General features: G+C 40.7%; 16 protein-coding genes and 2 pseudogenes across 16 annotated transcripts; all 18 read right to left on the bottom strand.

Annotated features, from left to right (window-relative positions):
- Positions 1–261: 261 nt before the first annotated feature.
- Positions 262–1,218, bottom strand: LOC117057693 (olfactory receptor 14A16-like). The gene has a single exon (XM_033168533.1). It carries the CDS (start codon positions 1,216–1,218, stop codon positions 262–264), a length of 957 nt encoding a protein of 318 aa, XP_033024424.1.
- Positions 1,219–4,007: 2,789 nt separating this feature from the next.
- On the bottom strand, positions 4,008–4,997 carry LOC117057692 (olfactory receptor 14A16-like). The gene has a single exon (XM_033168532.1). The coding sequence runs from the start codon at positions 4,995–4,997 to the stop codon at positions 4,008–4,010; it is 990 nt and encodes a 329-aa protein (XP_033024423.1).
- A 14,561-nt stretch (positions 4,998–19,558) lies between these two features.
- On the bottom strand, positions 19,559–20,515 carry LOC117057691 (olfactory receptor 14A16-like). The gene has a single exon (XM_033168531.1). The coding sequence runs from the start codon at positions 20,513–20,515 to the stop codon at positions 19,559–19,561; it is 957 nt and encodes a 318-aa protein (XP_033024422.1).
- Positions 20,516–26,826: 6,311 nt separating this feature from the next.
- On the bottom strand, positions 26,827–27,795 carry LOC117057690 (olfactory receptor 14A16-like). Its single transcript, XM_033168530.1, has one exon. It carries the CDS (start codon positions 27,793–27,795, stop codon positions 26,827–26,829), a length of 969 nt encoding a protein of 322 aa, XP_033024421.1.
- Positions 27,796–38,419: 10,624 nt separating this feature from the next.
- LOC117057689 (olfactory receptor 14A16-like) lies at positions 38,420–39,376 on the bottom strand. Its single transcript, XM_033168528.1, has one exon. It carries the CDS (start codon positions 39,374–39,376, stop codon positions 38,420–38,422), a length of 957 nt encoding a protein of 318 aa, XP_033024419.1.
- Positions 39,377–45,354: 5,978 nt separating this feature from the next.
- Positions 45,355–46,326, bottom strand: LOC117057688 (olfactory receptor 14A16-like). The gene has a single exon (XM_033168527.1). The coding sequence runs from the start codon at positions 46,324–46,326 to the stop codon at positions 45,355–45,357; it is 972 nt and encodes a 323-aa protein (XP_033024418.1).
- A 7,252-nt stretch (positions 46,327–53,578) lies between these two features.
- LOC117057687 (olfactory receptor 14A16-like) lies at positions 53,579–54,535 on the bottom strand. The gene has a single exon (XM_033168526.1). It carries the CDS (start codon positions 54,533–54,535, stop codon positions 53,579–53,581), a length of 957 nt encoding a protein of 318 aa, XP_033024417.1.
- Positions 54,536–58,868: 4,333 nt separating this feature from the next.
- On the bottom strand, positions 58,869–59,858 carry LOC117057686 (olfactory receptor 14A16-like). The gene has a single exon (XM_033168525.1). The coding sequence runs from the start codon at positions 59,856–59,858 to the stop codon at positions 58,869–58,871; it is 990 nt and encodes a 329-aa protein (XP_033024416.1).
- A 7,037-nt stretch (positions 59,859–66,895) lies between these two features.
- On the bottom strand, positions 66,896–67,852 carry LOC117057685 (olfactory receptor 14A16-like). Its single transcript, XM_033168524.1, has one exon. It carries the CDS (start codon positions 67,850–67,852, stop codon positions 66,896–66,898), a length of 957 nt encoding a protein of 318 aa, XP_033024415.1.
- A 7,822-nt stretch (positions 67,853–75,674) lies between these two features.
- LOC117057684 (olfactory receptor 14A16-like) lies at positions 75,675–76,643 on the bottom strand. The gene has a single exon (XM_033168523.1). The coding sequence runs from the start codon at positions 76,641–76,643 to the stop codon at positions 75,675–75,677; it is 969 nt and encodes a 322-aa protein (XP_033024414.1).
- A 5,964-nt stretch (positions 76,644–82,607) lies between these two features.
- Positions 82,608–83,576, bottom strand: LOC117057683 (annotated as a pseudogene).
- A 10,573-nt stretch (positions 83,577–94,149) lies between these two features.
- LOC117057682 (olfactory receptor 14A16-like) lies at positions 94,150–95,091 on the bottom strand. The gene has a single exon (XM_033168521.1). It carries the CDS (start codon positions 95,089–95,091, stop codon positions 94,150–94,152), a length of 942 nt encoding a protein of 313 aa, XP_033024412.1.
- A 9,770-nt stretch (positions 95,092–104,861) lies between these two features.
- LOC117057681 (olfactory receptor 14A16-like) lies at positions 104,862–105,806 on the bottom strand. The gene has a single exon (XM_033168520.1). It carries the CDS (start codon positions 105,804–105,806, stop codon positions 104,862–104,864), a length of 945 nt encoding a protein of 314 aa, XP_033024411.1.
- A 6,986-nt stretch (positions 105,807–112,792) lies between these two features.
- On the bottom strand, positions 112,793–113,422 carry LOC117057680 (olfactory receptor 14A2-like). Its single transcript, XM_033168519.1, has one exon. It carries the CDS (start codon positions 113,420–113,422, stop codon positions 112,793–112,795), a length of 630 nt encoding a protein of 209 aa, XP_033024410.1.
- Positions 113,423–122,408: 8,986 nt separating this feature from the next.
- LOC117057679 lies at positions 122,409–123,329 on the bottom strand (annotated as a pseudogene).
- A 5,805-nt stretch (positions 123,330–129,134) lies between these two features.
- On the bottom strand, positions 129,135–130,085 carry LOC117057678 (olfactory receptor 14A16-like). The gene has a single exon (XM_033168518.1). It carries the CDS (start codon positions 130,080–130,082, stop codon positions 129,135–129,137), a length of 948 nt encoding a protein of 315 aa, XP_033024409.1. The 5' UTR covers positions 130,083–130,085.
- Positions 130,086–132,783: 2,698 nt separating this feature from the next.
- On the bottom strand, positions 132,784–133,731 carry LOC117059079 (olfactory receptor 14I1-like). Its single transcript, XM_033170575.1, has one exon. The coding sequence runs from the start codon at positions 133,729–133,731 to the stop codon at positions 132,784–132,786; it is 948 nt and encodes a 315-aa protein (XP_033026466.1).
- A 6,848-nt stretch (positions 133,732–140,579) lies between these two features.
- Positions 140,580–141,527, bottom strand: LOC117058576 (olfactory receptor 14A16-like). Its single transcript, XM_033169816.1, has one exon. The coding sequence runs from the start codon at positions 141,525–141,527 to the stop codon at positions 140,580–140,582; it is 948 nt and encodes a 315-aa protein (XP_033025707.1).
- Between the last annotated feature and the right edge of the window lie 2,652 nt (positions 141,528–144,179).

Here is a 144,179-nt window from a genome sequence, read left to right as displayed (position 1 = left end):
CTACTTCACAAAACCTGGGAAGCTTCTGCCCAGCTTAGGAAGGGAGGTGCGATGCTCACGTGTGCAACACCAGGACATCACAATGTCACACTCATGACATTGACCCCCATATCCCTCACAAACCAACCCCTATGGCCCTAAAAGTTCCCCTATGAAAAATTCAACCACATGCCACTGCCCAGGCACATGTCCCCCAGTGAAGGGACACTAATACGTGTCTCCGTGTAAGATATCACCTCCCAGGCAGGGCTCTACAATATTTCAGCTTTTCAGAACAAATTTGGGAACAGTGCCATACAAGTGTTTAAGATTCAATAGCTTCTGCAATGCACTCTGGATCTCTTTGTTTCTCAAGCTATAGATGAAGGGATTTAATAAAGAAGGAAGTATAGCATATATCACAGCAAAGACTAGATCTAGGTCAGGTGAGATATTACTGTGTGGTGTTGCATAAACAAAGAATCCAGAGAACATGTAGAGAGAGAAAACAAGGAGGTGGGGCAGGCAAGTGGAGAGGGCCTTATGCTGTCCCTGTTTGGAAGGGATTTTGAGGACTGTCGTGAAGATCCGCACATAAGTTTTAATAATGAAGATGAAGCATCCCAATGCTGCGATATAACTAAATACAATAATTCCAACTTCAACTAGGTATAAGTCAGAGCAAGACAATTTCATTAATTTGGGGATTTCACAGAAGAATTGATCAACAATATTGGAACAGAAGTTCATTGAAAATGTGCCAGCAGTGTGTAACGCAGAATAGAGAATACTGGTAATCCATGCAATGGTGGTCATCTGAATGCAGGCTCCTTTGTTCATGATTTGTTCATATTGTAGCGGATTGCAAATAGCAACATACCGGTCATGTGCCATTATTGTTAAGATAGCAAAATCAAAGCATTCAAAGACTAAAAAGAAGAAAATTTGAGAGACACATTCAAAATAGGAAATGTGAGTGCTGTTCATGAGTAAGTTAAACATTGATTTGGGTAGAGTGACAGAAACTGAGCCAATATCAGAAATGGCCAAGTTCATTAGGAACAAGTACATTGGTATATGCAGACGATGGTCAAGAACTATCACAACAATGATCAGAAGATTCCCCATTATGATTATTAAGTATAATGCTAGGAACAGAAAGAAGTGTAAGACCTGCAGCTCTCGGACTTGAGAAAATCCCAGAAGCAGGAATCCAGAAGTAGAAGTCAGATTAGACATTCTGTATGTGAAAACAACGGTGTGTTACCTGAGAGAGAGAGAGAGAGAGAGAGAGAGAGAGAGAGAGAGAGAGAGAGAAAGAGAGAGAGAGAGAGAGACCCATAAGAATACTAGAAGTGATTCTCTATTCATTTAATGATTGTATGCAGAGCAATTAAAGTCATGCTGATTAATGTAATAGAAAGTACTACAATCCACTGGTAAGATACGCATTCCATGATGGGAGAAGGAGTGTGATATCATTTGACCAGCATTACTCTTTTTCTTCATTATGTGCAACTCCCTTACCAGCTCTTTGAAAGCATCATTTCTTCACCTTGAATGGTTGAACTATATACATCATCGAAAGGTTTGCCATGGTATTATCCAGAATAGCAGTGCTTCATTCACCTGCCCTGCTTCCAATGTAATATACCTGTATGTCATTAGATGTCGGTCATACCCTTCTGAATGCTACATTGGACAAACAGGCCAGTCTCTGCACAGAATAATAAATGGGCTTCAAAGGCTGAATATAACATGAAAACTCTGTATTACATTGCAGCAAGAGGTTTGTTGACTGAATTAGAACAGTGGACTTTTAACATACTGCATGCCTTATACAACTTACCAATTCAGGAGATGTGGTTTTTAATATTATTATCAGAAACTGTTCTGTGAATTGCCACCAATATAATATAAATTTCATTATTTGCACTTACCCCATTTCATATTCCACTGACCTTACTGCTTGCAATCCTTCCTCCCACAAAAAGATATTCCCTAATAAATTTGTTAGTCTTTCAGGTGCCACAAGAATGATGATTTTGCTTGAAAGTGTGAAGATAAAATGTGCCTATTGAGTCTCTTATATACTATATGTTTGATTATGCATTAAGTCACTACCATATTTAGATATGGCTATGAGCAAATGCTAGGAGGAAAAATAGGTTAATGGGAATAAGAATGATGAGAAGAAAGGGGATGAGAAAATGTTTACTTACTCTTCCTCAAAAGTATCATCTGCAGATGACGCATTTTCTCTCCCATCAGCTTGCCTTTGTCTGCTCACTGTTCGTTTTTTATTTGAAATGGGGTATGCTGTGTGTCTGTCAATGTGTCTCTAAAGGGGTTTTCATTTTGGTTGTGGGATGGGATTTATGTTTTTGTTTGCTTTGCTTTCTTGGAGACATGTTCCCTGGAGCCTTTGTACAGCTGATCTGAAAAGTTTGCTGAGACTTTTTTCTTGACCGTGATTTTGTTATTTGTTTCCCTAACAGATTTAGAAAGATAATTAACAGAAGTAACCTCATAAGACCACTCACTGGAGCTTGGTCAATGTCAATCATCATTATTATTATTATTATTATTATTTTGGTGTCCAGGTTTAGGCTTGGAGTTCTAGCATGGTAACAGTTGCCATATCAGCTTGGAACTTTTCTGTATTAAGGAGGACATATTAAAGTTAAGTTATCCGAACAAAATAAAGGATTTCTCAGAGGCCCATTGTGTGTAGAACCAAAGGGTGCAAATGTCCTGGAAGGCCTTTAAACACCATATTCGGAGTAAAGATAACCCTAGGACTAACTAATTGAAGTTGCAATTACAGGTAGGTGGCTGTGTTGGTCTGCCATAGTCAAAACAAAACAAAAAATAAAAATAAAATCCTTCCAGTAGCACTTTAGAGACCAACTAAGTTTGTTCTTGGTATGAGCTTTCGTGTGCATGCATACTTCTTTAGATACCAAGATATTCTTCAGATAATTGAAGTTGTAGAATGAGATCATATATCCTTATCTGGTTGCTTTGAAGTCTTAGTTTTGGATGAGTTGGTTGGGAGAGTTTAGACTTCTTATACTGGTTGCCTGACAGTGACACCCTTATATAAGAGATGAATGGGATTGGGGAACTGTCCTTTAAGTGAAGGGTGGTTAATTGGACTCTTGTTGCCAGCTTCCACTGCTGTCTTTTCGTATACACAAGTGTCCAAAATTTTGACCTCTAGTGTAAGTAGTTGTAGTGGAAATGTGGAAGAATTGCAATCAAAGAGGCATAGGTGGCCTTGTGCTTTCCGGTTTTGACACAGCAACTTTTATTTTATAAAGTACAGAAACAACAAGTGATTGATAAGAAATAAAAAATGTAAAAGGGTGCCTACATCAAGGTTGGCTTATGTGATTACTTCTCAGAAGAAGGCCAAAAATGTCCTGGGTTGTTTTTGCATCACAGCATTGGTTTGCTGTTGAAAGTATGAAAATATTATTGCCCCTGCCCTTCCATCACCAACCTGGAATCTTCCAGATGTTTTGAGCTATAACTCCTCTCCGTATGGTGAAACATATGATACCTTTCAATTTGGTTTACCCAATAACAACACAAAAAACAACCCAGGGAAAAATAAAAGCTTTTACTTTAATACCATGCATTTCTTTTAGATGACAACAGAAAACCAAGTGATTTAAGTAGTGCTCCAGTACTCTTGTGAATGAGGAACCAATGCCATTTGATATTTTGTTGGACTCCATCTCCCTTCAACCCAAAAAAAGGATGATAAGTGGTCCTAGCTGATAGTAGTTGGATGCCAACAAGATATGGAATGTTCAGGGTAGGGATTGCTGCAATAGCAAAATTACCCTAGGTGACACTACTATGAATGGTAATAATGGTTTAATTTTTCAAAACTCAACAAAATAATATCTATGGGGTACGGGGCAACAGCAAATGTGTCTACCAAATGATTCTGCTGCATATTTTTCATTTCTGTTTTTGCATATTGAATTGCTCCCTAAGAAGGGCAACCTCAACAGATCTCACCTCCTAGGAAGGGCTATAAAAGGAAATCCCAAACATTTCAGAATAAATCTGGGAACAGTGTCAGGAAACTGCTTAAGATTCAGTTGTTTCCTCAATGCAGCCTGGATCTCTTTGTTTCTCATGGTATAGATGAATGGGTTCAGCATAGGTGGAAGAATAGTGTATGTCACAGAAAAGACTAGATCCAGGCCAGATGAGCTATTACTAGGTGGTTTGATGTAGGCAAGGAATGCAGTGGACACAAGCACAAAGACAACCATGAGGTGGGGAAGGCAGGTGGAGAGGGCCTTTTTCCGTCCCTGTTCAGAATGCATTTTGAGGACTGCAGTCATGATCCACACATAAGTTACAATGATGAAGACAAAGCATCCAAAAACAGAAATAGAGCTAAATACAAGAAGTCCAACTTCAACTAGGTATAAGTCAGAGCAAGACAATTTTAGTAGTTTAGGAATTTCACAGAAGAACTGATCAACACGATTGGAGCAGAAGGTAACTGAAAATGTGCCTGCAGTGTGCAGCACAGCATAGAGAATACTGGTGATCCATGCCATGGTTATCATCTGAATGCAGGCCCCTTTGTTCATAATTACTTCATATTGCAGTGGATTACAGATGGCAACATACCTGTCATGTGCCATTATGGTTAACACGGTAAAATCAGAGCACCCAAAAAGGAAAAAGAAGAAAACTTGAGTGACACATGCAGCATAAGAAATGTGCCTGTTGTTAATAATTGAATTAAACATAGAATTGGGTTGAATGACAGTAACCATTCCAATATCAGAAACGGCCAAGTTCATGAGGAAGAAGTACATTGGTGTATGCAGGTAATGGTCAAGGGCTACTACAAAGATGATCAAAAGATTCCCAATTACCGTTATCAAGTATAGTCCTAGGAACACAAAGAAATGTAGTATCTGTAGTTCTCGGACCTGAGAAAATTCTTGAAGTAGAAATCCAGATGTGGAAGTCAGATTATGCATTTTGTATGTCGTACAAGACTGTGTGCTACCTGTGGGGGAGAGAATATCCCATCAAATAGCAGAACTGATTCTCCGTTTTATTCAATGCTTGTATGCAGACAATTTAAATTCATATTTATTAATATTATGGGCAGTACTGCAATCCATCATGAAATGTGTGCTTCGTGTAGGGAGGACTATGTTAATCCTGTTGCCCCTTCAACATTTACCTCATAGTACAAGGAAGCGGATGTCAGAAATGCATTTGAATGGATGAAAAGCTTTGGGACACAGGAGAAAATTTCTGTATAACTAATGTAGTCTCAGGAAGAATATGTAGATACTTCAGAAATTCCAGCTGCTTCCAAATGCAACAGTCTTATTATTGACCAGGCTTAAATTTTGAACTCATAAACCACGTGCATTGGTTTACAAATTAGTTTCTGGGCACAATTACACTACTCATATTACTATTTAGAATGCTAAGTGAATAGTTCTCCTAATATCTGAGATTGCCTCTGTGATGTTTTTGCACTGTTTGTTCTATCCTTTTCAACCCGACCCATCAAGGGTTAACTCAGACTCCAGGTTGAAGGGAACTGAACATTCCATGAGGGGCAGAGCGGCTGAATGGTTAAAGAGAATGGGCAATCGTTTGTCAGTTGAGAGGGTGCTTGGGAGCGGGAATGTGGGGTGGTTGAAAAGAAGGTCTGTGAGAGGAATTTAGGTTAGGTATTCGTAAGGTTATCTATTATATGATTAACAAAGATATTACCACTGAATCTAAGCTTGTACACGAGAAACCTTAATGCAACCATTACGATCTTAAGCAATTAAATTTCCATCATTAAGGTGCCAATAAGAAAGTCGTCTGTGTTATTTTCCAGCAAAGGTACATGAAACTCTTTTGTGTGAACACTCATTAAAAAGACAAAACTTCCTTCAGGAGGGGAACGGTTAGTGTGTGTCTTCGAGGTGCACTGAGAGGGTGAAATAGGCAGACAGACCCAGGGTGTCACAAAGTTACCTCAGGGAAGAGGTGAGCTTTTACAGTAAGGGATTTCTAGTGGCTGAACCCCTTATACTGTGGACACAAGGGATAGTCTCATATATAGCCTAGAGTTGAAAAGGGTACCTGGCCCCGACTTCCGGTTTAGCGCCGGCCATGTCGGATGGGAGCTGAAGAGCTCCGGTTCCCCGGGGGTTTTGGGGTTTCCGTACCTGCGCTACGGGCCCCTTAAAGCCACGGGAAGAGCGTCTCGTGGACCTGTGTCTTGTGGGCTCCAGACGTGCCGTCCCCGCTCCCGTTTGACCCTCGTAAGGGGGAAAATCGGGCGAGCGAGGCTCCGGCACGGAGCTAAAGAGACGTCTGCCCCTGAGGAACAAAGCAGTGATTCCGGCAGATCCGAGCGCTCAGCACTTCTTAATTGGATTATGCAAAAGAAGCTCTGTGAGTAGAAACCTTAATTGACTTTGGATTTAAAAGAAAAGATTTGGACTTGCAGAGAGAACGTAAAAAGGAAGGCCGTTCTCTTTGGACTGCTTTATAGAGCAAGGTAACGGTAAAGGAGCTAAGCCGCGAATAGCGGAAAAAGTTTGCTAGTTTTGCTGAACTTTTTAAAAGTGCTTTAAAAGTTGTTTAAACTGGTTTAAAAGACTTAAAACTAAGGACTATGGCAAAAGAAGACACCGCTCGCCCTCTGGAATAGGATCCCGGGTCGGTAGCGGGCTGCGTTATTTTGTTGCCATTTGTTTTGCAACTGTTTACCAGCGGAGACATTTTAACTTTTTGTAGCTGGCTGCAGTCTTTATTTTGGACTTGGTGGTTACATTGCAAGAGGAATAGTAAAGTACTGCCTTGGACTGCTTTAAGGACTAACTCTTCTTGACTTTTGATGAACTTTAAAACTTTTAAAAACTTGGAATTTAAGCCTAAACTTTGGATGGTTGGCTGGAACTGTTTGGGACTCCTGGCTCTGTTGTTCCTTTGTTCTCGGAATTAGCATGCTAGCCACCTGGTGTTGACTTTTGGGACTGTTGGTCTTTCCCTGTGAATGTCTGAGACAATTACATCAACAGAGGTGACCTTGAAATACCAGCTGCAGAGTGTTTTGGAAATGCAAGATAGTACTAGAGCAAAAACACAACGAAAAGCTTCAATATCTACAATTACACAAGAACAGATGGCAGCTGCTATTGAGAAATTAACTGCTAGTATTGCAGAGGTGTCAGAAGGGCTGAGAAAAGTAGGAGAAGATGTGAAGCAAACTCAGATTTCTGTAAATACAACTGTAAACTCAGCAACAGAAAAACTGCAAGCTGAAATCAAAGACTCCACTCGTAGACTTGAAAAATCTATTGGTGCAATTGAGGAAGGAGTCAAGAAAAATAGAGAAGAAATTGACAGAATTGGGAAGGAGGTGACAGTTTTAAAAAAGGAAACAGAGGAATTTAAAGAAGTAAAGGAGAAAATAAAATCGGTGGAGACGAAATTGGAGAATATTGATTTGGATAAGATTGAAAAAATTGGAGCACAGCAGAAGAACGTGGAAGAATCTCTCGCCTTTCTTCAACTCCGAGAGAGGGAGGGGAACCTCCGTCTAAGAGGACTTCCAGAATTGGAAAAAGATAGTTTGAAAGCTTTCATAGTTAACGAATTTGCAACGTTCTGGAACTTGGAGGAGAACGACGTCTCAGCACTCATAGTGAAGGCCTTCAGATTTGGATCCAGAGGAAAGAAAAGTACTAAAGTAGTCAATGACTGTTTGATTGTGCTACATAACAGATACCAAAGAGACTATATTTTGGATTTCCATTATAAGAATAACCTGGTGGTACAGCAGAAGAAAGTGATAATTTTTAAAGACGTCCCCAAATATTTCCTTGACAAAAGAGTATGCTACAACGATTTGGCATCGGAATTAAGAGCGAGGAAGATTCCTTACAGTTGGGAATTCCCAGAGGGCCTTGCATTCACATTCAAAGAAAAGACGATAAGGATAAGATCCCCGGCTGAGAAACAAATTTTTTTGGATAAGCATCTGGAAGATTTCAAAGGTACAGCATTAGATCCAGCTTTTCTTTTTCAACTTCCAGGATTTTTGCCATTGCCAGGGACACCGAGGCCAGAAGATCCAAAAGATCCAGAAAAAGACAAGAAAGCAGAGGCATCTGGAGGAGTAGATTAGAAGATGGCCCTGAAATTGATGACATGGAATGTTCGGGGACTGAACCAGAGACCAAAGAGACACAGAGTTTTTCATAGTTTGGAAAAGAAGAATTTGGACATTGTATGTTTACAGGAGACTCATGTAGTTCGGCAATATAGAAGGATTTTACAAAACAAAAAGTTAGGCCAGGAATTTATTTCATCGGATAAAGTCAAGAAGAGAGGAGTGGTAATTTATGCAAAGGAAAAATACAGCCCAAGACAGTTATTTAAAGATGAAGAAGGGAGATATATTGCTATTGAAATGAAAGTGCAAGGCGAAAAAATTCTGATTCTGGGACTTTATGCACCAAATGAAGGAAAGTCAAATTTTTATAAAAAGATTCATGACTTGCTATTGGATTATTTGGAGTACAAGATAGTATGCCTCGGAGACTTTAATGGAGCAGTTTCCACATTAATGGACAGATCTCAAAGAACAAAAATCACAAATGATGGGAAACTGCCAAAAACGTTTTTTGAAATGGTTGATAATTTGAATTTGGTGGATGCCTGGAGATTGAGAAATCCAACTGAAACAGAGGCAACTTATTTTTCAGAACCTCTGAAGTCATGGTCGAGATTAGATTACATCTGGATTTCAAATGAATTGACACCAAAAATACAGAAAGCATAAATTGGTCCTAAGACTTATTCGGACCATAATCCTGTACAATTGAATTTAAAGGTAATTTCCAAGGGCTCCTTCAGATGGAGAATGGATGATGCATTGATGAGAGATTCCAAGCTGATAGAAAGAGCTGCAAAAAAGATGAAGGAATATTTTTCAATTAATTTGAATACCGAGGTGGGAAAGAGAACAGTATGGGACGCAAGTAAAGCGGTGATGAGAGGGTTCCTCATTAGTGAAAAAGCAAAAAAGAAGAAGCAGCAAAATGTAGAAATGGAACGTTTGTTGAAATTAATTAAAGGGAAAGAAAAAGAATTAAGAGGACACCCCAAAAATCAAAAAAATACAGAAAGAAATTAAATACTTGCAGTCCCAATATGCAAAAATTTTGAATCAGGACTTAGAATGGAAGATAAAACTGATGAAACAAAGAACTTTTGAATCAGCAAATAAATGTGGGAAGCTATTAGCTTGGCAGCTGAAAAAAAGACAAAAAGCAAATATCATCAATAACTTAGTAATTAATGGAAGGACTGTGGAGAACCCAGAGGAAATTAGATGGTGTTTTCAAATATATTATAAACAATTGTATAAGGAAGAGGAAATTGAAGAATTGGAAATAGACCAGTTTCTGGAAAAATATGGATTACATAAAGTCCCAGAAGATAAAACAAACATGCTCAACCACCCGATCACTACACAAGAGATAGAAGATGCAATTAACAATATGCAGATAGGGAAGGCACCAGGACCAGATGGACTAACTGCAAAGTATTATAAATTGTTAAAAGATTGGCTATTGCAGCCCTTGAAAGATGTTTGCAATGATGTATTAGAAGGAGGTAGGGCACCGGAGACATGGAAGGAGGCCTATATCACACTGATTTTGAAACCAGATTCAGACAAGACTTTGATGAAAAATTACCGTCCGATTTCATTACTGAACGTGGATTACAAAATATTTGCGAATGTCATGGCTATGAGATTAAGAAGAGTGCTGAAGGATTATATTCATAAGGATCAAACAGGTTTTTTACCAGGAAGACAAATAAGTAACAACACGAGAATTATTGTGGATATTTTAGAAAAACTGGGAAAAAAAACATAAATACAGATTCAGCATTAATGTTTATTGATGCAGAAAAAGCCTTTGACAATATATCTTGGACTTTCATGAAGAAAAACTTAGAAAAGATGGCAGTTGGACAACGATTCTTGAATGGCATTAATGCCATTTATACAGAGCAAAAAGCAAAAATTATAATTAATAGTGTGATATCGGAAGAAATTAGAGTTGAGAAAGGAACAAGACAAGGGTGCCCTATCTCCCCTTTGTTGTTTATTACGGTCCTGGAAGTCCTTCTAAATATGATACGAGCGGAGAAACAGATTAAAGGAATAAAGGTGGGTGAGAAGGAATATAAATTACGAGCCTATGCAGATGATTTGATGTTATCCCTACAAGAACCTGAAAGCAGTGTCCCCAAAGCTTTAGAAATAATTGAATTTTTTGGACGTGTAGCCGGCTTAAAATTAAATAAGGTGAAGACCAAAGTACTGACTAAAAATATGAACCCTGTGCAGATACAGAAGTTACAGGACTATACCGGCCTAAGCTTCGTTAAAAAAAGTAAAATATCTAGGAGTTAATCTGACTGCAAAAAATTTAAACCTGTTCAAGGACAATTTTGAAAAAATATGGGCCGAGATAAAAAGAGATTTAGAAACATGGACAAGGTTGAAACTCTCATTGATGGGCAGAATAGCTGCTGTTAAAATGAATGTATTACCAAGGATGCTATTTTTATTCCAAGTGATTCCGATTTTGGACAAATTAGACTGTTTTAAGACATGGCAAAAGGATTTAACGAAGTTTATCTGGCAGGGGAAGAAGCCTAGAATTAAATTCAAGATACTAACAGATTCTAAGGAAAGAGGAGGCTTCGCCCTGCCAGATTTATGGATTTATTTTGAGGCAGCTGCCTTTTGCTGGTTGAAGGATTGGTTTAAATTAGACAATACTGATGTGTTGGACTTGGAAGGATTTGACAATGTGTTTGGTTGGCATGCATATCTTTGGTATGACAAGGTAAAGGCCCATAAAGGTTTTAAGAATCATATAGTTAGAAAAGCCCTTTTTCAGGTTTGAATGAGATACAAAGATCTATTGGAAAGAAAGACCCCTAGATGGATCTCACCTGTAGAGGCTAAGGCCTATAAAAGACCCAATATGCCTGCAAAATGGCCAAGATACGTAGATATATTGCAGCAAGAAGGTGAGACGTTTAAGTTGAAAAGTTATGATCAAATAGAAAAAGTCACCGACTGGCTACAGTATCGTCAAATTTATGAAATTTTTAGATTAGACAAAAAGATTGGTTTTCAAATAGAAAAATCAAAGCTGGAAACAGAGCTAATTGAACCGAACTCTAAAAACCTTTCCAGGATGTATAATTTGTTGCTAGAGTGGCATACGAAAGATGAACTGGTTAAATCTGTAATGATAGATTGGGCAAAAGATGTGGGACATAATATTATGATGGATGACTGGGAGAGGTTGTGGAAGGAAGGTATCAAATTCACTGCTTGTAATGTATTAAGAGAAAATATTATGAAAATGATATATAGATGGTATTTGACACCAGTGAAGTTAGCTAAGATATATCATGCTACAAGTAATATGTGTTGGAAATGTAAAAGTGTGGAAGGTACCTTTTATCATATGTGGTGGACATGTCCAAAGGTTAAGGCTTTCTGGGAGATGATTTACAATGAACTCAAGAAGGTAATGAAAATTACCTTTAGTAAGAAACCAGAGGCCTGTCTTTTGAGCATGACCAATCATGAGATACCCAGTCAGGATAGAGTGTTTTTTATGTATGCCACAACAGCTGCTAGAATCTTACTTGCAAGAAACTGGAAAGGCGAAGAGATCCCGACAGTGGAAGAATGGCAGATGAAGCTAATGGACTATATGGAACTCGCTGAACTGACCGCGAGACTCCAAGACCAGAGGGAGGAGAAGGTGCAACAGGACTGGAAGAAATTTAAGGACTATTTTAAAAATCGTGTAAAATTGGACATTTGAGCAGAATCAGCTTGGTGAATCGGCTTTAGCTAGTTGATGTTAGATAAAATTGTATACAAGAAGTATTGTTATGAATGATTTAAATGTTTAAGAATGTTTTAGGATAGGTTGTTTAAGTAATGAATTATATTTGAATAATTTATGTCCTAAAGACTATTAAGAAGAATGGTTAATGTTAAGAAAAAAGATACAAAGTTACTAAAGTATATTGATATTGAACGCAGCTGAGGGAGCGGGGGAAGTCCCCCCTTTGAAGAAGATAGAAACTAGAATTGAATAAGGATAGTTTATTGTTCTTGTTTATGTAGGTAAGTTTTCTTTTATTCTTTGTTGTTTTTGTTTAAAATGTTTATTATGTTTTTCTTTTTTATTGTTTATTTGTGTATGTATCGTGTTATTGTTGTTCAATGTGAAAATAATAAAATATCTTTTTAAAAAAGGGAAAAAAAGAAAAGGGTACCTGGCCCCTTTGGTGCTGGAAAGGATCTCTCTTTTATTTTTATTTTTATTTATTTTTTAAAAAAACGTGAGTGTTAGAGGGTTTACAGAAAGGCTAGAGGGATAAGTGGGAGGTTAGATGTAAATCAGCAATCCCTGTTAGTTCTTTTAATAATTGTGAGGACGAAGTGATAAGACAAAAGGAAGGGACCTTTCGTCTCTCACAGCCTCCTTCCCTACAGACTCTGTCTTGTGTTAAGATTGGCAGAGGGGCCCCTCTTGGTAATTCCAGCACCCTTAGAAATTCATGGGACTGGACTCAGAGTATTTTTTGGAGCTTGATATGCTTGCATGGTGGGGGGACTGCAAAAAGGTGATTGCACCTTGAAACTACTAAATTGCAATTCATCAAGAGGTATAGTGTTATTACTTATGGATTGAATTGTTACAACTGATTTTCTTAATAACAAACATGTATATTTAGTAATACTGGTTGCAATAGTCTGAACACATATCTGGGAGTATTTCCCACTAAATTTAATGAGACAAACTTTGAGCATAGAATTTTACTATTAAATGGTTGAAAATGGATGTACTCACTTACATTATTGAAATAACCACCACCACTTCCAGGCAGAAATCTCCTATCAGCTCAAATACAGCCGTTTTCAAAGGAGAGACTCCAGTAGCTTAGAAAGAAAACTTTCAAGTATTATGTTGCATGATGTAGAATGAACTTCATCTTGTCTCAACAATGTTTCAATGGGCAGAAAAGGCATGTAGTTCAACCATTTCTTTGATCTTTCTTAATTCTTTCTTTGGAACCTAGCTCTCTGTGTGTATCTACCAACACTGAGGTTTTTCTGCTGTGGGAAGGAATTTATAGTTCTGTTTTCTTTGGCTTCTTTGAGACATGCTCCCAAGAGCCCAGCGTGCCTGATCAGAAAAGTGTGTTGAATTTTTTCCCTTCGCAGTTAACCAACCTAAATAGATGATTACCACAAATAAGGCAATAGGAATGTTGATGCCTATAATTAATTCTATTTTGATCCCTTGATGTTCAGGTTAAGGCTTAAAGTGCAAGTACTATACCTGCAAATAGTTGTTCCATCTTGCCTTTTACAGCTGTTCCCACCAGAGAGAATAGAACATTGCTGAGAGGCTGGCTCAACAAATGTGTTTTTTTGGTGACACAACCTGAAACACATAACCTCAGGATGACAGTGCTCTTTTTTATTTATTTTAGGACACTTATGTAATTTTTATCATTCATGTAAAATGAACAAATGAATGAATTTACTTTTATGTTTTATGTTTGCTTTGTGTCGTTTACACATGTAAAATTTTTTTGCTGGGAATCCCTTCAGAGACCCTTAATTTTTTTAAAAAAAAGAATTTCTGCACAGAAATACTGAATATTATACAAAAAAGATAGGCTATGATATTCCAAAAAAAAACCAACCCAAAATAACTCTCCTTTTTGATACCTAAGACATGTAGATAGGAAACTTAGCAAGCTGGCTAGGTCCATTACCTTAACAAAGAGACTTGGTTTGACCACTTCAGCAGTTCCTTCTCCTATGAACTACAGTCTTAGAGATACAAAATCACATGTGTTATCACAGTAATCATGAATCTGAAGCCATTCCTATCCATATTAGATCTTAAAAAGGAAGTTTGGCATTGCATTTTCTAGTGCTTTGTGGGAGAACAACATGAATCTTCTGTCTAATCTTCCAATTCCAACTTTAAAAGTTGGAACTTTAATGCTGTATTGTTTTTAATTCTTGATTGGGAGCCACCCAGTGTGGCTGGGGAAACTCAGCCAGATGGGCGGGGTATAAATTATATAAATATTATTATTATTATTATTATTATTATTATTATTATTATTATTATTATTATTATTATTAAAAGAAACACCAAATGGAAAAGGATCGCTAATCTTTTTATTTTATTCAAGCACTTGAAAGACTTCAATAAGCACAAGGTGACTCCTTTGATGGTAGTTCCTTGAGGGTTAACTGATGTTATTGCTTTTCAGGAGCATGACAAAACTATCTACAGGGTGGCTTTTGTGACATAGCACTGGTTTTCTCTTTGCAGAGGAAAAAGCATTGTGCCACCTTAGCCTTTTGTGTTTGGTTTACTAAAGCCACTTCTGCCCTTAGGAGGATGTGGTGTTGCGGGTTGTCACGGCCTCCCCACATGCGCGGAGGGTGGGTGCCCAGGCCCTGCGCAATAGGGGAAATCCCTGCTGCATCATTCGACAGGCCGAGCAATCCGGTTACCCTGGGTGTGTGGTCTGCCCAATTAATGCAGGGTGCAGACGGGAAATCTTCCTGTTCCCAGCTTCCAGCTACTCCAGTTTTCCCACCCACCTGCCCTTCAAGGTTTTCTTTTCCTTGACCTTGCTATGGACTTCAGTTGGTCGCCATTGAGGGCCCTGGTAAGAATTTTTCCACTTGGCAAATTGCCACCAACCAGTTGGTTTTTGCCTACCTCGTAGCGATTTGTCACAATTCCTGGTTTTGGCGGTTAGGCATTGGAATATTTCTGTAGAGGAGAAGAGGGGAGGTAGCGCCATCAGCTGCCCTGCGTATTGAAGGATATTCTGTTAAAGGATTCAGGGGGACGTGGCCCTGTCCAAAGCCTAGGGAGGTTAGGGCCTAAGGCATGCCCCCTATCGGTGAACCCATGGGGAGCTCCTAGTTGATGTGCATCAGCAGGACTCCCTCTACTGCTGGTTAAAACTTCCCGGACTCCCAGCGGATGGGCTGGAGTCAGATATAGTCAGTTAGATCCAATGCCTAAGCCAATACCGCTCATCATCTGTAACCAGTAAAGTTGTGCCTTTTTCTGCCCATTAACCTTATATAGTGTGTCATGTGTCATTATTTTACCACGGGGGGTCAAGACATTGCCACACAATCAATATACTGTAACATAAGATAAGAAAAAACATATGTCATTGGTTTTTGGTTTGGTTTTAAATAAAAATAGGAGCTGGTATGCCCTATGCTCCCACAACAACACCCCCCCCGCCGCTGCCGCTTGTCACTCTCCTGCTCCCTCCGTCTCCCCTTGCACCTTTGCAACTTCCTCCAGCACTGCTTCCCAGGACTGTAGGCACATCGGCCTGGAGGTGATTTGCCGTGACCCTTACCATCCCCTTTCAGGAAGGTGCCTGCCAATCATAAAAAGGTTGTGCAAGAGCCTATTCTGGCCTGTGGTTTTCCTACCAGTAGGATGATGTGGCATCCAGCTGAAGATGTGGAGCCTCCTGCCTCCTTCTGCAAACATGAATCACTATCTCTTTTAAGCCAACTCAATGGACTGTAGTGCCTTCTCTTATGGAGTCCATTCATAGAGATACAACATAATGGGCTTAAAAGGGGGAACCAAATATTCAAAGCAAATCCTTTAATCCGATAACAATATTAGTCTGTATCAATCTTTCCATCTATACACAAACACACAAACAAATAATTTGACTTGGATAGCTGTGTAGCTTCTTATTTCTAATAACCAGCTTGTGCATTTTTTTATTTATGTCTGGAAAAAGATGGACTTCATTAGTTCAAAGGTATATTGGCAAGGGGAAATGGAATGAATGAATCAAATGTTCTGTTCCTTGCTACTGAATATATTGTTTCACTAACAATGTTGTTTCACTAAAATTTGTGGTAAATTAAATCTTTATCTCTTAAGCCGCATAGTATCACCATATGAAAATATGTTAAGTCCTATCTTCATGTTTACAGTGTGTATATAGTTAAAATTTACCCACTCGCTGGATCATCACCTTGTCGTGGTGAGTGGGCTTGCATGTTCCTGTGACCCTTGTGAGTGAAGCCATCAGGAATTTTGTACTCCCAGCAGGGTCACCCAAGGCGGTAAGGTCAAAGGGAAGGAGCTAGACAAAGAATGATCCAAGAAGTCCTCAGTGACAGAACAGGTGAATGATAACAAGCGGTATGTTACAATGGCTGTAGCAGATAGGAATGCTAATGGCTGTAGCAGATAGCAATCTCTTAGTTTGTCGTGACTACTTCATGCCATCGGAACAGAGCCCTATTGTGAAGACTGTGCATTGGTCAGCGTGCAACTGATCTACACACATAAAACAAATTCACGCACAGGAATCTTCCAAAAGGACAACCCAAACCCCAAAAGTCCCATCGCAATCGGCAAATGGTAACGGGGGCAGGATCATGAAATCTGGAAGCCCCTAGTCATGAACCGGCACATGGGTGGTGGATACAGATTCAGTTGTTCTGACTAAAGGAATGAGGCAGTTATTTATTTATTTATTTATTTATTCATTTATTCATTTATTTATTTATTTGTCTGTCTGTCTGTCTGTCTGTCTGTCTGTCTGCTTATGCCCTGCCCATCTGGCTGGGTTTGCAGTCCCATGGTGAGGCCTGAATCCCGATTGGAAGGGATCCAAATGGTCTGCATCCTCCAGGCGTGCTTGGAGTTGTTCAGCAACCACCCACTCAATCACCTTGCCCAAGAATGGAAGATTTGAGAGTGGGTGATAGTTGGCCATTTTGGCGAGGTCTAAAGATTTTTTTTTAAGAAGCGGTTTAATGAATAATGTCGCGGGCCCTTCGCCCTGTACAGCCCACCCCCGGACGTTTTACGGTCTATGAGTGCTGCACCAACGACAAACGGTCCCCAGCTGCAGCCCTCCAGACTACTAGCTGGATCCTGCTTACTTCATTCACCACAGACGAGGATATTGTGAACTAAAAAGTTGTTTATTGAGTACAAAAGCTTGTGGTTGCTGATAAATAAAAGGATGTTCAATAAGCTTATAACAGTTGTCCTATACCGGCCTATTACCTCTAAATGATACCGGCCTATTACCTCTAACAGTTAACTAAATGCCAATAACAACACGTTTCACAATCTGTTTATCCTCTCTGCTAACTTCCACCTCAGACTCTGAACTCCCAGCTCTCACTCCTGACTCACACTGCTCAACTCTCCACCTTCTAACTCTCCACACTTCTCACTCCAACTCCAACTCTAACTCTAACTCTAACTCCCTCTACTGACCACTGGGAGGGGTGTTTTATACCCAGGCTGAGCCCGCCCCTGAGGGTTCTAACTGTCAGAACATTTAACCCCTACCTGGCATTGGGCTAGTTCTCCACAACCGGCTCTTTCAGTGGGCCTGGGAAGGCTCCCTCACAGAGGGATGCATTCAACACCCCATAGAGTCCACCATCCAGCCCTTCTTGGTTTGCTTTTATCAGCAAGGATGGACAAGGATCAAGAAGACAGGTAGTTGGTTTCACTCGTCCAAGCAGCCTGTCCACATTTTCGGAGGTAACAGATTGAAATTGATCCCATATAACATGACTAGACAGGATTCTGGCACTCTCCTGCCCCGGCCCTGCTCCCACGGTGGAGTCTACCTCCTTCCGAATCTGATCAACTTTATCTGCAAAAAAAAAAAAAAAACTTTGCAAAAGCATTGCAGGAGATCTTGGGGTCCCTATCAGGCCCTGATGATGAAGGTAGTTCTGATAGATTGTGAACCACCTGAAAGAATCTCCTGCTGCTGTTTTTTGCAGATGCAATAGAGGTGGCAAAGAAGATCCTTTTCGCCATCACCATCACTACTTGGTAGACCTGACGTTGAGCTCTAACCCATGTCCGGTCCAATTCAGAGTGAGTTTTCCACCACCGGTGCTCTAGCTATCTCAGAGATTGTTTCATCACCTTCAGCTCCGGGGGAAACCACCCTACCAAACCTACCACTCTCTGGAAACCATTTGGATCCATTATGTAGCGGAGGCGGGCCATCGGAATCGGTTCCACCACCCTGCAATGGGGAAGGGTCGCGGAGAAGTCCAGCTGCACCAGGAAGTGATCTGACCATGGCACTTCTTTTGTTTCACTTTTATTTATTGTCAGATCACCAACATCCATGGAGGTGAACACCAGGTCTAAGGCATGTCTGCTATGAGTTGGGCCAAACCTATTCAGGGACAGCCCCATGGGGGCCATGCTTTGTACGAAGTCCCTAGTGGCCCCTTGTAAAGTCATGTCGGCATTGATGTTGAAATCCCCTAGGACAACCAAAGTAGGTGTATCCAGGAAAACATCAGCCACGACGTGAAGCAGCTCGGGGAATGAATCCTTGGTGCAACGGGCAGGTCGGTACACCAAAAGGAATCCTGTACTGCCCCAATTGCACTCAGAAAACTGGGTCTTCCCAATAGGACGCCTGGTGCAAACTAATGACTTCCTAAAAATCACTTTAACCCCCCTCCCCGCCCACATGACCTGTGTTGCTGTGCGTAAGAGAAACCTGGTGGACAAGCAGTTCGGCAGCTATATACAAGCAAGGGAGAAAAGTGCTAAGAGGAAGGCACGCTTGGCAAATCCACACCGTGATCAACTCCCTCCCGGAAACCAATGTCCCCACTGTAGAAGGACGTGTGGATCCAGAATTGGCCTCCACTGTCACTTACAGACATATTGTTAAAACGGTGTTTATGGAAGACAATCTTACTCGGCTACGAGCGATCGCCAAAGAAGAAGATGGAGTTAAAATTTAAAGAGTATTTTTCTAAATAATAACAACAACAACAAACCCAGTTTCAACAAAGCAATTTTCACATTTCATGGTATAAATTTCAGATTCAGCAAATGTTCAGGGAAATTCACATTCATTTTCAAGCTGTAATCCTTTAAAAATGTAGCCAAAAGCCCTGCTGGCTGGAACTGTTGGGAGTCCTGGATACAAGGCAGCATTGCCAAAATAATATGGGTAGAGAACAACATTTATTTATTTATTTTAAAAAGCAAGGTTAACAATCTGGTAAAGGTGTATTCTAATTTTTAAAAGGACATTACTCTTTATTTATTAAAAATATGGATATCCTAATCATATCCAGTTATTTCAAAACTTAGAACAAGGAACCTAGAACAGAATGCAATCCGCACAAGTTAAAACCAAGAACACATAAACAATAGTACAACAAGCAGCTCAGCATGGATTCAATGGCAATCCCCCCCTAAAAAATACCCTTGTTTTAAAGTGAAATCAGAAAGAAAACTGCATGAATGCCAAATTGGGGAGCCACCATGGAGCAAGCCCACCCACATGTCCCCACACTGTGTACATCATCTACTGATGGGACACTAATTACGTCACCATGTGAGATCTCACCTCCCAGACAGGGCTCTACAACATTTCACCTTTTCAGAACAAATCTGGGAACAGTGCCATACAAGTGTTTAAGATTCAATAGCTTCTGCAATGCAGTCTGGATCTCTTTGTTTCTCAAGCTATAGATGAAGGGATTTAATAAAGAAGGAAGTATAGCATATATCACAGCAAAGACTAGATCCAGGTCAGGTGAGATATTACTGTGTGGTGTTGCATAAACAAACAATCCAGAGAACACGTAGAGAAAGACAACAAGGAGGTGGGGCAGGCAAGTGGAGAAGGCCTTATGCTGTCCCTGTTTGGAAGGGATTTTTAGGACAGTAGTGAAGATCCACACATAAGTTTTAATAATGAAGATGAAGCATCCCAATGCTATGATATAACTAAATACAAGCAATCCAACTTCAACTAGGTATAAGTCAGAGCAAGACAATTTCATTAATTTGGGGATTTCACAGAAGAATTGATCAACCTTATTGGAACAGAAGTTCATTGAAAATGTGCCAGCAGTGTGTAACACAGAATAGAGAATACCGACAATCCACGCAATAGTGGTCATCTGAACACAGGCTCCTTCATTCATGATTTGTTCATATTGCAGCGGATTGCAAATGGCAACATACCGGTCATGTGCCATTATTATTAAGATAGCAAAATCAAAGCATTCAAAGACTAAAAAGAAGAAAATTTGTGAGACACATTCAAAATAGGAAATGTGAGTGCTGTTCATGAGTAAGTTAAACATTGATTTGGGTAGAGTGACAGAAACTGAGCCAATATCAGAAATGGCCAAGTTCATTAGGAAGAAGTACATTGGTAAATGCAGACGATGGTCAAGAGCTATCACAACAATGATCAGAAGATTCCCCATTATGATTATTAAGTATAATGCTAGGAACAGAAAGAAGTGTAAGACCTGCAGCTCTCGGACCGGAGAAAATTCCAGAAGCAGGAATCCAGAAGTAGATGTCAGATTAGCCATTCTGTATGTGAAAACAACGGTGTGTTACCTATAAGAGAGAGAGAGAATAAAACCCATAAGAATAGTAGAAGTCATTCTCCATTTATTTTGATACTTGTGTGCAGAGAAAATAAAACCATGCTGATTAGAATAATAGAATTGTGGGGTCGAAAGGGACCCACACCCCAGAAAATCCTGCCAGGGTTTGACAATGGAAAATTGGTCTCCTTGCCATCACTCAGAAAAGCAGTCTTGACATGATACTTTCCTCACTCTTGACTGCCACTCTCTCTGCTCCCTACCCCAAAATATACTTTCTTCCACTAACACAATTTTTATACAAAACTGAAAAAGACTTTTCCGGAAAATCAAGAATGTGGTCCAAAGTGCGCAGGACTTGCTCCTTAGCACTATTTTCCAACAAATGACAAGGCTCTGAACCAGAGTTCCCAGCATCGTGTATCTAGGTGTTTTCAAAGAGAATGAGACCACTGGAAGCAATCACACAGAATTTCAGGCATTTTTTGACATTAAAAAATAAATATATCCCTCAGCTACCATGTTGCATTCATAACGTAATCATAACCCACTGCACTATTTATAAAGCATTACTTTCCCCCCTATTAAGTGATACTCTCCTTTTCCCGCTCTGTGAATGCATCACTTCTCCACACACAAACATCTTGCATGGTTGAACTATATATGTATCATTGCCATGGTATTATCCAGAATAGCATGGCTTCATTCACCGGCCCTGCTTCCAAAGTAATATACCTGTATGCCATCAGATGCCGGTCATACCCTTCTGAATTCTACATTGGACAAACAGTCCAGTCTCTGCACAGAATAATAAATGGGCTTCAAAGGCTGAATATAACATGAAAACTCTGTATTACATTCCAGCAAGAGGTTTGTTGACTGAATTAGAACAGTGGACTTTTAACATACTGTATGCCTTAAACAATTTACCAATTCAGGACGGTTTTTTCTTTTAATCAGAAACTGTTCTGTGAATTGCCACCAATATAATATAAATTTAATTATTTGCACTTACTGCATTTCATATTATACTGACCCCACTGTTTGCAATCCTTTCCCTAAAAAATGATATGCCATAATAAATTTGTTATCTGTCAGGTGCCACATGAATGATGATTTTGCTCGAAAATGGGAACATAAAATGTGCTTATATTGTCTCTTAGATACAGCAGGTTTCATTGTGCATTAACCACAAATATAAGCCACTTTCATATTTACATATACCTTTTGGATATGAGAGAATATGAGGAGGGAAAATTGATACTTTGAAACAAAGATGGATGGATGAACCAATAAGAAACTGCTGACTTACCTTTCCTCGGAAATATTGTATGCAGTAGATGAAATATCTCTCCCTTTTGCTTTTGCATATATGAAATGTTTGCCTTTCTCTGTTTACTGAAGCATTTTCATTGTTTATTTGAAATGGGGTCTTCTGTGTGTTTGTCGATGTGTCCCTAAACAGGGTGTTTTTGTGTTAGTGTGTGTGTGTGTGTGTTTGGTTGTGGGGTGGAATTTATGTTTTTGTTTGCTTTGCTTTCTTGGAGACATGTTCCCAAGAGCCTTGCACACCTGATCTGAAAAGTTTGCTGAGACTTTTTTCTTGACCTTTGTTTTGTTAAATGTTTCCCAAACAGACTTAGATAGATAATTAGCAGGATTACGCTCATAAGACCACTCACTGGAGCAAGATCAATGTCAATCATTATTTTTAATTTCTTTATTGTTGTCCAGGTTTAAACTTGGAGTTCCTGCATGGAAACAGCTGCTATAGCAGCATGGAGCTTTTGTGTATTAAAAAGGACATATTAAAGTTAAGGTATCCTAACAAAATATAGGATTTCTCAGAGGCTCATTGCATGTAGAACCAAATGATGTGATATTCTGGAAGACCTGTAAAAAACATCTTGGTATTGAAGATAACCCTGGTACTAACTAATGGATGTTTTAGAGTGAGATCATATATGCTTGTCTTGTGGCTGTGAAGCCTTAGTTTTGGTTGAGTTAGTTGGGAGTGCAGAGGCTTTTCAAGCTGGATGCCTGGAAGTAACTCCACTTCAGGGAGATATACAGTAGAGTAGACAAAGGGACCAGACGGTATGGGCTCTGCAGATGTCAGCTCTGTCCCTGTGTCAACTCTTGCAACACTAGTATCATAGGATATAGTAGTTATCATCCAACATGTAGTGCTATTTTCTTTCCCTACCCTTCCCTGACTATCTTCAATCCGGGGGGGGGGGGCATTCTTTTTTCTGCATCTCTGGTGAAAAAACTGCTAGTCCAGGAATGCTTGCTGTGTAATGCTTACCTTATGAAAGCAATGAACTGGCTGATGGATTTTTATTTTATTTTAATCTCAATATGTTTCAGTCATGTCATGGTTATTTCAGGAAGTGCTAAAAGGCTGGAACTCTCTCTTTAAAGAATCTCATTTTGCTGCAAGCACAATGGAGAGTTTTCAAAGATTTCTGGAGCTTCCTCCCACATCCCAGAAAATCCTGCCCGGGTTTGACATTTGAAAATTGCCCTCCTTTCCTTCTTGTTTCTCACGCTGGTTACCTAGCAGTGATTCCATTATTTAAGAGATAGACGGGAGTGGGGATCAAGCCTCTAAGCTGGGTTGTTAATTGGGCTCTTGTTGCTAGGTTTTGTGTGTGTGTGTGTGTGTGTGTGTGTGTGTGTGTGTGTGACTTGTTGCATTTGTGGTTTATGTGAAAAAGCAACACCCTCATTCCTCACAATATCTATAATTAATGCTCATTTTTCTTGATGTTCAGGTTAAGGCTTAGAGTACAGGCATGGCAGGGTTTGTGTGCTTTATCTGCAAATTTGGGTTCCGCATTGCCTTTTATAGCTATATCCTCCAGAGATACTACAGCATTGTTCAGAGGCCTTCTTCCACTTGTTTGTAAAGCACTCTGCAAAGCACTCAACACTCTTAATTATTTAATTCATAATATCACTGTAGAGATGGCAGGGAAGCTAAGGGCCATGTTGTCCAAGGCCCTGCAATCCATGTATGTCAACTAAAACATCCATGACAGATGGCTATCTAACCTCCACTTTAAAACTTCCAAGGAATGAGATTCCCCCACCTCCTAAGGGAGCTTGTTCCACAGTTAAACCACTCTTAGTGTTAGAAAATTCATTCTGATGTTTAGTCAGAATCTCCTTTCTTGTAACTTGAATCCATTGGTTTGGATCCTAGCCTCTGGAGCAGAAGAGAACAAGCTTCCTCCATCTTCCATCTATATGACAGCCCTTTAGATATTTGAAAATGGCTATCATATCTCCTCTCAGTCTCCTCTTTTCCAGACTAAATATAACCAAGAAAGTAAAGTGGTACCTCGGGTTACATACGCTTCAGGTTACATACGCTTCAGGTTACATACACTTCAGGTTACATACTCCGCTAACCCAGAAATAACACTTCAGGTTAAGAACTTTGCTTCAGGATAAGAACAGAAATCGTGCTCTTGCGGCGCAGCGGCAGCGGGAGGTCCCATTAGCTAAAATGGTGCTTCAGGTTAAGAACAGTTTCAGGTTAAGACTGGACCTCCGAAACGAATTAAGTACATAACCAGAGGTACCACTGTATAAGAGAGCCAGTGTGGTGTAGTGGTTAAGAGCAGTAGACTCGTAATCTGGGGAACCGGGTTCGCGTCTCCACTCCTCCACTTGTGGCTGCTGGGTGACTCAGACCCACTCACCTCACAGAGTGTTTGTTGTGGAGGAGGAACGGAAAGGAGAATGTTAGCCGCTTTGAGAATCCTTCGGGTAGTGATAAAGCAGGATATCAAATCCAAACTCTTCTTCTTCTCTTCTTGTAAAGACAAGGAAAAGTTTCTTACCGTCCTTTTTTATTTCAGTCTTTACACATAGAGGCTATAGAACCCAGTCTCTTGGATAATGGCATTGTCCCAAGTGAATCTCCATCCCTGTCTCTCCCACTTTCTCATTCGTCACTTCTATGGGTGCTGATACAGGTTCTGGAAGATGAAGGGTCTGGAATGCTTTCTAATGACAACATTTCAGCTGGGTGTTGTTCTGCCTGTCCCATGATTTCCCAGCTTTTCCTCTCATCTGCCTCTGAGCGGCTACTTCCCTCAAACCCCTTTTGTAAATCTATTCTGTCTTCCTCCTCCCTGGAAGGGTCAGGATGGGGAGGCGGTCTCCACCATTCCTCCTCTGCCCAGTCCCTGACAATATCCTTCTTAAACTGTCATGCCCAGAACAGGGCAGAGTACTTCAGGTGTGGTCTGACCAAGGCAGAATGGTATGGTACTATTACTTCCCTATATTTTGGTAGATGCATCCTAGAACAGCATTAGTTTTTTGGCTGCTGCATCACACTGTTCTCTGACGATAAGCTTGTGGTCTACTAAGACTCCTGGATTCTTTTCTCTTGTACTACTGGAAAGTCAGTCATCCCCCTCCCTTATACTTGTGAAGCTGGTTCCTCCTGTTTAAGTGTTGGATCTTACATTTCTCCCTGCTGAAATTCATTCTGTAAATTTGGACCCAGCTGTCCTATATGTTAAGGTCATTTTGAATCCCAATTATTTCTTCTACGCTACCCTTCCCCATTTTGCGCCATCTGCAAAATTGATTAGCGTCCCCTCAATTCCTTCATCCCAGTTGTTTTTAAAGCATCTAATAATCTCCTAAATTCACTAACTCTAGAAATTATTGGGGGAGGGGTCTGGTACCCAGGACCTTTAGGAGAACCACCCCCCCAAAAAAAAACAACAACAGAGCAATCTGCATAGAGGACAGGGTGGCCACACATGTGCATGATGTGTGAATCTGTAGAAACTTTTTTTCATACAAGCAAATTTAACAGTGAAACAGGAAATGTAATCTGATAAAGGAAGTATGTTACCATTTATTAATTTAAAATATGGATATCCTATTCTTCTCCAGTAATCTCAGAGTATCAAAAAAATCAAACAATAAGGCATAATCAACACAGTGAAAACAACAATACATGAGCAATAATAGAACAAACAGCTCAGCATGAAATGATTCAGTTCCCCCCCCCGGCTGCTTTTTAAGGTGAGATCAGAAGGAAAACAGCATAATGAAACACTAAGAAGAATCTCCACTTGATATCTCACCCCGGGTGCTGTGCTCTCCAGGAAAACCCCCAACATAGCTATTAACAGTGCCATGAAATAGTTTTAAGACTTATGATTTTCTGAAATGCTGTCTGGATCTCTTTGTTTCTCATGCTATAGAGGAAGGGATTCAGCTATAGGAGGAAACTTAGTATATATCACAGGAAAGACTAGATGCAGATCAGATGAGCTATTGCTAAGAGGTCTTGCATGAGCAAAGAGTCCAGTGAACAGGAGCACAAAGAAAACAAGGTGGAGGGACAGGCAAGTGGAAAGGGACTTATGCTAATAATAATAATAATAATAATAATAATAATAATAATAATAATAATAATAATAATATGATGGCACTGTTCAGAGGGGCTTTTGAGGACAGCAGTAAAGATCCACATAGAAGTTGAAACACTGAAGATAAAGCACCCTAATGTTTAGATAATACTAAAAACAGGAAATACAACTTCAGATAGGAACAAGGTAGAGCAAGACAATTTTAGTAGTTTTGGCTTTCACAGAGGAATTAGTTTGATATAAGCTGGTAGGGTTGTTTGACTTGCTTTTGCTTTTTGGAAAAGCAATTGCATTAGCTTACCTGTTCCTACATGGGACTCTTGAGAAAAATACACCATCAACACCAGGCAGCTACATCACATGTTATTAGAAAAACGAGAAATTAATCCTGCAATCCTTCTTCTTAAAAAAAAAAAAATTCCAGAAAAACGTGCATGGAATGCAGGGAGATTAAACATGCATGTGCTGATCATGAGGGGATCTGTGTAAAAGCTAAAATGGTACAAGCAAACATGGTTAAACATTCAATTGAAGGAAGAACTTTGCTATTTATTATTCTGTAAAATATTTATATCATATGTTTAATGCAGAGATCTCAGGCTGTATATTAATAAGTCTAAAACACAACACCATCAGCATCAGTAAAAACAATTATACCTGTACATAATCAGTAATAAAGAAACCACCTCAGCATAAAAAACTAAACAGAGCAAATAGATAAGATATATTACTAAAACGTCAGTATAAAGTAAAAGAGATAATATGTAGTGGTCATGATATCTACAAGCAGACAGGGAAGGACCACGCCTGTGTCCCCACATTTTATCTGTCTCCAGTGATGGGACTTCTTCAGCAGATCTCAACATTTCAGCTCCTAGGAAGGACTATTCAAGGAAATCCCAAGGATTTCTGGATATATCTGGGAACAGTGTCACAAAAGTATTTAAGGCTCAATAGCTTCATCAGTGCTGTTTGAATCTCTTTGTTTCTCATGCTATAAACGAAGGGATTCAACATAGGAGGAAGCAAAGTATATATCACAGCAAAGACTAGATCGAGGCAGGATGAGCTATTACTAGGTGGTCTGATGTAGGCAAAAAGTCCAGTGATAATAAACACAGAGACAACGAGGAGGTGGGGAAGGCATGTGGAGAGGGCCTTATTCCGTCTCTGTTCAGAAGGCATTTTGTGGACTGTACTCAAGATCCACGCATAAGTTACAATGATGAAGACAAAGCATCCAAAAGCAGAAATACAGCTAAACACAAGAAGCCCAACTTCAACTAGGTATAAGTCAGAGCAAGACAATTTTAGTAGTTTTGGGACTTCACAGAAGAACTGATCAACACGATTGGAACAGAAGGTAATTGAAAATGTGCCTGCAGTGTGTAGCACAGCATAGAGAATACTGGCGATCCATGCAATGGTGGTCATCTGAATGCAGGCCCCTTTGTTCATAATTACTTCATATTGCAGTGGATTACAGATGGCAACATACCTGTCATGTGCCATTATGGTTAACAGGGTAAAATCAGAGCATCCAAAGAGGAAATAGAAGAAAACCTGATAGACACATGCAGCATAAGAAATGTGTGTGTTGTTAATAATTGAATTAAACATAGAATTGGGTTGAATGACAGTAACCGTTCCAATATCAGAAACGGCCAAGTTCATGAGGAAGAAGTACATTGGTGTATGCAGGTGATGGTCAAGGGCTATTACAAAGATGATCAAAAGATTCCCAATTACCGTTATCAAGTATAGTCCTAGGAACACAAAGAAATGTAGTATTTGTAGTTCTCGGACCTGAGAAAATTCTAGAAGTAGAAATCCAGATGTGGAAGTCAGATTATGCATTTTGTATGTCGTACAAGATTGTGTGCTACCTGTGAGGGAGAGAATATACCATCAAATATCAGAACTACCCGGTAATTCTCTGTTTCATTTAATGCTTGTATGCAGACAATTTAAATTCATATTTATTAATGTTATGGGCAGTGCTGCAATCCACCATGAAATGTTTGCTTCGTTTAGGGAGGACTATGATAACCCTGTTGCCCCTTCAACATTTACCTCATAGTACAAGGAAGCGGATGTCAGAAATGCATTTGAATGGATGAAAAGCTTTGGGACACAGGAGAAAATTCTCTATAACTAAGATAGTCTCAGGAAGAATATGTAGATACCTCAGAAATTCCAGCTGCTTCAAAATGCAACAGTCTTATTACTGACCAGGCTTCAATTTTGAACTCATAAACCATGTGCATTTGTTTACAAATTAGTTTCTAGGCACAATTAAACTACTCATATTACTATTTAGAATGCTAAGCGAATAGTTCTCCTAATATCTGAGATTGCATCCTTCCCTACAAACTCTGTCATGTGTTAAGATTGGCAGAGGGGTCCCTCTTGGTAATTCCAGCACCCTTAGAAAATCATGGGACTGGACTCAGAATGAGTATTTTTTGAGCTTAATATGCTTGCATGGGGGGGAGGGGACCTGCAAAAGGTGATTGCACCTTGAAACTACTAAATTGCAATTCATCAAGAGGTATAGTGTTATCACTTATGGATTGAATTGTTACAATTGATTTTCTTAACAACAAACATGTATATTTTAGTAATACAGGTTGCAATACTGTGAACACCTTGCTGGGAGTGATTTCCACTAAATTTAATGAGACAAACTTTGAGCATAGAATTTTACTATAAAATGGTTGAAAATGGATGTACTCACTTACATTATTGGCATAATCATCACCGCTTCCAGGCAGAAATCTCCTATCAGCTCAAATACAGCAGTTTTCAAAGGAGAGACTCCAGTAGTTTAGAAAGAAAACTTTCTAATATTATGTTGCATGATGTAGAATGAACTTTATCTTGTCTCAACAATGTTTCAATGGGCAGAAAAGGCATATAGTTCAACCATTTCTTTGATCTTTCTTAATTCTTTCTTTGAAACCTAGTTCTCTCTGTGTATCTACCAACACTGAGGTTTTTCTGCTGTGGGAAGGAATTTATACTTGTATTTTCTTTGGCTTCTTTGAGACATGCTCCCAGGAGCCCAGTGCGCCTGATCAGAAAAGTGTGTTGAATTCCCCCCCCCCTCGCCTTCTCTGTTTGTTTCCTAACCAACCTAAATAGATGATTACCACAAATAAGGCTATAGGAATGTTAATGTCTATAATTAATTCTATTTTGATTCCCTTGATGTTCAGGTTGAGACTTAAAGTGCAAGTACTATACCTGAAAAGGGTTGTTCCATGTTGCCTTTTACAGCTGTTCCCACCAGAGAGAATAGAACATTGCTGAGAGGCTGGCTCAACAAAGCATTTTGTGGATGCAGTTGGTGGTGGCAGTTCATGTTTGGTTGTAAGTTTTAGTTCCTGAATGTTAATCTGTTTGACAAAACTGTTGTGGAGCTGAGCCAGCACACAGACCAAGCTTCAGCAGATGGGTTTTTTGGTGACACAACCTGAAACACATAACCTCAGGATGACAGTGCTCTTTTTTATTTATTTTAGGACACTTATGTAATTTTTATCGTTCATGTTAAATGAACAAATGAATAAAATTACTGCTGTTTTATGTTTGCTTTGTGTCGTTTACACATGTAAAAGTTATTTTCTGAGAATCCCTTCACAGACCCTTAATAAAAAAAAAATTAAGAATTTCTGTACAGAAATACTGAATATTATACAAAACGTATAGGCAATGATATTCCCCATAAAAACCCTAAAAAACTCACCTTTTTTATACCTAAGACATGTAAATAGGATACTTAGCAAGCTGGCTAGGGCCATTACCTTAAAAAAGAGACTTGGTTTGACCACTTCAGCACTTTCTTCTCCTACAAACTACAGTCTTAGAGATACAAAATCACATGTGTTATCACAGAAATCATGAATCTGAAGCCATTCCTATCCATATTAGATCTTTAAAAGGAAGCTTGGTATTGCATTTTCTAGTGCTTTGTGGGAGAACAACATGAATCTTCCGTCTAATCTTCCAATTCCATCTTTAAAAGTTGGAACTTTAATGCTGTATTGTTTTTAACACTTGATTGGGAGCCACCCAGTGTGGCTGGGGAAACTCAGCCAGATGGGCGGGGTATAAATAATAAATTATTATTAATATTATTATTATTATTATTATTATTATTATTATTATTAGAAACACCAAATGAAAAGGGAGCGCTAATCTTTTAATTTTATTCAAGCACTTGAAGGACTTCAATAAGCACAAGGTGACTCCTTTGATGGTAGTTCCTTGAGTGTTAACTGATGTTATTCCTTTTTAGGAGCATGACAAAACTATCTGCAGGGTGGCTTTTGTGACACAGCACTGGTTTTCTCTTGCAGAGAAAAAGCATTGTGCCACCTTAGCCTTTTGTGTTTGGTTTACTAAAGCCACTTCTGCCCTTAGGAGGATGTGGTGTTGCGGGTTGTCACGGCCTCCCCACATGTGCGGGGGGTGGGTGCCCAGCCCCTGCACAATGGGGGAAATCCTGGCCGCATCAGTTGACAGGCTGACCAATCCGGTTACCCTGGGTGTGTGGTCTGCCCCATTCAAGCTGGGCACAGCCAGGAAATCTTACTGTTCCCAGCTTCCAGCTGCTCCAGTTTTCCCACCCACCCGCCCTTCAAGGTTTTCTTTTCCTTGACCTTGCTATGGACTTCAGTTGGTCACCATTGATGGCCCTGGTAAGAATTTTTCCACTTGGCAAATTGGCACCAGCCAGTTGGGTTTTGCCTACCTCGTAGCAATTTGTCACAACTCTTGGTTTTGGCGGTTAGGCATTGGAATATTTCTGTAGAGGAGAAGAGGGGAGGTAGCGCCATCACTTGCCCCGCCCATTGAAGGATATTCTATTAAGGGATGGGGGGGCTGGCCCTGTCCAAAGCCTAGGGAGGTTTGGTCCTAAGGCATGCCCCCTATCGGTGAACCCAGGGGGAGCTTCTAGTTGATGTGCATCAGCAGGACTCCCTCTACTGCTGGTTAACACTTCCCGGACTCCCAGCAGATGGGCTGGAGTCAGATATAGTCGGTTAGATCCAATGTAATAATAATAATAATAATAATAATAATTTATTATTTGTACCCCGCCCATCTGGCTGGGTCGCCCCAGCCACTCTGGGCGGCTTCCACCAAACATTAAAATACATTTAAAATGTCTAAGCCAATACCGCTCATCATCTGTAACCAGTAAAGTTGTGCCTTTTTCTGCCCAATAACCTTATATAGTGTGTCATGTGTCATTATTTTACCACGGGGAGTCGGGACATTGCCACGCTATCAATACACTGTAACATAAGAAAAACATATGCCATTGGATTTTGGTTTGGTTTTAAATAAAAATAGGAGCTGGTATGCCCTATGCTCCCACAACCCCCCCTTCCAACGCCGCTGCCGCCGCTTGTCACTCTCCTGCTCCCTCCGTCTCCCCTTGCACCTTTGCAACTTCCTCCACCACTGCTTCCCAGCACTGTAGGCACAGCGGCCTGGAGGTGATTTGCCGTGACCCTTACCATCACCAAAGCACCTTTCAGGAAGGTGACTGCCAATCATAAAAAGGTTGTGCCAGAGCCTATTCTGGCCTGTGGTTTTCCTACCAGTAGGATGATGTGGCATCCAGCTGAAGAAGGGGAGCCTCCTGCCTCCTTCTGCAAACATGAATCACTATCTCTTTAAGCCAACTCAATGGACTGCACTGCCTTCTCTTGTGGAGTCCATTCATAGAGATACAACATAATGGGCTTAAAAGGGGGAACCAAATATTCAAAGCAAATCCTTTAATCCGATAACAATATTAGTCTGTATCAATCTTTCCATCTATACACAAACACACAAACAAATAATTTGACTTGGATAGCTGTATAGCTTCTTATTTCTAATAACCAGCCTGTGCATTTATTTATTTCTGTCTGGAAAAAAATGGACTTCATTAGTTCAAAGGTATATTGGCAAGGGGAAATGGAATGAATGAATCAAATGTTCTTTTCCTTGCTACTGAATGTATTGTTTCACTAACAATGGTGTTTCACTAAAATTTGTGGTCAATTAAATCTTTATCTCTTAAGCCACATAATATCACCATATGAAAATATGTTAAGTCCTGTCTTCATGTTTACAGTGTGTATATAGTTAAAATTTACCCACTCGCTGGATCATCACCTTGTCGTGGTGAGTGGGCTTGCATGTTGCTGTGACCCTTGTGAGTGAAGCCATCAGGAATCTTGTACTCCCAGCAGGGTCACCCAAGGAGGTAAGGTCAAAGGGAAGGAGCTAGACAAAGAATGATCCAAGAAGTCCTCAATGACAGAACAGGTGGATGATAACAAGCAGTATGTTACAATGGCTGTGAAGGTGGATGAAGGCTGTAGCAGATAGGAATTTATTAGTTTGTCGTGACTACTTCACGCCATCGGAACAGAGCCCTACTGCAAAGACTGTGCATTGGTCAGCATGCACTGATCTACACACATAAAACAAATTCACGCACAGGCATTTTCCAAAAGCCCAACCCAAACACCAAGGTCCCATAGCGATCGGCAAATGGTAACGGGGGCAGGATCGTGAACTCTGGAAGCCCCTAGTCATGAACCGGCACATGGGTGGAGGATATACATTCAGTTAGGCTTCCATCCTAAGCCTTTGGGGGGATCGCTCTGGCAGGCGTGCAGGGAAAGGGGAGGCAAAGGGACAGGAGCCGCTTACACGGGTAAGAAATCTTTGCCGGCAAGAGCGAGGCGGGACCATCCTACGCAACACACACACACACACACACACACACACACACTCACACACAGAGTGTCCAGCTCCGTTGTTTCAGCAAGAGGAAGGAGCTTTCCCAGTAATTGCCCATTGTTATTGAGATTTTGGGAATGGGAGAAAGATAAGAGTTGGAGAGCTTTTTATAGGGGGAGAGCTTTATTCCTCTTTTAGGCTGCTGTTCACTAAGGAACCCAAGATCTACCCACGATCTACCAGGAACTTCCTCGCGATCGACAGGTAGATCGCGATCGACCTGTTGGCCACTCCTGGTCTAAATAAATTTTTTTTAAGCGGTTTAATGACCGCCTCTTTCAGTGGGCCTGGAAAGGCTCCCTCACAGAGGGAAGCATTCACCACCCCACAGAGCCCATTGCCCAGCCCTTCCTGGCTTGCTTTTATCAGCTAGGATGGACAAGGATCACGAAGACAGGTGGTTGGTTTCACTTGTCCAAGCAGCCTGTCCACATCCTCGGAGGTAACAGATTGAAATTGATCCCATATAACATTACTAGACAAGTCTCCAGCACTCTCCCGCTCTGGCTCTGCTCCCACAGTGGAGTCTACCTCCTTCCGCATCTGAGCGATTTTATCTGCAAAATACTTTTCAACAGCATTGCAGGAGATCTTGAGGTCCCTACCAGGCCCTGATGATGAAGGTAGTTCCAATAGATTGTGAACTACCTGAAAGAAACTCCTGCTGCTGTTTTCTGCTTATGCAATAGAGGTGGCAAATAGATCCTTTTCACCGTTGCCATCACCACTTGGTACGCTTGACGTTGAGCTCTAACCTGTGTCCGGTCTGATTCAGAGTGAGTTTTCCGCAACCGGTGCTCTAGTTGTCTCAGCGATTGTTTCATCACTCTCAACTCCAGGGGAAACCACGGGGCTGTCTGGGGTCCATGCAATCGGAGAGGATGCTTTGGAGCCAGACAGTCAATAGCCCTGGTTAACTCCGTATTCCAATGGGTCACCAGGGAATCAGCTGAAAGGCCATCAACATGAGATAAAACATCACCTACCACTCTCTGGAAACCATTTGGATATATTAATTGGCGGGGGCCAACCATCCAAATCGATCCAACCTCCCTGCAAAGGGAAAGGGTCGCGGAAAAGTCCAGTTGCACCAGGAAGTGATCTGACCATGGCACTTCTTTTGTTTCACTTTTACATAACGTCAGATCACCCACATCCATGGAGGTGAACACCAGGTCTAAGGCATGTCCGCTATGAGTTGAGCAAAATTATTCAGGGACAGCCCCATGGAGGCCATGCTTTCCAGGAAGTCCCGAGCGGCCTCTTGTAAGGTCATGTCAGCATGGATGTTGAAATCCCCTAGGACAACCAAAGTAGGTGTCTCCAGGAGCACACCCACCATGACCTGAAGCAGCTCGGGCAGGGAATCCTTGGTGCAGCAGGCAGGTCAGTACACCCAAAGGAATCCTGTACTGCCCCAATTGCCCAACTTCCATGCACTCAAAAAACTAGGTCTTCCAGTGAAAATGCAACATTGTTGAGAGCCTGGCTCAACAAAGCATTCTGCAGATGCAGTCGGTGGTGGCCGTTGATGTTCCTGTGTTACAAAGGGTTGTAAGTTTTAGTTACTGAATGTTAATCTGTTTGACAGAACTGTTGAGGAGCTGAGCCAGCACTAAGGCCAAGCTTCAGCAAAGGGGTTTGGTGGTGGCACAACCTGAAACACAGAACTTCACAATGACAGCGCTCTGTTTTATTTACAGTGGTACCTCGCAAGACGAAATTACAGTGGTACCGCTGCAGAGACTCCCGAAGCCCCCGGCCGGGCCCCCTCGGGGGAGCACAAGTCGGGGCAGGGAGGGGGGCGTGTCAGCGAAGAGGGGTGTCACCCCTCCTCGCTGGCCCACCCCTCTCCTTGCCCTGGCTCCGCAAGCCAGCCAGCGGCGTGAAAAGCCGCTGGAGGGCAGGGGCTATTTTTGGTGCTGCCGGGGTGAGCCACAGGGCTGGCCAGCGAGGGGGGGTGACACCCCGCCTCACTGGCGGCCCCTGCGGCTCCACTCCGGCAGCACCAAAAATAGCAAAAAAAAAGCCCGGGAGGCAGGGCCACCGCCCAAAGTGTCACCCCCAGCAGGGCGGTGCCGGGGGCGGCCCCCCGCCCCCCCTTGCTATGCCCCTGATCAAACCTATCCATTCTGAAGGAAATCAGCCCTGAGTGCTCAGTGGAAGGACAGACCATGAAGCAGAGGCTCCAATACTTTGGCCACCTCGTGAGAAGAGAAGACACTCTGGAAAAGACCCTGATGTTGGGAAAGATGGAGGGCACAAGGAGAAGGGGATGACAGAGGATGAGGTGGTTGGACAGTGTTCTTGAAGCTACCAACATGAGTCTAACCAAACTGCGGGAGGCAGTGGAAGACAGGAGTGCCTGGCGTGCTCTGGTCCATGGGTCATGAAGAGTCGGACACGACTAAACGACCACAACAGCCGATAAAACTATTAGCAGACCACAAATCCATAAATACAAAAGACACACAAAGCCCAACCAACCAGGTCTACAATCATGTATTTCTAGGTAGCAGCATCCTCCTCACTTCTGCTGCTATCCTATGGAATTTCAAAGGGGAGGGAAGTCGAAAGCCAGGGTGCCACCACAGGGAAGGACCATTCCTGCGGGCGGTCCCACATTTTATCTGTCTCCAATGATGGGACTTCCTCAGCAGATCTCAACACTTTCAGATCCTGGACAGGAATATTCAAGGAAATCCCAAGGATTTCTGTATATATCTGGGAACAGTGTCACAAAAGTGTTTAAGGCTCAATAGCTTCATCAATGCTTAAAATTCAACTGTTTCCACAATGCAGCCTGGATCTCTTTGTTTCTCATACTATAGATGAATGGGTTCAGCATGGGTGGAAGAATAGTGTATATCACAGAAAAGACTAGATCCAGGCCAGATGAGCTATTACTAGGTGATCTGATGTAGGCAAAGAGTCCAGTGAACATAAGCAGAGAGACAACAAGGAGATGGGGCAGGCAGGTGGAGAGAGCCTTATGCCGTCCCTGTTCAGAAGGCATTTTGAGGACTGCAGTCAAGATCCACGTATAAGTTACAATGATGAAAATAAAGCAGCCCAACACAGAAATCCAACTAAATGCAAGAAGTCCAACATCAACTAGGTATAAGTCAGAGCAAGACAATTTTAGTAGTTTTGGGACTTCACAGAAGAATTGATCAACACGATTGGAACAGAAGGTAATTGAAAATCTTCCTGCCGTGTGTAAGACAGCATAGAGAATACTGATGATCCATCCAATGGTTATCATCTGAATGCAGGCCCCTTTGTTCACAATTACTCAAATCTTAGAGGTTCAAAATCAGATGTGTTATCACTGTGGTAGTAATCATGAATCTGAAGCCATTCCTATCCATATTAAATCTCAAAAAGGAAGTTGGGCATTGTGTTTTCTAGTGCTTTGTGGGAAAACAACATAAATCCTCAGTCTAATCTTCCAAAAGAAACACAAAATGGAAAAGGGTGTCTAATCCTTATTATTATTATTTTTCAAGCACTTGAGAGACTTCAATAAGCACAAGGTGACAGTGTTGACTGATGTTCTTCCTTTTCAGGAGCATGACAAAAATATCTACAAGGTGGCTTTCATGACAGAGCACTGGTTTTCTTTGCAGAGAAAAATCATTGCACCACCTTAGCCTTTTGCATTTGGTTTACTAATTAATATAATGTGACATAACGTGAGAAAAAGGTATGCAATTGCTGTATTCAGCTTTGTTTTTTAAAAAATAAAAATAGGAGCCGGCATGCACCATCCCCACCACCACCACCACCCTGCCGCTGCCCCTTGTCACCCTCCTGCTCCCCCCTTGTAACTTTGCAACTTCCTCCACCACTGCTTCCCATGGCTGCAGGCACAGCCTCCTGGAGGTGATGTGGCATGAACCTTACCATGAATGAAGCACCATTCAAGAAGATGCCTGCTATTCATAAAAAAGGTTGTGCTGGAGCTTATTCTGGCCTATGGTTTTCCTACTACTAGGATGATGTGGCAATGGCATCCAGCTGAAGAGGGGGAGCCTCCTGCCTCCTTCTGCAAGCATGAATCACTATCTCTTTATAGCAACTCAATGGACTGCACTGCACTGCACTGCCTTCTCTTATGGAGTCCATTCATAGAGATACAACATAACGGGCTTAAAGGCAGGAACCAAATATTCAAAGCAAATCCTTTATGCAACCACTCACTTGGTTGTAATCAATAAAGTTGTGGCCTAAATTTTGCCAAAAACCAAACCAAATATTTGAGTCATGTGTGAATTTATTTTGGGGATGGTTAAAGTTCTAAACACGCAACAATATTATTCTTTATCAATCTTTCCATCTATACACAAACAAACAAATAGAAACAAACAATTTGACAGGGATAGCTGTGTAGCTTCTTATTTCTAATAACCAGCTTGTGCATTTATTTACTTCTGTCTGTTGAAAAGGTGGACTTCATTAGTTCAAAAGGTATATTGGCAAGGGGAAATGGAATGAATGAATCAAATGTTCTGTTCCTTGGTACTTTCTATTTAGAATAAATATCTCACAGGAATATATTGTTTCACTAAAAATGTTGTTTCACTAAAATATGTGGTAAATTAAATCTTCATTACTTTTGCCACATGGTATCAACACATGAAAATATGTTAAGTCCTGTATTCGTGTTTACAGTGCATATATAGTTAAAATTTAAAGAGTATCTTTCTAAATAATAACAACCAAAAAAAAAAAAAAAAACCACCCTAGTTTCCACCAAGCAACTTTCATACTTCATGGTATAAATTTCCAGATTCAGCAACTGTCCAGGGAAATTCACACTCATTTTCAAGCTGTAATCCTTAAAAAAATGTAGCTATGAGCCATGTTGGCTGGAACCGTTGGGAGTCCAGGATACAAGGCAGTATTGCCAAAATAATATGGGTAGAGAACAACTTTTTTTTTAACAGGCAAGGTTAACAATCTGGTAAGAGTGCATTCTAATTAAAGAAGGACATCATTTATGTGACTCAGGGCCCTCCCCAACAAACAACACGCGGTCCACCTTCTGCTAAGGGATGACTCCCCTGAACTCACTAGAGATATGGCTGATTATTTGATTAGGATCTATGAAATTAAAGCCAGTACATCTGGCCTATCTAACAATGACTGCTGAGGATTCCTTATTTCCTTCTCCTCTCTTTATCTTGTATGTTGTAGAGTTATTATATATACAGATGGTTTGTATGTTTTTTGTTTTTATTTTATATATGTGAATAAAGGTGTTGATTGATTGATTGATTGATAGAAGAAGGACATTACTATTTATTTATTTAAAATATGGATATCCTAATCCTATCCAGTTATTTCAGAGCTAAGAACAAGAAACCTACAACAGAATACAAACCACACAAGTTAAAACCAAGAACAAATAAACAATAGTAAAAAAAGCAGCTTAGCATGGATTCAATGGTAACCCCCCCCCCCCAAAAAAAGACCTTGTTTTAAGGTGAAATCAGAAAGAAAACAGCATGAATGCCTGTGAAATCTCAAGGGAAATGGAATTCCAAAGTTGGGGAGCCACCATGGAGCAGGCCCACCCACATGTCCCCACACTGTGTACATCATCTACTGACAGAACAATAATAACATCACCATGTCAGATCTCACCTCCCAGGCAGGACTCTACAACATTTCACCTTTGCAGAACAAATCTGGGAACAGTGCCATACAAGTGTTTAAGAGTCAATAGCTTCTGCAATGCAGTCTGGATCTCTTTGTTTCTCAAGCTATAGATGAAGGGATTTAATAAAGAAGGAAGTATAGTATATATCACAGCAAAGACTAGATCCAGGTCAGGTGAGATATTACTGTGTGGTGTTGCATAAACAAAGGTTGCAGAGAACAGATACAGAGAGACAACAAGGAGGTGGGGCAGGCAAGTGGAGAGGGCCTTATGCTGTCCCTGTTTGGAAGGGATTTTGAGGACTGTAGTGAAGATCCGCACATAAGTTTTAATAATGAAAATGAAGCATCCCAATGCTATGATATAACTAAATACAAGAAATCCAACTTCAACTAGGTATAAGTCAGAGCAAGACAATTTCATTAATTTGGGGATTTCACAGAAGAATTGATCAACAATATTGGAACAGAAGTTCATTGAAAATGTACCGGCAGTGTGTAACCCAGAATAGAGAATACTGGCAATCCATGCAATGGTTGTCATCTGAACGCAGGCTCCTTCATTCATGATTAGTTCGTATTGTAGCGGATTGCAAATGGCAACATACCGGTCATGTGCCATTATTATTAAGATAGTAAAATCAAAGCATTCAAAGACTAAAAAGAAGAAAATTTGAGAGACACATTCAAAATAGGAAATGTGAGTGCTGTTCATGAGTAAGTTAAACATTGATTTGGGTAGAGTGACAGAAACTGAGCCAATATCAGAAATGGCCAAGTTCATTAGGAAGAAGTACATAGGTATATGCAGACGATGGTCAAGAACTATCACAACAATGATCAAAAGATTCCCCATTATGATTATTAAGTATAATGCTAGGAACAGAAAGAAGTGTAAGACCTGCAGCTCTCGGACTGGAGAAAATTCCAGAAGCAGGAATCCAGAAGTAGAAGTCAGATTAGCCATTCTGTATGTGAAAATAACTGTGTGTTACCTGTAAGAGAGAGAGAAGGAAAGAATAAAACCCATAAGAATACTAGAAGTGATTCTCCATTTATTTTAATACTTGTGTGCAAAGCAAATAAAATCATGCTGATTAGAATAAAAGAATTGCAGAGTTGGACGGGACCCACATCACAGAAAATCCTGCCAGGGTTTGACAGTGGAAAATTGGTTTCCTTTCCGTACCTCAGAAAAGCAGTCTGGACATGATACAGTGGATTTTTAACATACTGAATGCCTTAAACAACTTACTGATTCAGGAGGTTTTTGTTTCTTTTAATCAGAAACTGTTCTGTGAATTGCCATCAATATAAAATAAATTTCATTATTTGCACTTTCTGCATTTCATATTACACTGACCTCACTGTTTGCAATCCTTCCTCCCACAAAAAGATATGCTCTAATAAATTTGTTATCTGTCAGGTGCCACAAGAATGATGATTTTGCTTGAAAATGTGAAGATAAAATGTGCTTATAGTGTCTCTTAGATACAATATGCTTGATTGTGCATTAACCACAAATATAAGCCACTTTCGTATTTACATATACCTTTTGAGTATGAGAGAATATGAGGAGGGAAAATTGATACTTTGAAATAAAGATGGATGGGTGAACAAATAAGAAACTGTTAACTTACCTTTCCTCGGAAATATTGTAGGCAGTAGATGCAATATCTCTCCCTTTTGCTTTTGCATAAATGAAATGTTTGTCTTTGTCTGTTCACTGAAGCATTTGCATTGTTTATTTGAAATGGGGTCTTCTGTGTGTTTGTCGATGTGTCCCTAAACCGGGTGCATTGTGTGTTTTGTGTGTGTGTGTGTGTGTGTGTGTCTGTGTGTGTGTGTGTGTGTTTGGTTGTCTAGTGGAATTTATGTTTTTGTTTGCTTTGCTTTCTTGGAGACATGTTCCCAAGAGCCTTGCACACCTGATCTGAAAAGTTTGCTGAGACTTTTTTCTTGACCTTTGTTTTGTTAAATGTTTCCCAAACAGACTTAGATAGATAATTAGCAGGATTAACCTCATAAGACCACTCACTGGAGCTAGATCAATGTCAATCATTATTTTTAATTTCTTTATTGATGTCCAGGTTTAAACTTGGAGTTCCTGCATGGAAACAGCTGCTATAGCAGCATGGAGCTTTTCTGTATTAAGAAGGACATATTAAAGTTAAGGTATCCTAACAAAATAAAGGATTTCTCAGAGGCCCATTGCATGTAGAACCAAATGATGTGATATTCTGGAAGACCTGTATTCTGGAAGACCTGTAAACAACATCTTGGTATTGAAGATAACCCTGCGACTAAGTAATGGAAATTGTAGAATGAGATCATATATGCTTGTCTTGTTGCTGTGAAGCCTTAGTTTTGGTAGAGTTAGTTGGGAGCGCAGAGGCTTTTCAAGTTGGATGCCTGGAAGTAACTCCACTTCAGGGAGATATACAGTAGAGTAGACAAAGGGACCAGACGGTGTGGGCTCTGCAGATGTCAGCTCTGTCCCCGTGTCAACTCTTGCAACACTGGTATCACAGGATATAATAGTTATCATCCACATGTAGTGCTGTTTTCTTTCCCTACCCTTCCCTGACTATCTTCAAACCATGGAAAAAGAGACATTCTTTTTTTCTGCATCTCTGGAGAAAAAACTGCTGGTCTGGAAATGCTTGCTGTGTAATACTTACCTTATGAAAGCAATGAACTGGCTGACGAATTTTTATTTTACTTTAATGTCAATATGTTTCAATCATGTCATGGTTATTTCGGGAAGTGCTATAAGGCTAGAACTCTCTCTTTAAAGAACCTCATTTGAAAATTGCCCTTGTTTCCATCACGTTTCTCACACTGGTTGCCTGGCAGTGATTCCATTATTTAAGAGATGGGCGGGAGTGGGGATCAGGCGGGTGGTTAATTGGGCTCTTGTTGCCAGGTTTCTCTCTCTCTCTCTCTCTCTCTCTCTCTCTCTCTCTGTGTGTGTGTGTGTGTGTGTGTGTGTGTGTAACTTGTTGCATTTGTGGTTTATGTGAAAAAGCAACATCCTCATTCCTCACAAAATCTATGATTAATTCTCATTTTTTCTTGATGTTCAGGTTAAGGCTTAGAGTACAGGCATGACTGACTAACATGCTTTCAGGAGCACTCCTGTTCCTAGGGGATGGCGCAGCTGGGATTCAACTGCTTTACTGGCCAGGATCATGGACTCGCAGGCCAGGTGAAAGTAGTACCAATCACTCCAGGTGGGGCAGTTGAGTCATTAATCCTCGTCTTGGAGTTTCGGAGTTTTTAGGTCTGGAACTCCGAAGCCTCCTATTTCTTTAGGGCTAATCATTATTTCATATTTGATCCTCGCTCCCCCCCCCCCCCCGCCAGATGAAATTGGCTAAGTCTTTTTGACAATCCTTCAGGTACTTAACTCCAATTATAACAGGTGCCACTAGAAATAAAAACAAAATCTTTGGGAGTATCATCATTTTAATCACCAATATTCTCCCCAACAGAGATAGTTTTAATTTTTTCCCATTTTCTTAACATCTCTTTAATTTCCTTCCACTTTTTAACATAATTGTCTTTGAATAGGTTCGTGTTATTTGTTATACAAAGACCTAAGTAATTCACTTTTGATTCGATTTTTAATCCAATTATTTCCTCCAATCTTCTTTTTTCTTTCTCTCCCAAATTCTTTGTTAATAATTTTGTTTTTTCTTTATTTAATTTAAAACCCAAGCATTTACCAAACTCTTTTATTCTTTCCAGGGCTTTTTGTATGCTTGTAAATGGTGATTCTGCCATGATTATCATGTCATCAGCATATGCCTTCACTTTATAACAATAATTTCCAACTTTTATCCCTTTAATTTCATTATCATTTCTTAGTGTTTTTAGTAGAGTTTCTAATTCTGTAATAAATAATAATGGAGGATTTCGGGTATAACATAAATATGGATCAATGGGAAAGACTGTGGAAGGAGGATGTCAAATTTACAGCCTGTTATACCCTAAGGGAAAACACCATGAAAATGCTTTACAGGTGGCACCACACCCCCTCGAAACTATCAAAAATGTATAAAGGAGCGTCACCAAATTGCTGGAGATGCCAAAAAGCCGTGAATTTTGGGATAACATATACAATGAACTGAAGAAATTGTTTAAAATTACATTAAAAAAAAACCCAGAGATTTTCCTGTTAGGAATTTTACCCCCAGAGATTAAAAAAGAAATGAGAACGCTATTTATGTATGCTGTCACAGCAGCTAGAATTCTTGTGGCTAGAAAGTGGAAAAATGAATCAGTACCGACAATCTTAGAGTGGCAGATGCTAATGTTAGATTATTTGCAGCTGGCGAAACTGACAGGAGGAGTTAGAGGAGAAATGATGCAGAAAACTTTTGGTGAATGGAAAATATTTAAAGAATACATTAGAATATATTGCAATAATAAGGCCATATTAGCAGAACTAGAGTGATACTTGTAATTAAACAAATATCGAATACTATTGAAGATAAAGGAATGAGAAATGAAGATCAAAACTGTGCAGATAAACAATGATGTAATGAAAGTACATTAAGAAAGATCGGAAGATTTGTATGTATGTGAGAAGTGTGGTTATGTAAACCAATTTTAACCTTTTTTGTGCTTTTCTTTTTCTTCTTCTTTGTTTTCTTTTTCTTTTTCTTCTTTTTTATCTGTATTGATGAGACTGTAAATATTTTTTAATGTGTGTAAATAAAACCAATAAAGATCACTTAAAATAATAATAATAATAATAATAATAATAATAATAATAATAATAGAGACAGTGGACAGCCTTGTCTTACTCCTCTTTCGATCTCAAAACCCTCTGAAATTTCGTTATTTATAATTAGTTTTGCACATTGTTTATTATATATGGCTTTTATTCCCTTCAGGATTTTCTCTCCTATTTTCAAATTCTCTAAGGTATTCAACATGAATTTCCAGGATATGCTGTCAAATGCTTTCTCTGCATCTACTTATAACACCACTATTTTCTTACTTGGATTCATCACGGCATATTCTAATAGATCTATTATAACTCTTGTATTATCTTTTATTTGTCTTTTTAACACCATGATTCTTTTTAACACCATCTTCATCCTATTTGCAATAACTCCTCTAAAATCTAGGTTTAATAGCGATATTGGTCTATAGTTTTTTTGTTAATTTTAGATCCGCACCAGGTTTTGGGAGAAGTGTTATCAAAGCCTCCTGCCACGATCTTGGTATTTCTCCTTTCTCTAGAATTTCATCCATAATTACTTTCAATTTGGGCTGTTGGGTTAAATGTTTTGTTTGGGATAGTGTGAGTGTGATGTGTTTGTGTGTGTTGTTGGCTGTTTGGTTCCTCGGTGTTAAGAATTTATTGTCTACCTCTTTTTTTGATCCTGGGTGAGCTTCTGCACTTTGTAAATGTGGGTATAAAGGCCTATTCTGCTCAATAAATTCAACCTTTCTTCTACACTGTTGGTCTGTTGCTACTTCAGAGATCTATTAAGATAGAACCCATTTTGGTTTTGGCGAAAGAGCAGCCCATATCCAATTGGCCCCTCACAGACAAAGCCATGGTGCTTGCTGCTTCAGTGTCCAATCTGAGCTGTAGCAGCAAGGAATCCTACATTCATACATTGTATTTCTATATGTAAGTCTCTTGATATATCTTTATAATAAAGCACTAGAACTGATCACTCAGGTGTTTTGGGAATCTTCCTTTGGAATCTCTGCAACTGGGTCCTTCAAGGGATCAGTCAATCATTTGCCCTAGTCTATATTTGGACCATCAAAACAGAGCACATTGTTGCAAATGATATTGCATATATAATTGAGAACACCATTTTGCATGTTTACATTAATTATACCTGAAGATACCCTTCCTGTATATGCAAAATATACAGAACTTAGAACTATAGTAAAATAAAAATAAAATGTAGCTCCTACTTTCTAAACCTAATAAAATATAGGCAGGTAGCTTCTACTACATTCTGCAGGCCTAAATCAACCTAAAAACAACAATCTCTTTCCCTCCTGAGAGATGAACAACCTGGGCTGCAAGGAGTTTCCTCAACTAACTCCAAATGAAAACCCTTAGCACAGAGCTTGACTAAACTGTCACTTGCTTGTGAAATTGACACAGTAGCCTACATTACATTAGGGTGCTGTCAGGGGTGAAGCTAGAGTCACAAAGGTCAGCCTTGATCAATCATTTAGGAAGAAGAGGTGAGCTTGGAATTGAGGAAGAATCACTAAAGATCAACCTTCCAGATGTTTTGAGCTCTAACTCCTCTCCATATGGTAAAACAGTTGATACCTTTCCGTTTGGTTTACCCAATAACAACACACTTCTGAAGAAGTGTGCATGCACACGAAAGCTCATACCAAAAACAAACTCAGTTGGTCTCTAAGGTGCTACTGGAAAGACTTTTTATTTTGTTTCGACTATGGCAGACCAACACGGCTACCCACCTGTAACACAAAAAACAACATGGGAAAAATAAATGCTGTTACTTTAATACCATGCATTGCTTTTAGATGACAATAGAAAACCAAGCCATTTAAGTAGCACTCCGGTAGTCTAGTGAGGGAGGACCAGTGGCCTTTGATATTTTGTTGGACTCCATCTCCCTTCAAATCAAAAAAGGATGATAAGTGGTCCTAGCTGATAGTAGTTGGATGCCAACACGATATGGAAAGGACCAGATAGGGATTGCTGTAATAGTAAAATTACCCTGTTCACATTGTATCTAGTAGTGTGACACTACTATGAATTGTAATAATGGTTTAATTTTTCAAAACGTAACAAAATAATATATATGGGGAACGGGACAACAGCAAATGTGTACCAATTGATTCTGCTGCATACTTTTCATTCCTGCTTCTTGGATATTGGATTGCTTCCTAAGAAGGGCAACCCCAGCAGATCTCAACTCCTAGGAAGGGCTATAAAAGGAAATCCAAACATTTCAGAATAAATCTGGGGAAAGTATCAGGAAATTGTTTAAAATTCAATTGTTTCCACAATGCAGCCTGGATCTCTTTGTTTCTCATGCTATAGATGAATGGGTTCAGCATAGGTGGAAGAATAGTGTATATCACAGAAAAGATTAGATTAAGGCCAGATGAGCTATTACTAGGTGGTCTGATGTTGGCAAAGAATCCAGTGGACAAAAGCACAGAGACAACCAGGAGGTGGGGAAGGCAGGTGGAGAGGGCCTTTTTCCGTCCCTGTTCAGAAGGCATTTTGAGGACTGCAGTCATGATCCACACATAAGTTACAATGATGTAGACAAAGCATCCAAAAGCAGAAATACAGCTAAACACAAGAATTCCAACTTCTACTAGGTATAAGTCAGAGCAAGACAATTTTAGTAGTTGTGGGACTTCACAGAAGAATTGATCAACACGATTGGAACAGAAGGTAATTGAAAATGTGCCTGCAGTGTGTAGCACAGCATAGAGAATACTGGTGATCCATGCTATGGTGCTCATCTGAATGCAGGCCCCTTTTTTCATAATTACTTCATATTGCAGTGGATTACAGATGGCAACATACCTGTCATGTGCCATTATGGTTAACACTGTAAAATCAGAGCACCCAAAAAGGAAAAGGAAGAAAACTTGAGTGACACATTCAGCATAAGAAATGTGGCTGTTATTCATGATGGAATTAACCATGGATTTGGGTTGAATGACAGACACTGAGCCAATATCAGAAATTGCCAAGTTCATGAGGAAGAAGTACATTGGTGTATGCAGGTGATGGTCAAGGGCTATTACAAATATGATCAAAAGATTCCCAATTACCGTTATCAAGTATAGTCCTAGGAACACAAAGAAATGTAGTATCTGTAGTTCTCGGACCTGAGAGAATTCTAGAAGTAGAAATCCAGATGTGGAAGTCAGATTATGCATTTTGTATGTCATACAAGATTGTATGCTACCTGTGGGGGAGAGAAAATCACACCAAAATATTAGAACTGACTCTCCATTTTACTTAATGCTTGTATGCATACAATTTAAATTCATATTTATTAATGTTATGGGCAGTGCTGCAATCCACCATGAAATGTGTGCTTCATGAAGGGAGGACTGTGATAACCCTGTTGCCCCTTCAACATTTTCCTCATAGTACAACAAAGTGGATGTCATAAATGCATCTTGAATGGATGAAAAGCTTTGGGGCACAGGAGAAAAGATGGGCAAAGGGGCCACTCTTGGTCGTTCCAGCATCCTTAGAATGCTGAATGGCAGACTAAACTACAAGAATATGCTGAAATGGCTTCGTTAACTAACAATATTAGAGGAAAGTCTAAGCAGAAATTTGTGGAAAAATGGGAGATATACACGAGATATGTACAAAAATACAATAACAGTTTTGCTTCCATGCCAGCATTTGAGTGCTAAATGAAGGAAGACGAGTCAGGAAATTTCGGATGTATAAAGTGTTAAGAATGTACTGGAAAATATATAGATGAAAGTGTATTGTTTGGATCACATTCTGCATCAAGAAATGTAGATGCAAAGGGACTTGACAGGAGGTCAGATTTGTGGAATTATTTTTTATACTTTTTTTCTTCTTCTTTTGTGAACAGGAAGATATGCATGTATTATGCATACCCGTATGCATATATATAGGAGTGTTAAAGAGGGGTTTTGTTAGTTTTTTGTGCTCTTTGTTTTTTTTCTCTTTTTCTTTTTTGGTAAGGGATCATTTAAGACATAAAAAGACATACTACAGACAAGACAATGTTGTATGTAAAACTTTATTTTGTAATGTTATACAATACAGTTGGATTAAGATGCTTTTTCTTTGTTTAACTAAAATAATCAATAAAAATTATTCAAAAAAATAGAAGTTCATGGGACTGTTCTTGGAGAGGGTATTTTAAAAAAAAACAGTTTCAAAAAAAGTGAATATTGCACTTCCATTGTTGAGTTTACACCATATACTGAAGGCACATATCTTTACCCTAATTCTTGACACTACACATACAGTATATATACACATGTACACTCACATATCTTGGGTTGCACCTCTTTTTCAAAACAAAAATTGTTTTAAGTGATTTTTATATGGTATTTTTATATTGTTGTATACCACCCTGGGAACTTAGATGATGGTGGTGGTGGTGGTGCATTTTCATGCAGTAGGTTAGCATCCTCATGAGTGGCTTAGAACAACACTTTTTCAGTTACTGCCCACCATAGTCTCTCATCTGCCTGAGATACCTTGCTCTTTGACCTTTGAGACCTGGGTCATGTAGGCTATACCACCAGCAATTATACCCCACCACCAATCTTAGCCTAAACCAATCCATGGAAGACATGCACCTTTTCGACAATATACCTGTAGTGCAACTACATACTGGAGATATGAGACCCGCCTTATATGGGAAACCCACTAACTCCTCTTGATTTCACTTGTACTTCCCAGGTGATAATAGTCACACAGCTCCCTGAGGGTAGACCTGCACATTTTCCAACATTTCTCCGATGAAAATAGGGACATCCCACTCCATAATGAAAATTTTAATATTTATACCCCACACATCTTACTGGGTTGCCCCAGCACTCTGGGCAGCTTCCAATATATATAAAAAACATAATAAAACATTAAACATTAAAAAAAACAGGATGGCCTTTAGACGGCTCCATACTCTCCAACATTTCTCCAGTGAAAGGGGGACATCCTACCATACCCTCCAACACTTCTCCAGTGAAAATAGGGACATCATAAGGACAAGTGGGACATTCTCAGATCAAATCAGAAACTGATATGGCTTCTCTAAATCAGGGACATCCCTGGAAAATACGGACACTTGCAGAGTCTGTTTTCTAAGACCAGCACCCCAACCAGCAACAACAGGCTACAGAACAGAGATATTGACACAAGGTATAGGCCCTGTGGTCAATCCAGATGCCAACTCTTTCCCCAAGGCTATTTTGGCAGTGTTGTTACATGATCTAAACATGTCATCCACAATTTGTGCTGCTTTCTCCCCCCTCTACTGCCAAAACCGCTCTCTGCAACATGCATCATTTTTTTCTGCCTCTTTTGCTAGGGCTGTAAGACCCTCATATAAATGGTGTGTGCACGTGCACATGTATTTTGTGACTTCCTTGTTAACGTAATGAGGTGGCTGATATTCCTAAGGAAAATAAAGATCTAAATAAAAAAATCAAAACATGTTTCAGAACTGGCTTCTAGCCTAGCAGTCTTTCCTGAAACGATGATGTGGCAGGGTCATTCCAGGAAGTGCTGCTGAGACACAACCTTGTCTTCAAAGACCCCACACTGTTACAAGTGCAAATGGTCTTTTGCATAGTTAGAAAACAACATTTCAATTTATTTTAATTGCTCATTCCAGGAAGGTTTGCTACTCTAAAACCCTGTCCTCAAAGAGTCTCACAAACACTGCAAGCAAGCACATTTGGTTTCAAGCAAGTTGGGCTATTTATTTATTAATTCTGTTCTCTCTCTCTCTCCATATATATCTCAGCTACCTCATTCTGTTCATAATGTGTCTTCAGTCTGTCATGAGCATCTGAGGGGAAAGTAAAAGATGGAGAAATTGTGCTTGGAAGATGAATGAACAAAGAGACAAGAGAATGGTGATGAGGGTGATGAGAAGAAGGAGGGTGGAAATAAGAAACTTTTTATTTACTTTTCCTCATATATATTATCAGTGCTTTTTTAAATAAAAAATGGTACTGGTACTCACCATGAAGTTGCTACAGTAAGTGCCACAATTTAAAAATTGGGAGGTGGGGAGCTTTCAGGACTTAATGTCCTTGAGTACCCCCAGAAATGCACTGTGTAGTATCAACAGTAGATGCAATTTGTCTTCCAGCTGGATCAGTGGAGTGTTTGCATTTGTCTCCTCATTGCATCACTTCCATTCTTCATTTGAATCAAGACTCTGTGTCTTTCAGCGTAGCTTTTCAGTTTTTCAGTTGTGGAAAGCAATTTATATGTCTGTCTTTTGTTTCTTGGAGACGTGCTCCCAGGAGCACAGTGCAGCTAATCAGAAAGGTTTGTTGATACTTCTTCTTCTTTCGCTTTTATTATTATTTCCCTTACCCTAGATAATTGGCACTGATAAGCTAATGGGACTGTTCAACTCATGGGAGCTAGAGCAATGTCTTTAATTCATTCTCATATCTTCAGGTCCAGGTTCAGACTCAAGAGTACAGGGGTTCTATGCCAGCAAGGAGCTGCTCCATATTACGAAAGGCCTTTCAGATAGCAGCTATCTCCTCAACAGAATATAGAGGATGGCACTGAGGCCTACTGACACGTGCTTGCAAAGCATTTTGCAGACAGCATTGCTGAGATCCATTCTGATTGTATTCTGGTTTGCGTGTTCAGACCCAGAGACCTCCCCACTAAATAAATTCACACTTGACACAAATTTTAGTTTGGTTTTTGGCAGAATTTAGGCCACAACTTTATAGATTACAGAAAGTGAGTGGTTGCATAGGGTCTGGTTCAACTAGCTACCTGCACCCTTGCAGGTAGTTCTGACCCAGAGCTCTATCGTAGGTCAGCCAAGGGTGAACACCTGAGGTAGGTAGAAAGCCTGGGTACAGGCTATGTCCACTCCCCCAGATGCTCCCCTGGACTCAGGCACAGGCACAACCCCCTCTCGGGGTTGATCAAACCAAGTTGAGTTCCTGGATTCCTTTAATGGAATACCCTTCACATAGGGATGGCGAGACTGTTCTCCCATCCCTATCACCTGAACTATCCGCAACCTTACAAGTTGTGACGATTTGCTACGTGGCAGGCGAAACCCAAATGGCAACAGCCAATCAGCCAAATGAGGAAAATTCCTGCCGTGCCCATGTCCCAACGACAGACGACAGACGACGTCATAGTCAGGTCAAGCCCCAAAGCCCTAAAAGTAGGAGAGGTGGGTGGGTGTTCCGAATGCATGCACCGAAAGAGGAAGCTCTGGGACACGTGCATGGATATATATAGGTCCCTCGATACATTTAGACTGCACCCCATTGGCCAGATTGCACCCAGCAACGAGGGACCTACCAATTGGGTGTTGTGGCTAATGTTGTTTCACTAAAATTTCTGGTAAATTAAATCTTTATCTCTTAAGCCACATAGTATCACCATATGAAAATATGTTAAGTCCTGTCTTCATGTTTACAGTGTGTATATAGTTAAAATTTACCCACTCGCTGGATCATCACCTTGTTGTGGTGAGTGGGCTTGCATGTTCCTATAACCCTTGTGAGCGAAGCCATCAGGAATCTCGTACTCCCAGCAGGGTCACCCAAGGCGGTAAGGTCAAAGGGAAGGAGCTAGACAAAGAATGATCCAAGAAGTCCTCAACAACAAAACAGGTGGATGATAACAAGCAGTATGTTACAATGGCTGTGAAGGCAGATGAAGGCTGCAGCAGATAAGAATCTATTAGTTTGTCGTGACTACTTCTTGCCATCGGAACAGAGCCCTACTGCAAAGACTGTGCATTGGTCAGCATGCACTGATCTACACAAATAAAACAAATCCACGCACAGGCTTCTTCCAAAAGAACAACCCAAACCCCCAAAGTCCCATGGCAATCGGCAAATGGTAACGGCGGCAGGATCATGAAATCTGAAAGCCCCTAGTCATAAACCGGGACATGGGTGGTGGATACAGATTCAGTTGTTCTGACTCAAGGAATGAGGCAGATAATAATAATAATAATAATAATAATAATAATAATAATAATAATAAATTTATTCATACCCCGCCCATCTGGATGGGTTTCCAATCCCGTGGTGAGGCCTGAATCCCAATTGGAAGGGATCCAAATGGTCTGCATCCTCCAGGTGTGCTTGGAGTTGTTCAGCAACCACCTACTTAATCACCTTGCCCAAGAATGGAAGATTTTAGACTCGGTGATAGTTGGCCATATTGGCCGGGTCTAAATATGGTTGTTGTTTTTTTTTTTAAGAAGCGGTTTAACGACCGCCTCTTTCAGTGGGCCTGGGAAGACTCCCTCACAGAGGGATGCATTCACCACCCCACAGAGCCCATCGCCCAGCCCTTCTTGGCTTGCTTTTATCAGCAAGGATGGACAAGGATCAAGAAGACAGGTGGTTGGTTTCACTCGTCCAAGAAGCCTGTCCACATCCTCAGAGGTAACAGATTGTAATTGATCCCATATAACATGACTAGACAGGACTCCGGCACTCTCCCTCCCCAGCCCTGCTCCCACGGTGGAGTCTACCTCCTTCCGAATCTGAGCAACTTTATCTGCAAAAAAACTTTGGGAAAGCATTGCAGGAGATCTTGGGATCCCTATCAGGCCCCGATAACGAAGGTGGTTCTGCTAGATTGCGAACCACCTGGAAGAGTCTCCTGCCGCTGTTTACTGCAGATGCAATAGAAACGGTGAAGAAGGTCCTCTTCGCTGTCGTCATTGTCACTAGGTAGGCTGAAAGTTGAGCTCTAGCCCGTGTCCGGGCCGATTCAGAGTGAGTTTTCCACCACCGATGCTCTAGCAGTCTCAGCGATTGTTTCATCACCTTCAGCTCCGGGGGAAACCACGGGGCTGTCCGGGCTCCGTGCAATCAGAGAGGATGCTTCAGAGCCAGACATTCAATAGCCCTGGTTAACTCCGTATTCCAATGGGTCACCTGGGAATCAGCTGAAAGCGAACAACATGGGATAAAACATCCCCTACCACTCTCTGGAAACCATTTGAATCCATTAAGTGGCGTAGGCGGGCCATCCGAATCGGTCCCACCTCCCTGCAAAGGGGAAGGGTCGCGGAGAAGTCCAGCTGCACCAGGAAGTGATCTGACCATGGCAATTCTTTTGTTTCACTTTTACTTAATGTCAGATCACCAACATCCATGGAGGTGAACACCAGGTCTAAGGCATGTCTGTTATGAGTTGGGCCAAAAGTATTCAGGGACAGCCCCATGGAGGCCATGCTTTCCACAAAGTCCCTAGCAGCCCCTTGTAAGGTCATGTTGGCATTGATGTTGAAATCCCCCAGGACAACCAAAGTAGGTGTATCCAGGAACACATCCACCACAACTTGAAGCAGCTCGGGCAGGGAATCCTTGGTGCAACGGGCAGGTCGGTACACCAAAAGGAATCCTGTACTGCCCCAAATGCACTCAGAAAACTGGGTCTTCCCAATAGGACGCCTGGTGCAAACTAATGACTTCCTAAAAATCACTTTAACCCCCCTCCCCGCCCACATGACCTGGGTTGCTGTGCATAAGAGAAACCTGGTGGACAAGGAGCTCAGCAGCTGTATGCACGAAAGGGAGAAATGTGCTAAGAGGAAGGCATGCTTGGCAAATCCACACCATGATCAACACCCTCCCAGAAACCAATGTCCCCACTGTGGAAGGCCATGTGGACCCACAATTTGCCTCCACAGTCACTTACAAACACATTGCTAAAACAGTGTTTATGGAAGACAATCTTACTCGGCTACGAGTGATCGCCAAAGAAGAAGATGGAGTTAAAATTTAAAGAGTAATTTAAACAACAACAACAACAACAAACAAACAAACAAAAAACCACAAAGCAATTTTCATATTTCATGGTATAAATTTCAGATTCTGCAAATGTTAAGGGAAATTCACATTCATTTTCAAGCTGTAATCCTTTAAAAATGTAGCCAAAAGCCCTGCTGGCTGGAACTGTTGGGAGTCCTGGATACAAGGCAGCATTGCCAAAATAATAAGGGTAGAGAACAACATTTATTTATTTATTTTTAAAAGCAAGGTAAACAATCTGGTAAATGTGTATTCTAATTTTTAAAAGGATATTACTTTTTTTTTATTTAAAATATGGATATCCTAATCCTATCCAGTTATTTCAGAACTTAGAACATGGAAGCTAGAACAGAATACAATCCGCACAAGTTAAAACCAAGAACACATAAACAATAGTAAAACAAGCAGCTCAGCATGGATTCAATGGTAATCCCCCTTCAAAAACACCTTTTTTAAGGTGAAATCAGAAAGAAAACAGCATGAATCCCTCTGAAATCTCAAGGGAAATGGAATTCCAAAGTTGGGGAGCCACCATGGAGCAGGCCCACCCACATGTCCCCACACTGTGCACATCATCTAGTGATGGGACACTAATTACGTCACCATGTGAGATTTCACCTCCCAGACAGGGCTCTACAACATTTCAGCTTTTCAGAACAAATTTGGGAACAGTGCCATACAAGTGTTTAAGATTCAATAGCTTCTTCAATGCAGTCTGGATCTGTTTGTTTCTCAAGCTATAGATGAAGGGATTTAATAAAGAAGGAAGTATAGCATATATCACAGCAAAGACTAGATCCAGGTCAGGTGAGATATTACTGTGTGGTGTTGCATAAACAAACAATCCAGAGAACAGATACAGAGAGACAACAAGGAGGTGGGGAAAGCAAGTGGAGAGGGCCTTATGCTGTCCCTGTTTGGAAGGGATTTTGAGGACTGTAGTGAAGATCCGCACATAAGTTTTAATAATGAAGATGAAGCATCCCAATGCTGCGATATAACAAAATACAAGAATTCCAACTTCAACTAGGTATAAGTCAGAGCAAGACAATTTCATTAATTTGGGGATTTCACAGAAGAATTGATCTACACTATTGGAACAGAAGTTCATTGAAAATGTGCCAGCAGTGTGTAACGCAGAATAGAGAACACCGGTAATCCACGCAATGGTGGTCATCTGAACACAGGCTCTTTCATTCATGATTTGTTCATATTGCAGCGGATTGCAAATGGCAACATACCGGTCATGTGCCATTATTATTAAGATAGCAAAATCAAAGCATTCAAAGACTAAAAAGAAGAAAATTTGAGAGACACATTCAAAATAGGAAATGTGAGTGCTGTTCTTGAGTAAGTTAAACATTGATTTGGGTAGAGTGACAGAAACTGAGCCAATATCAGAAATGGCCAAGTTCATTAGGAAGAAGTACATTGGTATATGCAGACGATGGTCAAGAACTATCACAACAATGATAAGAAGATTCCCCATTATGATTATTAAGTATAATGCTAGGAACAGAAAGAAGTGTAAGACCTGCAGCTCTCGGACCTGAGAAAATTCCAGAAGCAGGAATCCAGAAGTAGAAGTCAGATTAAACATTCTGTATGTGAAAAAAATGATGTGTTACCTGTAAGAGAGAGAGAAGGAAAGAATAAAACTCATAAGAATACTAGAAGTGATTCTCCATTTATTTTGATACTTGTGTGCAGAGCAAAGAAAATCATGCTGATTAGAATAATAGAATTGTGGGGTCAAAAGGGACCCACATCCCAGAAAATCCTGCCAGGTTTTGACAGTCGAAGATTGGTCTCCTTTCCATCCCTCAGAAAAGCAGTCTGGACGTGATACAGTGGAGTTTTAACATACTGCATGCCTTAAACAACTTACCAATTCAGGAGGTTTTTGTTTCTTTTAATAAGAAACTGTTCTGTGAATTGCCACCAATATAATATAAATTTCATTATTTCCACTTTCTGCATTTCATATTACACTGACCTCACTGTTTGCAATTATTCCTCCCACAAAAAGATATGCCCTAATAAATTTGTTAGTCTTTCAGGTGTCAGAAGAATGATGATTTTGCTTGAAAATGTGAAGATAAAATGTGCGTATAGTGTCTCTTAGATACCATACGTTTGATTGTGCATTAACCACACATATAAGCCACTTTCATATTTACATATACCTTTGGATGATGAGAGACTATGAGGAGGGAAAATTGATACTTTGAAACTGTTGACTTACCTTTCATCGGAAATATTGTAGGCAGTAGATGCAATATCTCCCCCTTTTCCTTTTGCATATATGAAATGTTTGCCTTTGTCTGTTCACTGAAGCATTTTCATTGTTTATTTGAAATGGGGTCTTCTGTGTGTTTGTCGATGTGTCCCTAAACAGGGTGTGTGTGTTTGGTTGTGGGGTAGAATTTATGTTTTCTGTTTGCTTTGTTTTCTTGGAGACATGTTCCCAAGAGCCTTGCACACCTGATCTGAAAAGTTTGCAGAGACTTTTTTCTTGACCTTTGTTTTGTTATATGTTTCGCTAACAGACTTAGATAGATAATTAGCAGGATTAACCTCATAAGACCACTCGCTGGAGCGAGATCAATGTCAATCATTATTTTTAATTTCTTTATTGATGTCCAGGTTTGAACTTGAAATTCCTGCATGGAAACAGCTGCTATACCAGCGTGGAGCTGTTCTGTATTAATATTAAAGTTAAGGTGTCCTTACAAAATATAGGATTTCTCTGAGGCCCATTGCATGTAGAACCAAATGATGTGATATTCTGGAAGACCTGTAAACAACATCTTGGAATTGAAGATAACCCTTGGACTAAGTAATGGCAGTTGTAGAATGAGATCATATATGCTTATTTTGTTGCTGTGAAGCCTTAGTTTTGGTTGAGTTAGTTGGGAGCGCAGAGGCTTTTCAAGCTGGATGCCTGGCAGTAACTCAACTTCAGGGAGATATACAGTAGAGTAGAAAAAGGGACCAGATGTTATGGGCTCTGCAGATGTCAGCTCTGTGCCCGTGTCAACTCTTGCAACACTGCTATCACAGGATATATTAGTTATCATCCACATGTAGTGCTGTTTTCTTTCCCTACCCTTCCCTGACTATCTTTAAACCATGGAAAAAGAGACATTCTTTTTTCTGTATCTCTGCTGAAAAAACTGCTGGTCCGGGAATGCTTGCTGTGTAATACTTACCTTATGAAAGCAATGAACTGGCTGACGTATTTTTTATTTTACTTTAATGTCAATATGTTTCAACCATGTCATGGTTATTTCAGGAAGTGCTATAAGGCTAGAACTCTCTCTTTAAAGAATCTCATTTTGTTGCAAGCACAATGGGGAGTTTTCTGAGATTTCTGGAGGTTCCCCCCACATCCCTGGCAGTGATTCCATTATTTAAGAGATGGGCGGGATTGGGCATCAGGCCTCTAAGCTGGGTGGTTAATTGGGCTCTTGTTGCCAGGTTTCTCTCTCTCTCTCTCTCTCTCTCTCTCTCTCTCTCTCTCTCTGTGTGTGTGTGTGTGTGTGTAACTTGTTGTATTTGTGGTTTATGTGAAAAAGCAACATCCTCATTCCTCACAATATCTATGATTAATTCTCATTTTTTCTTGATGTTCAGGTTAAGGCTTAGAGTACAGGCATGACCGACTAACATGCTTTCAGTAGCACTCCTGTTCCTAGGTGATGGCGCAGCTGGGATTCAACTGCTTTACTGGCCAGGATCATGGACTTGCAGGCCAGGTAAAAGTAGTATCAATCACTCCAGGTGGGGCAGTTGAGTCATTAAGCCTCGTCTGCCTGGAGCCAGTGGCGGAGGAAGCAGGGTGTAGAGTATGTGGACCACCCCGGGTGTCATCACTTGGGGGGATGAGAAAATGAAAAAAATAAGAGTTTCAAAAAAAAAATTGGACTCACAAAACTTTTTAGTTCAGCCAACACATGTAATGAAATGCAGCTGTCCCTGGGCGCCACACTGCGGGGGCCGGCACTTGCTGTGGGGCCTGCAGTGTGCCTGAGCCATGTGTCTCTCCTGGCAGTGACGAGGTGGCTTGGGTGCCTGCAGGGTCCGCACTGCCTAAGATGGCAGAGTGGGACTTTTGTCTGCCCTCTGCCTCTCCCTCAGCTGCCCTACAGCTGAGGGATGATGGCGGAGAGGCTCCATGCAGTACTCCCCACCCCCATGGACGGCTTGCCCCACCCCCAGCTGCAGGATGTGTGCACCACCCCCGGCACACGAGCGGCTAGCTATGTCGCTGCCTGGAGCTGATAAAAACTGCAGGGTTTGAGCCAGACAAGAGGCACTCTTGATGCAGGCCAATGCTATTGCTGGTACTGCATAGCCCCGGCAACCCCTGGGTCTCCCTTCAGCTGGCAGGAGGGGTACAGTTGGTTGGCTGCTATTGTATGTTGGCTGTTGGGTTAAATGTTTTGTTTGGGATAGTGTGAGTGTGATGGGTTTGTGTGTGTTGGCTGCTTGGTTCCTCTGGGTTAAGAATTTATTGTCTGCCTCTTTATTTGATCTTGGGTAAGCTTCTGCACTTTTTAAATGTGGGTATAAAGGCCTATTCTGCTCGATAAATTCAACCTTTCTTCTACACTGTTGGTCTGTTGCTACTTCAGAGATCTATTAAGATAGAACCCATTTTGGTTTTGCCGAGAGAGCAGCTCATATCCAATTGGCCCCTCATAGACCCTCATGGTGCTTGCTGCTTCAGTGTCCAATCTGAGTTGTAGTGGCAAGGAATACTACATCCATACATTGCATTTCTATATGTAAGTCTCTTGATATATCTTTATAATAAAGCACTAGAACTGATCACTCAGGTGTTTTGTGAATCTTCCTTTGGAATCTTTGCAACTGGGTCCTTCAGGGGATCAGTCAATCCTTTGCCCTAGTCTATATTTGGACCCTCAAAACAGAGCACATTGCTACCTGTTGGCAAATGATATTGCATATATAATTGAGAACACCATTTTGCATGTTTACATTAATGATACCTGAAGATACCCTTCCTGTATTTGCAAAATATACAGAACTTAGAACTATAGTAAAATAAAAATAAAATGTAGCTCCTACTTTCCAAACTTAATATAATATAGGCAGGTAGCTTCTACTACATTCTGCAGGCCTAAATCAACCTAAAATCAACAATCTCTTTCCCTTCTGAGAGATGAACACCCTGGGCTCCAAGGAGTTTCCTCAACTAACTCCAAATGAAAACCCTTAGCACAGAGCTTGACTAAACTGTCACTTGCTTGTGAAATTGACACAGTAGCCTACATTACATTAGGCTGTTGTCAGGGGTGAAGCTAGAGTCACAAAGGTCAACCTTGATCAATCATTTAGGAAGAAGAGGTGAGCTTGGAATTGAGGAAGAATCACTAAAGATCAACCTTCCAGATGTTTTGAGCTCTAACTCCTCTCCATAGGGTAAAACAGTTGATACCTTTCTGTTTGGTTTACCCAATAACAACACAAAAAACAACATGGGAAAAATAAATGCTGTTACTTTAATAGCATGCATTGCTTTTAGATGACAATAGAAAACCAAGCCATTTAAGTAGCACTCCGGTAGCCTAGTGAGGGGGGACCAGTGGCCTTTGATATTTTGTTGGATTCCATCTCCCTTCAACCCCAAACAGGATGATAAGTGGTCATAGGTGATAGTAGTTGGATGCCAACAAGATATGGAAAGGACCAGATAGGGATTGCTGCAATAGCAAAATTACCCTGTTCACTTTGTATCTAGGTGACACTACTATGAACGGTAATAATGGTTTAATTTTTCAAAACTCAACAAAATAATATATATGGAGTATGGGGCAACAGCAAATGTGTCTACCAAACAATTCTGCTGCATATTTTTCATTCCTGTTTATTGGATTGCTCCCTAAGAAGGGCAACCCCAGCAGATCTCAACTCCTAGGAAGGGCTATAAAAGGAAATCCCAAACATTTCAGAATAAATCTGGGAATAGTATCTGGAAATTGTTTAAAATTCAATTGTTTCCACAATGCAGCCTGGATCTCTGTGTTTCTCATGCTATAAATGAATGGGTTCAGCATAGGTGGAAGAATAGTGTATATCACAGAAAAGATTAGATCCAGGCCAGATGAGCTATTACTAGGTGGTCTGATGTAGGCAAAGAATCCAGTGGACACAAGCACAGAGACAACTAGTAGGTGGGGAAAACAAGTGGAGAAAGCCTTATTCTGTCTCTGTTCAGAATGCATTTTGAGGACTGCAGTCAAGATGCACGCATAAGTTACAATGATGAAGACAAAGCAGCCCAACACAGAAATCCAACTAAATGCAAGAAGTCCAACTTCTACTAGATATAAGTCAGAGCAAGACAATTTTAGTAGTTTAGGTATTTCACAGAAGAATTGATCAACACGATTGGAACAGAAGGTAACTGAAAATGTGCCTGCAGTGTGTAGCACAGCATAGAGAATACTGGTGATCCATGCAATGGTGGTCATCTGAATGCAGGCCCCTTTGTTCATAATTACTTCATATTGCAGTGGATTACAGATGGCAACATACCTGTCATGTGCCATTATGGTTAACACGGTTAAATCAGAGCACCCAAAAAACAATTGGGAGAAAACTTGAGTGACACATGCAGCATAAGAAATGTGGCTGTTATTCATGATGGAATTTACCATGGATTTGGGTTGAATGACAGAAACTGAGCCAATATCAGAAATTGCCAAGTTCATGAGGAAGAAGTACATTGGTGTATGCAGGTGATGGTCAAGGGCTATTACAAAGATGATCAAAAGATTTCCAATTACCGCTATCAAGTATAGTCCAAGGAACAGAAAGAAGTGTAGTATTTGTACTTCTCGTATCTGAGAGAATTCTTGAAGCAGAAATCCAGATGTGAAAGTCAGATTATTCATTTTGCATGTCACACAAAGTTGTGTGCTACCTGTGAGTGAGAGAAAATCCCATGAAATATCAGAACTGACTCTCCATTTTACTTAATGCTAGTATGCAGATAATTTAAATTCATATTTCTTAATATTATGGGCAGTACTGCAATCCACCATGAAATGTGTGCTTCATGTAGGGAGGACTGTGATAACCCTGTTGCCCCTTCAACATTTTCCTCACAGTACAACAAAATGGATGTCATCCATGCATCTTGAATGTAGGAAAAGCTTTGGGACACAAGAGAAAAGATGGGCAAAGGGGCCACCCTTGTTAGTTCCAACATGCTTAGAAGTTCATGGGACTGTTTTTGTGGAGGGTATTTTTTTTTTTTTTTTGTAGAAACCATTTTTTAAAAAGGTGAATTTTTCACTTCCATTGTTAGAGTTTACACCATATACTGAAGGCACAAATCTTTACCCTAGTTCTTTACACATACAATATATATTCACATGCACACTCACATATCTTGGGTTGCACATCTTTTTCCAAACTGAAATTTTTTAAAGTGATTTTTATATGGTATTTTTATATTGTTGTATACTACCTTGGGAACTTAGATGATGACGACGACGACGCATTTTCATGCAGTAGGTTAGCACAGTGTTTTTCAACCACTGTTCCGCGGCACACTAGTGTGCCGCGAGATGTTGCCTGGTGTGCCGTGGGAAATTACTTTATATATAGTCAATATAGGCACAGAGTTAAATTTTTTAACATTTTCTAATGGTGGTGTGCCTCGTGATTTTTTTCATGAAACAAGTGTGCCTTTGCCCAAAAAAGGTTGAAAAACACTGGGTTAGCATCCTCATGACTGGCTTAGAACAACACTTTTTCAGTTACTGCCCACCATAGTCTCTCATCTGCCTGAGATACCTTGCTCTTTGACCTTTGAGACCTGGGTCATGTAGGCTATACCACCAGCAATTACACCCCACCACCAATCTTAGCCTAAACCAATCCATGGAAGACATGCACCTTTTCGACAATATACCTGTAGTGCAACTACATACTGGAGATATGAGACCCGCCTTATATGGGAAACCTACTAACTCCTCTTGATTTCACTTGTACTTCCCAGGTGATAATACTCACACAGCTCCCTGAGGGTAGACCTGCACTTTCTCCAACATTTCTCCGATGAAAATAGGGACATCCCACTCCATAATGAAAATTTTAATATTTATACCCCACACATCTTACTGGGTTGCCCCAGCACTCTGGGCAGCTTCCAATATATATAAAAAACATAATAAAACATTAAACATTAAAAAATACAGGATGGCCTTTAGACGGCTCCATACTCTCCAACATTTCTCCAGTGAAAGGGGGACATCCTACCATACCCTCCAACACTTCTCCAGTGAAAATAGGGACATCATAAGGACAAGTGGGACATTCTCAGATCAAATAAGAAACTGATATGGCTTCTCTAAATCAGGGACATCCCTGGAAAATACGGACACTTGGAGAGTCTGTTTTCTAAGACCAGCACCCCAACCAGCAACAACAGGCTACAGAACAGAGATATTGACACAAGGTATAGGCCCTGTGGTCAATCCAGATGCCAACTCTTTCCCAAAGGCTATTTTGGCAGTGTTGTTACATGATCTAAACATGTCATCCACAATTTGTGCTGCTTTCTCCCCCCTCTACTGCCAAAACCGCTGTCTGCAACATGCATCATTTTTTTCTGCCTCTTTTGCTAGGGCTGTAAGACCTTCATATAAATGGTGTGTGTACGTGCACGTTTATTTTGTGACTTCTTTGTTAACGTAATGAGGTGGCTGATATTCCTGAGGAAAATAAAAATCTAAATAAAAAAAATCAAAACATGTTTCAGAACTGGCTTCTAGCCTGGCAGCCTTTCCTGAAACGATGATGTGACAGGGTCATTCCAGGAAGTGCTGCTGAGACACAACCTTGTCTTCAAAGACCCCACACTGTTACAAGTGCAAATGGTCTTTTGCATAGTTAGAAAACAACATTTCAAATTATTTTAATTGCTCATTCCAGGAAGGTTTGCTACTCTAAAACCCTGTCCTCAAAGAGTCTCACAAACACTGCAAGCAAGCACATTTGGTTTCAAGCAAGTTGGGCTATTTATTTATTAATTCTGTTCTCTCTCTCTCTCCATATATATCTCAGCTACCTCATTCTGTTCATAATGTGTCTTCAGTCTGTCATGAGCATCTGAGGGGAAAGTAAAAGATTGAGAAATTGTGCTTGGAAGATGAATGAGCAAAGAGACAAGAGAATGGGCTTGAGGGTGATGAGAAGGAGGAGGGTGGGAATAAGAAACTGTTTATTTACTTTTCCTCATACATATTATCAGTGCTTTTTAAAGAAAAAATGGTACTGGTACTCACCATGAAGTTGCTACAGTAAGTGCTACAATTTAAAAATTGGGAGGGGGGGAGCTTTCAGGACTTCATGTCCTTGAGTACCCCCAGAAAAAGCACTGTGTAGTATCAACAGTAGATGCAATTTGTCTTCCAGCTGGATCAGTGAAGTGTTTGCATTTGTCTCCTCATTGCATCACTTCCATTCTTCATTTGAATCAAGACTCTGTGCCTTTCAGCATAGCTTTTCAGTTTTTCAGTTGTGGAAAGGAATTTATATGTCTGTCTTTGGATTCTTGGAGACGTGTTCCCAGGAGCACAGTGCAGCTAATGAGAAAGCTTTGTTGATACTTCTTCTTCTTTCGCCTTTATTATTATTTCCCTTACCCTAGATAATTGGCACTGATAAGCTAATGGGAGCTAGAGCAATGTCTTTAATTCATTCTCATATCTTCAGGTCCAGGTTCAGACTCAAGAGTACAGGGGTTCTATGCCAGCAAGGAGCTGCTCCATATTACGAAAGGGCTTTCAGATAACAGCTATCTCCTCAACAGAATATAGAGGATGGCACTGAGGCCGACTGACACATGCTTGCAAAGCATTTTGCAGACAGCATTGCTGAGATCCATTCTGATTGTATTCTGGTTTGCGTGTTCAGACCCAGAGACCTCCCCACTAAATAAATTCACACTTGGCACAAATTTTAGTTTGGTTTTTGGCAGAATTTAGGCCACAACTTTATAGATTACAGAAAGTGAGTGGTTGCATAGGCTCTGGTTCAACTAGCTACCTGCACCCTTGCAGGTAGTTCTGACCCAGAGCTCTATCGTAGGTCAGCCAAGGGTGAACACCTGAGGTGGGTAGAAAGCCTGGGTACAGGCTATGTCCACTCCCCCAGATGCTCCCCTGGACTCAGGCACAGGCACAACCCCCTCTCGGGGTTGACCAAACCAAGTTGAGTTCCTGGATTCCTTTAATGGAATACCCTTCACATAGGGATGGCGAGACTGTTCTCCCATCCCTATCACCTGAACCAGTGCCTATACGCAACCTTACAAGTTGTGACGATTTGGTACGTGGCAGGCGAAACCCAAATGGCAACAGCCAATCAGCCAAATGGGGAAAATTCCTGCCGTGCCCATGTCCCAACGACAGACGACAGACGACGTCATAGTCAGGTCAAGTCCCAAAGCCCTAAAAGTAGGAGAGGTGGGTGGGTGTTCCGAATGCATGCACCGAAAGAAGGAGCTCTGGGACACGTGCATGGATATATATAGGTCCCTCGATAGATTTAGACTGCATCCCATTGGCCAGATTGCACCCAGCAACGAGGGACCTACCAATTGGGTGTTTAATTTCTGGTAAATTAAATCTTTATCTCTTAAGCCACATAGTATCACCATATGAAAATATGTTAAGTCCTGTCTTCATGTTTACAGTGTGTATATAGTTAAAATTTACCCACTCACTGCATCATCACCTTGTCGTAGTGAGTGGGCTTGCGTGTTCCTATAACCCTTGTGAGCGAAGCCATCAGGAATCTCGTACTCCCAGCAGGGTCACCCAAGGCCGTAAGGTCAAAGGGAAGGAGCTAGACAAAGAATGATCCAAGAAGTCCTCAACAACAAAACAGGTGGATGATAACAAGCAGTGTGTTACAATGGCTGTGAAGGCGGATGAAGGCTGCAGCAGATAAGAATCTATTCGTTTGTCGTGGCTACTTCATGCCATCGGAACAGAGCCCTACTGCGAATACTGTGCATTGGTCAGCGTGCACTGATCTACACACATAAAACAAATCCACGCACAGGCTTCTTCCAAAAGAGCAACCCAAACCCCAAAAGTCCCATGGCAATCGGCAAATGGTAACGGCGGCAGGATCATGAAATCTGAAAGCCCCTAGTCATAAACCGGGACATGGGTGGTGGATACAGATTCAGTTGTTCTGACTCAAGGAATGAGGCAGTTAATAATAATAATAATAATAATAATAATAATAATAATAATAATAATAATATATTTATACCCCGCCCATCTGGATGGGTTTCCAATCCCGTGGTGAGGCCTGAATCCCAATTGGAAGGGATCCAAATGGTCTGCATCCTCCAGGCGTGCTTGGAGTTGTTCAGCAACCACCTACTCAATCACCTTGCCCAAGAATGGAAGATTTGAGACTCGGTGATAGTTGGCCATATTGGTCGGGTCTAAATATATATATATATATATTTAAGAAGCGGTTTAATGACCGCCTCTTTCAGTGGGCCTGGGAAGGCTTCCTCACAGAGTGATGCATTCACCACCCCACAGAGCCCATCGCCCAGCCCTTCTTGGCTTGCTTTTATCAGCCAGGATGGACAAGGATCAAGAAGACAGGTGGTTGGTTTCACTCGTCCAAGAAGCCTATCCACATCCTCAGAGGTAACAGATTGTAATTGATCCCATATAACATGACTAGACAGGACTCCGGCACTCTCCCTCCCCAGCCCTGCTCCCACGGTGGAGTCTACCTCCTTCCGAATCTGAGCAACTTTATCTGCAAAAAAAACTTTGGGAAAGCATTGCAGGAGATCTTGGGGTCCCTATCAGGCCCCGATAACGAAGGTGGTTCTGCTAGATTGCGAACCACCTGGAAGAGTCTCCTGCCGCTGTTTACTGCAGATGCAATAGAAACGGGAAAGAAGGTCCTCTTCGCTGTCGCCATTGCCACTAGGTAGGCTGAAAGTTGAGCTCTAGCCCGTGTCCGGGCCGATTCAGAGTGAGTTTTCCACCACCGGTGCTCTAGCTGTCTCAGTGATTGTTTCATCACCTTCAGCTCCGGGGGAAACCATGGGGCTGTCCGGGCTCTGTGCAATCGGAGAGGATGCTTCAGAGCCAGACATTCAATACCCCCGGTTAACTCCGTATTCCAACTGGTCACCTGGGAATCAGCTGAAAGGCCATCAACATGGGATAAAACATCCCCTACCACTCTCTGGAAACCATTTGAATCCATTAAGTGGCGTAGGCGGGCCATCCGAATCGGTCCCACCTCCCTGCAAAGGGAGAGGGTCGTGGAGAAGTCCAGCTGCAACAGGAAGTGATCTGACCATGGCACGTCTTTTGTTTCACTTTTACTTAATGTCAGATCACCAACATCCATGGAGGTGAACACCAGGTCTAAGGCACGTCTGCTATGAGTTGGGCCAAACTTATTCAGGGACAGCCCCATGGAGGCCATGCTTTCCACAAAGTCCCTAGCGGCCCCTTGTAAGATCGTGTCAGCATGGATGTTGAAATCCCCTAGGAAAACCAAAGTAGGTGTATCCAGGAACACATCTGCCACGACCTGAAGCAGCTCGGGCAGGGAATCCTTGGTGCAACGGGCAGGTCGGTACACCAAAAGGAATCCTCTGCTGCCCCAATTGCACTCAGAAAACTGGGTCTTCCCAATAGGACGCCTGGTGCAAACGAATGACTTCCTAAAAATCACTTTAACCCCCCCTCCCTGCCCACATGACCTGGGTTGCTGTGCATAAGAGAAACCTGGTGGACAAGGAGCTCGGCAAATGTATACAAGCAAGGGAGAAAAGTGCTAAGAGGAAGGCACCCTTGGCAAATCCACACCGTGATCAACTCCCTCCCAGAAACCAATGTCCCCACTGTGGAAGGACATGTGGATCCAGAATTGGCCTCCACAGTCACTTACAGACATATTGTTAAAACGGTGTTTATGGGAGACAATCTTACTCTGCTACGAGTGATTGCCAAAGAAGAAGATGGAGTTAAAATTTAAAGAGTATTTTTCTAAATAATAATAATTATAGCAAACAAAAAACCACAAAGCAATTTTCATATTTCATGGTATAAATTTCAGATTCTGCAAATGTTAAGGGAAATTCACATTCATTTTTCAAGCTATAATCCTTCAAAAAAAAAAAAAAAAAAAAGGAAGCCAAAAGCCCTGCTGGCTGGAACTGTTGGGAGTCCTGGATACAAGGCAGCATTGCCGAAATAATATGGGTAGAGAACAACATTTATTTATTTTTTTAACAAGCAAGGTTAACAATCTGGTAAAGGCATATTCTAATTTTAAAAGGACATTACTCTTTTTTATTTAAAATATGGATATGCTAATCCTAACCAGTTATTTCAGAACTTAGAACAAGGAACCTAGAACAGAATACAATCCGCACAAGTTAAAACCAAGAACAAATAAACAATAGTAAAACAAGCAGCTCAGCATGGATTCAATAGCAATCCCCCCTTAAAAACACCTTGTTTTAAAGTGAAATCAGAAAGAAAACAGCATGAATGCCTGTGAAATCTCAAGGGAAATGGAATTCCAAAGTTGGGGAGCCACCATGGAGCAGGCCCACCCACATGTCCCCACACTGTCTACATCAGTGTTTTTCAACCACTGTTCCGTGGCACACTAGTGTGCCGCGAGATGTTGCCTGGTGTGCCGTGGGAAAAATTCAAAAATTACTTTATATATAGTCAATATAGGCAAAGAGTTAAATTTTTTAACATTTTCTAATGGTGGTGTGCCTCGAGATTTTTTTCATGAACCAAGTGTGCCTTTGCCCAAAAAAGGTTGAAAAACACTGGTCTACATCATCTACTGATGGGACACTAATTACATCATAATGTAAGATCTCACCTTCCAGACAGGGCTCTACAACATTTCAGCTTTTCAGAACAAATTTGGGAACAGTGCCACACAAGTGTTTAAGATTCAATAGCTTCTTCAATGCAGTCTGGATCTGTTTGTTTCTCAAGCTATAGATGAAGGGATTTAATAAAGAAGGAAGTATAGCATATATCACAGCAAAGACTAGATCCAGGTCAGGTGAGATATTACTGTGTGGTGTTGCATAAACAAACAATCCAGAGAACAGATACAGAGAGACAACAAGGAGGTGGGGCAGGCAAGTGGAGAGGGCCTTATGCTGTCCCTGTTTGGAAGGGATTTTGAGGACTGTAGTGAAGATCCGCACATAAGTTTTAATAATGAAGATGAAGTATCCCAATGCTGCGATATAAGTAAATACAAGAAATGCAACTTCAACTAGGTATAAGTCAGAGCAAGACAATTTCATTAATTTGGGGATTTCACAGAAGAATTGATCAACACTATTGGAACAGAAGTTTATTGAAAATGTGCCAGCAGTATGTAACCCAGAATAAAGAACACCGGTAATCCACGCAATGGTGGTCATCTGAACACAGGCTCTTTCATTCATGATTTGTTCATATTGCAGCGGATTGCAAATGGCAACATACCGGTCATGTGCCATTATTATTAAGATTGCAAAATCAAAGCATTCAAAGACTAAAAAGAAGAAAATTTGAGAGACACATTCAAAATAGGAAATGTGAGTGCTGTTCATGAGTAAGTTAAACATTGATTTGGGTAGAGTGACAGAAACTGAGCCAATATCAGAAATGGCCAAGTTCATTAGGAAGAAGTACATTGGTATATGCAGACGATGGTCAAGAACTATCACAACAATTATCAAAAGATTCCCCATTATGATTATTAAGTATAATGCTAGGAACAGAAAGAAGTGTAAGACCTGCAGCTCTCGGACCTGAGAAAATTCCAGAAGCAGGAATCCAGAAGTAGAAGTCAGATTAGACATTATCTATGTGAAAACAAAGGTGTGTTACCTATAAAAGAGAGAGAGAATAAAACCCATAAGAATACTAGAAGTGATTCTCCATTTATTTTGATACTTGTGTGCAGAGGAAATAAAATCATGCTGATTACAATAATAGAATTGTGGGGTCAAAAGGGACACACATCCCCGAAAATCCTGCCAGGGTTTGACAATGGAAAATTGGTCTCCTTGCCATCACTCAGAAAAGCAGTCTTGACATGATACTTTCCTCACTCTTGACTGCCACTCTCTCTGCTCCCTACCCCAAAATATACTTTCTTCCACTGTAACACAATTTTTTGTACAAAACTGAAAAAGACTTATCCGGAAAATCAAGAATGTGATCCAAAGTGCGCAGGACTTGCTCCTTAGCACTATTTTTCAACAGATGACAAGGCTCTGAACCAGAGTTCCCAGCATCATGTATCTCGGTGTCTTCAAAGAGAATGAGACCACTGGAAGCAATCACACAGAATTTCAGGCCTTTTTTTACATTAAAAATAAATATATCCCTCAGCTACCATGTTGCATTCATAATGTAAGTATAACCCACTGTCCTATTTATACAGCATTACTTTTCTCCACACACAAACACCTTGGATAGTTGAACTATATATATATATATCATTGCCATGGTATTATCCAGAATAGCAGGGCTTCATTCACCTGCCCTGCTTCCAATGTAATATATATCATCAGATGCCCTTCTGAATTCTACATTGGACAAACAGGCCAGTCTCTGCACAGAATAATAAATGGGCTTCAAAGGCTGAATATAACATGAAAACTCTGTATTACATTCCAGCACGAGGTTTGTTGACTGAATTAGAACAGTGGAATTTTAACATATTGCATGCCTTAAACAACTTACCGATTCAGCAGGTGTTTTTTTTGTTTTTTATATGAAACTGTTCTGTGAATTGCCACCAATATAATAAAAATTTCATTATTTGCATTTACTGCATTTCATATTCCACTGACCTCACTGTTTGCAATCCTTCTTCCCACAAAAAGGATATGCCATAATAAATTTGTTATCTGTCAGGTGATGATTTTGCTTCAAAATGTGAACATAAAATGTGCTTATAGTATCTCTTAGATACCATATATTTGATTATGCATTAACCACAAATATAATCCACTTTCATATTTACATATACCTTTTGAGTATGAGAGAATATGAGGAGGGAAAATTGATACTTTGAAATAAAGATGGATAGATAAACAAATAAGAAACTGTTGACTTACCTTTCCTCGGAAATATTGTATGCAGTAGATGCAATATCTCTCCCTTTTGCTTTTGCATAAATGAAATGTTTGCCTTTGTCTGTTCACTGAAGCATTTTCATTGTTTATTGAAATGGGGTCTTCTGTGTGTTTGTCGATGTGTCCCTAAACAGGGTGCGTTGTGCATTTGTGTTTGTGTGTGTATTTGTGTGTGTTTGGTTGTGGGGTAGAATTTATGTTGTTTTTTGCTTTGCTTTCTTGGAGACATGTTCCCAAGAGCCTTGCACACCTGATCTGAAAAGTTTGCTGAGACTTTTTTCTTGACCTTTGTTTTGTTAAATGTTTCCCTAACAGACTTAGATAGATAATTCGCAGGATTAAGCTCATAAGACCACTCACTGGAGCAAGATCAATGTCAATCATTGTTTTTAATTTCTTTATTGATGTCCAGGTTTAAACTTGGAGTTCCTGTATGGAAACAGCTGCTTTACCAGCATGGAGCTTTTGTGTATTAGGAAGGACATATTAAAGTTAAGATATCCTAACAAAATAAAGGATTTCTCAGCGGATTTCTTGCATGTAGTACCAAATGATGTGATATTCTGGAAGACCTGTAAACAACATCTTGGTATTGAAGATAACCCTGGGACTAACTAATGGAAGTTGTAAATGAGATCATATATGCTTATCTTGTTGTTGTGAAGCCTTAGTTTTGGTTGAGTTAGTTGGGAGCGCAGAGGCTTTTCAAGCTGGATGTCTGGCAGTAACTCCACTTTAGGGAGATATACAGTAGAGTAGGCAAAGGGACCAGACGGTGTGGGCTCTGCAGATGTCAGCTCTGTCCCTGTGTCAACTCTTGCAACACTAGTATCACAGGATATAATAGTTGTCATCCACATGTAGTGCTGTTTTCTTTCCATACCCTTCCCTGACTATCTTCAATCCCTGCATCTCTGGTGAAAAACCTGCTGGTCCGGGAATGCTTGCTGTGTAATGCTTACCTTATGAAAGCAATGAACTGGCTGATGGATTTTTATTTTATTTTAATCTCAATATATTTCAATCATGTCATTGCAGGAAGTGCTGTGAGGCTAGAACTTTCTCTTTAAAGAACATCATTTTGCTGCAAGTACAATGGGGAGTTTTGTAAGATTTCTGGAGCTTCCCCCCACATCCCAGAAAATCCTGCCAGGTTTTGACAATTGAAAATTGCCCTTCTTTCCATCACGTTTCTCACACTGGTTGTCGGGCAGTGATTCCATTATTTAAGAGATGGACAGGAGTGGGGATCAGGCCTCTAAGATGGGTGGTTAATTGGGCTCTTATTGCTAGGTTGTTGTTGTTGTTGTTGTTGTTGTTGTTGTGTGTAACTTGTTGCATTTGTGGTTTATGTAAAAAAGCAACATCCTCATTCCTCGCAATATCTATAATTAATTGCGTGTTGAGGTCCCCAAGCCACCCCAAAAAAATCACACTTCAGACATAATTTTGTTTGGTTTTTTGGCAATAATTTAGGCCACAACTTTATTCAAATACAAATCATGTGAGTGGTTGCGTAGGCATTGGTTCAGACTAGCTGTCCACCGGGAAAGAGCTGACTTTCGGTCAGCGAGAGTGGATTGCCATCTGGGGAGAGTTAAGGAGGCAGGGGTCAGAGCCTCTCTCTCCCCTGAGGTCCCAGGGGCTCTTGTGTGGCCCTGTCCCCCTAACGGGGGTTTGGACAAAAGCATGTCGAGCCCCTGTATTCTATTAACGGAATTCCCTGCACACCATCATCATTCTGGAGGGGGGCATCACCCTACCAGTAACCAACACAATAGCCAATGCCTAACTGCCAACCTTACAAGTTGTGACTAGTTGCTACTGCAGTAGGCGAAAACCAAATGGCAGCAGCCAATCAGCCAAATGGAAAAATTCCTACTGGGCCCCTGTCCCAAAGCAGACGACCCCATGACTGGCAGTTGCAAGTTCAATGCAGAGGCCTAAAATAAAGGGAGGGAGCGTGGGTGATCCAAAGCACGCAGCCAAGAGAAAGATCACCCTGTGTGAAGAGCAATATAAAGGGCGCTGGGCTGTCCATCACGATATTGCAACATTTAATTCACCCCAGCAACACCCAGGGTCCTATGGAAGCTGTGGCCAGCTAGCTAACCCCACCCAGCTGCCAGAGAGGTGGTTTGCCAGCCCCCACCGCAACGCGTGCTCTCCCAGGGGAGAACCAGATTTCTCATTTTTTTCCTTGATATTCAGGTTAAGGCTTAGAGTACAGGCATGACCAACTTACATGCTTTCAGGAGCATTCCTGTTCCTAGGGGATGGCCCAGCTGGGATTCAACTGCTTTACTGGCCTGGATCATGACAAGCAAGGTGAAAGTAATATCAATCACTCCAGGTAGGGGCAGTTAAGCCATTAAGCCTTGTCTGCCTGGAGCCAGTGGCGGGATGACAAAATGACAAAAATATGAGTTTCAAAAAAATAAAAAATAAAAATTGGACTCACAAAACTTTTTAGTTCAGCCAACACATGTAATGAAATGCAGCTGTCCCTGAGCACCACACTGCGGGGGCCGGCACTTGCCGTGGGGCCTGCAGTGTGCCCGAGCCACGTGTCTCTCCTGGCAGTGACAAGGTGGCTTGGGTGCCTGCAGGGTCCGCACTGCCTAAAATGGCAGTGTGGGACTTGTGTCTGCCCTCCGCCTCTCCCTCAGCTGCCCTACAGCTGAGGGATTATGGCAGAGAGGCTCCATGCAGTGCTCCTCACCCCCATGGGCGGCTCGCCCCACCCCCAGCTGGAGGATGCGTGCGCTGCCCCTGGCACACAAGCAGCTAGCTACAATGCTGCCTGGAGCATTGCTGGTACTGCATAGCCCCTGCAACCCCTGGATCTCCTGCAGCTGGCAGGAGGGGTTCAGTTGGTTGGCTACTATTGTATGTTGGCTGTTGGGTTAAATGTTTTGTTTGGGATAGTGTGAGTGTGATGTGTTTGTGTGTGTTGTTGGCTGCTTGGTTCCTCTGTGTTAAGAATTTATTGTCTGCCTCTTTATTTGATCTTGGGTAAGCTTCTTGGGTAGGGCTTGCTGATCAGAAGGTCGGCGGTTCGAATCCCTGCCACGGGGTGAGCTCCCATTGCTCGGTCCCAGCTCCTGCCCACCTAGCAGTTCGAAAGTGCAAGTAGATAAATAGGGACCGCTCCAGCGGGAAGGTAAACGGTGTTTCCATGTGTTGCTCTGGTTCGCCAGAAGCGGCTTTGTCATGCTGGCCACATGACCCGGAAGCTGTCTGCGGACAAACGCCGGCTCCCTTGGCCTATAAAGCGAAATGAGTGCCGCAACCCCAAAGTCAGACACGACTGGACCTGATGGTCAGGGGTCCCTTTACCTTTACCTTTAAGCTTCTGCACTTTTTAAATGTGGGTATAAAGGCCTATTCTGCTCAATAAATTCAACCTTTCTTCTACACTGTTGGGCTCTTGCTACTTCAGAGATCTATTAAGATAGAACCCATTTTGGTTTTGGCGAAAGAGCAGCCCATATCCAATTGGCCCCTCACAGACAAAGCCATGGTGCTTGCTGCTTCAGTGTCCAATCTGAGGTGTAGCAGCAAGGAATCCTACATTCATACATTGTATTTCTATATGTAAGTCTCTTGATATATCTTTATAATAAAGCACTAGAACTGATCACTCAGGTGTTTTGTGAATCTTCCTTTGGAATCTCTGCAACTGGGTCCTTCAGGGGATCAGTCAGTCCTTTGGACCCTCAAAGCAGAGCACATTGCTACCTGTTGGCAAATGATATTGCATTAATGATACCTGAAGATACCCTTCCTGTATATGCAAAATATACAGAACTTAGAACTGTAGTAAAATAAAAAAAAATTAAATGTAGCTCCTACTTTCTAAGGCAGGTAGCTTCTACTACATTCTGCAGGCCTAAATCAACCTAAAAACAACAATCTATTTCCCTCCTGAGAGATGAACACCCTGGGCTTCATGTAGTTTCCTCAGCTAACTCCAAATGAAAACCCTTAGCACAGAGCTTCACTAAACTGTCACTTGATTGTGAAATTGACACAGCAGCCTAAATTACATTAGGCTGTTGTCAGTGGTGAAGCTAGAGTCGCAAAGGTCAACCTTGATCAATCATTTAGGAAGAAGAGGTGAGCTTTGAATTGAGGAAGAATCACTAAAGATCAACCTTCCACATGTTTTGAGCTATAATTCCACTCCATATGGTAAAACAGTGGATACCTTTCCATTTGGTTTACCCAATAACAACACAAAAAACAACACAGGGAAAATAAAAGTTAATACCATGCATTACTTTTAGATGACAATAGAAAACCAAGCCATTTAAGTAGCACTCCGGTAGTCTAATGAGCGCGGACCAATGGCCTTTTATATTTTGTTGGACTCCATCTCCCTTCAACCTAAAACAGGATGATAAGTGGTCCTAGCTGATAATAGTTAGATGCCAACAAGATACGGAAAGGGCCAGATAGGGATTGCTGTAATAGCAAAATTACCCTGTTCACATTGTATCTAGGTGACAGTACTACGAATTGTAATAATGGTTTAATTTTTCAAAACTCAACAAAATAATATATATGGGGTACGGGGCAACAGCAAATGTGTCTACCAATTGATTCTGCTGCATACTTTTCATTCCTGCTTCTTGGATATTGGATTGCTCCCTAAGAAGGGCAACCCCAGCAGATCTCAACTCCTAGGAAGGGCTATAAAAGGAAATCCCAAACATTTCAGAATAAATCTGGGAATAGTGTCAGGAAATTGTTTAAAATTCAATTGTTTCCACAATGCAGCCTGGATCTCTTTGTTTCTCATGCTATAGATGAATGGGTTCAGCATGGGTGGAAGAATAGTGTATATCACAGAAAAGACTAGATCCAGGTCAGCTGAGCTATTATGCCATTAATAATATTAATGTTAATATTGATGTTGATGTTGATAATAATAGTATGCCACTGTTCAGAATGAATTTTGAGGACAGCAGTTAAGATCCATGCAGAAGTTATAACAGTGAAGATAAATCACCCTAATGTTGTGATAGTGCTAAATACAAGAAATCCAATTTCAGATAGGAACAGAGCAGAGCAAGACAATTTTAGTAGTTTTTGATTTCACAGAAATATTGTTACAATATAGCTAGTATGTTCCATTGACTTGCTGTTGCAGTTTTGAAAAGTAATGGCATTAGCTCAACTATTCCCACTTAAGACTCTTGAGAAAAATACACCATTAATAACATCACATGCTAATAGATAAACAGGAAGTTAATCCTACAATCCTTCTTTCTTAAAAACTCCAGAAAACATGCATGAATTGCAGGGAGATTACACATACATGTGCTGAAAAGCTATAATGGTGCAAGAAAACATGGTTAAACATGGGAGGCAAAATATTTACATCTATGCTTAATGCAGAGATCTCAGGCTGTACATCAATAAAGAAACCACCTCAGCATAAAAACCAAGCGAAACCAAGCAAATAGATAAGAAATATTCTTAAAACATCAATATAAACTGAAAGAGATAACATGTAGTGGCCATGATAACTACCAGCAGACTGCAAATCCATAAAAGCAAAAGAGACATCAAACCCTATCCACCAAGTCTACAATTATGTACCACAGATTGGTTGGTTTGAACCAGGGTTTTGGCGGGAAATCCCAATGGTCATAAAGCGGGGAGGTCACCCAGCATGGTCATCTGGGGGTCTCCAGCCAATCGGGGGTGCTGTGCATGACCCCGCCAAGGACACCAACTTTCAGATGTGTGAGCAATCATTCTCACTTCTGCTGCTATCCTATTTAATTTAAATGGGTGGGGGGTGAGTCCAAATGCCAGGGCACCACCACAGGAAATCTTAGTTCCTGGATGTAATATCTACAGGGTGGGTTTTGTGACAGAGCGCTGGCTTTCTCTTGCAGAGAAAAAATATTTCACCGCCTTAGCCCATTGCATTTTATTTACTTATTAATATACTGCAACATAAAATGAGAAAAATGTATGCCATTGCTGTATTCAGTCGTTGTTGTTTTTGTACGCACAATACCGCCACAAGCACCCCCCTCCACTGCCGCTTGTCACTCTCCTGCTCCCACCCTCCCCCCTTGCACCTTTGCAACTTCCTTGACCACTGCTTCCCATGGCTGTAGGCAGAGACTCCTGGAGATAATTTGGGATGATCCTTACAATCGCCGAATCACCTTTCAGGAAGATGCCTGCCAATAATATCAAGGTTGTGGCAGAGCCTGTTCTGGCCTATGGCTTTCCTACTAATGGGATGATGTTGCATCCAGCTGAAGAACACCAGTAAAAGCAAGCATACATCATTGATAATAAAGAAACCACCCCAGCATAAGACAGAGCTAAACAGAGCAAATAGATAAGATACATTTTTAAAACATCAATATAAATTAAAAGAGATAATATGTAGCGGCCATGACAACTATTAGCAGACATGGAAGACCAGCCCTGTGTCCCCACATTTTATTTGTCTCCAGTGATGGGAATTCTTTAGCAGATCTCAACACTTTCAACGCCTGGGCAGGACAATTCAATGAAATCCCAAGCATTTCTGGATATATCTTGGAACAGTGTCAGGAAATTGCTTAAGATTCAATTGTTTCCACAATGCAGTCTGGATCTCTTTGTTTCTCATGCTATAGATGAATGGGTTGAGCATAGGGGGAAGACTAGTATATATCACAGCAAAGACTAGATCCAGGCCAGATGAGCTATTACTAGGTGGTCTGATATAGGCAAAGACTGCAGTGAAAATGAACACAGAGACAACGAGGAGGTGGGGAAGGCATGTGGAGAGGGCCTTATTCCGTCTCTGTTCAGAAGGCATTTTGAGGACTGTACTCAAGATCCACGCATAAGTTACAATGATGAAGACAAAGCATCCAAACACAAAAATACAGCTAAATATAAGAAGTCCAACTTCAACTAGGTATAAGTCAGAGCAAGACAATTTTAGTAGTTTTGGGACTTCAAAGAAGAACTGATCAACATGATTGGAACAGAACATAATCGAAAATGTGCCTGCAGTGTGTAGCACAGCATAGAGAATACTAGTGATCCATGCCATGGTTATCATCTGAATGCAGGCTCCTTTGTTCAAAATTACTTCATATTGCAGTGGATTACAGATGGCAACATACCTGTCATGTGCCATTATGGTTAACACAGTAAAATTAGAGCATCCAAATAGGAAATAGAAGAAAACTTGAGTGACACATGCAGCATAAGAAATGTGGCTGTTACTCATGATGGAATTAACCATGGATTTGGGTTGAATGACAGATACTGCGCCTATATCAGAAACGGCCAAGTTCATGAGGAAGAAGTACATTGGTGTATGCAGGTGATGGTCAAGGGCTATTACAAAGATGATCAAAATATTCCCAATTACCGTTATCAAGTATAGTCCTAGGAAAACAAAGAAGTGTAGTATCTGTAGTTCTCGCATCTGAGAAAATTCTAGAAGTAGAAATCCAGATGTGGAAGTCACATTATGCATTTTGTATGTCACACAAGAATGCCTGCTATCTGTGAAGGAGGGAAGATCACACCAAAATATCAGAACTGATTCTCCATTTCATTTAATGCTTGTATGCTGGCAATTTAAATTCATATTTATTAATGTTATGGGCAGTGCTGCATCCACCATGAAATATGTGCTTCATATGATAACCCTGTTGCCCCTTCAACATTTTCATCATAGTACAACAAAGTGGATGTCATAAATGCATCTTGAGTAGATGAGAATCCTTGGGGTATCAGTGGAAATTTGCACAATTACTTTATCCTTCAGAAAAATAGGTTCAGCTGGTTCAAGATGCAGTAGTCTTATTAGTGACCAGTGTTCAATTTTGAACTCACAAATCACTTGCAGTGGTTCACAAATTAGTTTCTCTGCACAGTTAAACTACTCATATTACTATGTCGAATGTTAAGTGAGTTGTTTTCCTAATGTCTGATATTGACTCCTTCCCTACAGACTCTGCCTTGTGTTCAGATTGGCAAGGGGGCTCCTCTTCGTAGTTCTAGAACCCTCAGTAGTTCATGGGACTGGACTCGGAGAAACTGTTTTCTGACCTTAATATGGTTGCACTTGAAAAAAGAAACTGCAAAGGGAGATTGCACCATGAAACTCCTAAATTGCAATTCAACCAGAGGTATAGTGAACTGTTCCAACAGATTTTTTTAAATAACTAAACATGTATTAAATGGTTTACCAATCCAGCTACTTTGTTAATTGTTTCACTGTCTCTGTACTTTTTACGATTCACTGTTTACACCCTCCATCCCCTACCTCAAAAGCTAACCACAGCCACATGTATACTCAAGAGAATGCTTCATGGAACTTTGTTCCAAAAAAACATCACACCATAATAATTGTGTAAAAAAAATTCATGCAACAACACATTACTGGTACTGTTCAGGAATGTGACAACAAAAGCTACAATGGCATATTAGATTTTATCTGGTTGTTTGTGCACTAACCATGAAGTCTAGAAGTTAGGGTAAGTTTGTAAAGGGTTTTCTTTTTTGGTCTTTTGACTTCTTAAGAAATCAATATGCATTATAAACGAAAATCCCCTGCACAATAAATTTATTAGTCCTCAAGACAACTTTTGTTTTTGCCATAACAGATCATATATACATTTTAGTAAGTAGGCTGCAATACTGGGAACACTTAGCTGGGAATAAGTACCACTAGATTTAATCAGACATACTTTGAGCATAGTTTTATTATTAAATGATGGAAAATGGATGTACTCACTTACATTATTAATGTAACCATCACCGGTTCCAGGCAGAAATCTCCTATTAGATCAAATGCAGCAGTTTTCAAAAGAGATACTCCAGTTGCTCAGGAGGAAGACTTTGAAGTATTATGTTGCATGTATGTGTAGAATGAACTTTTCTTCTCTCAACAATGTTTCAGTGGGCAGACAAGGCATGTAGTTCACCCAGTCCTTTGAACTTCATTAATTCTTTCTTTGAAAATTAATCCTCTCTATGTATCTACAAACACTGAGGTTTTCCTGCTGCGGGAAGGAATTTATAGTTTTGTTTTTCTGACTTCTTTGAGACATGCTCCCAGGAGCCCATTGCACCTGATCAGAAAAGTGTGTTGAATTTTTTCCCCTTCACCTTCTCTGTTTGTTTCCTAACCAACCTAAATAGATGATTACCACAAATAAGGCAATAGGAATATTAATGTCTATAATTAATTCTATTTTGATTCCCTTGATGTTCAGGTTAAGACTTAAAGTGCAAGTACTATACCTGCAAAGAGTTGTTCCATGTTGCCTTTTACAGCTGTTCCCAAAAGAGAGAATAGAACATTGCTGAGAGGCTGGCTCAACAAAGCATTTTGCAGATGCAGTTGGTGGTGGCTGTTCATGTTTCTATGTTACAAAGGGCTGTAAATTTTAGTTCCTGAATGTTAATCTGTTTGACAGAACTGTTGTGGAGCTGATCTAGCACAAAGGCCAAGCTTCAAAAAATTGGTTTTTTGGTGACACAACCTGAAACACATAATCTCTGGATGACAGTGCTCTTTTTTGTTTAATTTAGGACACTTATGTAATTTTTATCATTCATGTAAAATGAACAAATGAATGAATTTACTGCTGTTTTATGTTTGCTTTGTGTCGTTTACACATGTAAAAGTTATTTGCTGGGAATCCCTTCAGAGACTCTTAATAATAATATTAATAAAGAATTTCTGTACATAAATATTGAATATTATACAAAAAGTATAGGCTATGATATTCCAAAAAAACCCAAATAACTCTCATTTTTTATACCTAAGACATGTAAATAGGATACTCCTAGGGCCATTACCTTAACAAAGAGACTTGATTTGACCACTTCAGCAGTTCCTTCCCCTATGAACTACAATCTTAGAGATACAAAATCACATGTGTTATCTGTATGGGCCTATGGCCGTAAATAAAATTCTAAATTCTAAAAAATTCATGTGTTATCACAGTAATCATGAATCTGAAGCCATTCCTATCCTTATTAGATCTTAAAAAGGAAGTTTGGCATTGTATTTTCTAGTGCTTTGTGGGAGAACAACATGAATTTTCAGTCTAATCCAGGGGTGTCAAACTCAAATTCATCGGGGGCCGCATCAGCAGTTTGGTCACCCTCAAAGGGCCGGTTGTACCTGTAGGACTATGTGTCCACTCTTTATTATCATAAATTATTGTCACTGCATTCAATTATTACTGGTTTTTTGTAATAATGTAAGTAGTAATGTCGCGCGTGCACACTCCGTCGCTGGGCTCCCGCTGCTGCTGCCGCTTCCGCAGCGACTTTGCAAGCCTTCCGGATGAAAAGGTGGCTTGGGGGCAGCTGCCGATCACGCGCGGCAGCCCCCCCAAGCCGCTTTTTCACTCGGAGGGCTCGCAAAGTCGCTGCGGAAGCGGCAGCAGCAGCGGGAGCCCAGCGACGGAGTGTGCACGCGCGACATTTTGCACGTGCGCACTCAGTCCTGACGTTGCGTTGTGACATCACGACGCAACGTCATGGCGCCCCGCCCCCAGGGTGGTGCCTCCTCCGCGCTGTCGCCCCGGGCGGCACGGAGCCTCCCTCCGCCCCCGCGGCCGGCGGCGGCTACAAGGGCCACATGACGAGGTCTGGCGGGCTAGATTCGGCCCGCGGGCCTTGTGTTTGACACCCGTGGTCTAATCTTCCAATCCCAACTTTAAAAGTTGGAACTTTAATGCTGTATTGTTTTCAATACTTGATTGGGAGCCGCCCAGTGTGGCTGGGGAAACTCAGCCAGATGGGCAGGGTATAAATAATAAATTATTATAATATGATTATTATTAAAAGAAACACCAAATGGAAAACGATCGCTAACCTTTTTTTTTTTTTTATTCAATCACTTGGAAGACTTCAATAAGCACAAGGTGACACTCTTTTGATGGTAGTTCATTGAGTGTTGATTGTTATTACTTTTCAAGAGTATGACAAATATATCTACGGGTTTGTTGTTGTGACAGAGCACTGGTTTTCCCTTGCAGAGAATCATTGAACCACCTTAGCCTTTTGCATTTGGTTTACTAATTAAAATACTGCAATATACTTGTAAAATGTGAAAAACATATAGCATTGTTGTATTAAGTGGTTTTTTGGTTTGGTTTTAAAGAAAAATAGGAGCCGGTATGTATCATGCCCCCACGACCACCACTACCCTGCCACTGCCCCTTGTCACTCTCCTGCTCCCTCCCTCCCCCCTTGCACCTTAGCAACTTCCTCTACCACTGTTTCCCATTGCTGCAGGCAGAGCCTCCTGGAGGTGATTTGGTGTGACCCTTACAATCACCAAAGCACCTTTCAAGAAGATGCCTGCTATTCATAAATAAGTTGGGCCAGAGCCTATTCTGGCCTATGGTTTTCCTGCCACAAAGATGATGTGGCATCCAGCTGAAGAGGGGGAGCCTCCTGCCTCCTTCTGCAAACATGAATCACTATCTCTTTAAGCCAACTCAATGGACTGCAGTGCCTTCTTCTATGGAGTCCAGTCATTGAGATACAACATAATTGGCCTAAAGGGAACCCAAATGTTCAAAGCAAATCCTTTAATCCAATAACAATATTAGTTTGTATCAATATGTCCATTATACACAAACATACACACACAAACAAACAAATTGACTTGGATAGCTGTGCAGCTTCTAATAAACCATCCTGTGCATTATTATTTTTTGAAAGACTAGATGCAGATCAGACAAGCTATTGCTAGGTGTTCTTGTATGAGCAAAGAGTCCAGTGAACAAGAGCACAGAGAAAACAAGGTGGAGGGGCAGGCAAGTGGAGAGGGCCTTATGCCATTAATAATATTGCTATTGCTATTGATACTGATAATAATAGTATACCACTGTTCAGAATGGATTTTGAGGATAGCAGTTCAGATCCACACTGAAGTTATAGCACTGTAGATGAATCACCCTAATGTTATGATAGTGCTAAATACAAGAAATCCAATTTCAGATAGGAACAAGGCAGAGCAAGACAATTTTAGTAGTTTAGGATTTCACAGAAATATTGGTACAATATAGCTCGTATGGTTGGTTAACTTGCTGTTGCAGTTTTGAAAAGTAATGGCATTAGCTCAACTGTTACCACGTAAGACTCGCGAAAAAAAATACACCATTAATACCAGGCATCAACATCACATGCTAATAGAAAAACAGAGTATCATTGAGAAAGATATTCCAGAAAGCTCAAAAGATATTTTTTTATATGGAGTGGCAGCTGCAAGAATGTTGATAGCATCAAATTGGAAAGGGGAGAGCGTACCAAAAGTAAAAGAATGGCAATATAAATTTCAAGAGTATGTCGAGATGGCCCAGCTGACCAGTAGCTTGAGAGGAAATAATAGACAGGCATTTGTGAAAAAATGGGAGAGATATACAAAATACCTGCAAGGCATCCAAAATGGTATAAAGTCCGTGGTGGCCTTTGAATGATCCTGGAGGAAAATACACTAAGTCAGAAAAAGAAGCTGTGTTTGGTTTTGTAGAAGGTTTTGGAATTAAATAAAGGACAAATGAAAATGTTATGTACTTTCAAGAGCAGAAAAGGAATGCCTATCAGGAAAGACAGGAAGTCTGTATGTGTGTAAATGTGTGCTTATTTATGTATGATATTAAAGTTTGGTTAAGGTTAATAACTTATGTTTAAGTCAAGAATTAAAGAAGAATTGTAATGTGGGTGGGTGTGGGTGTGGGTGTGTGTAAAATAATAGATTAGTCGTTTTATATAATTTTCTATATGTTGTTAGGTGCTAATGATGTCATTGGTGCTATTTATGGTTGGTATTTTATGTTATATCATTATTGTTGTGTTGTTTGTGTTCTTGTTTTTTCTTTGATTTTGTATTTTCAATTATTATATTCAGTATGATGAGTGTAAGATTAAGTATTGTAAATTAAAAAAAAACATCCCATGCTAATAGAAAAACAGGAAGTTAATCCTACAATTACACATACATGTGCTGAAAAGATTACACATACATGTGCTGAAAAGCTAAAATGGTGCAAGCAAACATAGTTAAACATGGGAGGCAAAATATTTACATCTATGCAGGCTGTACATCAATAAAGAAACCACCTCAACATAAAAACAAAGCGAAACCAAGCAAATAGATAAGATATATTCTTAAAAGATCAATATAAACTAAAAGAGATAATATGTAGTAGCCATGAAAACTACTAGCAGACCACTAATCCAAAAGAGACACCAAGCCTTACCCACCAAGCCTACAATCATGTATTTCTAGATAGCAGCAGCATCCTCACTTCTGCTGCTATCCTACAGAATTTCAAGGGAGAGGGAAGTCCAAAGCCAGGGCGCCACCACAGGGAAGGACCACTACTGCGGCCCCACATTTTATCTGTCTCTAATGATGGGACTTCCTTAGCAGATCTCAACACTTTCATCTCCTGGGCAGGAATATTCAAGGAAATCCCAAGGATTTCTGGATATATCTCGGAACAGTGTCACAAAAGTGCTTAAGGCTCAATAGCTTCCTCAAAGCTGCTTGGATCTCTTTGTTTCTAATGCTGTAGATGAAGGGATTCATCATAGGAGGAAGTATAGTATATATCACAGCAAAGACTAGATCCATCCCAGATGAGCCTTTACTAAGTGGTCTGATGTAGGCAAAGAGTCCAGTGAACATAAGCAGAGAGACAACAAGGAGATGAGGCAGGCAGGTGGAGAGAGCCTTATGCCGTCCCTGTTCAGAAGGCATTTTGAGGACTGCAGTCAAGATCCACGCATAAGTTACAATGATGAAGACAAAGCAGCCAAACACAGAAATCCAACTAAATGCAAGAAGTCCAACTTCAACTAGGTATAAGTCAGAGCAAGACAATTTTAGTAGTTTTGGGACTTCACAGAAGAACTGATCAACAAGATTGGAACAGAATGTAATTGAAAATGTTCCTGTAGTGTGTACGACAGCATAGAGAATACTGATGATCCATCCAATGGTTATCATCTGAATGCAGGCCCCTTTGTTCACAATTATTTCATATTGCAGTGGATTACAGATGGCAACATACCTGTCATGTGTCATTATGGTTAACACAGTAATATCAGAGCATCCAAAGAGGAAAAAGAAGAAAACTTGAGAGACACATGCAGCATAAGAAATGTGCCTGTTGTTCATAATTGAATTAACCATGGATTTGGGTTCAATGACAGAAACTGTTCCAATATCAGAAACGGCCAAGTTCATGAGGAAGAAGTACATTGGTGTATGCAGGTGATGGTCAAGGGCTATTACAAAGATGATCAAAAGATTCCCAATTACCGTTATCTAGTATAGTCCAAGGAACAGAAAGAAGTGTAGTATTTGTAGTTCTCGGACCTGAGAAAATTCTAGAAGTAGAAATCCTGATGTGGAAGTCAGATTATGCATTTTGCATGTCACACAAAGTTGCGTGCTACCTGTGAGTGAGAGAAAATCCCATCAAATATCAGAAATGACTCTCCATTTTACTTAATGCTTGTATGCAGACAATTTAAATTCATGTTTATTAATATTATGGTCAGTACTGCAATCCACCATAAAATGTGTGCTTCATGTAGGGAGGACTGTGATAACCCTGTTGCCCCTTCAACATTTACCTCAGTACAACAAAGTGGATGTCATAAATGCATCTTGAATAGATGAAAAGCTTTGGGACACAGGAGAAAAGATGGGCAAATTGTGCTTGGAAGATGAATGGGCAAAGAGACAAGAGAATGGGTATGAAGATGATGAGAAGAAATGTTGTGGGAATAAGAAACTGTTTATTTACTTTTCCTCATGCATATTACCAGTGCTTTTTTAAAGAAAAAATTGTACTGGTACTCACCACGAAGTTGCTACAGTAAGTGCCACAATTTAAAAATTGGGAGGGGGGGATTTCAGGACTTAATGTCCTTGAGTACCCCCAGAAATGCACTGCGTATTATAAACAGTAGATGCAATTTGTCTTCCAGCTGGATCAGTGAAGTGTTTGCATTTGTTTCCTCATTGCATCACTTCCATTCTTCATTTGAATCAAGACTCTTTGCCTTTCAGCGTAGCTTTTCAGTTTTTCAGTTGTGGAAAGGAATTTATCTGTCTGTCTTTGGTTTCTTGGAGACGTGTTCCCATGAGCACAGTGCAGCTAATGAGAAAGCTTTGTTGATACTTCTTCTTCTTTCGCCTTTATTATTATTTCCCTTACCCTAGATAATTGGCACTGATAAGCTAATGGGACTGTTCAACTCATGGGAGCTAGAGCAATGTCTTTAATTCATTCTCATATCTTCAGGTCCAGGTTCAGACTCAAGAGTACAGGGGTTCTATGCCAGCAAGGAGCTGCTCCATATTATGAAAGGCCTTTGAGATAGCAGCTATCTCCTCAACAGAATATAGAGGATGGCACTGAGGCCCACTGACACGTGCTTGCAAAGCATTTTGCAGACAGCATTGCTGAGATCCATTCTGATTGAATTCTGGTTTGCGTGTTCAGACCCAGAGACCTCCCCCCTAAATAAATTCACACTTGACACAAATTTTAGTTTGTTTTGTGGCAGAATTTAGGCCACAACTTTATTGATTACAGAAAGTGAGTGGTTGCATAGGCTCTGGTTCAACTAGCTACCTGCACCCTTGCAAGTAGTTCTGACCCAGAGCTCTATCGTAGGTCAGCCAAGGGTGAACATCTGAGGTAGGTAGAAAGCCTGGGTACAGGCTATTTCCACTCCCCCAGATGCTCCCCTGGGCTCAGGCACGGGCACAACCCCCTCTCGGGGTTGACCAAACCAAGTTGAGTTCCTGGATTCCTTTAATGGAATACCCTTCACATAGGGATGGTGAGAGCGTTCTCCCATCCCTATCACCTGAACCAGTGCGTATCCGCAACCTTACAAGTTGTGACGATTTGCTACGTGGCAGGCGAAACCCAAATGGCAACAGCCAATCAGCCAAGTGGGGAAAATTCCTGCCATGCCCGTGTCCCAACGACAGATGACATACAACGTCATAGCAAGGTCAAGCCCCAAAGACCTAAACGTAGGAGAGATGGGTGGGTGTTCCAAATGCATGCACCGAAAGAGGGAGCTCTGGGACACGTGCATGGGTATATATAGGTCCTTCGATACATTTAGACTGCACCCCATTTGCCAGATTGCACCCAGCAAAGAGGGACCTACCAATTGGGTGTTGTGGCTGACCAATCTTACCTGCCCACAACACAGGGGATCGGTCTCCAGGTCTCACCACAACACATGCCCTCTTTGGGGGAGGACCCATCTTTTCAGTAGCAATTCTGAAGGAGGCTAGGTTTTCTGATTTATTTTGTTGCATATAGCTATACTTCCTTTCTGCTGAGACACCCAAGACCATTTACAATTTTAAAATGATATAAAATATAAAGGTGGATTGGGGTGGTGGTTGTCGCGGGCCCTTCGCCCTGTACAGCCCACCCCCGGACGTTTTACGGTCTATGAGTGCTGCACCAACGACAAACGGTCCCCAGCTGCAGCCCTCCAGACTACTAGCTGGATCCTGCTTACTTCATTCACCACAGACGAGGATATTGTGAACTAAAAAGTTGTTTATTGAGTACAAAAGCTTGTGGTTGCGGATAAATAAAAGGTTGTTCAATAAGCTTATAACAGTTGTCCTATACCGGCCTAATACCTCTAAATGTTACCGGCCTATTACCTCTAACAAATAACTAAATAGCAATAACAACACGTTTCACAATCTCTTTATCCTCTCTGCTAACTTCCACCTCAGACTCTTAAGCTCCCAGCTCTATCTCCGGACTCACACTGCTCAACTAACTCTCCCACTTCCACCAACCAACTCTCTTCAACTCCAACTTCAACTCTCCAACTGCCCACTGGGAGGGGCGTTTTATACCCAGGCTAAGCCCGCCCCTGAGGGTTCTAACTGTCAGAATGGTTAACCCCTACCTGGCATTGGGCTAGTTCGCCACATACCTCCCTCCTTTTTAGGTTTGTATCAGAGGAGTTACTCGCCAAAGTATCCCTCTGATACAAACAACAGTTTAAAACATCAATATATACATTACATAAACAAACATTTTATAACTCTTACCTATACTTTCCCTAACTATGGCATAATCAGTTACATCTTCAGTAAAAGTACATATAGTTGTGAACATTATATACATGCAATTTCACATAGTACCAGTGACATGTAATATCGTGGTGGTGATGGCTCGTCTTAGGATCAGCCGTGACTCCCTGGTTTTCTAGACAACGCATCAGCCACAATGTTCAGGGTTCCTTTTACTGGGTTGATGGTGAAATCAAAGTCTTGCAAGATTAATGCCCACCTCATTAACTTGCTGTTGTTCTTCATGGATCGTAGCCAGATCAGCGGTGAGTGGTCCGTACGCAGATCAAACGATCGTCCCCACAGATACGGCTTTAAACGTTGTAGAGCCCAGATGATGGCCAAACACTCTTTCTCGATCGTTGACAGATGTTTCTCCCAAGGCAACAACTTTTTGCTGAGATAGACGACAGGATGTAGTTCGTTCTCAGCTCCAGGCTGGCATAAAACAGCGCCAAGTCCATCATTAGAAGCGTCCGTGTAGACCGTAAATGGCTTGCCAAAATCAGGTGAGGCTAGGACTGGTTGGGATATTAGGGCATTCTTCAGCTTGTCAAAAGCAGTTTGACAGGCTGCTGTCCACGTAATGGGGTCTGATATCTTTTTCCCTGTCAGACTAGACAAAGGAGCAGCTATTTCACTAAAATTGGGAATAAATCTGCGATAATACCCCACCAGTCCCAAGAATGCTCTCACTTTTTTCTTGGTTGTGGGTTTCGGCCATGTAGTGATGGCTTCTACTTTTGCAGATAAGGGCTTAATTTGGCCATCCCCAATCATATGACCCAAATATTTTATGGAACTGCCCCCAATGTGACATTTGGCAGCCTTGATGGTTAGACCCGCCTCTTGGATTCTTTGTAACACTATTTTCAAGTGCCTTTTATGATCCTCCCAAGTTTTACTAAATATGGCGATATCATCAAGATACGCAATCGTAAAGTCATATAACCCATTTAAAACTTTATCCATGAGTTGTTGGAAAGTGGCTGGAGCGTTTTTTAGACCGAACGCCATGACTGTAAACTCATATAAACCGATAGGACTTCTGAAAGCGGTCTTTTCCCTATCTTTTGGGTCCATTTGAATCTGATAGTATCCTTTTGTTAAGTCTAAACTAGATATGTATTTACAGCTTCCAATTTTTTCGATTAAATTGTCGAGCCTAGGCATAGGATAGGCATCTGACTTTGTCACATGGTTAAGACGACGGAAATCCAGACAAAATCTTATAGTTCCATCGGGCTTATCTAATAAAAGAACAGGGGCTGCCCATGCACTAACCGAAGGAATAATAATGCCGGCTTTTAACATCTCTTTAACTTCCTCGGTTACAGTCTTTATATAATGACCAGTAATCCTGTACGGAGCCAATGCAATGGGTTTAGCATTACCCGTATCAATCTGATGCATTACCCCTTTAGCAATACCTGGTTTATTGCTGAACGTGGGTGCATAGTGTTTTAAAATTTGTGTTACATCTTCTTGTTGGGACTGCGTTAGTTGTGGGTCCAACTTAATGTCAGAGATTAGACAGGGGTTTGTCTCCCTTTCCCAACAAGGGATTGGCATGTCATGGGGATCTTCTTTAATAGCAAATAATGACCACCCGTCTGCTTTATAATAAGGCTTTATCATATTCACATGCACGACCCGCCTCCCTTCACCGTATTGAATTATATAGTTTACATCATTCATTTTTGAAATGATCTTAAAAGGACCTTCCCAGGTCAGTTGTAACTTGTCCCCTTTTACTAGTCTGATTAATAAAATATCCTGTCCTGGCTCAAAAGATCTCACACGTGCTTTTTTGTCATACCAAACTTTCTGTTTGTGTTGAGCAACCTTGCAATGTTCTCCTGCCAGTTCTAGTGATCGTTTGAGAGTGTTTTGCAATTTAAAAAGGTAGTCAACTACATTCTCAGAATCCCCAACCGGCCGTCCTTCCCAATTAAATCTTAATAAATCTAGGGGACCCTTGATTTTTCTTCCAAACAATAATTCAAAGGGACTAAAACCCGTGCTTTCCTGGGGTATGGATCTATAAGCATATAATAAGGCTTGTATATTGTCATCCCAATCGTGAGGATGTTCCGTTACATATGCCCTCAGCATTCTTATCAGGCTTCCGTTAAATCGTTCTACAAGGCCGTTCGTCTGAGGATGATAAGGACTACTGGTGATGTTTTTATCCCACACCTCTCCCACAAACGCTGCATAAGCTTAGAGGTAAATGAGGCTCCAAGGTCTGTCACGATTTGTTTTGCAAACACTAGCCGACACATATAACTTATTAGAGCTGAAGCCACTGTTTCAGTCTCTATGTTTCGTAACGGAATTGCTTCCGGATATTTCGTCGCAAAATCCACAATAGTCAACAAATAATGATGTCCCCTGCGACTGGCTTTTGGCAGTCGTCCAATTATATCTATTGCTAAACGTTGGAAGGGTTGGGATATTATGGGCAAGGGGCATAATTGTGCTTTCGTTTTATCTTGCCCATGTCCTTGTAATTGGCAAGTATGGCACGTTCGACAAAATAACTTTATTTGCTTGCCCATCCCAGGCCAAAAGAAATTTTGGGACACCCTTTGTTTGGTTCTGGTGATTCCCAAGTGACCTCCAAATATACTGCCATGTGCATGTTGGATTATTTTGTTTCTAAATTCAGTAGGTACTATTAGTTGCCTGTGGATTTCATTACCCCCTCTATTAGGTTTTAAAAGAATCTCTCTGTATAACAACCCATTATCGACTATAAACCGCTCAGGGCTTTCCGGGGTTAATACTGTATTCAAGGCTGTGGCTTGAAAATATTTCTGTAAATCTGTATCTAGTTTCTGCTTGGCTGCAAAACTAGCTGCTTGACTATTTGTAACTGGTACTATACTTGTATCTTGTGTCAGTTCAACAATTGTATCAGGCCTTTCCTCCTGAGGTAACTGTCGCAGTTTTTGTGCCCTAGTAATCACAAATGCACTCTGTACATGGTCAAGTAGATCCCACCCAATTAACATTGGAGCTGGGATTTCTGGTGAAACTGCTACTTGCCATTCTCCAGACCATTGTTTGTATGTCAGATTAACTAGTGCTACTGGCAAGGTTTCCGGCTGTTTTGATATTCCTTTTAAACTGATAGTTTTGCCTTTAATAAAGTCTTCTGGCTTTAGTAAATCAGGATGTATAATACTAATTTGAGACCCTGTGTCTTTTAAGCCTTTATATTGTTTACCATTCACCCAAATTTCTTCTCCTGTTTTGTGTAATAACATGTCATCTTGTTGAATTATATAGCACCTCACAACTTGGGCTTCTGGTAACTCGTCAGGCTCTGCTCTAGACTGGGCCTCGGTTGCCTTGGCAACCATGTTGGCAGTTGACTCTGTCTCCACAGTTTGGACACAATATGTCTGCTTCTGAGGGATAGTATTTGCACTCCTAGTTCTGAGTTCAATTCTACAGTCCACTTGTCTATGGCCTTTTCGTCCACATTGCCAGCAGGTTAAGTCTGGCCTTTTACCCTCACCATATTTATTTATTTTTCCCTCAGTCACCCCCGTTGTTATAGGCGTGTTATGGGGAGCATTTGCATTGGCGGGAAAAATTTTCTTGGCAGTTTCTGTGGTAAATTTTGTGGGCTGTTGCGTTTTCTTAAACTTATTTGTTTCCCAATGTTTGTCCTTATATTTTGGGGCATCATAAGCGTGTTCTCGGATTTCATTTATTTCATCTGCCAGATTAGCAGCTTCCAGGATGGTTTTAGGGCGTCTTTCTTTAATTAAATACTTCAGATGACTATTAATCGTGTCATAAAATTGTTCTAATGCGATCACCTCTTTTATTTTCGCCACAGAATCGGCACCCTCCTGTTCTAGCCACTTGTTTAAATAGTTTGTAGTTTTAGCTCCTAATTGAGCGAATGTTTCCTCACGCAATTTTTTTATGGTTCTAAACTTTTGTCTCAGTTGCTCTGCAGTAATTCCGAATCTAACATAAACCAACTGTTTAAATGCTTCAAAATCTTTGGATTGATCAGATGGCATTTGAGAATAAATCTCTGTTAATGTTCCACTAATACGAGCTCTCAGTATTTGCATTTTCTCCTCATCTTTTACTTCAAAATCTTCGCAAGCCCTCTCAAAAGAAATGATAAATGCTTCAGGGTCGTCTTTATCTCTGAAGTCAGGGAATCTTTTTAAATCCACCCTGCTAGGATTTTGTGTGGAACTATTGTTGTTGTTTCTATTATCTACAGCTGATAATTCAAGTCTTTTCATTTCTAATAAATATTCTCTTTCCTCTCTTTCTCTCTCTCTTTCAATAGTTAAGGTCATTTCTTTCTCTTTTAGTTTCATTTCTTTCTCTTTTAACTCTCTCTCTTTTGCCTCTCTTTCTCTTTCCCTCTCAATATTTAATTCTCTCTCTTTTGCCTCAGCTTGTAACTTTAATTCTCTCTCTTTTGCTTCAGCTTGTAACTTTAATTCTCTCTCTTTTGCTTCAGCTTGTAACTTGGCTAGTTCTATTTTTAAATTATAATCCTTCTCAAGTTTCCATTTCTCAAATTCCTCTGAGGCTTTAACACTCGTCCCCTCAGCAGGATTTTTGTTAACTAATTCAGCACTGGTTTCTTCAATCTGGGAAACCCCATTCTCTTCTTCAGAGCTTTCTACTTGTGAGTCCCTAAGAGCTGGTTTCGTCTTCCTAGGTGGCATTTTCTATTTATTTGGTGGTATTATATTTGTACTTAAATCAAGGATGTTTCAGTTAAACTATTTCCTCAGGCTTAGTTTCCACAGTTTAGGTCCAAAGTCACGCCTAAAGTTACCTCAGTGCACTTTGTCCAGCGTACTTTTCCGACCTCTCACTATAAACCTTTCTGCCTGAAATAGTTTTAAACGCAAAGTATCTTTGTAATTCTCTCACAATCTCACAGTCTTAGGCGCTATCACACCACACCCTAGGGCCAGGTAATTCCTCTCTGAATTCCCCTTCTCCCTTTCCAGGTGTATGCGATCCCCCTTCCTGACTAGATTGTAGCGTCTCACAGAAGTTTGCTTAAATCCTCTTTAAGCCTCACACTTCACACAATGCGTCACCCTTAAATCTTTCTTGTACCTTGGCACTGCTTGCCAACACTTTAGATCTATCTTTGATCCTGATGTGACCACCACTTTATGTTTATCTTTCCTCCCGCCGCTGCCACCACTTTAATGTCGCGGGCCCTTCGCCCTGTACAGCCACCCCCGGACGTTTTACGGTCTATGAGTGCTGCACCAACGACAAACGGTCCCCAGCTGCAGCCCTCCAGACTACTAGCTGGATCCTGTTTACTTCATTCACCACAGACGAGGATATTGTGAACTAAAAAGTTGTTTATTGAGTACAAAAGCTTGTGGTTGCGGATAAATAAAAGGTTGTTCAATAAGCTTATAACAGTTGTCCTATACCGGCCTAATACCTCTAAATGTTACCGGCCTATTACCTCTAACAAATAACTAAATAGCAATAACAACACGTTTCACAATCTCTTTATCCTCTCTGCTAACTTCCACCTCAGACTCTTAAACTCCCAGCTCTATCTCCGGACTCACACTGCTCAACTAACTCTCCCACTTCCACCAACCAACTCTCTTCAACTCCAACTTCAACTCTCCAACTGCCCACTGGGAGGGGCGTTTTATACCCAGGCTAAGCCCGCCCCTGAGGGTTCTAACTGTCAGAATGGTTAACCCCTACCTGGCATTGGGCTAGTTCGCCACAGTGGTAAAGGACAGTACAATCGGAGAAGGACCTGAAATTGCTTGCCTGCATATATACCTCTGTTCTCATTTCTCACAGGTTGAACAATATAACACAACATGATGGCCAATAACACTAAACACTATTTATAGACTAGTACAAATGATCAGAAATTACAACCAAAGTCTCTAAATCTTCTTCACCAGTCGCGGTAGAATTTCTGATCATTTGTATTAGTCTATAAATAGTGTTTAGTGTCATTGTTATTGGCCATAGTGTTGCGTTACATTGTTCAGCTTGTCTGTATTGTAACACAGGGGTCTGTTTATGGCTCATTTCTCACAGGGCAGATGGTGTCCTTTAGCATTAAGAGGGGGTCATTCTGACAGAAAGTGGCTGTGATGTTGTCTTTCCCTGCCCCCTCACTCTCTTGTTGAATACCTTCTACTATACTTTGTTGACCTTGAAATGTGGATAGGCTCTTGGTAGAAGTGTAGCTAATCACTTGTATTCTCATCCTGGTCATTGAAATCAGGATGTTTAGACTTCTACACTTGGGCTAGCAAAGTTATAAACACTCATCTCAGGGGAAGTAATAAACAAGGTGATAATATGGCCTCTTTTGAAAACAAAAACATAATTGGACTCCTACAATTTGAAGAACTGTCATTTTGTGTCCAACACCCCCTTTTTGTACAAGTTGTGTGAACAAGTGGTTTGTTTGGGGGTTGTTGGTGTTTTTTGTTTGTTTGTTTGTTTTTTACACACTTCCAAGTGTTGCTGTATGAAACTGATAATTGAGATCCTTTCCATTCTGGTTTCTGGCCAGGCTTCAGCATGGAAACTGCTTTGGGACAGGAGCTAGAAGGTGAAATGTTGCCCCATTGGTTTTTCTGGATTGTCAGCCATGGATCATCCTGAGGGAATGGGAGTTAGGGGTGCACTTCATTGAGATGGTTCCCATCATTTCTGACAGATAGGATTCAGAAGTACATGGAGGTAGGTAAATGGTGACCAAAAGGTTCTACCCCCCCTTTCTTTCAAAGTCCCATTCAAGCAGCAATAAACCACTTCCCAACCTGAAAATTAACTGTCAAATAGTCTTTTAAAAGCTTTTGTCAACATCAGGCCAGCTGGGGTACCTTTTACTTTAACCCAGTTATCCAAAATACGGTAGAAGGGGATCCACAGTGAACTAGGTAGTTGATCAAGACTTTCTTCAAAATGGAGTCATGGCAATATTGGAAGACTTCACCAAGAAAATAGGGGCAGGTTGTGTGTTGTGTTATGCCATGACTCCGCAATATTGGGGAGAGGGGTTGCCACCAACCTCTGCCGCCGCCGCAAACCTTCTGTGCATCCCAGCCTCCTCTTGGCAGCCTAGGAGCCGGGCGGCAGCTGGGGCAAACAAACACAAAGATCACCCTCTTTGCATCCTGCCGCCACCCGGGGCATGCTGGGTGGAGTCATGTGACATGCCACGTGGCCTCACCCCCTCAATGGGGAGCAAGTTGGTGCCCCTGTTCAGATTCCTAGCTCCTTTGGGCCTTATTGGTAGGAATTGTAGGAATTTAAATCCCAGTACTTCTGCCCTGAAACAAAAAAAGACTCTCTTTCTTTCTTTCTTTCTTTCTGATTATGAAATAATTATAAGTCCATACCTTAAAAAAAACCCACAAATCCAGCATTGCTACTACAGAACATATAGAATTAAGAAGATATCTTCTTGCCGTAAAGGGACCAAAATATTTCTACTCCATGTCAATTTTGCATATACATAATCATTCATTCATCAAACCACTAACTTTTAATTTCTTTTCTTTTTTTACTAAAATCCAATTAAAATTGTATATTCATTCATCTGAGGTATGCATTTTGCCCCTAAAATACGCATTTTGTTTAAATTGTCTCTCACCCTATTCTTAATGCACCTTTCATTAAAACAAACACATTCTTGCACATTTATTTGACCTGCCACTGCATTGCAAAAATTGGAGAAATGCACAATCTCACTGAGAGTTGTGTTCCAATCAATTAGAAAGTCAGGGACTGACAAATTATGGTGGTTGATGTTAAAATGCAAACCAAAATAATGTATTCTCCATCCTTAATGCCCATATCAAAATACACTAGATTACAAAATGATTTTCATTTGATGCTCGGAACATAGTTTCCATCCAAAATGTTTTGACAGTGCCGATCTGATCTCTTGATTTCTCATGCTATAAATCACTGGATTCATCATGGGTGGCAACATAGAATATAGCACAGAAATCATCATGACCAGATCTTTTGGGGCATTCTGAGTTGGGCACAAATAGCCAAGGGTGCCAGTGCAGATGAATAAGGAGACAACAATGAGGTGCGGTAAGCAGGTAGATAAGGCTTTCTTCTTCCCTTGCACTGAGGGGATTCTTAGTACACTTTTGAAAATCTGAACATAAGAAAAGATTATGAAGATAAAGCAACCGAAAGCTTCACAGGCTGCAAATACATTGACCCCAACTTCTGTCATATAATTGTCATTACAGGAGAGCTTCAGCAACTGTGGGATTTCACAAAAAAACTGGTTGAGAACGTTGGAGCAGAAAGTAATGGAAAATGTGCCACCGGTGTGTAAAATAGCATTGAAAAGGCCAGTCATCCATGCACTAGCTGCCATTTGGATGCAAGCTCTCATGTTCATCACTGTCTCATATCGTAGTGGATTGCAGATGGCGACATACCGATCATAAGCCATAACTGTGAGGAGGACCAGGTCAGTCACTGCAAAGAAGATGAGGAAAAAGACTTGGGAAACACATTCTGGATACGAAATCAACCTCGTGTTCATGAGGGAATTCCTCATAGCTTTGGGGACATTGATGGAGATGTTGCCAATGTCTGCGATGGATAAATTCATCAAGAAAAAGTACATAGGTGTGTGAAGTTGGCGGTTGAGGGTTATGAGTATGATTATGAGTAGATTTCCCATGACAGTAGCCAAATAAATCAGAAGAAATATCACAAAGTGTAAAATTTGCAGCTCCCGAATATCAGAGAATCCCAGAAGAAGAAAATTGGTCTCATTTGACATTATCTATCCTGTGGGGAGAAGGAGAGAAAGAACTGATATAATTTGGAGGTGCCTGATCCTTGATATATGAATACTGCTGGATGAAACAAAAATCTTATGCAGTCCAACTCATTTTTTTCTTTAGTTGCCAACCAGATGTCTGTTTGAAGTCCATAAGCAGTAAACAAGGGCAAAAGCCTTCTTCCACATTTGCTGCTCCCCAAACTGGGATCATATGCACCTAGGAATATAGGAAGCTGAGTCACACCCCGATCTATCTTAACCAATACTGTTTACATTGGCTGACATGATTCAGAGCAGAATCTTCTCTAGCCCTACCTGAAGTATTGTTATCCATTAATCATTGGCCCATGAAATAAGGACATTCATGTGCAGTTGACCCATGAAAAGTCATATTTTGGTATCACAACAAATCAAATTAACCATCTTATCATTTGAATTGATTCACACATTCAGACATCATTTGTTAAGATTAAAAAAAAAAACTACTTTAAATGTGTGTGTGCCCTAGCGCATATTCACTGTTTCAAAAGAAGTTATCCACAGGAACAACAGCAAACACTACCTTTTTTCTTCTTTTGAGCACTATCAGCAGGACAGATCGTCCCACATGAGCTGCAGAACAAGCTGTTGAATTTGGAGCTGATAATTTAAGCAAGCCAAGATGCAGGAATATAAATGAAGTAGACATTAAAAAAGAATATGACAGAAGATGGGGAGAATGTAACAGAGAAAGATTTGGAACAATTGACCCATAATATCAGACTTGCTCCATATCATCTGTTACCTGAACATTTGTCTTAAAAAAAAACCCCAACAACCTCCATTCGTCAATATATTTTCAAATGCTCTTAGGTAATGATCAGTTCAGACCCTTTGCACAATTGATCTGTTCCTCCCCAGCAACATTCTGTGTGAGAAAGAGGGGGGGGGAGGTGAGAAAAGGGGCTACAGAAGGAAAGAGTGGATGGCCCCATGCAATTTTGGCTCTCACTCTGTCCTCCACTGGCATAGTCCGCAACCATTGCTAGCATCCAGCATCTTCTTAGTTACCCCAAGGGAACATGATAATAATAAGGGGGAAATGTTTTTCACTCTCCTGCCATAAAGCAAGAGGAAAGACATGTAGAAATTCCTTAATTCTTAGATCGGGACAGTAGCTCCATGTTGTACAAGAACCATGAAGTCATAAAAAGAATTGATTTAAAAAAAAAAATCAAGAGTATGTATCTGCCTTGCTCTCCATCACCCAGAATTAAAACACAAAACAGTGAATGGTTTGAATTAATACCTGCCAGTTTAGTACTTTTAATGTCTTAACTGCAGCATCATAGAGTTCAAAGGGGTTTTGTAGAAAATCTAGTCCAACCATTTAGTGGAGGAAATTCACAGCTATTGCATTCCTAATACGTACCGCTATGAGCTTCAGATTTGAAATATACATCTAATTGACTGTCTTCTTCCACTGATTGTAGTATTGAAGTCTGCCAAGGAGGTATTATATGTGTGCATGTTATTTGAAGCTGTTTTGATTGTTGCAACATTTCTTTCTTTCTTTTTCATTTCTGAGCACTTGAGAAACTTGTTGCCTTGGGACCACTATGTCTCAGCGTACAAGATCAGCTGGGAAATTATCTTTTATATATTTAGAACATAAGTGCTTTTAATTTATTATAATTCTGTTAATTCTATTCCTGTTAAGTGGTTCAAATCTGCAGGAAAGAAAAATTAACCGTTTAAAATACTCTGTAGAAGGGCTCAATTGGTTCTCAGCAGCTTCTTGTGCATATTTTAAACTATGTTTCTGAGTGCATTAAGTTTCTGAAGGAATCAAGTATTTGTGTGTGTGTGTGTGTGTGTGTGTGTGTCTGAGAGAGAGGGGGGGAGATATCAAAAATTTCCCTTCCGGAGATATTGCGCGGCCAGGCGAAGTCCCCCCGTACCCCGGGGCAGCCCCTGAGGGAAATAATGACTCATGACAACGTTCTATGGGATTAAATTGGCCACAACTTTATTAATATTTCAGATGTAGGAAGACCTTGGCTCAGGCATTGGGCGCTTACCCTTCCCAGCCCCCCAGCCAGGGTTCTGGGTAACTTCAGGGTTATCCAGCATGATTGGGAAGTGGGCTAGTCTGGAGAACATATGTTCAAACAGATAGCCCACCCCCTATGTTCGCTGCCGCTGGAAGGGGAGGGCAGTGACGACACTGGGCATTTGGTCAATGCCTCCCCCTGAGACCCCTTTAATGGAAACCCTGTTATCGCCGCCGCAATGGGGGCGGCGGTCACTGCCCCATGCCCCCCAATCCTGTAAATGACTAAAGGATTCTGCCCAAGGCCTGCAACTGCCAAAGTTGTGACTTTTTGCTACGGGAAAGGCAAAACCTGCCAATGCAGGGGAATTCCTTTCCAGCCCTTCAACAGCGACCTTGTCATAGCAGCGCCTGCGTGGCTGTGTGGCTGTGGAAAAAAGGTGGTTAAACCTGCAAAGTAAGCATCAATTGAGGGAGTGGAGGGTGGGGAACCTCTGAATCCAATGGCCACTTCCCAGGTATGACTCAAGTTCTATTGTGTGTACTGTATAATCCCTCCTTCTATCTGGCCAATCCCCCTGGCAATACCTCCCCAGCCAGGATTGGGCGGCTGCTAGAGTAGGTGGAGTCCACAGGTATCCCTACCTGGGAAGGCAAAGCCAAACCAACTGCCAGGAGCTGCCACCATGATTCAACGGGTCTCCCCACAACCTCACAACATGCGCACCCCATTTGATGTGGGGAACACTCATTTCACTTTCAAGAGAAACCACTGTTGATGACAGTCATGTGGGATGTAAAAGGACAGGGGCAGTCAAACCCAACTTCCTTATATGGAACTCTACAGTTGGGGGTGAACTCTACAGTTGGGAGCTTCCAACTGTAGTGTGTATGCCGAGTCTCCATGTCGCTGGTCAGTTGTCGTGTCTATCTCTAGGACAGTTTAAAAGCAGCATTATTAAAATGCACCGTTGGCACTAGGCCAAAAGTAAAAAGAGGGACTTTCTCTCAAAAGGAGAAAGTCACCATATGTATGTTATTTAGTAACTTTTAAGCCTGCCTCTAGGATCCTTATGTGACTAGATGATGATTACTTGTGAGTAAATGTTATACACTTTACCAAACCCTGTGAAGTGTCTTATTGAAAGAGGGATAAAAAGGGGAAGACACCAGGACAATATTTTTAAGACTCTAGCGAGTCTATGCAAACTTTCTGCTGCGCATATGAAGTAAAAAGGGAATGTTAGCTCTGCTGATATTATCAAGCTTGTAAACGCAAGTTGGGATAGGATATCTAAAACAATATATCCTCTCCCACATCCCTCAACATTCCCACAAAGGGTTAGCGGGCCCAGAATTGCATATTTTTGTGTATTTTTAAAGGATTGCATCGGATTGCAATTTTGAGTTGAGTGGATTTTCCTGGTGAGCACAAGGCCTAAAGCATCCATTGTGCTGAAAAGGGGAATTAACTACCCCTCCCCTCCCTCAGTGTTCACAGTAATCCAAGGCAGTGAAGATTTGTTTAGAGATTTTTGCATTTTAAGATTTTTGAACATTTTTCAAAAATTTTGGATTTTAAGATGGCTAGTGCAAATTTTGATAGTGATACAAAACTAGGGATGATTGTGCTGAGTGAGAATAATTTTATGCACTGGAAGCAGCGCTTAATAGCATATCTAGATGCAAAGCATGTTTTGGAGGCTGTTGAAGATCCCATGCCTACTGGCACAAGTAGAGAGGATTTAGCCAAGATAGCAGCTTGGAAGCGCAAGAACAGTGAAGCTAGGCATATAATTCTATGTGCACTTCGCAATGAGCATCTATCATTAATAAATAGTAAAGATGATGCATCTCAGATCCTAAAAGACATTGAACGCATGTATGGAGAATCTTCCAGGAACTCCTACAGAAGCTTGATGTATAAATTAACCAGATTGAGAATGAATTATAAAGGAGAATTCACAGCGCACATCAGCAAATTTACTGAGATTATTCAAAAGATTGACCTCACTCCTAAGCCTTTTGATGAAGAAACAAAGGTATCATTTTTGCTAGCATCCCTAGGACCGTGTTTTGATCCATTTGTCAGTCTAATGGACCATAGAGAAGGTCTAACTTTCAAAGACCTGACCAGTCATTTAAGAGAAGAGTGTAGAGAGAGAGCAGAGTCTCCAGTAAGAAATGCCACAAGCAAGGACAGTAATTATGCGTCCAGGCAATTTACAAAGTCCAGAGAAATGCCCAAGAAAATAATTTGCTACAATTGCAACAAGGAAGGCCATATTTCTATGAACTGTAAAGCTCCTCCTAAAGCAAAGAATTCCCAAACCTCTCAGCCAAAATGGCAAAAGAAGGGGAAATTTGAACGTACCATGCTACTTCAAGAAAGGAATTTAGCTGTTCATAACCGTGAAAATAAACGTAATATGTGGATTTTAGATTCAGGAGCCAGTTCACATTATTCATTTAAAAGAGAAAATTTTAATGAGATAAATGAAGATGAAGAATCTGAAATAGAGATAGCAGATGGCAGAGTTATTAAAGCAAAAGGTGCAGGTTCCATGGACTTGAAATTCAATATAAACAATGAACCTGTTAAGACCAAAGTGCTTAAAGTTTTGTACGTTCCAGAACTAAGTTGCAATTTACTCAGTGTGTCCAGTTTGGACAAGAAAGGTTTCCAAATCACATTTGGAAATGGAGAGTGTAATGTGACTAAAGATGGTGAACTGTATATTCAAGCAAAATTAATTAATGGTGTTTATGAGATTGATATTTCAGAGACCCAGTCTGCAAACGTAGCGCATTCTAGCCAGAAAGATGAAGCTGATATGCAACTATGGCATAGGAGACTAGGACACAGAGACACCACCACCATTATGAACCTACAAAAAGGTGATCTTGTAAGAGGTTTACAGGTAAAAGAAAGCAAAGAGGCTCTGACAAAATGCATAAGCTGCATTACTGAGAAGGCTGTGAAACCTTCTTTTCCACGTTGTGCAGAACAAAGAAGCACTAAAGTGCTTGATATCATATATTCGGATCTATGTGGTCCAATTAATGTTCCATCACTTGGCAACAACAAGTATATTCTAATTTTTATTGATGATTTTTCAAGATATTGTGTTGCATATTTCATCAGAGAGAAAAGTGAAACAGTGGAAATGTTCAAAGAATACATTGCCATGGTCAGAAACAAGTTCCAACGCGCTCCAGCTGTGTTGATGACTGACAATGGAGGTGAGTACTGCTCATGTGAAATGCAGACTCTCATGGCCAAGGAAGGAATTGTACACGTAACCACAATTGCTTTCACGCCACAGCAGAACTCCATTGCAGAGAGAAAATTTAGATCCATTATGGAAATGACAAGGTGCATGCTAAAGGAAGCATCCTTGCCACAGAAGCTGTGGGGAAATGCAGCTGACACAGCAGTTTATTTGCAGAATAGATTGCCAACAAAAGGAGCAGAGCGCACACCATTTGAACTTTGGCATGGCAAAGTGCCTAATTTGTCACACATACGTGTGTTTGGAAGTCTGTGCTACTATCACGTGCCCAAAGAACACAGACAGAAGCTAGACTCCAGAGCACAAGCAGGTGTCTTTGTTGGATATGCATCTGGAGGGAAAGGCTACAGAGTAATGGACTTACAAAGTGGTAAAACGAGTGCGCACCATGCAATTTATTTTGATGAGCATGCGATGGTTAACACAAAGAATACAGTTATTGACTGTTCCAAGGAGTCAGAATGGACTCAAGAACTTATTGATTTTCCTTCTGAAACCCCAAGAAGTGCTAATCTGCGTTCTAATGTCATAGCACCTCCTACAGGGAATGCACCAGAACACGCAGAGGATCAAATTCCTACTGGCTTCAGAGATGAAGAGGACGACTTAGACATGCCACCATTGGAGGAGGATGAGGATGTTGATGCGGTTCCAGAACCAGAGATCAGACGCTCATCCAGAACCAACAGGGGTGTTCCAGCACCACGGCTGTCCTATTTTGCAGGGTCGGCATCTCCACAGGAACCTTCCACATGGGAAGAGATACAGAAAATGCCACCTAAGGAAGCTAATCTCTGGAGGAAAGCCACGCAGGACGAAATGGATGCATTGCATCAAAACAAGACTTGGACCCTCACGGAACTACCTCCGGGTAAGAAAGCCATTGGCTGTAAATGGGTTTTCAAGATTAAGAAGGGGTCAGAAGGGGAAGTTCAACGCTACAAAGCTAGACTTGTGGCACAAGGATTTTCACAGAAATATGGTGAAGATTATGATGAAACGTTTGCACCAACTGTAAGATACAGTAGCGTGAGAATGCTTTTAAGCATTGCAGCATCCAAGCAGCTGAATGTAAAGCACATCGATATTGCCACTGCGTTTTTGCATGGACAGATTTCCGAGGAAATTTATATGAGACAACCCAAAGGTTTTGTGAAACCACATGAGGAACATTTAGTGTGCAAGTTGCAGAAGGGACTGTATGGTTTGAGACAGGCTGCTAGAGCCTGGAACCAGAAATTGCACAAAATGTTAACGCAACTTGGCTACAAGCAAGGAAACGCTGACAAATGCTTGTACAGTAAGTCAGGTAATGGACAATTCTCATATATTTTGGCTTTCGTTGATGACTTGATTATCGCGACATCAAATAACAGAGAATATGTGCAGATTGTGAAACACCTCAGCAAAGAGGTGGGAGTCAAAGAACTAGGAGATGTCAAGTACTACCTAGGAATCCAGGTGGAAAGAGAAGAAGACGGATCGTTCCTTCTCAGCCAGCGACAGAAAATAAATGAACTGATTGAATGCATGCAGATGCAAGACGCAAACCCAGTTGCAACGCCCATGGCCACAGACTTTTTGAAGAATCAGCAGGATTCGAAGCTGTTGCCAGATAACAGTGAATATAGGTCGGTAATTGGTAAACTTTTGTATTTAGTTACCACATGTAGACCTGACATAGCCAATGCAGTGGGGATTCTTAGCAGGAAAGTGAGTTCTCCCACTGAGCATGATTGGGCTGGTGTTAAGAGGGTGGTCAGATATTTGAAGGGTACATTGAATTGTAAATTAAGGCTACCAGCTGTCAGAAATCCTAAGTTAATTGGGTACACTGATGCTGATTGGGCTGGGGATAATGCTGACTATAAATCAACAAGTGGTTATGTTTTTATGTTTGGGGATGGACCTGTTGTATGGGGCAGTTATAAACAGAACTGTGTAGCATTATCTTCCACAGAAGCTGAATATATTTCTGCATCGGAAGCGTGCCGAGAGATTGCCTGGCTCGATGAACTCATCAAGGACTTTGGTTTGGTGAGAAAGCAAGCTGTCAGTTTGCTGGAGGACAATCAGAGTTGCATAAAACTGACACAGAGTGAAAAGTTTCTTGCCAGGACAAAACATATAGGTGTGAGATACCATTTTATACGTCAGGCAGTTCAGGATGGACTTGTGGAACTGTCGTACTGCTGCACCAATGAGATGGCTGCGGACATCCTGACAAAACCCTTGCCTAGAGAGAGTTTCCAGAATCTACGAGTCAAGCTGGGACTCTGGGTGGTTGAATAAAGTTGAATTTGCCTGAGAAGGGGTATGTGGGATGTAAAAGGACAGGGGCAGTCAAACCCAACTTCCTTATATGGAACTCTACAGTTGGGGGTGAACTCTACAGTTGGGAGCTTCCAACTGTAGTGTGTATGCCGAGTCTCCATGTCGCTGGTCAGTTGTCGTGTCTATCTCTAGGACAGTTTAAAAGCAGCATTATTAAAATGCACCGTTGGCACTAGGCCAAAAGTAAAAAGAGGGACTTTCTCTCAAAAGGAGAAAGTCACCATATGTATGTTATTTAGTAACTTTTAAGCCTGCCTCTAGGATCCTTATGTGACTAGATGATGATTACTTGTGAGTAAATGTTATACACTTTACCAAACCCTGTGAAGTGTCTTATTGAAAGAGGGATAAAAAGGGGAAGACACCAGGACAATATTTTTAAGACTCTAGCGAGTCTATGCAAACTTTCTGCTGCGCATATGAAGTAAAAAGGGAATGTTAGCTCTGCTGATATTATCAAGCTTGTAAACGCAAGTTGGGATAGGATATCTAAAACAATATATCCTCTCCCACATCCCTCAACATTCCCACAAGTCAAACATCCAAAGAGGAGCAGAAGTAAAGAAATGAAAATACCACTAGTCTTCCAAACAGACAACCTATCAAGAAGAAGAGAGGAAGAAGAAGAGTTTGGATTTGATATCCCGCTTTATCACTACTCTAAGGAGTCTCAAAGCAGCTAACATTCTCCTTTCCCTTCCTCCCCCACAACAAACACTCTGTGAGGTGAGTGGGGCTGAGAGACTTCAAAGAAGTGTGACTAGCCCAAGATCACCCAGCAGCTGCATGTGGAGGAGCGGAGACTCGAACCTGGTTCACCAGATTACGAGTCTACCGCTCTTAACCACTACACCACACTGGCTGATCACTGATATTGTGATTTCCTCACACTGTGCAGGCTGGTGCAACCTCATGCCAGGCCCATGGCAAGTCCTGTGGCATCTCCCAAGGCTTCCCTGAGGCTGAGGAGGAGGAGGACAGCAGACAAAGGGGCAAGGGGGAGGGAGGGGGTAAGTGACCAGTCTGGCAAGGAAGGTGTCAGCAGCAGGAAGAGGGTGAGCAACAGGGTCGGCGGGATGCGGAATGCCTCAAATCCCCCCCCCCTTAATGTTAAGAGGTTATGCCATTATCCACTTCCCACCCGCCCTTTTCCTTTTTGGGTGGAGGTTGTCTAGCATTCTCTCCCTGCCATCTGTCTTTGACTCTCTCCTCCTCCTCCTCCCATTTTGGGGCAAGCCCACTTCCAGGCAGGCAAAAAGCTTCCACCACAGCCTAGACTTGTAGCTGTTACCCCACTGCCTGTATATGAGAGCATGCAGTGGGAAAGGGTAGAGCATCTTTTTAAAAAATGTCTTGATATTCCACGGCCACAAAAGCTGCATTTGCTCAATTTTTGCAATTGGGGATAGGGCAGGGAAGGATGAGATGGCAACTCTGCTCATGTGCACAATACTGTAGGGCAAATGATCCAAATTTTATTATTATTTATCCAAATTATACACTATTTGTTTGTTTTAAAAAATCAAATCAGTTTACAAAAGAATAAATAAAATTATTGGCAAAAACAGTTAAGAACAACTGTTTAAACATTCAAAAAATAGAATCAGCAATAAATTAAAAACAGATTGAAATACGCATTAACATTCTAGATATCTGGGAAGGTGTGCCTAAACAAAAATGTTTACAGCAGGTGCCAAATTGAGTGCAGTGAAGGCACATAATCCACAGCATGCCTTTGAGAATGTGCATAGCACAGCTGAATGTTGTGCATTTCCTGGCAATACACAAATAATCTGGTTGGTATGCATAGTGTCAAAGAAACATGCCTTTTTCTGTAGTTCTTCAGAAGTGGCAATCTTTGCTCCCTGGGCTGCTTCTGTCACACTGCCTAATGTTACCTGATTCACAACATACACACACACACACACACACACACACACACACACAACAATGATGAGCAAAGAAGCAGAAATAATATATGATTGCACAAGGCTAGATAGACAAGTAGTCTGTCCCGGTTTAAGGCAACTCAAAGTATAGGTATAAGTTATACATTTGTGGGTATATTTCTCTTAGGAACTTAAGTTATAAAGCACACAAGCACTACATCATAAAATGACGGTTGTCATCTGATGTTTGGAACATAGTTTCCATCCAAAAAGTTTTGACAGTGCGGATCTGATCTCTTGATTTCTCATGCAATAAATCACTGGATTTATCATGGGTGGTAACATAGAATATAACACAGAAATCATCATGACCAGATGTTTTGGGGCTTTTTGAGTTGGAAACAAATAGGCAAAGGTGCCAGTGCAGATAAATAAGGAGACAACAATGAGGTGCGGCAAGCAGGTAGACAATGCTTTCTTTCTTCCCTGCAAAGAAGGGATTCTTAGTACGTTGGTGAAGATCTGTACATATGAGTAAATTATAAAAATAAAGCAACCTAAAGCTACACATGCAACAAATACAAGGACACCAACGTCTGTCATATAATTGTCATTACAGGAGAGTTTTAGCAATTGTGGAATTTCACAAAAAAACTGGTTGAGAACATTGGAGCAGAAACTTATGGAAAATGTGCCCCCAGTGTGTAACACTGCAAAGAAAAAACCAGTGATCCATGAACTGGCTGCCATTTGGATGCAGGCTCTCACATTCATCAGTGTCTCATACCGTAATGGATTGCAGATGGCGACATATCGATCATAAGCCATAACTGTGAGGAGGGTCATGTCAGTCACTGCAAAGAAGATGAGGAAAAAGACTTGGGAAACACATTCTGGATATGAAATCAACCTGGTGTTCATGAGGGAATTGCTCATAGCTTTGGGGACGTTGATGGAGATGTTGCCAATGTCTGCGATGGATAAATTCATCAAGAAAAAGTACATAGGTGTGTGAAGTTGGCGGTTGAGGGTTACGAGTATGATTATGAGTAGATTTCCCATGACAGTAGCCAAATAAATCAGAAGAAATATCACAAAGTGTAAAATTTGCAGCTCCCGAATATCAGAGAATCCCAGAAGAAGAAAATTGGTCTCATTTGACATTATCTACCCTGTGGGAAGAAGAGAGAACTGATAGAAATTAGAGGGCATGAGCCTGAACATAAGAAATCTGCTGGATAAGACCAAAGACTTATGTAATCTGGCCTCTGTTGACCATACTGACCAACAATGACTCAGGAATATCACTGAGCGTAAGACATGAAGTAAAAAGAGGAACTTCACACTGTACCAAACAAATGTTTTAAAGCACATATCTCAATGTAACCCTGAACTGGCAATATGGGAACTGTTCCATAAACATTTCAGTAGTTTCATCTCTCCTTCAAATTCATCAGCTATTTTGACTGAAAGAGCTAGATTTCATGCCCCAAGAATAAAGATACAAGACAGTTAATGTAAATAAAATATAAACATAACTAAGAGCTTTAAGTTTATGTCTGCTTTGAAAGATTCTTAATTAGAAGCACAGATTGTCTAGTTAAATCACATTTTTTATGAAGGAAATTTGGAGCTAGTGTATCCCCAATTGATGGCTTTTCAATCTTTGCAGGAGGATTTCTGGAAGATCTTAGCCTCCATATATTTAGTCCCTGCATGTAGATAAGCAATCTCCACTTTTCCTCTCAAATAACACCTTAACTTAAACTGCACTTACATCTTAAAAAGTCAATTTATGGAGTAGAGAGTTGGTGAACAAAGGGTCAGAAAGGGAAAACAGGGAAAATATAATATGTTCACAACAAAAATGTCATTCAGAGGAGTTTTTTTATAGAGATGGTGAGGGGGAAAGGTAGATTGTTACCGTGCTGTTGATTATTTCTTCTGAATTATTGTAGTGACCACCCATCACGCTATGCAATTCTGTATTGATCTATGAACATATCACTAGGTCATTCAGATTCTAAATGGAGAGTAAAGTGTTTTCTTCCACTGATTCTGGTATTTAAGGCTGCTAATGAGGTGTATATGTGCATGTGACTTGAAGGTTTATTTTGGTAGTTTCCCTCCCTCTTTCTTTTGGGTCCAAGCATTTGAGAAACTTGTTACCTAGAGACTTCAGCTGCATGAAGAAACTCAGCTGGGAAATTAACTTTCATTTATTGTGACCACAAAGGATGCAAGACACAAAAGGTTGGGTGAACTGGAACACATTTACTTGTTTAAATATTTAAACCCAAAAAAAGAGATATGGGGGGTGGGTGGAGAGAGATCGAGTAAAGGCGCTCACTGATCTTGGGAAATCATGCATTAAAACACACACACAAGGCACCAGCTTCCCATAACTGCTGGAGGGCGAGTGCAGTCTCTATGGAGATTTAACTGGCAGTGGTGGTACCTCGTTACCAGAGGTGGACAAACAACAGACTCGCACACACAGGGGCGTAGCAAGGTAAATAGGTACCTGGGGGCAAAAAAAATTTTGTCAACCCCCCCAGGCATGGGAAGGTCAGGTGGTACCTGGTGCGGAAAATTTCTTACCAACCCCCCCATTGATTCCCCCCCCCCGCAAAAAAATGGTTTTACATTATTTCATATTTTCTTACAAAGGAATAATAACATGTTATAATAATAAAAAAACTTTTATTTATATCCCATCCTCCCTGGCCAAAGTCGGGCTCAGGGTGGCTAACATCAGATACATAACATTGGTATAAAATCAAACAATAATTAAATTACCTCCTAAAAACATCTCTAATTAAACATCTAATTAAAGTCTAATTAGATGGCTTTCCACAGGGTTAGGGTTGGGAACAGTAAAGTGTTCTCTGAGCTGAAATTTCAGCCTTTATGACATAGGAAAACAGCCAAGTGAACAGCTATTTTGGTGGAGGGTCAAGATATTAACCGATATGCATGAAATTTCATATATAGCTATATAATCCCTAGTATAGTAAGATAAGACCTTCAGGCATTTAAAAAAAAAATCCTTCATAATTTGTCACCCCCTCCATTATGGAACCCAGGGCGGCCCGCCCCCCACCCCCCCTTGCTACACCCCTGCGCACACAGCCCTCCTCACAAGAGAGGCTGCTGGTGCTGGAGGAGGCATGGAGGGAGGCTCCGTCCCCTGAGAACGTTTCAGCCCCCCCCATGCCCCACTCCCAGCAAGAAGGCAGCATGGCACCGCTGGGGACAAGGGGCACCGCAGCGCCTTCCTCGCCCCCCGTTAAACTCACCATCTTCACAGTGGCTGTTGGAGTGAGAGCGGGGAGCGAAAACAAAGGAGCCCACACGCCTGCCTGCTTTCCTCCCCCCCCTGTTCCCCCCCTCAGCCTTCGCTTTCGCGCCTCTTTATTCCAGTGTGGAGAAGCCACTGCTGCGCTGCGTCTCTCTCTCTCTCTCTCTGTCAATGCAGCACAGCTCTTTAGTATTCTTCTCCTCCTCTTCTTCACCACCTCACTGCCTCACTCCCCCCCCCCCAACTCGGGTGCACAGAGCCTGCAGAAGAAGAGTGCCACAGCCTCTTCTGCTGCGAGCAGCTCTGCGCGAGTTCAGGGCGAGCATTGATCGAGGAAGTGAGCCAGAAGGAAGTTCTCTGGCTCGCGCCTTGGTTAAAATACCCCCCCCCCCAGCCAGCAGATTGGCTGGCTGGAACTTTGACATGACCAGGACCTCCAGTGCTGCTCGCTGCCATGGCACTCGCCATGTTGCCCCGCCGGAAGTCCCCAAGCATAAATCCAGGGACATTAATTAAAATCAGGGACATTCCAGGGACAGATTTTGTCTGGGGACAGATTGGTGAATCCGGAGACTGTAGTGCAGTGGTTAGAGTGTTGGACTAAGATCTGGAAGACCAGAGTTCAAATCGCCACTCAGCCATGTAGCTCACCTTGGGTGACCTTGGGCTGCTCACAAGCATTCACCCTAATTGCTGTGAAAATAACAATGGGAAGGAGGATGGGAAGAAAGGAAAGGTGGGATCATTGAGGGGGGAAACATAAAATAAAAGCATCAAGAGCACCATTCTCAGGCACTTGGTAGCCAGCCTCTGAAACTTCCTGTGCTTCAGTTACAGCCCAGGGGAACCCTTTTTCAGTTCATGAATATGGGTGACCAGATAGACTGCAGAGTGCTGAGTAAATATGTAATGGATAGAATAACACACCCTCTGTCCTCTACCACCTTGCAACAGTAAGGAAACATCAACCCTCCAACCTCTGGAGTTGTAGAAAAATTCTTTAAAAATCCCAACTGCCCTTCAAATGATAGAAGCAAGATCCTCTTTTGAGGGAAGAGAAAAGCTTTTGAGAAGTAGAGATCAGTGAGAATCACTCAGTCGGTAGAGCTTGAAACCCTTAATATCAGGGTCATGAGTTGTGCAAAATATTTCTGCATTGCAGAAAGTTGGACTAGATGACCCCTGTGGTCCCTTCCAAGTCTACAATTCTGTGATTCAGCAAACATCATCTTAAGCTGGGTTTCAAAACAAGGGGATGTTACACAGCCTTACTTGAAACTCTACCATCAAAATCTTCGGGGAAAATGTGTTTTGAATGTGAAAGAGTACTATAGCAGTCATTCTCTTTCAGGAATCTACTATATGGAACAAATTCTCACCACTCTATGCCCCACCCTATCCCATTATTTTTTTCCTGGTGTCACCACTGGTCATATTTCTGTTATGCAGGCTGAGACCCTACCTACCCGCGGACTGTCTCGCTAGAGTGGTGCATGCTCTAGTTATCTCTCGCTTGGATTACTGCAATGTGCTCTATGTGGGGCTACCTTTGAAGGTGACCCAGAAACTACAACTAATCCAGAATGCGGCAGCTAGACTGGTGACTGGGAGTGGCTGCCGAAACCACATAACACCGGTCTTCAAAGACCTACATTGGCTCCCAGTACGTTTCCTAGCACAATTCAAAGAGTTGGTGCTGACCTTTAAAGCCCTAAATGGCCTCGGTCCAGTATACCTGAAGGAGCATCTCCACCCCCATCGTTCTGCCCAGACACTGAGGTCCAGCGCCGAGGGCCTTCTTGCAGTTCCCTCGCTGCGAGAAGCCAAGTTACAGGGAACCAGGCATAGGGCCTTCTCAGTAGTGGCGTCCACCCTGTGGAATGCCTTCCCACCAGATGTCAAAGAGAAAAACAACTACCAGACTTTTAGAAGACATCTGAAGGCAGCCCTGTTTAGGGAAGCTTTTAATGTTTGACGGACTATTGTATTTTAATATTTTGTTGGAAGCCGCCCAGAGTGGCTGGAGAAACCCAGCCAGATAGGCGGGGTATAAATATATTATTATTATTATTATTATTATTATTATTATTATTATTATTATCATCATCATTATCACTACTACTACTACTACTACTACTACTACTACTACTTTGGAGAATGTGAGGATGATTTCTCATATTATTTGGAAGTTACAGCAGACTCTTATTCATGACTACTGAGAAGTAAGTCCAGTGATTTTTATGGGACTTACTTCCATGTACCAGTAAGTACTATAGGATTGCACCACACCTAATCACAATCTGAAAGTGTAGGCCTTATTCCTATGTAATGGGGCATTGGATTTTTATTTTTTTATGTGTTTGAATATAAGCTTTATTTCCTTTTTCTCTGCAGAAAAACTGTGAAATATCCACCTCAGTAAGATTTTGACAATATTTTCCCCCCAATGGGATGGCAGGAATAATGAAACACAAATAATGAATCATTAGAATCTACAAACTGTTTTAATAAGTCTCCTAGGAAAGGAGGACACTCAACACACATTCTATACAACTCATTTAATGTGAAACTTGGAAGATTTTCAGGGTCAATGCTAGGTGAACATGATTTGCTAAAGTTCTCATCTGCTGGGGATTCTAATTCTGAAACAACTATTGCAACTATTTTTAAATGGTACACTTATTTTATTTCTCCGAAGAGAAATCAAAGAAAAAAGAAGGGAAATAGATGAACATTATTGAGATAATGCTTTCCAATCAATATAATGATGTATAATTAGTGAGGCAGTTTTTCAGGTGTTTGTGGTCTCGTTTGAAGAATTTAGCTTAACTGTTCCTCAAGGGAAAGTCTTATGCCTTTGAACTAATTTAGCTGAGCACAATGGATTTTAAAATAATGATGAAAAATGCACTTTTCTCTTAAAAGTGATGTAATGCTTACAACAAACAACTACTGAAATATTTGAAGTGTCAATTCCAACCAAATTATTTTATTTAAGCCCTTCTTGATTACAGCCATAGATTAATCTCTTCACAAACTTTTCCAGCTTCTGCCTTCAACTGATATTTGAGTACATCAGCAATAAATCTAAATGTATCATGAGTGAAATTTCAGAATGATATAATCCTGAAGGGAGGGGGGGGTCTAGAGATGGATAACAGATGGCAAACATAAAGGAATATAAGAAAGTGAGATAAAATGTTGGATAGATACCACAAAACAGGTATTATTGAGTAAGCCCTTTTGATTTGTCACTATGCCACCCACAGGCAGCTGAGGTCAGCTAGAAACAAGGAGTTGAGTTGGGCATCAAAGGCAAGGACAACACAGAAACATGCCAGAAGCAGGAAGATCCTATTGTTTGAGGAAAGCTCTAGCCCAAACAGGAAATTGTCCAAAGCTCCTCCAGCCCAGAAAGGCAGCTTCACTTTAAATTATTTGTGGGTGGGTGGTAGAGGAGGAAATGGTTTTTCATTACATCTATGCACTGTTAATATACAGCAGCACTAGTAATGGTATAATAATAATTTTAAATAATAATTTATATGCCACCCACCTGACTGTGTTTCCCCAGCCACTCTTGGTGGCTTCCAACAAATTAAAACACAGTAAGACATCAAACCTAATAACTTCACTATACAAGGCTGCCTTCAGATGTCTTCTAAAAGTCAGATAGTTGTTTATTTCCTAGACATCTCACAGGAGGGCGTTCTACAGGGTGGGCACTTCTACCGAGAAGGCCTGGTTCCCTGTAATTTCACTACTCACGGTGGTGAGGGAACCTCCAGAAGGCCCTCAGAGGTGGACCTCAGTGTCCAGACTGAATGATGGGGGTGGAGATGCTCCTTCAGCTATGCAGGGCTAAAGCCATTTAGAGCTTTAAAGGTCAGCACCAACACATTGAATTGCACTCAGAAATGTACTGGGAGCCAATGTAGATCCTTTAGGACTGGTGTTATATGATCCTGGAGGCTGCTCCCAGTCATCCTTCTATTCCAACATTGGACTCCTGGTATTGATTTGTATATTATATTATATTATATTATATTATATTATATTATATTATATTATATTATACTAGCTGCCCCGCAAGACGAAAAAGTCAATGGGGCTGCTTCGCAAGACGGATATTTTTTTTTAGCGCGAAAACCTCCGCGCTCCATTGCCGCTTCGCTAGACGAAAAATTCGCTCTATGGAAAAACTCATAGAACGAATTATTTTCGTCTAGCGGGGCACCACTGTATATTAATTATATTATATTATATTATATTATATTATATTATATTATATTATATTATATTATATTATACAAAGTAGTAGTAGCCAACATGGTGTCCTCCAGTGAACAAGTAGTCTTAAACCTTTTTAGTCTCAGGACCCACTTTTAACCTAAACATGCATCAGAGGACCCATTTTTAAAATGTTCTGAAATTGTATTTAAAACCACGATATGTGCCTTACTTATTAAAGTTATTAAACTATCCAGTGTTAAACCCTCATAGAGTGTAATTTAAAAAAAACCAACCAGTTTTGTTCCATATATTTTGAACCTCTGGTGGGGAGTGAGGGGACACTGGGCAGCGTTCCCTGAACAATCTTACCTTGCTGCTGTGAAATCTCAAATGCTACCACAGTCAGTTAATTGTAGACCTCTTCACAAGGGTGAATTTTATCTATTAATGCACCCCAAATATCAGTCATGTTACCCAGCAGCCATCTTCAGTGAGGATGTCTCTCTCAGTCTTTAGATTTTTATTTTATTTTATTAAAAAGATAAACATAGGAAAAGTTTAACTTATTTTCCATCAGCTACATTATTAACAAATAACACTTACAATTTGAGAGTTTTCATGAAGGAGCAAATGCTGAAGTGAGCAGTGACAACTGGACAATTGTCTTCCCAGGAGATTTCCAGGCAATCAGTTTCCAGAGTCCTCCTTTGATATCCTTATTTCGCATGCTATATATTATTGGATTCATCAATGGTGGCACAACACAATAGCATACAGCAGCCACTAGATCCATCGGTGATGGAATCTTATTGACTGGCCGCATGTAGGCAAAGACACCAAAGAAGTAGAACATGGATAGGACAATTATATGGGGCAGGCAGGTAGAGAAGGCCTTCTGCCTTCCTTGAACAGAGGGGATTCTCATCACTGCTTTAAATATCTGCACATAAGATGCAAGGATGAAAAGGAAGCATCCAAAATATAAACAGCCAGTCAGACCAACAGCTCCAACTTCAAGTATATACAAGTCAGAGCAGGATAGTCTGAGCACCTGCGGTATTTCACAGAAGAACTGGTTGATGACGATGGAGCAGAAGGGACTTGCAAATGTGGCCCCAGTGTGCAATGTTGCTGTTAGAAGGCCAAATGTCCATGCAAAGCATGCCAGTTGAATGCATCTGCCTCTGCTCATTACGGTTTCATAATGCAGTGGATGACAAATGGCAATGTAGCGGTCATAGGCCATGACTGTCAAGAGGAAAAATTCACATGCGCCACAGACAACAAATGAAAATAACTGGACAACACAATGAGCATATAGGATCACTCTAGTCTTCATTAAGGAATTTGACATGGCTTTGGGGATAGTGGCTGAAATGTATCCAAGGTCAACAATGGATAGATTTAGGACAAAGAAATACATTGGGGTATGGAGGTGGGCATTGAGAACTACCGTGGTTATTATGAGAATATTTCCCATTAAGGCAACAAAATATGTTATGAGAAACATTATGAAGTTTAGGTTGGGCAGTTCTTGAATCTCAGAGAAACCAACAAGTAGAAAGTATGTTACTGTGCTTGTGTTGGACATTTTCTCCTCAGGAAACTCAGCTGCTTCTGGAAAGGAAGATAGCTATGAAGTCATGCAGAAAGTGTTATGGACTATTTGGACAGGTCTCCATGAAGGATTTTTCCTGTCTTTAATTTTTTATTATAAATAACTCACAATTATTAATCAGTTTTTTTTATGGGGAAAGTGAGGGAATATGAAGAGATGTGAATTAAAGATGGGTACTTTTGCTGATATGTTAAATGAAACATGGAAAAGAGTCATGTGGTGAATTTAAAAAGGCTAGCAGACTAAGGGGCAATCCTGTGGCAAGATCTACGGGGATGAGCAGTTTAGGATGCTGCAGAGCTCCAACACAGCTCCAGGTCAGCTGGCTGATTCCTTGCTCCTAACTTGGCTCAGTCAAATATAGGCTGGTTTAAGTCTTAAGAAGAGGATATTCTTCCAAAGGGCAAAATCCTATGGCTCGATCCTCCAGGATGCATGGAGTTTGGATCCAGCATATGTCCAGCTGAGCTGGTAGGTTCCTGGCTCAGTCAGGCTAGCAACTTCTGTAAAATGAAAGGGATTTATGAGAAATTCTACATCCATGAAAAAAGAGAGCTCTACTCAGTTGATTTACACTTAAAGTCATTATGCATTTTACAAATTCTATGTGAATTATCACAAGCTAATCTATTGATTTAGAATAATAGGGTGCCTCTTTCACAGAACGACACATGTGCAATAGCCCTACTTGTCTTTTCCCATCAACTGACATTTAGAGACAGACTTATCTTCCATTAATTTGTCTACTCCCTTCCCCCATCCAAAAATCATAACTAACCCCCATAGAGTAGTTGTTCCCGCATCTTGAACATTTTGGTTGCCATCTATTTCAGCATATGAAAACAAGGTGCTGTTTGGTTCAAATAGCAAAGGAAGACATATTTCAGAAATGGTGTGCTTTTGAAGGACAAATAATAATGCAGACTGTGATAAAGAGTGGATAGGGGAAGAGTTAGAAAATAGCATAATAATTTATTAGAGAGGTAGATAGCATAGAAAATTGAGAAGTTCAATTTCAGAGTGAGAGAGAAAGTGAGAAAACTTACTCTTTTTTCTTTATGATTTTCTTCCGTTAGTACACCTTCTGCTTCTCTCTGCAGTGTCTTCATGCATAATGTACAGTTTTTGAAGGAAATGTATATCTATAGGTTTGATATCCTTTCTTTCTCTACCTCTGACCAGAACAAGGGCAAGGGCACTGCACTGGAAATAGCCATGTTAATGTCTCTTATACTGTATTTGGTTGTACTGTATAAATTGGATCACAAATGTGTTCCCTGGAGACTGACAAAGCTCAGAAGTGAGATGCTTCTTAGTAATGACAACAAGCAAACCGCACACACAGATTTATTGTAGCCCATAGACCCAAAATACACAGTACAACAATAGAATATACTTACAGTTAATAAGGTGTAAGTTTGTCCTTGCTAGCAAACAGGAGAGCTTTTAGCCTGTACATACTGATTTCTGATTTTTACTGCTTCTGAGATGAATTTTGCTAATAGTAATAGTATCAATCTTATCCTTAAGGAGAACCTTGACATGACAAGAGCCAGCAATTCCAGGTTGTTCTGTTAATATTGGATTTCACGCAAACCTGGACTATGTGTGCATGCAGGAGTCTGAGATCTTATTTCAAAAGAACAGAAAGCTTTTTTGGCCACTTTTTCTATATGTTATCATAAACAATACATAAACCATCAAAAAGCATAGAACCAAACAGAAGCATTTTCACATAAATCATAATAAACAAAAAATAATATCAATAACAGCAACAACCCACAACAACCTCCTTCAGCAGCCTTAGGTGGAGTCAGTCAGAGCCCCGGCCTCCGAGGCCAGGTGGGAAAAGATCTGCAAGGCAGGAAGCAGGTCTTCCAGGATTCATGTAACCATTTTGTTTTTTAGTTAACTTTATTCTGTTAAGATTCATTGCAACTTCCCTTTTGTTTCAAATTTAAATAATTACATAACATGATTAGAGTTAGTCATTAAGGTGCCACTGGAATCTCTGTAATTTTTATACTAAAATAATTCAGTGTACAGCATTTGCCCAGTCCTTCCTATTCCTGCCTGAGAATCAGGTGAAAGCTTTCTTTTCCAGTTGTCATTCAGGGTATCTCTATAACCAACAATGGGGACAGAGCACCTCTGCTTCAAGAATTCATTCTGTGTAGGGCACATATGTTGGCACCAATGGTGGATTTCCTCAAAAAGCAAATTCCACCTTCATAAGAAGGCTTATCCTTAGGGCTGCAAAAGTGACTACATTTTCTTTCTATGTCCACTTGATCCCCTTAATTCTCAGCTCTCACCAACTGATGCAATAAGCTTTTTTAAAAAAAGTTTGCATGTTAAATGCAAAGATGCATGTAACTTTTGTCCATGCAGAGGAGAATGCATGCCCCTTTTCACTGGGCAGAGAGAGAGAGAGAGAGAGAGAGAGAAGCTGGGGGAAGAAAGTGGGGGAAAGGGAATCAGTGAATTACAAATATTTTATACAGGTACATAATGGATAAAATATGAAATACTCTTTGCCTTGATGGAAAGTTTTCTTATATCAGAGAAATATTTGAGGGCAGCCTTTGGATCCAAAACAATATTTTTGCAAAAGGAATGATCAGCAAATTACCCATACAGCTAACATTAGTGTTATTGATGTCCCTACAAGATAAAATGTCTGCCTTCAATTAGCAATTGAGAATTACTAAATAAATAAATAAATAGCAGGCTCATGGGTCCCAATCTGGAGTGAAAGCAGAATAGAGGTACTTTAACTATTTGTTCCCCATAGTGGTCTCCACATCTACTTGCATTAGAAGAAAAACATCTATTGATATGAATGGGAACATTTATCCCCATAGTCCAGATTGGGAACACAGCGAGGGACAAAAGATTGCAATTTCTCTATTGTCATGCCAAGATTCAAAACTAGATTGGATGTTCTTTACTACCTTTTTAAATAATTCTCCCCCCCTTCTTCTTTTTTTAGATGACCATCTAGTTTTGACCTTAGGTTCTGTTGAAATCTGTGTGACTTCTTAGATATCCAAGTTGTTCTTTAACTAAAACATCAGTGGACTGGAATTATACCAGCTCAATTCAAGTTTCTAAATCGATAGCAGATTTCTTTTCTTATGGCAAAACCTCTGAAGTGCTGCTGTTATCTCTTTGTTCCTCATGCTATAAATGATCGGGTTCATGAAAGGAGGTACCATTGAATACAACACTGCAAGCAAGAAATCCAAGCCTGACGAGGCCCCAAAGGTTGTCCCCAAACAGGCATAGATTCCAGTGAAATAGAACAAGGAGAGAACGGCAAAATGGGGCAGGCAGGTAGAAAACGCTTTTTGCCTTCCCTTTGCAGAAGGAATGGCAAATACAGCTCTGAAAATGTGTACATAGGAAATGATTGTGAAACAAAAACAGCTTATGCATATCAGAACAGTAAAAACAAGAGCCCCAGTTTCAATGAGATAGGAGGAGTTGGGGCAGGAAAGCTTTAGAAGCTGTGGGATTTCGCAGAAGAACTGGTTGATGTTATTGGAGCAGAAAGGGATGATAAATGTGCAGACAGTGTTCAGTGTTGCATCCAAAAACCCAAAGATCCATGCGATGGTGGCCATTTTGAGACAGACTCCCCTGTTCATTTCGCTCACATAGTTCAGTGGATTACAGATGGCAATGTAACGATCATAGGCCATGACTGTCAAGATGACAAATTCTGATGCCCCCGCCCAAAAGAAGAAGAAGACCTACGCCATACATCCATAATATGAAATTCTCCTAGTGTTCATCAGGGAATTAGCCATGGCTTTGGGAACCGTGACTGAGATGAAACCCATATCAATAATGTTTAAATTAACCAGGAAAAAGTACATTGGGGTTTGCAGGTGTTTGTTGAGGGCGACAGCAGTTATCACGAGAAGATTTCCAATCATAGCTGCCAAGTAGATGAGGAAAAAACCCAAAAAGTATATAATGTGCAGCTCCAGAACATCAGAGAATCCTTTGAGCTGGAACTCAGTCACAAAGCTATGGTTGCTCATTTCTTTCTTGGCAAACTGTAGCCAGCCTATAGTTAGTGAAGAAGAAAAATGCTCGTTGATACTCTTAATTAATGATTTGAGTCTGCAAGAGGCATGCACAATTTGGATCCTAGGCTTGTCCATCAGTCATAAATAGTAGCCCACCAGAGAGTAAGCAAGCCTCCTGCTTTTAACTGCATGCTCTGGACTGAAAAACTGAATGGCTGTGTGCTATGAAACACCTGGCAGTACAACCATAATACAAGACTCTGCTAAGTTTAGAGTGCCATAAGTTGTGCAGGTCTGGTGTATAAAATATGCACACATATATTATTCTGGTATACACATTTGCAGTTTTAAGGAGATGCAAGAAAACAGTCCCAATGCTGATTTTTGAGGGGTGGGGTGTCATAGAGTTTCTTGCATATGATTTTATCCTAACAATAAAAGCATGGCCTCACAACAGTAATGATGGATTGGCAACAGTGGTGGAGGATTCCTCCATTCATTCACTTGGACCTCTCCCTCTTAAAGTCACCTCCTTCTCACAACACAAAGACAAAATTCTGCAGTATCCAATAACCTTCCAGTCTCCAATTCCAGTCTCCAAAAATGCCTGCAATTATACTTATAATTATATAGATTGCAATTATTCAGAATTTTCATGGTGACATATGGGATAAGCTTTGGCTTCTTCCACTGTGTGGAAAAACTGGAATGTAAAGCTAGTTCCCTAGATAATTAGAGGAAATTATTTTTGGACAACTTCAGCTCCTCATACATTCTGTGTTAGTTCAGCCACAGGTATAAGGTGAATTTTAGCAATCTAACTAGTTCATTAGAATCTCAAGCTAAGGACTTCTCAAATTCCAGCCATCCTCTCTTAATTATTTTCTATTTAACCATGCCAAATATCAGGGATGTGTAACCTGTGTCATTCAATCAGCCCCAGACAGAATGGTCAGGGACAATGGAAGTTGCAATCCAGCAACATCTGTAGGGCCGTCTATGATCCTATCTTGGGTTCCCATCAATTTTCTCTGAGCTAATGACTTTAGATTAATTAAAGGAATAAATTATGCCCATCTAGAATTTATTATCATCTTCTGAATGCAAAGAACTACTTTCCTTGTCCAAGGGAAATCCATCTTACCTTAGATCTGTTGCTTATACACATTTGTTTGGCTTATTCCATTCCATTCTCATTCCCATCAGATTATACAACTGCTTGTACCATGGATCTGGAAAGTATAGCTGGTGCGCTGTCTTGCATATGTGAAAGAAGATTATCCAATATATATTAGGAAAACAGATTATCACGGTGATGCATCCAACAAGAGAAAGGAACAAGATATTATTATTACTATAATTACAGGTTTACTATATAGATTTATTCTAAGATTTGTACAATTTTCTCATACTTCCAATGATCTTCCAGTATTTCTCTATTGTTGTTGTTCAGTCGTTCAGTCGTGTCCGACTCTTCGTGACCCCATGGACCAGAGCACGCCAGGCACGCCTATCCTTCACTGCCTCCCGCAGTTTGGCCAAATTTCTCTATTAAGGTATTTATATTCCTTTAACTTTCACAAATTTAACTTGAGAAAGGATCCGTCAATTTATATTCTGTAATGAAATAAATGTGATACTGAAATCATCTACATTGTGCTCCAGTCTCTGCTTCTGATTTCAAACTACAGTGGAAGTGTATTTTTTTGGGGGGGGGGGGATTATATGTGCTCCTTCTGAAAGAGTACTTAGAGATTTTCCCCCAGGAGCTCAGTCCAGATTATTTCCAAAGTCCCAAGAGAATGGTCATTATGTCTAAATTATTTGAGAGCCAAAGTGAGAGAAACACATTATGGAACATCACTGTTTGCAGAGGACAAAGGCAAATGTTCAGGATGGAGCTTTCAAATGATCCATCATGAGTGACAGACCCAGCATATTGCTGTCAGATGTGCAGCTCAGACTACAAAGTTATCCTGAACTGCTTAACTTTGAAATGCAGTTTAAATGAGTTCAAATACAGTGGTACCTCGTGTTAAGTATGCTTCAGGTTAAGAACTCCACTTAAGAACAGAAATCGTGCTCTGGCGACACAGTAGCAGCAGGAGGTCCCATTAGCTAAAGTGGTGCTTCAGCATTACCATGGTCTGAAGTAGTGTGATGAAAAAGCATTGTTGAAGATAATGAGGTCTGGGTCCATCTCATACCTAGATGGAAAACAGCATGGAAATCCTATGTATCACATGATCTTTAGTGTGATCATTGAAGAGTGCCATCTTGAAAGAAAGGGAGTGTATAAATGTCAAGGCTTCAGGGGAATCCTATACCTCTCCTGGTGGCAGCCAAAAAAGCAGATAAAGACGAAGAGTCCTTACCATGTAGTTTATTCAGTATTCACAGAGAGACAAAGAATGTAGTCTCTATTCAGTGATGGCATTGCTCCAAGTAAAGTTCCACCCCACTACATCTCCCTTATTCAATGTCACTCCTGCAGTTAATCTCAGCTTTCTGCCCCTGAGCTCTCTGTTCTAATACCCTGAATGCCCACCTGGTCTTGGGAGAGGTGGGGTCAGGAATGCTATCCAAGGACACTGAGTGGGTCAGCTGTCTCTCCCCTGGTGCTTCTCCTTCTTCCTGCTGTTCCTCTTCCAGTATTTCCCAGCTTCTGCCCTCTGCAGCCTCTGAACTATCCCCTTCTGCAAACCACTGTTCTAAATCTATACTGTCCTCTTGTTCTCGGGAAGGTTCAGGAGAAGGGAAGGGGGCACCATTCCTCTTCAGTCCAGTCCCTGACAATAAATGTAATAGAGAAATTAAGAAGATTATGGGAACAGCTTCAGATATTCTTATTCTTCCCTCATTTCTCCCCAGGCTGTTCCCTTGTTCCAGCTATCCTGCTCCATATATCATTCCTGACATTTCATGTCCTTTGGTTTCTCTACCTTTGGTGAATAATAATAATAATAATAATAATAATAATAATAATTTATTTGTACCCCGTCCATCTGGCTGGGCCTCCCCAGCCACTCTGGGTGGCTTCCAACAAATATTAAAATACATTAAAATGTCACAGGTTAAAAGCTTCCCTAAACAGGGCTGCCTTCAGGTATTTTCTAAATGTCAGGTAGTTGTTTATCTCTTTGACCTCTGATGGGAGGGCGTTCCACAGGGTGGGCGCCACTACCGAGAAGGCCCTCTGCCTGGTTCCCTGTAGCTTTGCTTCTCGCAGTGAGGGAACTTCCAGAAGGCCCTTGGCGCTGGATCTCAGTGTCCGGGCTGAACGATGGGGGTGGAGATGCTCCCTCAGGTATACAGGACCGAGGCCGAATTCCACCTTTGCAGTGTTCAGTTGCTTATGCTCCCTCCCTAAGTTCTATTTGGTGCCTTTTTTCAACTGGAAAACCTATGATGTACCTGTGACATTGGGGGTGAGATGAGAAGAAGCTGTGCTGCTCCTTTCCTCTAGTTGTGCTGTCATTGTTATGCCACATCAGCCTGCACCCCACCTCTACTCAACTGGTTCCACTTGCTAGCACAAAAGTAAAGGCATTGGAGCAGATGAGAGGGAGAAATTCATCCCTCTGGTTTGCTCCAGGGCTATACATTGAGATCACCCCGGGGGGGGGGGGGGGTGCCATTGCTTTGGTAGATAGAAAAATGTACATTTTCGCTCATCTTTAAAATGTATGTGTTTGCAGCATCTATACTGAGAAATAAAATTATAGTTCTGCTGATCTTAAATTTCTGTAGCTTTCAACAATTTATTCTGTTTTCAGTAACTCTCAGGTCTATTGTTGTAAATAGATTCCTTCTCTGTGTTAAGCAATACCCACATTAATATTATTTGCTGACAACCATATTCAATGAATTTATAACAAAGTACAGTTTCCTACAGAGTGGTTGCAGCTGACTTCATACAATCTAGGACTTTGATGCTGCACTACACATCCTCCAATAGGGTCTGTGTGATGTGAGCCTTGGATTTTTTATGTAAATAGGTGACTAATGTCAGTGGAAGATTAAAAGTTAATTTTTTTGAAATTTTGCTTGATTGTAGAAAACCTCAAAGTGGTTTACAGAAAAAAATAAAACAGCAATATTACCATTAAAAGCAATTAAAACTTTAAAAAAACCAGCAAAAAACTGAAAACTCAACACCATTCTAATCATCTGTATAGCCTTATCTAGCCAAAAATATTTTCAGCAGGCATCCAAAAGAGTACAGTGAAGGCACCTGCCTGATGTCAATGGACAGGGAGTTCCACAGTATAGGTGTCACCACACTAATATATATATTTCTTACAAATACAGAACATATATTATGTGGCACCTGTAGCAGTGATGAACTTTTGACAAAATGCATCCATTGTTATTCATACTCGGGACCGAACTCAAAGGATTCAAATAACCTCAGTGCAATAGTTTAAAAGGGTGAGTATGATTAGATAGATTGATACATGCATACGCATATCTATGATATGTCCCATTTCATTCTGGCATTTGCCTATAAAAGTGCATTGTTTCTCATATTAAACCTCACAGGGCTGGCTACCAGATTCACAGTGGGAAAAGCTTCCTTATTTCCTGTAAGAAACAATGTACTGAAACATTTTACAAAGTGCAACTTTGATGTCCCTGTTCCTCATGGTATAAATAACTGGATTCATCAGTGGAGGGACTACAGAATATAATACAGAAATCACCAGATCCAGATCTGAAGGTGCACCTGAGACAGGCTTCAAGTAGGCAATGGCGCCAGTACTTATAAATAAAGAGACCACAATGAGATGTGGTAGGCAAGTTGAGAAGGCCTTACTCCGTCCTTGAGTAGTAGGGATTCTGAGCACTGACTTGAAAATCTGCACATAGGAAACAACTATGAAAACAAAACAGGTGAAGACTATAAATGCACTGAAAGCAATAACTCCAACTTCAATGAGGTACAAATTATCACAGGAAATTTTCAGCAGTTGTGGGATTTCACAGAAGAACTGGTTGATGATGTTGGAGCAAAAGTGCTACCGGTGTGTAAGGCCGAGTAAAGAAGGCCAGCTATCCATGCACTGGCTGCCATCTGGATGCAGGCTTTCCTGCCCATCACTGTCTCATAGTGCAGTGGGTCACAGATGGCAACATACCTATCATACGCCATGCCTGTGAGCAAGAACAAATCTGAGATCAAGAAGAAGAACAAAGAATACACTTGTGCAACACACCCAGAAAATGAAATCTCTCTGGTGTTCCAAAGTGAATTGATCATGGCATTGGGGATGGTGACAGAAATGGAACCAAGGTCAACAACAGATAAATTCACCAGGAAAAAGTACATGGGGGTATGAAGTTGTTGATCTAGGGAAACTGCTGAGATGATAAGAAAATTTGCTGTCAAGGCTGCCAAGTAAATCACTAAAAAAAAGAGTGAAGTACAAAACGTTTTGTTCCCAGTTGTCAGAAAAATCCAAGAGAAGAAAAGTAGGAAGGACAGTTGAATTAGGCATTTTCTCCTACAGATGTGGCATGGCTGCTGATACAAAAGAGAGAGAGAGAGCGCTTAATTAATGCATGTATTCAGCAATTTATTAACATTTTCCATGATCTGTCACAATCAGTAACGATAGAAATGAAATAGGTAAAAAATAGCATTATAGCTAATGAAAAAGCAGGTATATCATCCCCCTTATGATAGACAGCTTTATGGAAGAAAAGAGACTTCAAACAATTAGAGCTGCTACCCTATATGGTCTTGAATAGAAATACATAAAATTTTGCTGTGAATTATGTACCTGAGGTGTTGTCAAAGCTTGCTGGGTTGTGGTTTACAACTTTCAAAGACTCAGCTACTTGAGTCAAAGAAAAGAAAAGCATTTCAAAAGCCTGAAAATTCTTTTCTGGTTCAGGGTAAAATCTGAACGGGGGAAGAACTAGAGAAGAACTCATGGATGGACCCTCTCATTTCTCCGAAACACAGTTTCCTGCCACCCAAAAAGAAACATGGGAATAAACGAAGTTGCTTAACTCTGAGTCAGAACTTTGGTCCATCTAACTGATATCTGTCTACACGGACTGGCAGCAGTTCTACAGATGTTCCAACCAGGATCTCTCCAGTCCCTACATGGATATGCCAAATACATGGAACTATGCGAAAAAGGGATATAAATGTAAAAAGAAAAGACAGAAAACATGCTTTCAGGGACTTTGTTTTAGTCAATCAAAAGACTCTCAATTCATTAAAGTTTATGTTCCACCATGCCACAAAGTCTATGCCACAACAATTCTGTTAAACTTCAAAGTGCCACAGAAATCTATGGGTCATTCAGATCTTAAACACCTGAAAGCATATCCAAGCTCATTTGAAGCACGTGACTTTCCCCCAAAGAACCTTTGAACATGTGCTTTAAGTGTGAGTAAAGTTTGCTTTCAGTGTATAGCTTGGATCTGCCCTATGTTGGTTTGGCTGCAACAAATTAGACAGAACATGTCTGGAAGTAAGGCTTAACACCACGTTTTTGGAAATGGTCACATTGAATAAATTTATAACATATAAATGTTTCCCCCTCCTACCTCTATGGTACCTATACATACCAGTAAAGGATACAGTCCTTTTCCTTCAATGGGGATGCCCAATATGCTGCCAACTTTGTTTATTCTCACATATTCCAATGACATTTGCTGGAAAGGAGAACTGCTGTCCAGTTATGAGTAATCCTGATATAATAAACTCTACTCATTGGTTAACAATTCTTTCAGCAATTTTTATTTTCAAAACTATATAGATCTTAATTCTGATTGTAAAAGAGCAGATTGTTTGATCATTGAATTATATGTGTCATTAAAGAATCAGTATTCGGGAGCTAGTGACTGTTTTAGCTAATATATCTAAATGAAATGCTGAATCGTACAGCTGATTCTTCAGGGTCACTGCATGGGGGGCGGGGACACAAGTGCACATCAGTGTGCTGGAAAAGGGGCACACACACCCTGAGCTGTGCTGCTCAAGTCTAACAAATGAGATGAGATGAAGAGATTTGTAAAAATTAAAGACAATATACGCTTGTGTTCCTGTGAGGAGATAAGACAAAGTGTATATTTTTGTGTGTAAGAGAGAGTAGAGGAAGTTTGCATTCAGCAAAAGAGAAGTGTGCATATACAGGGCATTAACCCAGACATTTAAATAGTGCAAGTGTATCCACTCAGAAGAAGATCCTGCTGTGTTCAGTCAACTATATTCACGTACAAAAATGCAAGGTGCATGTGCTTAGGTAAGGGTGCAATCCTATATACACCTATCCGGCAATCAGTCACATTGAATTTAAAGGGGATTGCTTTTCAATAAACACAAATAGTATTAAACCTTAGCTATTTCTTGCTTTCTGTGTGGAATCTGTACTACATGAACAGATGCATGCAGAAACCAGGTACTGCCAGTATTAAGCAGCCCAGAGACATCCTAGTTATGAAATGGTAGGTTGTGAATTTTTGATGCTGACACTGATTTCAGCCTATGTATTGACTTGACAGTTACACACTGCTTAACTGTACACTCATATAAAATATTTCAAGGGTTCAGACTGCTTCACAAATGTTGTCTGAGTAATGCTTACAACAGTTGCAGTATCTAGGCTGCGGTTGCTTTCTCAACGTTAAAGTGAGATTGGCAGATGTAAGGAGATGATGTTGTGATGGATTATGTCAGGCCACCTGCCAAGTCTTCTACATTGCAAATTATTCTGTGGCATTACCTACTGGAGGGTGACAGTGGAGAAAACACTAGGAGGGTTTGTTCTTTCTTTATATTTTACCTTTGCATGCTGCATCGTCATTAGTCTCGCTTGATTTCCTCATTTGTATTGCATGGAAATAAAGTCAAAATCTCTAAAATGTTCTTTTTTATATTCCATGTCTTCTATAGCAATGAGCTGTGTGGTTAAATGTGTACCTTGTGGTGACAAGGTTTTATGACTCTACACTCTGCATGTGTTCTTGGAGATACTACAGATCCCAGTAGCATTCAATAGTAGTGGTCCCAAGAGAAATTATCTATGGATCGAAATATGTCTCATGTAAAACACATGAGGAGTGTTGCTTCTTCCACGTTAGTTGCAGATTAAAAGAAATAACATCTACAATATGTTCCTCAAGGCATGAAAAATGACGACACTTGTGGTGAATCTATGGCTAGCATTATGTCAGATTTGTTTGATTATATTCAAATATTGTTGCCATTTCTACATAGAGATAGACTTTCATAGTGATCTATGTTCTGGTAACCTGGTTGAATCATGTATTGGATTATACATAGGACTGCCCATTAATATGACCTAGGAGCCTCAATTAGTGCAGAACAAGGCCACCAGAATTCTTACTGGTTCAACCAGATGTAATAATATAATTCCAATTGTAAGAGGATGGCACTGAAATCTACCTTTGAATTTCCACTTCCCATATCATTATTTCTACCGCAAAAAACATTGAATATAGCATTTTGCCGAGGGCTACCTAAATAGAGGTGCATTTTGTATACAGTAAAGGGAGAGGATATACTAATAAGGAAGTTTCCAGAATCTTGGTTTGTTGAGGTCTCCTAACAGCTCTCATATTGTTCTGCAAATCAGACTTTCCAGGATTCTGCGGAGGAAAGCCATGGATCTTGAAGAGTGTTAAGAGAGCTCAATCTGTATGGTGTGGATGAGATGGTGGCGTTTTTAATTTTAATTTTTAAAAAGAGGGAGGGTATGGATCCTCATGTGTCAATTCTGCAGAAAGAGAAATGGGTATGAATGACCCATCATGGCATAGCCAAATACTCTGAAGTGTGGCCAGACTGTGATTGTTCTATACCAAAGAAAGAGGAAAAAGGGAGGGCTGATGGCAAAGGGAAACAGTACACGCCCTGACAAAAACTACCCAAGCATCAACCAGGCCACTGTATTCCCAGGGTCATTTCATTCTTGTCTTACAAAGAACCTTTGCGATCCCACTTGTATTGCCCCCACCTGTGGGAACAAGGCCCAATTTAAGAAGGGAAACAAACTTTAAAAATGGCCACAACTTTATTGATTTCAGATGTAGGTAGGATTGAGCATAGACATTGGGCAGCCTCACCATTGGGCATCCCTCACAGCCTCCTTTTGAAGAACTGAGGCATGAAAGGGTCTATCCTGGAATACATGGGTCTATCACAAGACACAGGTGAACAAATTATGGAGACATGCAGAATAAAGTTGAGGCAAAAGCAGGGATTTGTGTCAAAGTTGCCTGAGATGCACTCATCCATTGTTCCACTTTGTTCTTTATTATCAGCGTTGACTTCCAGTCACTCTCCAGTCTTCAGTAGACCCAATGAAGCAGCAAATGACATTGGCTAAGAATCTGAAAGACAAAGGTTATTCCAAGAATAAATCTGGGGAGGGGGACAGTGCACATTCCAAATAAACCTCACTGGGTTCTTTTGCGACTCTTAGCCTACCCTACCCTACAGGGTTTCTGTGAGGATAAAGTGGAATCATCCCCTCGCTCATTGTCCCCAATGGGTATGAAGAAAAGCAATGCAACTGGGCAGTCCTAGGTGTATTTTCAAACTTTATGCAAGACAATGAAACCAAGAGGAACATGAGAAGGCAGGGACCACCAGCCAGTTGCCTCAGTGATGCCAGGAAAAGTTCCCACCCACAATCTCCACAAAATGAGTGGATATGTTTGATCCAATTTCTGTGCCCACCATAGAAATATTACCAGAAAGTTTTCATTAAAAAAGGATGCCGTACCATTTTGCCTTATCCCTACATAGAAGTAACTGAAGGGTAGTGTGGGGAGAGATGAAGCTCCTCCTCACCCCCTTATCCATCACATGTTTAGTTCATTGTGGATTTGCTGCATGTCATCCTTGGAATGTTTCTGTAGCATTTACACAGGGTTGTCATCATCAAAATGCCAGCCTGTACTTTTTCTTCCTGTCATCTACATTACCCTTTACCACAGAAGATCTGAAGCAAAATCTGTAATAATGACCCATTGTAAATCTGCAGTCACTGCTGGGTTGCAAACTCTTTGGCACGTTTTGGGGGTGGTGGGAAGTTTGTCAGCCTTGGACTGACTTTTCAGTGACTAATCTCTATAGTCCCACCCCTGCTTTCATTTGTTCCTTGCGTTAGCAGATTTGCACAAGATGTGTAATAATGAAAATCAATGCTTGGGACTCTTTGCTCCAAATAGAGTTGATTTAATGTGTATGCCACTCTTTCTCTAAACCAATAATTCCTCTTTCCTTGGAATCAGAGAATGTGTCTGACTGAGTGAAAATGCAGCATGGCAGCCAGACCAGGGACTCCAGGAGGAGTGTCAAAGAACCTTGGCAATCCCACTCGTATTGCACCCATCTCCAGGAACAAGGCACAATTTAAGAAGATGAACAAACTGAATAAGACAATGTTCTGGGATTTAAAACAATGGCCACAAATTTATTGATTTCAGATGTAAGTAGGATTTAGCATAGGCATTGGGTATATACTGTATCCCTCACTTGGAGGACTGTAGCATGACATGGTCAATCATGGGATATATGGGTCCATCGCAAGACACAGGTGGACCAATTACAGAGACATGCAGAATAAAATTGAGGCAGTTTTAAATAATGAAATAGGTTGCATTAGAACAGGGATGAAGGGACACACAGGAAAATTGAACAACAGTAGATGTTTGAATCAGAGATGGAGAGAAACTGAAAGGGTAAAGTGGTAATTTTAAACAATGGCTGTGGAGGGAGTAGAGAGTGCAGTGGTAAAACTGAGGGGGGGTTGGCAGTTTCAAACAAGACATTTTAAACTTCCCCCTCTTCCATTCCTAAACTTTCTCATATGAGAGAGATAAAGACTGCAGAGCTGTCAAATATTCCACAGTACTGTCCCACAATATACTGTATATAATTTCTAACATTGTGTGTTGTGTACAGTATGAAGTTTCATATTCAATACATTGCTTTAAAATATATTTTATTATCAAATAGAAATGCATATCTGCACAACACCCTTCAACCAAATCGAACCTTTTCTAACTGAACAAGATAATCAAAAGACTTTCTCTTATGATTTTCTGACACAGTTAAGTATGATTGCACTACATTTGAATGTGTTGGAGGAGAAATAGACAATCTTAAAAGTGGGAAGAGGAGAACAAAGGATGGATGACATAGAGAATAGGACGAAGGACCACAGAGCAATGCCTAAGATGTATTAAAATGATTACAATTCAAGCTGAAAAATTGCAGGGCCAACCATTCACATGCAGAAACAGATACAACCTGGTTTTTATAGAACTCTAAATATACAATTAAAAGAATGCCCTAAATGTAAGAGTTTCCACAAAGCAGTTTTCATTTCTTTGTTTCTCATGCTGTAGATGAATGGATTAAACATAGGAGGAATTATGGTATATATCACAGAAAGGACTATATCCAGATCAGAAGAAACACTACTGGGGGGCCGTGCATAGGCAAAGATTGAAGTGCCCAGAAACAAAGATACCACAGTGAGGTGGGGAAGGCAAGTAGAGAGGGCTTTTTTCTTGCCATGCACTGAAGGTATTGTGCGCACTGCAGCATACACCTGCATGTATGTTATGATGATGAAAACGAAGCATCCTATTCCTATAAAACACCCTAGCAAAAGAAACCCTGCTTCAACTCGGTAAATGTTAGAGCAGGAGAGCTTAAGTAATGTGGGAATTTCGCAGAAGAACTGATGGATGTCATTTGAACAGAAGGTGTTTGCAAATGTGGCACAAGTGTGTAACATAGCATAAAGAAGACTTGCAATCCACAAAATGAAGGTTATCTGAATACAAGCTCCTTTGTGCATTATTGTCTCATATTGTAACGGTTTGCAGATGGCAACAAAGCGATCGTGTGCCATTACCGTTAGAAGGAAAAGATCTGACACAATAAAGAACATGAAGAAGAAAACTTGAAACACGCACCCAGAATACGAAATTGACCTGCTGTTCATGATAGAATTGACCATAGATTTCGGTACAATGGCAGAAACACAGCCAACATCCATCAGTGCCAAGTTTGTTAGGAAAAAATACATAGGTTTGTGCAGGTGATGATCAAGGGCTACCGCTGCAATGATAAGAAGATTCCCAGTCACGGCTGTCATGTACATTCCTAGGAACAGAACAAAGTGTAAGACTTGTAGTTCTCGAACTTCTGAGAATTCCTTCAGCAGAAAGATGGATATGAAAGTAAGATTGCTCATTTTGCCTTCATTAGTTGCATTCATTCTGTAGAAGGAAGAATCTGAGAAGTGTTAACGTGTCAATATTCATTAACCTGTTATTTCAAACAAGTTCCTCGTTGTATCTTTCCTACATTTATGTAGAATATTTACCAGGGAACCATTGCTCATTTTAAAATCAAACAGTATGAGGACAGCAGAATCAGCAGCATCATGTTTCAAGAATATATGAGACCACTCAATAGGAAAAGAGAAACTTGATAAGCATCTCAAGACTCTATCAAAGTAAGAATTACCCAATACCATTAAATCATTTTGAAATACCTTTGATAACAAGATTCAATTTCCCTTACACCTGCTTTCAGGATACAATGTGTTAAAGATGTGAAGTACTTTCGACCTTCCTGTGCCCCTTGCTGCAGAACACGTAACTGATGTTTTTTGTCTTTGAAATGTCTATATATGCAAGGATGCAGGAAAGCAAATTATTTTTAGACTGTTTCGTCAACGAGGGATCTTACTCTCAAGTTGATTAAACAGCTGATCAGAAAACATTGTTGAAACTCTTCAAGTTCATGTTGCTTCTTCTACTTTTTTTAGCAGGCATGATGAAATAACAAATGCAACAAGTGATTTAAAACATGAAAAATGTTCACAAGTGGGCTGACATACACACACACACACACACACACAGAGAGAGAGAGAGAGAGAGAGAGAGAGAGAGAGAGAGAGAGAGAGAGAGTATTCAAGAAGTCAGTGTTGATTCAGTAGATTTTGGTGTTTCATATACGATTAATATAACATAATTGTATCTATGTAAGAATGATATAAGAAGGGCTATAATTCCTTGAGGAAAATACTGAATCTGAAAGAAGGCCCACAACTCCAGTTAAAATTTTAACATCAGTATTAAAGGAGAACTGGTGTATAACAAACCACAGTTATTTATCTAGTAAAGTGAGTGCTCTTAACCCCACCCACCACCCCATGGACAATGCTGTTCCATTAGGACAAAGGCAAATGAGATAGATATCAACTAATGCAACAACTGTTGGTTGTGGTTGTTTTGTGGTTAAAGCAAATATATATATAAAAGCAGAATTCCTGGATGTCAAGATCCAGATTTTGGGCAAGTACTCTTCGATGAGAGAACCCCAGCAGAGATTTAAAAGCATAAAACATGCAGCAAAGTAAAGCAAGGAGATACAGGCCTGTAGACCTTTAAAACATCCGCTTCTAAGTTGCTTCCAAAGTTCACCTCTTCAGTTTGCATAGAAAGAGACCACACATTTGGCAAGCAAGTTTTAAAAAAGTTTATTTACAAACTCTTCAAACGTCAGATTCATGTGCTTTTCCATACAGCAGTAAAACAAACAAACAAAAACACCCACAGATATTAATTAGGTTCCAAAGTGGTGAAAAATTCTAAATCATTTGTATAGAAATACAAAGATGGTGAGCATAAGCAACAATGTCTAATCTTGGATTTATATAGTGTGTGTTTGGAGGGGGTGATATGTGTGTTTTTGTTGTGAGTATGTGTATTTCCTGCATTATGTGTGTACATGTATTCAGTATGTGGCATGAGGGGTGTGTGTGTGTTTGTGTGTGGGTGTGTGTGGGAGAGAGAGAGAGAGTCACAGAGTGATTGTGGGAGGCAGAAAGGGAGGGAACTGAGAGGGAAAGGGGAGGTAGAGGAAGGTGAGAAGAAAAACTCAGTGAGCAAAGGTTACATGGAAAAGGGAGGGACATTTTGTTTTTTTGTTTTTAAAAAGATTAGAGTAAGCAAAGGGGTGTGTGCACAGAAAACAGAGAAAAGGGGGCATGGAAATGTGTGTGTTTGTGAAGGGGAGGGTTGTGGAAAGTAAGAAGGGAGGAGGGGAAAGACAGTGATGGTGAAAATTGGGGTGCAAAGGGAGTTACAAGAAAAAAAGTAGAAAGATGATGGCATAAAGGGCATAGAAGGGTGTGACAAAAAGGAGGGAACGGTGGCTGCATAACTAGGCAGGGGGTGAAAAATGTGCTTTAGTAGTTTCAACGAGTGCGAGGAGGAAGATGCAGGAGGTTACAATGGCAGCAGCTTGTGTGCAATGGAGCGCAAGGCATGGAGATTGGGGTGAAGATGAAAATAGGGTTGCAAAGTGGTACTACAGAATATAACATTGAGGTAACTTCAGAAATGGGGCTAGGAAGGTGAAAAGTGAGCAGAGTAGTTACATGGATTGAAAAGAGGAAACTCTAGAGGACTAATGTGAGGAAATAACAGAGGGCATGTTAAATGAAGTGAGCAAGGGTGTAGTCCTAATAAGCAAATGTAATAATTTTAGAATGTAGTGGCTATTACAATCTATTACAAATGGTACAGTATAGATAGAATCATAGACACATAGATTTGTAGAGTTGGGAGGGTGAACAATAGAATAAAAACATAATTATGATGAGGTGGAACCTGGTTTTCTTCAAAACTATCTTTCTTACAAAGCTTTAGATTTTGATGTTGTTGTTGCAATGATTGTCGTCTTTTATTATATTTGAATTTGTTGTAAACGAAATAAACAATTCACAATGGGAATGAAGAGGAACAATCAAGGCTAAAAAGACATGGATAATAAGGAGAAGGAATCACAGAGCAATGTCTAATGAATATTAAAATGCTTACAGTGCACAGTTAAAAAATTCCAGTGTTAACCACACATATGCAGAAGAGGAAACAAAGCCATTTTTATAGAACTCTAAATGTACTTTTAGCAGAATGCCTGAAATCTAAGAGTTTCCACAAAGCAGTCTTGATTTCTTTGTTTCTCATGCTGTAGATGAATGGATTCAACATGGGAGAAATTATGGTATAGATCACAGCAAAAGCTACATCAAGAAAGGAAGAAACATTACTGGGAGGCTTTGCGTAGGCAAACATTGCCGAGCCCAGAAACAAAGATACCACAGTGAGGTGGGGAAGGCAAGTAGAGAGGGCTTTTTTCTTCCCATGCACCGAAGGTATTCTGCGCACTGCAGCAAATACCTGTATGTATGTTATGATGATGAAAATGAAGCATCCTAGTGCTATAAAACACCCAAGCACAAGCAGCCCAGCTTCAAGTAGGTAAATGTTAGAGTAGGAGAGCTTTAGTAACTTTGGGACTTCACAGAAGAACTGATTGACAACATTAGAAGAGAAGGTGATTGCAAAAGTGCTGCAAGTGTGTAGCATGGAATAAAGTAGACTCATAATCCACACAGTGACGACCATTTGAATGCAAGCTCCTTTGTACATAATCATCTCATATTGTAATGGGTTGCAGATGGCAACATAGCGATCGTGTGCCATTACTGTTAGAAGGGAAAGATCAGAGGATGTAAAGAAGAAGTAGAAGAAAACTTGAGCCACGCACCCAGAATATGAAATTGACCTGCTGTTCATGATGGAGTTGACCATAGATTTGGGTATGATGGCAGAAACGGAGCCAACATCCATCAATGCCAAGTTTGTTAGGAAAAAATACATAGGTTTGTGCAGGTGATGGTCAAAGGCTACTGCAACAATGATGAGAAGATTCCCAGTCAGGGTTGTCAAGTAAAATCCTAAGAACAGAAAAAAATGTAAGATCTGTAGTTCTCGTACTTCTGAGAATTCCTTCAGTAGAAACATGGAAATGGATGTGAGATTGCTCATTTTGTCTTCAGTACTTGCATTCATTCTGTAGAAGGAAGAAACTGGGAAGCGTTAATATGACAATAGTAACTGGTTATTTAAAACAGGTTTATTCATACTTCACTATAAACTCCATCAGATTTTGCTTTGATGAACAGTTGTGAAACAGTTGTGCATAGTGATGACACCAAAACATTCCGTTTGTGAGCTGTATCTTATACATTTTATTATTATTAAATGTATTAAGAAGCGCAGTTTCCACCCAATAAACATTAGTATTCTTTTGTAATACAAAATGATATTGAATATATGATAATTGAAATTTTCATTTCTGTTGGTTTTCTGAATATTTCTGAGACTCTACAGCTGCAAATTTAACATTTTCAGTGCATTATACAAAGGTGACACTAGATGGAGATAGTGAGCTTATGGTAAATTCAGTATATTTTTCAAAATGTATTTTTTAAAATAGTGTTTTCAGAGCGTTTTTTTATATGTGTATAGATTCCACTTTAGTAAACCCACAGTAGGGCAGATAGGGTCAACCACTTCTTTTAGTTTCTTTACTCCAGAAAGAAACCTTCTATTGGGGAGTGAATTCAAATACAGACCTCAGCTGCATAGCCATGGCAGGACTTCCATCCATTCTCTCTCCCCTCTCCCTCTCCCAGCTTCACTCCCTCCCCATCTCTCTCTCTCACTCACTCACTCACTCACTCACACACACCAATGATTGGAACAAATGGCAATTGGGTTTTCTGCTGATTGCCATTGGTTCTGAGCTGGTTCTCCAGGGTAAAGTGGCAGGGAAAGGCAAACCTAATCAGACCCATTTCTAGTATGTGTGGGACAAACAGAAAACTGCTTGAACCCGTGCTTTCCAGGCATGGGACAAGCAGAAGTGGGAACAAGCCCAGAGGCAGATTTACAGGACCGAGACTGCTTCAGTCTCACTGGGTATGGAGCCTCGGAGGCACCACAGGGCATGCTGCAGCTGTTCCTTAGAACTGAGGATGAGAGGTGGAGTGCACTGAATTTTGGTGTTGCACACGGTGCCGCTGAAATTTGAGGCTCCAAGGTCTGGCACTGGACAAAACATTACAGTAATATTGGGCAGTCTAGGATCTTCTTAACCACTTCCTTAAGCTCCTTCATCCGAGAAAGGAACAATTTGGGGAGTAATTTCAAATGCAGACCTCAGCCACATACCTTTGACATGAAGAGAAAGAGTTAAATTCTCTGCCCCATCTCTTGTGGTCTAGCTTGGACCTGCATATGGTACTGCATGATATTAGGAAGAGAATGTTGGTCCGGCAGCTGCCAGACCTGCAATCTTCTGCCAATCTTAGCATTTATGGATGTAAATTACATGGTGTACCACTGAATTATGGGACTTCCCTTGTCTTATCTTGCCAAGTACTGTCTACATCTACAGCTAACTGATCCTTTGTTTTCATCTGGAGATGCCAGAGAGTGAAATGGGGATCTACAACATATTCTGATCTGAAGTTATAGGACCTCCCCATTTTTTCTGTGCTTAGTCATACAGTATATTGTACATGTGTTTATGAATAAAGTTAAAATCTAAGACAACAACATGTTTGGAATGTAAATTTCTACAATTAAAGATTAAGTTGATTCATAGAATTAAAACAAGAAAATAACCTGATGATTTCACAGGCCAACTGTGTTACTTTTCATTAAAAAAATATGTATCTAGGAGTACAGTGGGTGATAATGATCCAGTGTAGGTTCCCCGCCCCTCCCCAAAAATGTAACATAAATCTGGGAGGTCAGCTAAACCTACAGATCATGTTACTGTTGGAAGCATGAAATCACATGCCATTTTACTTGTTTCTTTTCCTGTCTTAGACATAAATGTATTGCAAGTTACCCAATTAATGGCAGAGGAGCGAGGAGTGAGGAGCTGTAATCTTGCATGTGCTCTTTCCTTCAGCACACAAAGGCAGACCCTCTAAGTACAGCCCAGTGTGACCATACAAGCCTTACACAAAAATCTCAATGGAATGAACAATAGTTTCGGTGGGATAGAAAAATATGCAATTATTTTCATTTCATAATATCTACATTGGGCCATTATTGGGAATATTTTTTTTTACCATACCACGGGTCCCAGCATTTCAACTTATTGAGATTATATGGCACCACATAGGGAAAGAAAGAAGAAAGTGACAAACTCTTCCAAACTGCAATAGGAACCAAAGGAAAATGTACCAAACCTACATTTTGAATCACCTTTAATTGTAAGATCTAGTTTCCCCTTTCAGGTGCTTTAAGACAGGATGTGTTGATGATCTGTAACTCATTGTCCTCACATGGAATGAAGGAAAACAATGCAACTGGGCAGTCCTAGGTATATTTTCAAACTTTATGCAAGACAATGAAACCAAGTGGAACATGTGAAGACAGGGAGCATCATCAGTCAGTTGCCCCAATGAAGCCAGGAAAAGTGCCTACCCACCCCCTCTATAAAATGAGTGGACACCTTTGATCCAGTTTATGTGCCCACCATAAAAAGATTACCGGAAAGGGGGTGCAGCTCATAGCTGTCAAAATGTTTCATTAAAAAAAGGATGCCATACCATTTTAGCTTATCCCCACATAGAAGAAACTGAAGGGTAGTGTGGGGAGAGATGAAGCTCCTCCTCACCCCTTATCCATCGCATGGTTAGTTCATTGTGGATTTGGTGCATGTCATCCTTGGAATGTTTCTGTAGCTTTTACACAGGGTTGTCCTCATCAAAATACCACCCTGTGCTTTTTCTTCCTGTCATCTACATTTCCCCTCACCACAGAAGATCTGTAGCAAAATCTGTAAAAATAACCCATTATAATTCTGCAGTCACTGCTGGGATGCAAACTCTTTGGCACGTTTTGGGGGTGGTGGGCAGTTTGTCAGCTTTGGGCTGACCTTTTAGTGACTAACCTCTATTGTCCTACCCTTCCTTTCATTTGTTCCTTGCATTAGCAGATCTGCACAAGACGTGCAATAATGAAATGCTTGGGACTGTTTGCTCCAAAAAGAGGTGATTTAATGTGTGTGCCACTATTTCTCTAAACCAAATAATTCCTCTTTCCTTGGAATCGGAGAATGCGTCTGACTGCGTGAAAAAGCAGCATGGCAGCCAGACCAGGACTCCAGGAGGCAGCATGTATGTGCATGTTATTCTGCTCATGTGACACATCCTGGTACCTCCACTGCTGCATTGCAGCATTTATTAGAGCAGGCACTGAGCAAAACCTAGGTAGAATGGAGAGCAAACAGCAGCAGATATTAGAGGACTGATTTGGGTTTATGCTGTGTGACCTGCCCAGTGTCTCCTCACATGTCTGCTGCCTTCATATATGGTTTGAGATGTTGTCTTCTCCCTAGTCTTTAAGAAGGGAGTGGGGTGTGGGGAGGATGTCTCCCTTCATCTCAGCCAGCAAAAGTTATCGGATCAACCCCGACTCACTGGGTGACGGTCCTAGACTAATCTGGATTTCTGTTCCCAGAAGCTACCAAAATGGTGAAAGGGTAACAGCCCAAGAGCAATTTACGGGGAGAAACAGGGAATGATGAAAACAAAGAAAAATAATAATAGATTGATCACCATAGGTATCATTAGATTCATAGTTCAAAAATAAAAACTTACCTTGGCTCTTTAAAGACAGGTATATTTATTCGTGGGTAGGTTAAATTCCTTGTTTAGCTGTTATAAATCATTACTCGTTACAAATTCATTGAATCATCTGAGAAATTTCCGTGCTTTCTTGGTACTTCCCAGAATATTGTGCAGCAGTTTTATTTCTAAATTGGTTTTTAAAAGCTGTATGTGCAGGACGTTAAATGGATATGTACTTTGGCATTCTGGGAAATTACTCCCATTCATCCAAAACAGCTTATTATGAATCAGAACTCCCCTGCCCTAATTATTGCTTCCCCTGTTTTCATCACAAACATTAAAAAAAATAGTTAATATAAGCACTCTGTATCTCATGCAGCATTCCAGATTTCAATGCATTTTGTAGGGAGCTCTTCCCTTCTGCCCCTTGCAGACCCATATGCAGAATGGAACATAGTTATGAGGATTAATGCACAAATGAATGAGCCAATCAATGCATGGTTTGACAACACTACATATGAAGTTGTCTGAAGACTTTCTTCTTTATTTCAAAAACATTTTAAAACTCCTTGGAGCTGCCTTTAAAGTCAGAAACATAAAAATAAAAGGTCTTTCAAAATGCTTCCAGGAACTGACAATACAAACAACCACATATTTAGAGATACAGGCAACCATATTTATTGCTCTTGATAATTGTTCAAGAAGAGACTGTCCAGCAAGGATTTTAAAGAAGTGCTTGATGAATAGCAATCTCCTCCCACATATGATCACCCAAGAAGGAACAGCACAATAATACTGTAAACATGCTCAATCAGTTCTTGCCTCAACTAGATCTAGTCCCAAATAAATTTGAGGGCTAGGCTACTTTAAATAACGTTTTAAAAATTGGAAACAATTAACAAGTTAAATATTTGGTAAAGTAGAATGGTTTAAGAATGGCTGCATCATTACTCTGATGTTTCAATTATATCTGAGACCACATGAAACTCGATAGATGACTGGAAATGAAAAAAGTGACCAGCACTTCTAGATTACATCAAAATAATAGAAAACTACTCAACTCCAGCAAATCATTTTGACATACCTTTATTTATAAGAATCAGTTTCCTCTCCAGCTGCTTTAGGGTTAAATTTTCTGATGATTTGAAGGTCCCTGCATTTTCCCAGCCAATCACATTACCCTTGCTGTGGCCCTTAGTATAGAATATGTAACTGATTTGTTGCCTTTATGAAGACTGCCCATGTTACAATAAAATTCACAAAATGTTGCATCAAATAATAGTGACAGCACACATGGGAAAGTGAGTTATTCTGAGTTTCTTTTGCCATTTTGGGATCTTACTCCCAAGAGTGCAGCACTGCTGATCTGAAAACATTACTTAAAACTCCTCAAATTAATGTTGCTTCTTCCACATTTGTTGCAGATGGAAAGAAATAACATCTACAATATGTCCCTCAATGCATGAAAAATGGTGACACTTGTGGTGAAAGAATTGCTAGCATTTTTTCAGATTTAATTGTATTAAAATATTGTTGCCACTTCTGGATGGGTAGACTTTCATAGCAATCCATGTTCTGATAATCTCTGGTTGAATCACTGTATTGGCTTATACAGTGGTACCTTGGTTTCAGAACAGCTTAGTTTATGAACAACTTGGAAACAGAACGTTGCAAACCCAGAAATAGGTGTTCTGGTTTGTGAACTTTGCCTTGGAAGCGGAACATGGTCCACTTCCTGTTAAGTGTGTTCTTTTGTAAATTGAGTTGCCTGCTTCTAATCAGAGCCTTCCTGTTGAGTGTCAGCTGTTGAGTCCCAAGCACCCACGCAACACAGAGGTTATATTTGGAGCTTTTGTTTTTGCTATTTTTTTGCATTTGTGTTTGTGTGTATTTTTTGTGGTTTTGAGTGTGACTTGTTCTTTGTTTTATGGGACTGACTTGTGACTGTGGCTCATGACTTTGTTTTTGTGACTTGTTTTTTGTGACTGTGTAGATCCCAGTTCAGCTACTGATTGACTGATTGTGTGACTGCAGAAATGAATAAAAGCCCCCCAATCCAAACAAGGACTATCATCAGTGCATGTAAGAAAAAAAGTAATAATTTTAATTTTTATAATCTACAATACTGTTTTATTTTTTTTTATAGTACAGTACATTGATTATTGCTCTCATTTTATGGATCAAGGGTCTCGTTAGATAGTAAAATTCATGTTAAATTGCTGCTTTAGGGTTTTGTTTTTTTTTAAAAAAAGTCAGGAATGGATTAATCCATTTTGCATTACTTTCTATGGGAAAGCATGCCTTGGTTTTAGAACGCTTTGGTTTTGGAAAAGACTTCCAGAACGGATTAAGTTTGAGAACCAAGTTACCACTGTACATAGGACTTAGCAATGAATATGATCTAACTAGTCCAACCAGATGTAGTTATATTATTCCAGTTGTAAGAGGATTGCACAGAAACCTACCTTTGAATTGCCACTTCCCATACCATTCTCTTGACCCCAAAAGAACTTTGATTATAGCCTTTTGCTGAGTGCTACCTAAATAGATTTGCATTCAGTATGCAGTAAAGAGAGCGGTTGCAATAAAGAGATAATTCCCAGATTCTCGGATTGTCGAGGTCTCCTAATTGTTGAGTTATCAATTTTTTCAGTAAATCAGACTTTCCAGGATTCTGTGGAGGAAAGCCAGGGATCTTCAAAGGTGATAAGAGTGCTTTAAATGTATGGTGTGGATGAGATGATGGCATTGCCCTCACCTCCAGGAACAAGGCCCAATTTAAGAAGGTGAACAAACTGAACAAGCAAATGTTCTGGGATTTTAAAAAAATGGCCACAACTTTATTGATTTCAGAAGTTGGTAGGATTTAGCACAGGCATTGGGCATATATCCCTCTTAGCCTCCTTTTGAACAACTGAGGCTTGATTGGGTCATTCATATGGCTCCATTGCAAGACGCAGGTGAACAAATTATGGAGAAATGCAGAACAAAGTTGAGGCAAAAGCAGGGATTTGTGTCAAAGTTGCCTGATATGCATTGAACCATTATTCCATTTTGCTCTGTATTCTCTGCACTGGCTTCCAGTGGCTCTCTGGGCCTTCAGACAGGTCACCATTCCTTGCCCTGCTTGGAGATTCCAAGTTTTAAACCAGGAGCTGCCTTTATGCAAAACGGATGCTCTACAACAGATTATAGGGGGGAGATCACATACAGAAGGTGATTGTGAAGCACCCACATGCCTTCTTATAGAATTCTGGATATGATTTTAGAAGAATGCCCCAAATCTAAGAGTTTCCACAAGGCAGCTTTGATCTCTTTGTTTCTCATGCTGTAGATGAATGGATTCAATGTGGGAGGAATTATGGTATATATCACAGCAAAAGCTATATCTAGATCAGGAGAAGCTTCACTGGGAGGCCTTGTATAAGCAAACACTCCAGTGAATAAAAACACAGAGACAACGGTGAGGTGGGGGAGGCAAGTTGAAAGGGCTTTTTTCTTACCATGGACAGAAGGGATTCTTTGCACTGTAGAAAAGATCTGCATGTATGTTATGATGATGAAAATGAAACAACTAAGTCCTATACTACAGCTTAGCACAATAACTCCAACTTCCACTAAGTAAAAGTTGGAACAGGAGAGCTTCAGTAACTTTGGGATTTCACAGAAGAATTGATTGACAGCATTCGAACAAAATGTGTTGGCAAAGGTGCTCCCAGTATGTAACATGGCATTAAGAAGGCTTATAATCCACCCAATGGCTACCATTCGAATGCAGGCTCCTTTGTGCATAATTGTCTCATAGTGGAGTGGGTTGCAAATGGCCACATAACGGTCATGTGCCATTATTGTTAGCAGAGCATAATCTGATGTTCCAAATAAGAAATAAAAGAAAACTTGAGCAACACATCCAAAATAAGAAATAAATTTGTGATTTAGGAGGGAAATCGCCATTGATTTGGGTACCATGACTGAAACTGTTCCAATATCCATGATGGCCAAATTCAGTAGAAAGAAATACATGGGTGTGTGAAGGTGATGATCAAGAGCAATAGCAATAGCAATGAGAAGATTCCCCATTATTGCCATTAAGTACAATACCAGAAATACAAAGAAGTGTAAGATTTGCAGATCTCGGACGTCTGAGAATTCCAGCAGCAGAAAGGCAGACATGGATGTAAGATTGTGCATTTTATTCACATGTTACCTGTACAAGGAAGAGACCAATAATTATTAACATATGAATATTGATTAACATGTTTGATTTAAACAGAGCTTTTTTAATTTAGCTATCAAATGCTTCCCATTTTCCTTTCTTTAATTCACGCTGGGAAAACAATATGAAGGTTCTTTGTCCACTCAATATGTCTGCTCATTTCCCTTCTCCACCTTTTGCAAAGCCTCTCCTCTTCACCGAGGGGAGCGGTTGTGAGCGGGTCTCGCTTCCCAAGCTTCGCAGGGGGCATGGATGACCCACTGCGTCAGAGAGTCCCTGGCCTGTGTCATGCCCGTAGCTAGCCAATATGGCTGGCGGAGGGGTGTGGTTTGCCACTCTTAAACGAGCATGGGACTGTGGCTCAGCCTGTTTTTTTCCTGCACACACTGATCTCTCTCCCTCCCTCCCTCCCTCCATCTTATTTTCATGCATTCAACAACTGAGCTTGCTATGGACCTCGGTTGGTCGCCTTTGAGGGTCCTGGTAGGATTTTTTTCCACTTGGCAGATTGCCACCTGCCACTTGTTTTTTCACCTACCTCGTAGCAAATCATCACAACTTTGTAAGGTTTGGTGGTTAGGCATTGGAAAATGTGTTGTGTGCTGGAGGGGAGGTTGTGGCCATCACCCCCCTCCCCTTGAAGGGTATTCCATTAAAGGAATCCAGTGGTTCCTGTCCGAAGCCCATGTGGTGGCTAGGGCCATGTCATGACCCTGTGGTGACTCTAGGGGAAAGCTTCCAATTGATTTGCATCAGCAAGCTCCCCCTACAGGTTGTTAACCCTTGTGTGACTTCCTGCAGAGTGGGCAGGAGTGAAATATAGTCGGTTTGGATCCAATGCCTAAACCAGTACCACTCACAGTATGTAACCAATAAAGTTGTGGCCTTTTTAAGCCCATTAACCTAAAATACTTGTGTCCATGTGTCTTGTTTTATCATAAAGCAGGGGACGGGGCCTCAACTCACAAATGTGTGCATTGCTACATGATTCTATATCCCTCAAGCCATCCCTTGACATCTGTGCATTAGATGGAACATCAGAAAGAGAAGCTACTTGCACACACTTATATGTGCATAGGGGCTCACTACTCAGTTATGGGTCCTACTTATGAAGGTTTTGCAGCAGCTGGAGGACAATGTGCATACAAAGTACACATATAGCCTGTACTCCCCCCCCTTTAATCCACATTTCCCACAGAATATCTCTAGCAAAATCTGCAAAAAACAACCCATTGTACATCTGCAGTCACTGCTGGTGTGCAAACTCTTTGGCATGTTTTTTTTGGGGGGGTGGGCTGTTTGTCAGCTTTGGGCTGTCTTTTTAGGGACTAACCTCTATTGCCCCACCCCTCCTTTCATTTGTTCCTTGCCTAAGCAGTTTTGCACAAGACACGTAATAAGGAAAATCATTGATTGGGACTGTTTGCTCCAAAAAGAGTTAATTTAATGTGCCCGCCACTATTTCTCTAAACCAAATAACTTCTCTTTCCTTGGAATTGTAGAATGTGTCTGACTGAGTGAAAAAGCAGCATGGCACCCAGACTAGGACTCCAGGAGGCAGCATGTATGTGCATGTTATTCTGCTCCGCTACCTCCACTGCTGCATTGCAACATTTATTTGAGGAAGCACTGAGCAAAAACTAGATGGAACAGAGAGCAAGCAGCAGCAAAGTACTAAGAGCACAGAGCTGGATTTGTGCTATGTGACCTGTCTCTTTACTAGTCTGCTGCTTTCATATGTGGTTTAAGATGCTGTCCTATATCTAGTCTTTAAGAAAGGAATGGGGTGTGGGGAGGAAGACACCCTTCATCTCAGCCAGCAAAAGGTCTTGGATCAACCCTGACTGGCTCGTCTGGGTTTCTGTTCCCAGAAGCAACAACAAAAAAAAAAAGTGGTGAAAGAGTAACAGTCCAAGAGTAATGTTGGGGGAGAAATAGGGAATGATGAATATCAATATGAAGAATCATAGATTTATGACCATAGGTTGCTTTATATTCACTGTTCAAAAATCAACTTACCTTGGGTCTTTAAGAACAGCCGTGGTTCTTTGTGGGTAGGTGATGTTTATGTTTAGCTATTGTAGATCATGACTAGTCGTACATTCATAGAGCCATCTGAAAATTCTTCCAGGAGGTGACAATACATCCTAAACAGGTTGCCATATTTCCCCACTGGTCAATTATTCAAGAACAGACTGTATGTTACAATGCACAGTCACTTTCAACAAACATTTTAAAGAACTGCCTAGTGAACAGTAATCTTTTCCTCCATACAATTCCCCAAGTATTGACAGTACATTAATATTGTTAACTCTGGTGCAATTTTAAAGTGTATTTAAAAAAGTATTGTAATATTTTTTAAAGAGGAAAGTTTTTGGAAGAAACTGAGGCTCAGGTTAGTTTTAGAATGGTGAATAATTAGAAAATAGATAAAAAAGTGAGACAATGATATATAAATTGAGGATTAGAATTAAGAATGTTTAAAATGAAGTGGAAGACTGCTAAAGATGTAATATAATGAAATCAGCAAAGAGGGATCTGAGGAAGTCATGAAACAGAGTAAGAAGATATAAGGATGTTTATATATGTATTATGTGAGGAGTTATATATCTTTTTGTTATGGGAAT

Source organism: Lacerta agilis, chromosome 14 (genome assembly GCF_009819535.1).
Source record: "Lacerta agilis isolate rLacAgi1 chromosome 14, rLacAgi1.pri, whole genome shotgun sequence".
NCBI classification, from domain to species: Eukaryota; Metazoa; Chordata; class Lepidosauria; order Squamata; family Lacertidae; genus Lacerta; species Lacerta agilis.
Note: the sequence above shows the minus strand (reverse complement) of the source record. Positions and strands in the feature narration are given on the sequence as shown.

Coding starts and splice junctions, on each gene's coding strand:
- LOC117057693 (XM_033168533.1), bottom strand. CDS start 1,218: ATGTCTAATCTGACTTCTACTTCTGGATTCCTGCTTCTGGGATTTTCT.
- LOC117057692 (XM_033168532.1), bottom strand. CDS start 4,997: ATGCATAATCTGACTTCCACATCTGGATTTCTACTTCAAGAATTTTCT.
- LOC117057691 (XM_033168531.1), bottom strand. CDS start 20,515: ATGGCTAATCTGACATCTACTTCTGGATTCCTGCTTCTGGAATTTTCT.
- LOC117057690 (XM_033168530.1), bottom strand. CDS start 27,795: ATGCATAATCTGACTTCCACATCTGGATTTCTACTTCTAGAATTTTCT.
- LOC117057689 (XM_033168528.1), bottom strand. CDS start 39,376: ATGGCTAATCTGACTTCTACTTCTGGATTCCTGCTTCTGGAATTTTCT.
- LOC117057688 (XM_033168527.1), bottom strand. CDS start 46,326: ATGCATAATCTGACTTCCACATCTGGATTTCTACTTCTAGAATTCTCT.
- LOC117057687 (XM_033168526.1), bottom strand. CDS start 54,535: ATGTTTAATCTGACTTCTACTTCTGGATTCCTGCTTCTGGAATTTTCT.
- LOC117057686 (XM_033168525.1), bottom strand. CDS start 59,858: ATGAATAATCTGACTTTCACATCTGGATTTCTGCTTCAAGAATTCTCT.
- LOC117057685 (XM_033168524.1), bottom strand. CDS start 67,852: ATGTCTAATCTGACTTCTACTTCTGGATTCCTGCTTCTGGAATTTTCT.
- LOC117057684 (XM_033168523.1), bottom strand. CDS start 76,643: ATGCATAATGTGACTTCCACATCTGGATTTCTACTTCTAGAATTTTCT.
- LOC117057682 (XM_033168521.1), bottom strand. CDS start 95,091: ATGTCAAATGAGACCAATTTTCTTCTTCTGGGATTCTCTGATATTCGG.
- LOC117057681 (XM_033168520.1), bottom strand. CDS start 105,806: ATGTCAAATGAGACCAATTTTCTTCTTCTGGGATTCTCTGATATTCGG.
- LOC117057680 (XM_033168519.1), bottom strand. CDS start 113,422: ATGGCCTATGACCGCTACATTGCCATTTGTCATCCACTGCATTATGAA.
- LOC117057678 (XM_033168518.1), bottom strand. CDS start 130,082: ATGAGCAATCTTACTTTCATATCCATCTTTCTGCTGAAGGAATTCTCA.
- LOC117059079 (XM_033170575.1), bottom strand. CDS start 133,731: ATGAGCAATCTCACATCCATTTCCATGTTTCTACTGAAGGAATTCTCA.
- LOC117058576 (XM_033169816.1), bottom strand. CDS start 141,527: ATGCACAATCTTACATCCATGTCTGCCTTTCTGCTGCTGGAATTCTCA.